The 137,268-nt window shown below is 30.0% G+C and overlaps 14 protein-coding genes and 2 pseudogenes across 15 annotated transcripts; 7 read left to right on the forward strand and 9 right to left on the reverse strand.

Annotated features, from left to right (window-relative positions):
• Positions 1 to 3,340: 3,340 nt before the first annotated feature.
• LOC132926248 (jerky protein homolog-like) lies at positions 3,341 to 4,471 on the forward strand. Its single transcript, XM_060990586.1, has one exon. It carries the CDS (start codon positions 3,341 to 3,343, stop codon positions 4,469 to 4,471), a length of 1,131 nt encoding a protein of 376 aa, XP_060846569.1.
• A 20,386-nt stretch (positions 4,472 to 24,857) lies between these two features.
• LOC132926251 (uncharacterized) lies at positions 24,858 to 25,903 on the forward strand. Its single transcript, XM_060990587.1, has 2 exons — positions 24,858 to 25,817; positions 25,880 to 25,903. The coding sequence occupies exons 1-2, from the start codon at positions 24,858 to 24,860 to the stop codon at positions 25,901 to 25,903; spliced, it is 984 nt and encodes a 327-aa protein (XP_060846570.1).
• A 115-nt stretch (positions 25,904 to 26,018) lies between these two features.
• LOC132927926 (zinc finger MYM-type protein 6-like) lies at positions 26,019 to 28,195 on the forward strand. The gene is made up of 3 exons (XM_060992495.1): positions 26,019 to 27,649; positions 27,705 to 27,928; positions 28,028 to 28,195. Exons 1-3 carry the CDS (start codon positions 26,170 to 26,172, stop codon positions 28,184 to 28,186), a joined length of 1,863 nt encoding a protein of 620 aa, XP_060848478.1. The 5' UTR covers positions 26,019 to 26,169; the 3' UTR covers positions 28,187 to 28,195.
• A 3,245-nt stretch (positions 28,196 to 31,440) lies between these two features.
• On the reverse strand, positions 31,441 to 34,381 carry LOC132926252 (uncharacterized). The gene is made up of 7 exons (XM_060990588.1): positions 34,237 to 34,381; positions 34,040 to 34,157; positions 33,779 to 33,898; positions 32,968 to 33,648; positions 32,564 to 32,844; positions 32,239 to 32,508; positions 31,441 to 31,556 (listed from the first exon to the last, which is right to left on the reverse strand). Exons 1-7 carry the CDS (start codon positions 34,379 to 34,381, stop codon positions 31,441 to 31,443), a joined length of 1,731 nt encoding a protein of 576 aa, XP_060846571.1.
• Positions 34,382 to 49,370: 14,989 nt separating this feature from the next.
• Positions 49,371 to 51,648, reverse strand: LOC132926253 (putative nuclease HARBI1). Its single transcript, XM_060990590.1, is given in 4 exon segments — positions 49,371 to 49,870; positions 49,873 to 50,215; positions 51,327 to 51,481; positions 51,543 to 51,648. Coding segments are annotated over 4 exon segments (1,104 nt in total).
• Positions 51,649 to 53,728: 2,080 nt separating this feature from the next.
• LOC132926254 (zinc finger MYM-type protein 1-like) lies at positions 53,729 to 58,266 on the reverse strand. Its single transcript, XM_060990591.1, has 4 exons — positions 58,173 to 58,266; positions 55,503 to 56,186; positions 53,923 to 55,425; positions 53,729 to 53,841 (listed from the first exon to the last, which is right to left on the reverse strand). The coding sequence occupies exons 1-4, from the start codon at positions 58,264 to 58,266 to the stop codon at positions 53,729 to 53,731; spliced, it is 2,394 nt and encodes a 797-aa protein (XP_060846574.1).
• A 710-nt stretch (positions 58,267 to 58,976) lies between these two features.
• On the reverse strand, positions 58,977 to 60,635 carry LOC132926255 (zinc finger MYM-type protein 6-like). The gene has a single exon (XM_060990592.1). It carries the CDS (start codon positions 60,633 to 60,635, stop codon positions 58,977 to 58,979), a length of 1,659 nt encoding a protein of 552 aa, XP_060846575.1.
• Positions 60,636 to 61,592: 957 nt separating this feature from the next.
• LOC132926256 (uncharacterized) lies at positions 61,593 to 66,471 on the forward strand. Its single transcript, XM_060990593.1, has 4 exons — positions 61,593 to 61,781; positions 61,901 to 62,197; positions 62,935 to 63,640; positions 63,803 to 66,471. The coding sequence occupies exons 1-4, from the start codon at positions 61,593 to 61,595 to the stop codon at positions 66,469 to 66,471; spliced, it is 3,861 nt and encodes a 1,286-aa protein (XP_060846576.1).
• Positions 66,472 to 76,821: 10,350 nt separating this feature from the next.
• Positions 76,822 to 80,151, reverse strand: LOC132926257 (uncharacterized; annotated as a pseudogene).
• Positions 80,152 to 83,445: 3,294 nt separating this feature from the next.
• Positions 83,446 to 84,189, reverse strand: LOC132926939 (uncharacterized). Its single transcript, XM_060991365.1, has one exon. The coding sequence runs from the start codon at positions 84,187 to 84,189 to the stop codon at positions 83,446 to 83,448; it is 744 nt and encodes a 247-aa protein (XP_060847348.1).
• A 36-nt stretch (positions 84,190 to 84,225) lies between these two features.
• On the reverse strand, positions 84,226 to 84,973 carry LOC132926938 (uncharacterized). The gene is given in 2 exon segments (XM_060991364.1): positions 84,226 to 84,547; positions 84,549 to 84,973. Coding segments are annotated over 2 exon segments (747 nt in total).
• A 2,708-nt stretch (positions 84,974 to 87,681) lies between these two features.
• Positions 87,682 to 88,587, forward strand: LOC132926258 (uncharacterized). The gene is made up of 2 exons (XM_060990594.1): positions 87,682 to 88,119; positions 88,177 to 88,587. Exons 1-2 carry the CDS (start codon positions 87,682 to 87,684, stop codon positions 88,585 to 88,587), a joined length of 849 nt encoding a protein of 282 aa, XP_060846577.1.
• A 9,763-nt stretch (positions 88,588 to 98,350) lies between these two features.
• LOC132926643 (uncharacterized) lies at positions 98,351 to 99,376 on the forward strand. The gene is made up of 4 exons (XM_060991017.1): positions 98,351 to 98,481; positions 98,685 to 98,783; positions 98,846 to 99,042; positions 99,179 to 99,376. The coding sequence occupies exons 1-4, from the start codon at positions 98,428 to 98,430 to the stop codon at positions 99,321 to 99,323; spliced, it is 495 nt and encodes a 164-aa protein (XP_060847000.1). The 5' UTR covers positions 98,351 to 98,427; the 3' UTR covers positions 99,324 to 99,376.
• Positions 99,377 to 104,148: 4,772 nt separating this feature from the next.
• On the reverse strand, positions 104,149 to 105,959 carry LOC132926259 (SCAN domain-containing protein 3-like; annotated as a pseudogene).
• Positions 105,960 to 108,204: 2,245 nt separating this feature from the next.
• LOC132924002 (uncharacterized) lies at positions 108,205 to 109,532 on the forward strand (the record flags this gene model as incomplete). The annotated part of the gene is given in 2 exon segments (XM_060988055.1): positions 108,205 to 109,167; positions 109,170 to 109,532. Coding segments are annotated over 2 exon segments (1,194 nt in total), but the record flags the coding sequence as incomplete, so codon positions are not given.
• A 3,613-nt stretch (positions 109,533 to 113,145) lies between these two features.
• Positions 113,146 to 116,042, reverse strand: LOC132927653 (KRAB-A domain-containing protein 2-like). 2 transcript variants are annotated; one of them, XM_060992232.1, is made up of 4 exons: positions 115,223 to 116,042; positions 114,971 to 115,007; positions 113,688 to 114,897; positions 113,146 to 113,621 (listed from the first exon to the last, which is right to left on the reverse strand). In XM_060992232.1, the coding sequence occupies exons 3-4, from the start codon at positions 114,747 to 114,749 to the stop codon at positions 113,328 to 113,330; spliced, it is 1,356 nt and encodes a 451-aa protein (XP_060848215.1). In that variant the 5' UTR covers positions 114,750 to 114,897; positions 114,971 to 115,007; positions 115,223 to 116,042; the 3' UTR covers positions 113,146 to 113,327. The 2 variants fall into 2 exon arrangements, with proteins under 2 accessions (XP_060848215.1, XP_060848214.1); XM_060992231.1 differs by lacking the exon at positions 114,971 to 115,007.
• Between the last annotated feature and the right edge of the window lie 21,226 nt (positions 116,043 to 137,268).

The following is a 137,268-nucleotide window of genomic DNA, read 5'->3' on the forward strand; positions in this document are numbered from 1 at the left end:
AAAATCGTGAGTGTTTAATTTTTCGTAACTTTAAATTTCACTTTAGTAGAAATTTGGTTTCGGGAAATATAAGTTGGCGTTGCGTTAAAAAAGATTGTAGTGCGTATGTAAAAACATAAAACATGTATTAAAGACAATTATAATTACCTATTAAAGTAATAATAATTATTAATTATTATAATATAATCTACTAATCTAATTAATTTAAGTATTTATCATGATAAATATAATCTATAATAATATGAATCACAACGGCAACGTTGCAAACGAAATGGGCGCATATGGGCTATAAATCGGCAGGTAGTACCTTATCTTTCGGGCGCACCTGTCCATATCCCTCGGGGCGCAAATGTACTACTCTGGGGCGCAAATAGGCTGTAGCCTCGCCAATAGACCACGTGTGGAGGTTCATACCCACTTTGCTGAATCCCAATTCAACAACTTCAGACAACTCAGTTTGCCGACAAATATACCAGTTTTAAAATATTTTTAAAATATTCCCTTTTTGCCGACAGTTTAGTTTGCCGACGTCTTGGTTCACCGACAAATTATTAATAAAGTTTCAATTTTTACGATTCGCCGACAGTGGATGGTACATTTAAATCCGCCCCCCAATTATTTATGCAAATATACACATTACACTGTTTTGTAATGGGTGTTATAGTGCCAATGGTTATGGTATGTAATTATTTCAAAAATTAATATTTATATTAACATATTATATAAATATATATCTATTTTATATTCATATTTGTATACATTATAATATATTAAATTCATATATTTATTTATATTTAGTTTTATGCTCTTTTACCGAATAAAAGCAATAATACTTATAAGTAGGGCTAGGAATTTGCAGTACTTGCATTTTTTTTCATAGCATTCCAGAATATAGCTCATCAAATACAAAATCCAATTCATACGTCATAGAGTGCAAATATACAATTTTTTTTTGCATTTTTTTGCATTTTCTTGTGATATTCGTAAATAATTGCATTTTTTGTTCTTTTGCGCCAGTTTTTAAGCATTTTTATTTAATTTTTGTTAATTTAACGCATATTCGACATTTTTGATACATTTACGTAAAAATTACTACAAATATTTATGGTGTTTACGTATCTAGTGAAATGTTTTCGTCTTATCGGCAAATATTTCTTAAAATAGATTCTTAGAATTTGTCAAAGTACTGCGCAGGAAGTAGTGGTTACGTTGACTGTCTGGACATCAGTCTATAAATAATTATAATTCAAATATATTATTATGGAACGATATTTGTTGACTTGTTAAGATAAGAATTTCGGTGCTAGGTTCAAATATAGTATTGGAGTGTTACCGAAAGGCCCGTATTTTCACTACTCAGTAATCGTTATAAAGTCGTGTTGACAAGTGTATTGCGTATATTAAATTGTTTTATTTTAATCCAGTGTTGTGTTGGAATTTCATTTAAAATGCCTAAACATAAAAAGTCATTGGCTTGCCGTTTACGCACATCTGTGTCCGAATTTGGCGATAATATTTTTACCACTGTCGGTACAGTACTTTATTTCACAATTTGCAATATAAAAGTTTCGGCAGAGAAAAAATTTACTGTTAATCAACATGTTACACGTGATAAACATATTCTGGGTATAGAAAAAAAAATCAACAAAAAATATCTACAACTCAGACTCTATTAACCACTTCTTCGACAGCATCAACTTTCAATTACGATCTTTGTAAGGCTCTATTATGCTCAAACATACCACTTTTTAAATTATCACAACCGTCTTTTCGATCATTTTTGGAGAAGTGTACAAATAAAATCATACCAGATCAATCAACATTGCGCAAAAAATACGTTAACGAATGCTACGAAGAAACAATAAATAATATAAGAGCATATGCTTCAGAAAAGAAAATATGGGTGTCTATCGATGAAACGACAGATGTAGCTGGTCGTTATGTGGCAAACGTAATAATAGGCACCTTAGAAATCGATAACCCAGGTAAAATATTTCTTTTAAACTCAGCAATTTTAGATAAAGCTAACTACGCTACAATAAGTCGATTATTTGATAAGACACTATAATTTTATGGCCTGAAGGAATTAGGCGTGAAAATATTTTGTTATTTTTATCTGATGCAGCGCCATATATGGTAAAAGCTGGTAAATCTCTTAAAATATTTAATCCCAAAATGGAACACATTACTTGTTTAGCTCACGCATTGCATCTTCATGTGAAGAAATTAGATTACAGTTTCCAAAAGTTGATAAGTTGATTTCAAATATGAAAAAAATATTTTTAAAAGCCCCTTCCCGAATACAAATTTTTCGAAATATTGCACCAAATATTCCTTTACCTCCGAAGCCCATACTTACAAGGTGGGGTACATGGATTAACGCGGTGATTTATTGTTGTGAACATTTTTCATTAATTAAACGTGTTGTCATGGAGTTAGATGAAGATGATGCTATTTCAATAAAAAAAGTCCGTGATTTGATAAAAGATACTAATCTGGAATGTAATTTAACGTTTATAAAATCAAATTTCAGTGGATTAACTAATGCTATTTTGCGTCTTGAAAAATCAGGTTGTCCTCTGTCTGAGTCAATAAAAATTGTTTTGGACGTACAAAATAAAATAGAAGAAGCGCAAAACAAAATTGGTAAGGCCGTACAACTGAAGATGAAAACAGTTATAGAAAAAAATATTGGATTTAAATCAATATGTACAATCTCAAAAATTTTGAACGGTGAAGAAGTGTCAAAATTGGAACTGCCAGAAGATTTAAATCTCGATGATATGACTTATTTGAAATTTGCTCCTATAACATCGGTTGACGTCGAGAGATCATTTTCTACATACAAAACATTATTAGCTGATAATCGCAGATCATTTCTGTTTGAAAACTTGAGAGAGACCTTAATAGTGCAGTGCAACAATAGAGATGCTAGTGAATGGTATGTATCTAATTAAATAATTATTAAATGTTTAAGTTTTTCTAATTAAAAATTGATTTTTGTTTTAGAATTATTCTGTTTAATACAAAAAATATAACTGCAAAATGAAAGAACACATACAAACTACACATTGTGCATAATATATTACAGTAGGGTCTCGATAATCCGAACACAGGCTAATCCGAAAGATGCGGTAATCCGAACGAGCTTGAAAATTATCGCATCGCCGGTATTTCCCAATAATAAAATTTGTCGATTACGTTAGAACATCGCACGTGTACGTCGTTTAGATATGAGATGTTAGATATGAACGTTGATTACGTTTGTCAGTTGTGTGTCGATTGTGTGTACATAAAGATCGTACGTATTTGGAACATTTATTTGCGTGTTTTTTTTGAAATGGCTCCACGTAAGCATGTTACATTAAAATTACAGGATAAGTTAGAAGTAATAAAGTTAATTAATAAGGGGACCAGCTACAGTGCCATCTCAAGACAATTTGGTATAGGTGTATCTACCATCAGTGATATTAAAAAGAACAAGGAAAAATTAGAGAAGTTTGTCAGTGAAACGGAAAACGGTCCAGGTAAGCGTAAAACGTTAAAACAACCAGAGAATCCAAATGTTGAGAGTGCAGTTTTCATGTGGTTTATTCAACAAAGACGTTTACACGTTCCAGTGAGTGGTGAAATGCTTTGTGAAAAAGCACGATCTTTTCACCGCCAATTCTCAAAAAATAACCATACTTTTAATGCGTGCAAAGGTTGGTTAGACAACTTTAATAAGCGTCATGGGATAAGGCGTCTCAAAATTTCCGGTGAAAAACTTTCGAGTAAAGAGGACTCCATCAAACCGTTACAAGAAGAATTTGAACAACTTGTCATACAAAAAAAATTTAAAGCAGAACAAATTTACAATGCTGACGAATCTGGATTATTTTGGCGAATGTTGCCTGACCACACTTTAGTGTCATCTACAGAAAAGGCCGCTCCCGGTAGAAAAATTATGAAAGAAAGAGTCACTTTTATGCCTTGCGCAAATGCGACGGGCAACCATAAACTTCGTTTACTTGTTGTAGGAAAAGCTCACAAGCCTCGTGCATTTAAATCGGTTACACTTCCTGTGTACTACCGAGGGCAGAAGAATGCGTGGGTTACAAGAGATTTATTTTTAGATTGGTTCAACACTGAATTTGTTCCTAGCGTTCGTCGTCATCTTTCTTCAATTAATTTTCCTATGGAAGCTGTATTGCTATTGGATAACTGCCCAGGTCACCCATCTGTAGAAGAACTTCGTAGTGAAGATGGCAAAATTTTTGCGATGTTTCTTCCACCAAATACAACTGCTCGTATTCAACCAATGGATCAGAATGTTATCCAAAATATAAAATTGAATTACCGAAAAACTTTACTTACGAACATTTTGGCGGACGAAGAAAACGGAAATGACTTGGTGGTAGCTTTGAAAAAAATCTTAAAGATGTTGTTTTTAACTTGGCTAACTGTTGGTTATCTGTCTCGTCACATCTGATAAAAATGTCATGGAAAAACCTTAGTCCACACCTGGTTGCTGTGAACGAAACTACTGAAGTTCAGGAAGGCAGCATTATCTTCACCCCACTTTTAGTCAAGTTGACTCCAAACACAGTCATCTCTGAGGATGAAATTCAACAGTGGGCATCAGGGGGCTGCGATGAAGAGATACAGCACCAAGAAATTTTAACTGATGATGAAATCATTCAGGCAGTGACCAAAAAAGATATTGAGAAGGAAGAAGATGAAGAATTTTTGCCTCCTTCAAAAGTATCTGCTTCAGAAGCCACAAAAGCGTTGACTACGGCCATCGAGTGGGCTGAACAAAACGTTGAAAGCTGCGAAGAAGTAATGTTGCTGAGACGTTTGCGGGACAAAGCATTTAATCACCAAATAGGAGCCAGTGTACAAAAAAAAATAAATCAATATTTTAAATAAGGTTCATATACACATACATATATAATTTGCATATACACATTTATAATTATACATTATTCAATGATTAATACAGATAAAAATAAATTTCATAACTTAAATTACAATAAAATTGTTGTTTTTATTAAGTCATAGGTAATCCGAACAAATCGGTAATCCGAACGACCCCTTTCCCCAATCTCGTTCGGATTATCGAGACCCTACTGTATTTAAGTATTTATATTAATTTTAAATTTGTATAATAAACAAGTACCTACATAAAATTTAATAAAATCGTTTTTAATTTAATGTTTTATATAGATATTAAATTGTATTTAGGTGTTCTAAGAATTAATTTATTAGAACATATAAAAATGTGTTCATGGATAAATTATTTTTCGATTCAAAAAATTATTATCAGTTAATCTTTTACATTTAAAAGTCATTTTTTAGTAGTATTTTTATGGTTAAAATGCATTTTTTTGTAGCATTATTGGTAATTTTTTAATGACTATACTACAGATTTTTAATGCATCATTTTCCTAGCCCTACTTATAAGAGAATGTTCAATATAATTAAAGAAGCTGCCTTGAGAAATGATTTGGCTTTTAAACTAAAAACATTTCATATTGATTTTGAAATAGGAATGATTGTTGCCAAAAATGATTTATTTAGATATTACACAGAAATTAAAGGATGCCTTTTTCATTTTGGGAAATCTATATGGCGTCAAGTACAAACATTTGGATTAGTGCACGATTATTATACATAATGATAAAGTAAAAATAATGTTCGAAGAATATATGCCTTAGCTCTATGTATAATAATATAGCATAACCTACTTTTATTTGTATATAATATATCTACTGACAATGTATTAATAACCATTTATACATGACAAATTTATATATACTTTTATTTTTTAATAAGTCGGCAAATTGGGAACATGTGAATAGTCGGCGAACTGGGGTGTCGGCGACGTGGGAAGTCACGAGTGTGGATATAATTGTAGTGATAGCGTTTTCTTTCATTTCATTTATGGTTCTTTTTGCTTCGATTTTTGCCCTGTTTTGTATATGATTATGTTCGGTGGTTTTTGTGACGACATCTATTAAAAATAATAAATTATAATATCATATATTAATATGGTTATTGTATAGGTAGTGTTTATTGCAGCAACGGAAAACGTTTTTAATTTTTCGGTTTTTGTAAATAAATAATAATAAATTTGTTTGTTTATTTAAAAAATATAATTCCGTTTTCCATTATTTAATTAAAATAAAATATTTTATTTATTTAAATTGATAATTTTACCTTGGATTATATGAGCACGACCAGTACAACCTTTTTTTCATTACATCTCCAAATTATTTTTTTGTCGATCTTTCTTTCTTGTTTCCAAATAAAAACATTGTGAATTAAGACATCTCGACCACGCTGGCTTTTTATAAATTTTAAAGACATATTTTATTTTTATAGTATATTTACTGTTTAATAAATATACTAATAGTATAGGCTGTTATAAACTGTTTTGGTATACTATTCGATACAGACTAACTGATGCTAAAGAATCATATATTATTAAAAAGAAAACTATAAAGATACGATATCAAACATATAACTTAAGGTTAACCTTGAACAACTATATATAGTCAAAAAATTAACGCCAACATCGATAAGCGACGAATTGACCCGCGACCAAATGTAGTATGCGTCAAAATTACTTGCGCCGAAATGTCGTATGCGTCCAATTGTCGTGCGACAAAATGACGTATATCCGTATTTATATCTATTAATAGCACGGACGTATATACGTCTGTGATAAGTAGGCATATTGCTAATTAATAGTCCGGTATAAATCTATTTTTATATGTTTTAATAACATCACGGCAGAGTTATCAATGTTGTTATTGTAATTTGTATAATTGTATGATACATTAATATTGCACTCCATGTCCCGCGCATTATTTATCGATATATTTAGAATTTAGCTTACTGTTTGTACAGCAGTACAGTTGTCAATAGTGTCGTATAGTATATTATCAAAACAAAAACCCTCCGTCTAACTACGTGTAAAAATTAGCTAAGTAAAAAAAAGAAGAAAAAAAATCAAAAAAAAAAACATTGTATAACCAAAACATTTTTCACATAAAACCAGTAATTTCAAAGCACTATAAAGATGTGATATCATAAATAAATGCTAAGTAAACTGAATTTAAGTATATTTAGTCTGTTTCGATAATTTATTTACTTGGCGAGGAAATTTTTTACTTCATACGATACAATATAAGAACCGTGGCGCTGGATGAATAATTAGACAATAAGACATTATAAATTAAAAATATTACAGTGAACATTTCTATACTAATCAAAATAATACTCTACAACCAATAATAACAATGTATACTCTATATTAATACTAATATTTCCTCGCCAAGTAAATAAATTATCGAAACAGACTAAATATACTTAAATTCAGTTTACTTAGCATTTATTTATGATATCACATCTTTATAGTGCTTTGAAATTACTGGTTTTATGTGAAAAATGTTTTGGTTATACAATGTTTTTTTTTTTGATTTTTTTTCTTCTTTTTTTACTTAGCTAATTTTTACACGTAGTTAGACGGAGGGTTTTTGTTTTGATATCACCAATTTTTATCATTTATACCTCAATACACTTTTATTAATTTTGCTTCTCGAGGATTAGCATATAAATGTCTTTGCCACCTCTAGGCCATCTTTCTTTATTAGAAGTGAGATCATTACATCTGAACCAAAGATTTGATTTTTTTATTAAACTTGTATAATGACCATGATGTAATGATTCCCCGTGATGACAAATCGCAGAACATATACTATACGTTTTTTCATCAACTTTTAAAGATGTTGTTGACAAAGGTATTAATGATACATTATGCATTTTTTTTTTTTTTTATTTGTTTTAATTTATATTTTAATTTGCAAGTCCAGTGTGTCGTACGCGAGGTACGAAAATAATTTAATACGGACTATTTTAACAGCAATGATTGCCAATAATAATACGTAGTACGTAGTAATAGGTACTAAACGGTTTATAAATTATTGGTCAGTTATAGTGTTATACGCGAGGTGCGAACACAGTTTAAAACGGAATATACCGGACAAGTCCAGCGTGAGCCGTACGCGCAGTGCGAATACTGCGAACACAGTTTAACTGTGACAACTGACAGCTCTATGTCTACACTCTACAGTGTAACGTTTAGGGTAATTAAATAATGACCAATAACGACACGTAACATAAAAAGCATGTACAGCGTAAGTCCAGCGTCAATAACTAAAAGCTATGAGACAAATAGACAACATGTACTATGCACGTATTTTAAATGGTTTAATATTAGATAAGACAGACTAGACAACACGCTATGAGCAGCAATGCAAAGAACGGAACGTGCGCGTCTACTGCAGGCTGACGACGACAACGAAATGAAACATAAAATATTAACATGAAGTAGTAATAATGAAATGCTCAAATGCGACGTAGCCATAGATAATACACATAATAGTGTGAGGCCGTAGTGGGAGACCGGGAGGGTTGACTGTGAGTGGAGGCCGGTCGGCACGACAACGCGAGAAGCGGCCGCCGTGATTCCAGATTTCAATATAATTTTTCATTAAAAATGTTTCACGTTTCCTTTAATAACTTAATTTCTAACTGTACGATTTTTATGATTTTTACAAAAGGATCATCTGCATGATTTTCCTCATGTTTTGCAATTTACTAGGTATAAATTGATTCAGTAGATAATTAATTATCTCATCTGACAAAAAACACCGAAATTTACACGGTTTTAATGGGAAACTCCTGCTTCGAGATAATATACACTGTCGTGCCGCCGCTTTTATTTTTTTTACTTAGCTCGCGCCACGACCGTGGCGCTGGATAGCGTTGAGGCGTTTGTCATTTATCTTGGTTTTTTTTAAATAAATGTCATCAAGAATATTTGAAAGTGGTGCGTCAAAAAGACGTAGAAAAAGGCAACAAACAAATTAAATTAAAAAATATCACGGATCATTGAATAGATATTTATTTAATTCAAGTAAGTGCAGTTATAAAATATCTACCTATTCACAAAATCATCTTTTTTCAAAGTCTGTCACTGGGCGCTAACTAGTTTATTTTCATTCATATTAACTTTGTAACTTAACCACCTAGTTGAATTAATTATTAAATATTTAAATGTGTAAAATAATCTAATCTAACTCATTAAAATCTTACATAGTTAAAAGTTAGTTTTTGTATTAAAGTAACTTAACTTTAACTAGTAGAAAAAAACTAACTTTGTCTTTTTTATTAATCAAAATAATGGCTTTTCTATACTCGACAAAATATTACTATTTAGGTATAAGTATTAAGTACCTATTTAAAAAATATTCAGATTTGTTATTATTGTTGATTTCAAAAATATGTTGAAATAAAATAGGTTCAAGTATCAAGTATATTAAAATATTCCTAATATTATTATCCTGTTGAAATGTTCGATTTCCCTATTTTATTCTAAAATTTATGATTTATTATTATAATGGAATTATTAATATAAATATTATTCCCAGTTTCCTAAAAAATTGACATTAGTGATATTACATTTATGGGAGTTTTAAGCTTTTGATGTTTATAAGGTCATATTCATTTATAATTATTATTATATGTATCTAAATTAGTTATATAGCTTAACTTACTATATGTATGCTTTGTAACGTCACAGCATTTTTTGCAGTAATATTATCAATGCCATAAACATACCTGTACCTATAGTACCATTAACAAACATACCTTATCTATATATTGTTATGAATATCGCGCGCTAATGAAGAAATGACCGCAGTGCCATGCAATAAATGTTCCCCGTCCCCCCCGTCCTCGTGCAGTGTTCGTCGTCGACGTGCCGCGGTTGCCCACCGCCCGTCACCTCCAGCGTTTTTGTCGCGTCCGTCGGTGCACTCGCCGCAGTGCAGTTATCAAAGTTCCACATTATTGTAAAAGTCCCGCAATACATCTACCCTGCGCTTCCCCACCTCAACATCTCAACTATCAACACCGGCCACCGTCCAGCCAGCTCCGTCGGACTGCCGACACTACCTTTCTCAACGCCATTTGAACCAGCCGTGGTTTTTTTTTTCGTGCGCCCAGTCTCACCGTGAATTCAGCTGTCCAAACCACGTGTCCACACAAGCACATATATACCCGGCGAAGTTCGTTTGTCTTTCTCCAACATCGCTGTGTCCACGCTATGATGTGCTAAACGTCACCACGGGCTCGATGTCGGGCGAAGCAACTTTCAGCCACTGACCGATGCAGATGGGCCATGTCGACCGCGTGTGTGTCGACGGCCATTTGGCCAGCCCATCGCAGCCGTCGGTCAACCGTCAGCAGCCTCGTCGTCCATCACTATAATATCGTAATGTATTAAAATCCACCCCCCCCCCCATATTCCTTTTTATTTGCGTTAGGACAACTTGTTAAGATGTGTCAACTGTTGCGCCTGGCGCCGTTTTTTTTTTTGTTACCTCCCATCCTTACCGTCCTTAGCGATATGCCGGACGGTGACCCTATGGTTAGCGAAATAAAATTTAATATAAAAATAATATGTGTTCCGCTGAACCTCGTGGGCTGATCCGTGGGTTCGCTCAGTCCAAAGCAAATATATATATTCTTTACCTGATTCCCGTCCCACTTTTATTATACTCACATGACTGCCATGTCCCAACATTATTGTGTATGTCATCATGTGTTAAACGCATGTGCCCAAATAATACACTCTTTTGTAACAATTGCCATGAGGCAATAATTATTATCTTTTTTCGAAATTGCCAGCTTATTATTATTATTATTATTCACAAATATCTATTATTGCACGTTGTGCATCATTGTAAAATACAATATCTCTGATTACCCTAGCTTTCTTTTGTTATTTAATTTATATTTTTTTTTATATATTATGTCTTCTTTTCCCCTTTTTTAAATAAATCTTTGGTGTTCATTCACCACTGCGTGTACAAAGCCTATGAGTTCCACCGACTTAGCCTTCGGGCTAACACGCGGTGCGGCTCAGGTCACGACCGAAACTACCAAATTCTTACATATGGCGACCGTGACAGGACTCGATGTCCAAAATTCCCCTTGTAACTAATAAATTTTTTTTTCTTTTTCTCTCTTCTCTGTCCCCTTAATAAAATTATAAAACTTAAAATGGTTAAAAGTGTTAAAATATAAATTTCTCTTGTAAAAATGGCAATCTAAGGTATGTAAAACATGGTAAAATTCCCTTATGGCAAGCACATGGCATGGCAACATTTCTTATCCACTTTCATCTTAAAAACTATCATTCTCCTGTAACGCAAACACATATTGATTAAATCCCTAATATTATTACTCCCCAAATCTCTCCAGTTTTTTATTTTATATATTTTATTCAAAATATGACTATATTATTCTCCTAGAGAGATACTTTATTACATTATTAGCTTAACGTTAAAGTCATGTTCTTAATTATTTACTTTTGGTACAAAAAAAAAAAAAAAAAAAAAAAAAAAAATACTGCATTATTATTATATTATGTAAAACAAAATGTTATACTACCAAGGTAAATATTAACTTATTATTATTTTTATGTTTCCCCCATGATTATGTTTGTTATCCAGTCATTAATTTCAGAAATTGTTCCTGCTGGTGTGTGTGACGGATTGGAGGCGGCAGCGGCGCTTCGACGGTGGCGGTGGGTGCTGACAGCTGCGGCGACAAGACAACCGAACACTGCTGGTGACCCGTCTAATTCCCTTTTTGGTATTATGAATATTATATTTTTCCCTTGTATGCCCCCCCTTTAGTATGTTCCCTAGACCCGTTTGCCTCCCCTGCATAACATAGTTAGGAACCTTTTGATATTATAGTGCTGCGATAACTTACACTTTTTCCCCAAAACCACATGGTCAATTTTGTTATTGTGATATTATGTTTTAAGTCTGCGGATTACTATATTCTTTCTGTCTCATGACAAAAGTTAACTTTATTATTATATTATGTTCCTTCAGAACACATGCCTGTATACCTTGGTGGATAAAACAAATTACTCTTATATTATCAAATGATTTAAAAAACTAAATTATTATTTTATTTCTCAAATATTAGAACAATGTCACTACACAACAATAATTAAATTTTCTTGCTTTTCTATGTATCTTACCACTAGTAAATATTTAATATTATGTCCCCTTAATGCCCATGTTACACATATTAATGCTCTCCCCAATTCTATTAAAATATCACCATAATTAGTCTTTATATACAAAGGTTAGTAAGCTATATTTCCTCTTTTATATAACATCAATATGTACTCCCATTTATTATTAATTAAATAATTCCACATGATTATCGCCTATATAAAAATAAAATATTATTCTCTTTCTTATATAACATATTATCTATATGCTCCCACTCATTAATTAAATATTTTCCCATTATTACATAATACTCAACGACGACTGAGGTGCTGTGTTAGGTAGCTTTGCCCCGACTAGGGCCCCACTTTTATTATACTATAAATTAAAATATTCTAGTGACTTTGGTTCACACTTATTATATTACCTTATATCATATTATATACTATTATTATTTATTAAATTAAATTTCATCAATATTCAATACAGTGTTGATACACTTATTATAATATTATTAACTCAGGTTATCCCACTCATATGTGGTGATCTACATATCATTATCCAATATTATTATTATTTAGTTTTTTTTCTTTTCTTATTGGTGCCTGAATAGTTCACTGTATGGTACTATCGTAGTCCTTTGACCAGTTAGTGTATGCTGTTACCTATAAATATTTCATAATCATATAATTAGTAAATGTTTACGTTCCCTTGTTTATTAGTTTTTATTCTATTGCTGTACTATTGAAGTACTTCATACTTATTATTATTTTTATTATTTAGTTCATTGCTTTATTTAAAGTATTGATTCATTACTATTACAAATAGTTAGTTTATTATTCTCTTTCCTGAGAAGTTAACATTTGATTATAATTATTTTATATAAGGTCTTATTCCTTTAACCCCTATAATTATTTTATAACTATTTTATTACTATTATATATATATTATAACTGCTCTGCCTTCTATGCTACCGAGGTACCAGTAAACACCTCTTTGCTGAAAAACCCCTGTGTATATCCGTTTTGCGTTCTTTCCCGTTACTGTCACATGTATAGTGCTGGTCAGCGCAAGACCAAACAGCCTGATAGGTACAACCCGTCAAGCTACTATCACTCTCCCATACTCCCTGCTACTGATTTCGATCTCACCATGGAGAACCCCAACGAGGGCGACCTCTCCCTATCTGAAACAACACCCCCATCCTTAGCCTCCCTCCAACAACAAATTGATGACATGAACCAGGTTTTCCATAGACAGCTCGACTCTTTTGCCAATCGATTCATCGAGTATGATCAAAAATTCCACGACCTGTGTACCCGCATAGATGAGGTTGACGCTGATATCACATCCAAACTGACACAAGTACAAACCAATTTCCATACTGAGTTCGTTGCAATACAAGGCAATATTGCCGAGTGTATAGCAAGTAATAATAATTCCCATTCCACCACCCTAAATGAAAGTATCAACCACATGAACAGTGTACAGCGTAGTATCAACACACAAATCCAATCGCTTTCGGACCGGATCTGTATCACCGAAGGTCAAGCCTCACGACTGGCGGCTCTAGAGAATAGACTTCAAAATACTTCCATAGACCCCCCCTTTCAACCAAACCTTCAATATATCAATGCCCCCCTCAACTAAATTCATCATTACCCCCAAGATTAACACAATCACTAGCCCCTCCTAACGTTCTCTCTTCAACAGTCTTGCCCAATATCTCCAAAATAAATAGTCTTCCCAATAATTCAATCTCAGCTATTCAAAATTGTCAAAATAATCCAAACCTCTCTAACCATAGTAACCTTTCAAATAATCTATCCCATACTTCTGCTATCTCTCTAGATCCCCACCGCATCCCTAAGTACAACGGTCAACTCTCTCCCACTCACCCCGCTGACTTCCTTGATAAGGTTGATCAGTATTTTTTAATGCATAATGCCTCCGACCAGGTCAAAATTAATTTCATCAGTGATAACTTTACCGGCAAAGCTTTGCTTTGGTACAATACTCTCCTTCCCCCTCCCATAAATTACAATGATTTCGTAGAACTGTTCCGAGATTATTTCTGGTCACAAAGCTTACAGCGTTCAGTACGCAACGAATTATATCGGCCCCACTATCACCGTGATGAGGCCACAATGTCTGAACACGCCATGGACTGGATCAGTCGTGCACGTCATCTTCAACCTCCTATTGACCAGATGGAAATGGTAGACCAAATTACCTCACATTTTTCATACAACGTATCATTAGCCCTAAGGGGACTCCGCATTCTCACTACGAACGAGTTGATTAAACAGCTTACATACCTTCAACGTTCCAACACACCCCACAACAATCAGAACAACAATGGTAATTCTAACAATAATTCTCGTCCCAATTCTCAACAACAACAGTATTATCCCCATTCCGGCCCTCAAAATCAAAATCGAAACCCCTCCCGTAATAACAACTACAATAGACCACAATATCAAAACAATAGTAACACTCAACCATCCTCTCTACCAGACCATGCCGTACCACCTCCGGGAAACTAGTTTCGACCAGACCCGCGAGGATGTGTACTGTGTCTCTACAACAAAATCCTCAACTCTCTATACTTACCCACCCGTTAGATCTAAACCATGAAGTCACACCTCCCCCAAATTATCGCCCTGAAATTTCTTTACAGCTTTTTAATAATTCATATAACGCTCTCCTGGATTCCGGTGCTTCGGTATCCGCCATCTCTGAAGAACTTTTTCAAAATTTAACAGTAGACCCCTCTCAACCTAAAATTCCCCTCTTTCCTCTCACTGGTATACTATTAACAACAGCTCTCAGTAACAAGTCGGTCAAAATTAAATCTCAAATCTATTTAAATTTCTCCATTAATAATTATGACACCTTTGGTATTTTTCTTGTTGTACCCCAACTTTCTACACCTATCATTTTGGGAACGGATTGGTTGCTGGAAAACGGGGTGACTATAGACTACAATACTAAAGAAATTTCCCTCCTCTCTGTAACAAACAACATACCTTTTAAATTGATCATTGACCATGATCCAAACAGTCTGGTCAATTCATTAAAAAATATTAATGTATCTAACGAGTTCCCCCCACTTTCTGAAACCCCTGCCAAATCAATATACCAACCTCTCCCGTTTGAAACAGAAAAAAATATCGCTCTCAATGACTTTCCCCTCAATAGTTCTCAACAAAATTTAATGACATCCCTCCTTCAAAAATATCAACATATCTTTCAAGACAAACCCGGCCTTCATAAATTCTTTTCGTATAAATTTAATGTCAAACCCCATGATCCCTATAAAATAAAACCATATCCAGTCCCTTTCTCTCGACGCCCGGCTGTACAACAAGAGATTGATAAAATGATTCAATGGGGGGTGATCGAACGGTCAGACTCACCATACAATAATCCTTTGGTCACTGTCATCAAGACCGACGGCTCGATACGCTTATGTTTAGATGCCCGTAAATTAAATACAATTATTCTCCCCACTCGAGACGCTTCTCCACCCATTGATGATATCCTAGCTAAATTTAACAATAAATCTTTTTTCTCCTCTCTCGATTTCTCTTCCGGTTACTGGCAGATTCCCCTTGACCCCTCTGTACGACAATACACTAGTTTTTTGTATGACGGTCGGTCGTACCAGTTCTGCGTTGTCCCGTTTGGTCTGAACATTTCCAATGCTGCTTTCGGCAAAGGACTTGAAGCCGCCTTAAATAATTATTCAATACCCTGTCCATCCCCAAATGACATTCATACTTACGTGGATGACATTCTCCTCTCATCCCCTTCATTTGAAGACCACATCAATACCCTTGAGTGGATTTTTCACAAAATTGCCCAAGCAGGTCTCACACTTAAATTTAAAAAATGCCATTTCAATAAGAAAGAAATTAAATTCCTCGGACATTTCATATCCCCCAAAGGTATGATAATGGACCCTGACAAAGTTAAAGCCCTCCAAAATTTTCCCGAACCCCGTAACAAAAAGGACCTACAATCATTTTTTGGTTTCTGTAACTTCTATCGTAAATTCTCACAAAATCATTCTTCTCTCTTACACCCCCTCTCTCATTTAATTTGCAAAGACACTCCCTGGACATTCACAGAACAAAATAAAATCGATTTTCAAAAAATTAAAACTGCTTTCTCCCTTCAAATATCTCTTACTCACCCAAATTTCAATACCCCTTTCTGTATTCAAACCGACGCTTCCTATATAGGACTCGGTGCCGAATTATTCCAAATTGACAGCGACGGCCAAAGGAACACCCTTTCATTTGCCAGTAGGTCACTTTGTGGGGCCGAAAGAAACTACACGGTGACCGAACTGGAGCTACTGGGGATTCTCTTTGCTTGCCAAAAATTTAAAATCTATATCCTAGGACATCCCATTAAAATATTCACCGACCATAAAGCATTAACATTCTTATTCTCCTGTAAGTTAAAAAATAATCGTCTGACCCGTTGGACTCTTGCCCTCCAAGAGTTCGACCTTCAAATTCATCATTGTCCCGGTAAAGATAATCCTATCGATACTCTCTCTCGTCACCCCCTCGGTCGAGATGACCAACCCCCTAAAGACTCCCCTGTCATTCTCCATTATACTCTCCCACCTCCCATTCCCCCCGACATAATCCCTCTCTTTAAAAATCTCTCATTCGAACAACAAAAAGACCCCAAATTAGTTAATATTATTTCCTCATTAAAATCTGACCCCCCACCAGTATGGCATCATTATTATACCATGAAGGACAATATATTATTCATCCGCAAGTTCAAGTATGACACTCACTGGTCCCTATATCTACCTGACCACCTGGTAATCCCAGTTATTAAATTATTTCATGAGTATTATGCTCACACTGGTCCCCTCAAAACAGCCCATTCTCTCCGAAACATATGCTATTTCCCCTCATTCTCTAAAACTGTCCGTTGTATAGTACAAACATGCGAGTTATGTCAGAAGTGCAAACCGAAGACTACTCGTATAGCTGGTCCTATGCAACCCATTCTCTCCCACCAACCCCTCGAAAAACTGTTAGTTGACTTCTATGGCCCTCTCCCTATAGGCATATTTCAATTTGCCTATATTTTCGTGATAGTAGATAATTTTTCCCGCTTTGTTAAACTGTACCCTCTCCGGCGAGCCAATGCCAAAATATGTATAAAAAAATTAACCACCGATTATTTCCCAAAATTTGGAGTTCCGCAAAATATTGTTTCCGACCACGGTCGACAATTTATCAGCAAGTATTGGCAAACCTCCCTCAAAAAATTCAATATTCAAGTTTCCCACACTAGTATCTATCATCCACAATCAAACCCCGCTGAGAGAGTCATGAGAGAGCTAGGTAGGATGTTCCGGACATACTGTCACCAAAAACATTCGACGTGGCCCCAGTATGTTCCATACATCGAATGGACACTCAACAACGTACGTCATGAGTCCACCCACCAATCTCCCTCTACACTTTTCTTAAAAAATTCAAAACACAACCCGTTAATGCAATTCATACAATTCCCCCACAGTGATTCCCCTTTCGAATATAATAAACAATTAACCCTAGCCCAAGAAATTCAACTAACAAAAGCCGAATCCCGTCAAAAAAGTCAAATGTCAAAATTAAACCCCACTCATTTCAAGATAGGCGATCTCGTACTAGTCCGTACCCATATGCTCAGTAATCAAATAGACAAAAAAATATCAAAATTCTTTCTCCTCTACAAGGGCCCCTTCAAAGTTAAAAACGTCAAAACTATTAACGCATATGAACTTGTACACCCTGTTGATGATACCCCTCAAGGTACTCATAATATCATTAACTTGAAACCTTATATACCTCCCATCAAATAAAATAAAATACGCACAGATTATATCTCCTTTTCTTGCAATAGTATCCCGTTCTCCTCCAAAATTGATGTCCCTAGTTAAAATGTTATATTCCCTCAAAATGCTAGTCTATAGTCATTCCCAAAAAATTCTGCTCTTTTACTCTACAACAAATGGTTTTCAGGTATTCTTACAGACACCTTCAACAATTTGTTGGGGGGGTTCTGTAACGTCACAGCATTTTTTGCAGTAATATTATCAATGTCATAAACATACCTGTACCTATAGTACCATTAACAAACATACCTTATCTATATATTGTTATGAATATCGCGCGCTAATGAAGAAATGACCGCAGTGCCATGCAATAAATGTTCCCCGTCCCCCCCGTCCTCGTGCAGTGTTCGTCGTCGACGTGCCGCGGTTGCCCACCGCCCGTCACCTCCAGCGTTTTTGTCGCGTCCGTCGGTGCACTCGCCGCAGTGCAGTTATCAAAGTTCCACATTATTGTAAAAGTCCCGCAATACATCTACCCTGCGCTTCCCCACCTCAACATCTCAACTATCAACACCGGCCACCGTCCAGCCAGCTCCGTCGGACTGCCGACACTACCTTTCTCAACGCCATTTGAACCAGCCGTGGTTTTTTTTTTCGTGCGCCCAGTCTCACCGTGAATTCAGCTGTCCAAACCACGTGTCCACACAAGCACATATATACCCGGCGAAGTTCGTTTGTCTTTCTCCAACATCGCTGTGTCCACGCTATGATGTGCTAAACGTCACCACGGGCTCGATGTCGGGCGAAGCAACTTTCAGCCACTGACCGATGCAGATGGGCCATGTCGACCGCGTGTGTGTCGACGGCCATTTGGCCAGCCCATCGCAGCCGTCGGTCAACCGTCAGCAGCCTCGTCGTCCATCACTATAATATCGTAATGTATTAAAATCCACCCCCCCCCCCATATTCCTTTTTATTTGCGTTAGGACAACTTGTTAAGATGTGTCAACTGTTGCGCCTGGCGCCGTTTTTTTTTTTTGTTACCTCCCATCCTTACCGTCCTTAGCGATATGCCGGACGGTGACCCTATGGTTAGCGAAATAAAATTTAATATAAAAATAATATGTGTTCCGCTGAACCTCGTGGGCTGATCCGTGGGTTCGCTCAGTCCAAAGCAAATATATATATTCTTTACCTGATTCCCGTCCCACTTTTATTATACTCACATGACTGCCATGTCCCAACATTATTGTGTATGTCATCATGTGTTAAACGCATGTGCCCAAATAATACACTCTTTTGTAACAATTGCCATGAGGCAATAATTATTATCTTTTTTCGAAATTGCCAGCTTATTATTATTATTATTATTCACAAATATCTATTATTGCACGTTGTGCATCATTGTAAAATACAATATCTCTGATTACCCTAGCTTTCTTTTGTTATTTAATTTATATTTTTTTTTATATATTATGTCTTCTTTTCCCCTTTTTTAAATAAATCTTTGGTGTTCATTCACCACTGCGTGTACAAAGCCTATGAGTTCCACCGACTTAGCCTTCGGGCTAACACGCGGTGCGGCTCAGGTCACGACCGAAATGTTCCCCTTTGGTCGTGGGTAGCTTTTGGCAGCCTAGCAAACTACCAAATTCTTACATATGGCGACCGTGACAGGACTCGATGTCCAAAATTCCCCTTGTAACTAATAAATTTTTTTTTCTTTTTCTCTCTTCTCTGTCCCCTTAATAAAATTATAAAACTTAAAATGGTTAAAAGTGTTAAAATATAAATTTCTCTTGTAAAAATGGCAATCTAAGGTATGTAAAACATGGTAAAATTCTACTAACTAGATTTAAATGCTGCATTTCCAACTGACCGTGGTAAGTTTCCTGAAACAATTAATAATGCAAATTTAAAAAGAAAAATTATATTGTTTGGACATTGCAAACCGAACATAAAATTTCCAGAAAATGCAGTTACTAATGTTGATGACATTAATATCAAACAACGCACATTTTCTACTCAATATTATTTTGTAATGAACCCAACTGGTATTAAAATACCCAGATCATGGTTATGCTATTCAGTGGATCTGAACAGAGTTTATTGTGAAACTTGTTGGCTATTTGCAGACATAAATAATCCTAAATTTAATGTAAATTGGATAAATGGTTTGATTGATTTGCAGCATTTATTACAGAAAATTAAGGTACACGAAATATCTATTCAACACATTAATGCTGTCAAAGTTCGAATTCTTTGGGTAAAACCGCAGACCATTGATAAACAACTTGAAGAACACATTTCAATAGAAGCAAAATATTGGAGAGATGTTCTTACCAGAATTATTAAGATAATTTTATTTTTGACATTGGGAAATACAGCTATTCGTGGTAACGAGGGAAAATCAAGAAAAGTAGAGAGGATGAAGGGAATTTTTTGCGTGCAGTAAGATTAGTGGCTGATTTTGATCCAGTTTTAAACAAACTTTTGAGTGACGAAGAAACCTGAGTTAAATACTTGAGCTAGAAGGTTCGTCGCGGAGTCGATGTTGCTGTTGTCGTTGTTTCCGTGTTGCACACACTCTCCTCCTCACACACCGCCACGGTCATAATTATATACCCCGCTGCCATGTGCCTAAAACCCTTGGTCAGCAGTCAGCTGCGATCGCTATTCCTCACACTCAGCATATTAGGTAGTGGGTGCCCTACTTAAGGAATAATGTACGATGCCGATAGACGGCAATCGTTACATGTACCCCTTGTCCATTTAAATTTGGACTCCAGATTTGGGAAGTATAAGCACCGGTAGCTGAGTGGAAAATAGTGGTGTAAATGTTCAACTGCAAAAAAACAATAGTTCTCCAACCACCTACGGCTATATTTTATTGGTTGAACTTCATCTAGTTGTATTCTCACCACACATCAAGGCAAGGAAGTTGACTTCAGTTTTAAATATAGGTATATATTTTTCTTTGAAAATGTTCATAACCGAGGTAATGACGTAGATTATATAGGAGCTCCTTCCTTCCTTCGTACCGACACCCACAGCTGTCCTCACTTACCACTTTCGTTTGCCCTTAATACTATTTTATATTTACAAATAATATGTCAGTATTTTTTTTCAATTTAAACAATAGCATACAATTATTTATCCTTAAATGTTAATTTTAACAATGATTGCTATTAATTACATAATTTTTTTTTTTTTCATCAAATTTCGTCAGTCGTTGCAAATAGACCCGGACTCATTATGTAAGTACATATTATTTGTATAACCGACGTTAATTAATATAGTTAAGCAACGTGTAGTTATTAAAAAAAAATAACTTTATCATAATATAAGTACCACAGAATAGATTTAATCAATTTTGTGTAAGTACCAAAGTACCTTTTGTATTGAAGAAAAATATGTTTAATTAACGTTCAATGAATCGCGTTTTATCCAGTGCCGGATCAAGTCTCAGGAAACTGGGGTAATAACTATCAATTGGAGGCCCTTTTAAAAAAATTGTTCGACATAACACTTAACTATTTATTATAATAATTATTAATTATACATGTTGAAATATTAAATAACTTAAAAACACGAAATTTAAGTACCTTAATAGGTAAATTATTAAATACACATTATTACATTACACTCACTATACTATAGTGCGTTTCACGAAATAAGAGACTCGATTCTAGCGCGACTGGTGGACAAAAACCCTTAGGGATACTCAACATGTGTACTACAATGCGCGCGAAAATTGAATACCTGCAATGTAGTACACATGTTGAGTAGCCCTAAGGGTTTTTGTCCACCAGTCGCGCTAGAATCGAGTCTCTTATTTCGTGAAACGCACTGTAATACCTATATCTATTAGATATGATGTACTGATGTATGCTACAATTGCTACCTACTATGCTAGTCTTATATTATAAATTGAGTCAATCGAAATCATTAATATGATAATGAGTAATAATTGTACTCTAATAATTGATCTCTACATCATGCTAAAATGAAAGGACATAAATATGAAAAGTTTGAAATAAATCAAAAATAAATGAACAATATTATAAATGGTGTTTAATTTTTTAAATTCTTAAATACATTTATTTCAAAATCTATCTAAAAAAAATAGATATGTAAAACGGACAATAACAGTAATAAACAGTATTATCTGAAATTCCAACCGTCCAAAATAAATGGTTGTCAGTAATTTCTTTATGGACCTTCTACTGCGCCAGTGCGCCACTGCTTTGTAATAATTTATAATAATATAATTGTGATTATTTGATTTAAACCAAAATGTGATATAGTTAAACAAATAGACAGATTATGGGTTAACTCAAATACATTGGTAAAAAAAAAATTAGTTCATTATTTAGCAGTTATTTTACGTTAAGAGGCCGTTCTGGTAGCGAAAAATCGACCGTAAAAACATGCTTTCGTACTTCCCATTTCCTCAGCTCTCGATAGTCGTAGAAACATGATTTATACACCAAAATAAACTTGAGAAGTTCCTCTAGATGACCTCGTTCCAGATTTTTGAATTTTTTTTCAAACCAGAGATATTTGCATTTGAAATTTTCAAAATTTTTGAATATTTAAAAAATCATATAAAATAGAAAAAAAAAGATATCAAATAAGTGGAACGCAGTCCTCTATAGGAACTTCTCAAGTTTATTTTGGTGTTTAAATTATGTTTCTACGACTAACGAGAGCTGAGGAAAATGGGAAGTACGAAAACATGTTTTTGCTTAAAAAATCATAAATTTACAGTCGTCATGTGCTGCTCTACTAAGTATAGCGGCAGCGTTCGAGAACAATGTTCATACCACCACCCCGCGCGCGACTGCAGCCGTACCGCACCAAAGGTCTAAACTGGTTTTCATATTGCAGTTTATAAATAACTATTGTCAATACGATAACAATAATTTTAGTGACCGAATAATATTTTAACCGATATCGAATTTTATATTTCGTGTATTATTATTCTGCACGCCGTATTAAATATCTCACGTCATCATAAAATGATTATAATTTGTTTAATAAAAGTACAATTTGAATAATTATTTTTTTAAATTTGAAGAGAATTTGATGATTTAGTTAATTTTATTTACGCTGACCCACATATGAAAAAAAAATTATGAAATTTAAATGGATATAACAAAAAAACACCTTAGGTACCTACAATCTACACGGTTACATATGAATAAATAATAACCTGTAATAATAGTCTGTTGAATAAAGTGACAAATGTAATCAATGTACTTACGATATACCTCGATAACTTATAATAGTATAAATAATAAGTGATTTAAATCAGTGGCGGACTGGCAGATCGGGAGATCGGGAAATTTCCCGATGGGCCGGTCAAATAATCGAATTATGGGGCCGGACAATTTGGTTGTACAAGTAACTAATTACAATTTTTAGATTATAATAAGAGTTTATCAGTTTTTGGTAAATTTAAAATCTATAGAATATAACATAAATAATACGTCAATACGATAATAATCGTACCTTAAATATAAATTTGCTTTTCTAAGAAACATACGAAACATAAGGTATTTATATAAATATAAATTACGCTGCCGCCTGCCGGCCGCCGTCGCCGTGTTGTTTATAATATACGATAACGATATATTATTAATTCGATGTATTATTGTTTTTAGTTGTTATATAATTTAAAAATATACTGTTTTCGTCCGCGACTAACAACACTGTCGTCTGTGATATTATATAAAATATAAATATTACTTATTACCTAGTTCATTTGTATTTTGTACTATAACTTCAGCTTTTTAAAGGTAAGTCAAATCAATTTTTAAATAATATATTATTATAATTTATTGTAAAAAAAATAAAGTTATTGTTATAAGGCCTATACATTTTAATCTATATTCAATCATTATTAAAAATTGGTTAAATGGTTTAAAATATAATAGAATTATTAGTTTTAGAGGCCTATTCTGCTATCCCCTATTAGCTATTTGAATTTTGTACCCCAACGAGTGTTGTTGTTTTGTCGTTTTTAAATTGAATTCTTCTTAATTCATATTGTTACGGTTCCCTAAGACCACATATTTTATACTTTTCTATAGTATTTGAATAAAAATGCTGATAAAAACCAAGGCTCTGCATCCAAACGTAATATTTTTAGATTATTATTAATAAATAATAATTTAACTCTACCTTTTGTTATTTATGTTATATTGTTATTCAATTATAATTTATGTATCTTAATTATAACTATAATATAAAATATAATTTTATTTACATGATAAATTACTATTGAGTTATATTATATATTGAGGTTCTTCAGTAATAAAAAGAGAAAAACTTTAAAGTTTATATAGAAAATTTCAAATATTTTTTACTCTTAAGTGTTTTATTTAAAATTATGGATAACTAAACATTATAAATAGTAAATGTTCAATATGGTTTTATTTAACACTATAAAAAGTAAAAAGAATTATGATACCTATGTAGCTTTTTAGTTTTTGTACGTCACAGAAGGAAAATATACTTTTGTTCTGGTTGACGATTACCGATTAATAATATAAAAGAAATATACCAACCTATTGATAGCAAATAGGGTGGACATCAAAGTTACAAAATTTTACATTTGCATTTTTTTCTATTCACCCTATTTTATGGTATTTAATTATCGTTAATTAATTATTAGAAATAACTATATAGAAAGATATAATAGTGGCAGTTTTTGAAAATTCATATAACATTCAATTTTAATAATTAAGGCTTGAAAATTGAGTAGAGGGTTTTAGCGTTTTACTGTATTTTAATAATCCTCATTTAACTTTTGGTTACATCAAACATCCCTAATTGTTATATTTTGTAAAAATTTTAGAACCAAATATCTACCCTGCAAATTAAAAAATTAAAAAAATTATTTTAAGAGAGCAATCATGAATATTGATGAAACAAAAAAACGTAAAGGAGGCGCGGAAAAACAACGGGATAAGAAGGCGAAATTATTAAACAAAGAAGCAAAAAGATGTGGCAACTTAAGAGACATGTTTATTAAAAAAATAAATCATAATATGGCAATGAACGAAAACGTTCTGAACGAATCAGTTACCCTCAAAAATCCAACTTTATCAATGATGAACCCAAATACAAGTACAAATGAGTTAGAATGTGAGCAGACTTCAATACAACTTATATGTAGTACTGAAACAAAACTAGACGATAATGAAGGAAGTATTGTGGATTTCCCTAATATAGACGATCCAGAAAAAATTAACCCAAATATAAGTACAAATAAGTTAGAATGTGAGCAAACTTCAATAAAACTTATATGTAGTACTGAAACAAAACAAGACAATAATCAAGAAACTATTGTGGATTTCGAAAATGCAACAAACATTATTGACAAATTCAAAAAACCAGAGAAGTATGAAGTTGATGCATTTTTTAAATTTCATCCATACCAACCTACTATTAATATTCCATTTAATCCACAAAAAGCATATAAACGTACAGACGGGATACATCGAAAATGGTTGACTTTTTCTGAAGCTGAGAGTAAATTATTCTGTTCAGTATGCATTGCATTTTGTGCGTCAACAGATAGCAACCCATTTACTTTGGGCATGAACAGTTGGAAACATGTTTATCAACGTATCGCGGAACACGAGGATACATTTTGCCATGTTAAATCAGTGGATGCTTTTCTTTATCATGAGCATAGAGCAAATATTCCACACATGTTGTTTTCATCAGCCAGGGAAATTCGACGTAAAGAAGTTATGGAACGACACCGAGTACTAGAAAGAATAATTGAAACTATTAAGTGTATCGGAAAAAATTGTATGAGTTACAGATCTCATACAAATGAATCTTCATATACTTTAGAAAATAATAATGTGAGTCATGGCAACTTTTTAGAAATATTATGTTTAATATCAAAATTTGACGATGTTTTAAGGCATCATTTAGAAAACGTAATTAATAAAAGCAAAAACAGACTTGAATCAAATTCTAGTATAACTAAAGGCAGAGGAAATCTTATCGCCTTCATTTCAAAAACTACAGTTACATATATCATACAAATACTTAAATCATTAATACAAGGGGGGACGGGGTGGCCGAGCGGTCTAATTCGTCGGCTGCGGAGCAGCTGGATCCGGTTCGATCCTCGGCCACTGGGCGGCATTTTTCTCCGGGTAAGTCACGGTGTCCGGAGAACAAGTGCTGCCATCCCCCCCACCCCGGGGCATGGCAGAAACCTACGGGTGCCCCATTAAAAATTCTGCCAATCAGGCGCCGGGCTTACTCCCGAACTTACATACGCCATACGAAAAAAAAAAATTAATACAAGAAAAAATTGTAGCAAACATAAAAGAAGCAGGAATATACTCCATTCAAATTGACAGCACTCAAGATGTATCAGTTAAAGATCAGCTATCAATAATTATACGCTACGTAACAGATCGAGTTGAAGAGCATCTATTATCAATGGTGGAAAGTCATTCAGGCGAGGGACGCAATTTATTTGAATTAACTGAAAAAACGTTATTATTACATGATCTTGACATAGCTAATTGCATTTCAGATAGCACAGATGGTGCATCAAACATGCAAGGTCAGTATGCAGGATTCACTACATGGCTTGAAAATAAATCTCCAGGACATATCCATACATGGTGTTACGCACACGTGCTGAATTTAGTTATGAAAGATACTAGTGAGACTAATGTGCCCTCCATTAGTTTATTTGGTCTGATAAATAAATGTGCTGTATTTTTTCGTGAATCATATCGTAGAATGGACACCTGGGTTAATCAATTAGAAAAATGTCATTCAAAACAAAATTCATTAAAACGTTTGATCAAAGCAAATTCAACACGATGGTGGTCAAAGAGTAATGCACTTAATAGAATTTTTGGCCAGTATGGAAATTCAGATACAGCACTGTTTGTAGATTTAGTTCATTCATTATATTTAATATCGTCTTCAGAAAAATTTAATAAAAACACTAGATCTGATGCTTTGACATTACTTAACAGCTTAACTAAATTTGAGATTATAATAACAGCCAATATTTATTTAAAAATATTTCAAACAACCAATCCTTTGTCCAACTATTTACAAACGTCTGGACTAGATTTTATGCAAGCTCATCGTTTAGTACGGTCGTCGATTGATACATTAAAAAAACAATCCAGATGTTTTGAAGATATATATGAAACTGCTAAAACTTTCGCAGTCATTCAAAACAGAAAGTTAGAAGAAATGGATTCTGAAGTTGAGGTAGAAACATCATTTTCGCTCACTAGATATCGTGGTAAAAAAGATAAATATAAAACTAAAACTACTGATGAATTACCAACTGACGCAGCCCAACGATATAAAATAAGTGGTTTTAATTGCATAATGGATTCTATTATTTCAAGCTTACAGGAACGATTTACTAAGCACAAGGACTTGTACACCGACATGTCATTGTTTGACCCTCGAAATTTTCCAATGAAACCTGAAAGTATTTCAGGAAAAAATATTTTTAAAAAAATAACTCAGCTTATATGTCAGCATTTGAGTGAAAATGAAAAGTCAGAGTTCGGTGATGATGAATCTCGTATGACAGAACGTATTGAAGTTTTATTACGAGATGAGTTAATAGATTTTTCACAAAAATGGCCCAATATTAAGAAAACTATTCAAGATGAATATGAACACGAAAACCTCGATAATCCAGGTAAAATAATATACACTTAAGTATTCTGTAAATTAATAATTTATGGTTTTTATAGACAGTGGTGATGAAAATGATGAATCGGAGTCTGTAGTGAACGACGTATGCACTATAATTAAAAAGGAGTCTTGCAGAAATTGTTTGAGATGTTGTTTTACTTTATTACATAAGTATAATATGTATAGTAAAGCATATGTTATGCTATATAAAGCTTATAAAATATTATTAACTTTATCCATTACGCAAGTAGCTTGTGAACGATCCTTCTCAAAATTAAAGCAGGTACATTACATTTTTAAATAATAAAATAAATATAAATTTATTTATTGAATTTTGAATTGTTTATTATACTGTAAAAATGAATGCGATTTTATTTTTCAGGTGAAAACCGTTTATAGGAACAGTATGACACAGGACAACCTAGAAGCTTTTGTTTTAATGGCTACAGAAAAAAGTATTTTAAGTGATATACCATACCAAATTGTTATAGACCGTTTAGCCCAAAAAAGCAAAACACTCCATAAATTATTAATTCCTTGAGCTAATAAATAATCATTACCATGTATTTCTAAAATGTTTTATTTATCTTCTGTTAGTATTAATTATAATTTAAATATTCAACTGAGAAAATGTCTGGTATTTCAAACGTAAGTGCTGTAATAGTGTATTAGATTAGGCCTTAGACAATATGTCAATATAATGATTAAGTAGTTCCGGCAACGCCGTCGAAAAGACCTTAGACAATGGTTTATGGGCGATGGGCCGCTTGAAAAAAAATTCCCGGGCCGCTCTGAAGGAGCCAGTCCGCCCCTGATTTAAATACCTAATTATATTAATTATTTACATAAATAAATCAAATACTGTAATTATTTTTAATTAGTAGGTACGTCTATTACAGATTATTTATTTATTAAATTTAATAATAACAAATAAACAAATTGAAGCCAATTCAAAATATGACAAAACTAGTTGACACCAATCAATATAGATTTATTTTTTTTAAATTATTAATTAAATAATTATATTTACAACCAATATAATATACTATAAGTACATTTGATACGAGAATGAGAAGCACTCGAATACAAAATAAATCGTCAAATCGTATAAAATATTTAAATAAGTAAGCTATGTAGTTATAATATATCAGAATATTTTACGTATATCATAATATGATAATTAGGGCCCGGAACTTGATGCATTTGCATCTTTTTTTCCAATGCTTACATTCAAGGCTCGTCTTTACAGAAATTCGATTCATGAAATATACAATTTAATGGCACAATTTTTATTTTGCAGTTTTTTGCATTTTTAGGTAATTTTATGCTTTACGATCATTTTTTAGTATTTTTAGTGCATTTTATTCATTTTCATACTTTTTTTTTATATATATTTGCATTTTTCTTATTTTTCTTGTTTACACTTTATTGTAACATATTCAGTTTACATTAGCTTTTTGATTATCGACGTTCGTTAGATTTACCATTTGTTGTCGCAATCTATGATTATTATTTAATGATGAACTGTAGGCAGATACTATTTTAGGCCCAGTACACACGTGTGTTATTTTGAAGTACCGTTTCCCCTTCATTATCGCAATGAGATCCGATAATCGCACGAGACGTACGATAACGCAATAGTAGACGGATGGACATTTTATATTTTGCAGTGTAACACTGTGAATGTGAAAGACGGATGTGTTTATTTTATTGATTATCGACTGCCGCGACAGACTTCGAGTAATATATTTATGAAATTAAATTAATTTATTGTATAAAAATGCCTAAATACAAAGTTTCGGATAATTCTCGATTGAATTCATTTGTAAATCATTTTGGCAGAGAAGTTTTTTCAACCGATGGCATTGTATTATTTTGCAAAATTTACAGTAAAAGTGGCGGCTGACAAAAAATTTACCGTCGAGCAGCACATTTCACGTAAAAAACACGTTAATGGAGTTGAACTGAAAAAAATACAACAAGAACAAAGTACAAGTAAAATTCAACGTTTAATTACCGAACCATCTAAGAAATCGTCTTTTAATCATGATCTGCGTGTCATGCATTATTATCTGCAAATATTCCAATGCAGAAATTACAGAACGAGGAATTTAAAAATTTTCTGAAGAAATATACGAATAAAATAATTCCCGATGAATCCACTTGGAGAAAAGGGTATGTTTTTCAGTGTTATATAGACACTATTGAGAAAATTAGATCTTATGTAGAAAATCAGAAAATTTGGGTAACTTTAGATGAAACTACGGACATTGAAGGGCGCTATGTAGCAAATGTTGTTGTGGGAACTTTAGAGTTGAATGGCCCCGGAAAACATTTCCTAATAAATACAGAAGTCCTAGAAAAGGTAAATCATAGTACAATTTCAAAACTGTTCGATAGATCCCTTCAAATTATTTGGCCCAATGGTATTAAACACGATCAAGTACTGCTTTTATTGAGTGATGCTGCACCTTATATGGTCAAAGCAGGTAAAGCTATTAAGGTATTTTATTCAAAGATGGAACATGTAACATGCTTAGCTCATGCCTTACATAGGATGGCGGAAGAAATTAGAAAACATTTCCCAAAAGTCGATCAACTGATATCAAACTGTAAAAAAATATTTTTAAAGGCTCCTTCGAGAGTACAAATTTTTAAAGACCATGCACCTAATATTCCATTACCTCCACAACCTGTGCTAACTAGGTGGGGAACATGGTTAACGGCAGCCTTTTATTATTGTGAACATTTTGGTATGATTAAAAATATAATCACGAAACTAGACAAAAATGATGCGACTTCCATTGAAAAAGTAATTGATTTGATCGCCGATCCAGATTTAGTATTAAATTTAGTTTTTATCAAATCAAACTTTGGATCGCTACCAAATTCAATCACACGATTAGAATCGTCAAATATATGCCTTGCCGATTCTATAGTAATTGTAGAAGAAAAAATAAATAAAATTCAATTAGCAAAAAATATAGTTGGGCGCGAAATTCAACATAAATGTAAAACTGTTTTAGAAAAAAATAGTGGTTATAAAACAATGCAGATTATTTCAAAAATATTGGAAGGTCAAGAGGTGACCAAAGAAGGATTGCCAGATGATTTGAATGCAGATGACATCACTTTTTTCAAATATGCGCCAATTACATCTGTGGAAGTCGAAAGAAGTTTTTCAGTCTACAAAACTTTACTATCGGACAATCGCCGATTTTTTTTATTTGAAAATATTAAACACACTTTAATTGTTCAGTGTAACAAATTGTTTAAAAGTATTTAAGTAAATTAAATTTAAGTAGTAATAATATTTTAATTAAATAATAATTTTTAAAAATGTTAAGTCATTGATCATTATTCATTATATAGTCATTTTTTGTATTTTTATGGTCATTTTTTGTTGTTTATAAGTCATTTTAACACTCTTTTTGTGTGCATTTTTTAAAGATTTTTAGGTCATCAAGTTCCGGGCTCTAATGATAATATATAGTCAGGCCCGTATTTAAAAATTTGGCGCCCCCGGGCATATAATTTATACCCCCCTCCCTCACCACAATAAATAATAATAATATAACACTAATTATTTCGTTCATAATTGATTATTTAATATTAAAATCTAACCTAACAAATGATAAATGAAAATCATTTAATACTTTTTTAATTAACAAATTATAAAATAATAAAACATAAAATTACCTTTTTTTTTAAACCAACAAATTATAACATAATAAAAATACATTTTTTTTTTTAATTAACAAATTATAACAATAAAACATACAATTTTCTTTAGTTTTAATGTATTTTTTTCCTTGCTTGATTATTAGCAAAATCTTCAATTATGTCGCTATAATTAATCTGATGAGTTAATTGAGATTCAATATTTAAAATTGCCAATGCATTTAGTCTCTCTGTGGATATATTTGACCTTAGATATGTTTTTATACGTCTAAGTGTCGAAAATGACCGCTCTGCGGTACAATTAGTCGTTGGAGTACAAAGAAACATACGTAATGCTATACTCACATTTGGAAAAATATCCTCCAACTCATGTTTTTTCATCGTGGTACTCATATCAATTATACTTTTTGGATAATATTTTATATTTTGTAGATGACTTTGGAAATGGATGCACTCATTTATAAATGTTTCATCTAAATCACTTTTGTACATCAAATATAAATTTTCAACTGATACATATACTTATACTATATACATATTCTTCTGATGTTTTCATTATTTCAAATTTAAAAAAAAAACTGTACTTAGTTATTACATTATCATATGCCAACTTTCTAGTAGTCAATTCGTTAATTATAGAGTCACAAATTACATTATATGTATTGACTTTGAATTCTACATCACTAGGCAAATCAACTTCTTCTAGATCAACTATTTCATCATTCGTTTTGTTTCTTTTTTTTTTACGTTTAGAAGTTGTTTCAAAAACATTTACATCACATTTTGTTAATGCTTTTTTTTGATATTGTAAAAACATTTCATCGTTCCTGAGATTTGAAATATACTTTATTAATGAATTGTAATGTTCACAAACCGAACAAATATCAATATTAACTGATTGTAAAAGTTTACTTATGGCATTAAATCGTTGTAGTAGGTCTCCCCAAAATAACAGCATAAATGTAGTTTCAAGACGATTCATTGCATGAAGTAAACCACGAGCTTCATTACATGTAATAGATTTTTCATTTAAATTGTTTGATATGTCAACTAAGGTTTGCTTCACGATTCCCCAGTTATCAATAAGAGCTTTGCATGCATCATATCGCGCTGACCATCTCGTTTCAGATAGATTTTTCAATGTCAAATTAACTTTAAGTAGATCCCAACGGTGAGTAGAAGCTGAAAAAAGGTATAAACATTCTGAATAAAACAAAAAATGAATTAGCTTCTTTACAACAACTAGCCGCATAAGATCCAATCAAGTTAAGTGAATGAGCTGAACACGGAATAAAATCAGCCAAAGGTGCAACTTCACGGATCCTAGCTTGAAGACCAGAATAAACGCCAGACATATTTTTAGCGTTATCATATGATTGTCCGCGTAAATATGAAATATCTAAATTGTATTTTTTTAATATAGAAAAAACTGCATCAGCCATATTTTGAGACTTGTGTCCAACATTTTCCAAAAAGCATAAAAATCTTTCTACCGGTAACCCATCACTGTTAACATACCTAAATATAAATGAAAGTTGATCAATGTGCCCAATATCAGGAGTTGAATCAATGCTTATTGAAAAATATCGAGCTCTTATAATTTCTATAACCACTTTATTTTGAACTTTAACTGCCATTAACTTAATACATTTTTCATATGTAAAATGAGACAAATAGTTTGTGTGACCTTTACCGTGATTTCCATGATTCGATATATGTTTGGCCAAAAACGGATCAAATTCTGCTATCAATTCAAGACACATCATAAAATTACCATTGTGTAAAGATCCAAACTGCTCATTATCACCTCTAAATGGCAAGCCACGACTTGATAAAGATTTTACAACAGCACAAACCCTTATTAGGACATTTTTCCAATATTCTTTTTCTGTTTCTACTTGATACTGAAGAGTTTTATCCACCCTATTTAATTCTGATGATCTATTTTTCATTTTAATTACACATGTTTTATGAGAAAAGGAGTTTTCATGCTTGTTGATTGATTTTGGTCTTTTCCAATCTGAGAAACCATTTCTTGAAAATTCTGAAGAATTTTGAAATAAATAACAAGGAACGCAAAAAACTGCACCTTTACTTTCTGAATAAACAAGATAACTTCTTTTACATTTTTCACCATTGATTAAAGTAGTTTCAAAATAACTTTTATTTAAATATCTATGAACATTCCTAAATGAACCTCCACGAACCGTCTGATAAAGTCGTTTGGATCGACTAAAATTTGAACCTAAATTTTGACTGTAACCGTTTTTACATACATAATCAATAGTAAATTCACTTATATTCCAGTCGGCTGGATCAGTCCTAAAAGCAAGTAAAAACAAATAACCTTAAAAAAACTTGTGAAATAATAAACATTACAAATTGTTTGTTTTAATTAAATTTAAATGTTTAAGAATATCTTTGCAATAATAGTAAAAATATGGATCTTTACCCTGGTATTTTAAAATCATGAGAGGAATCAGCATCTATTGATTTAACATCATCTGAATTGTTACCACACTTCTGAGTTATTTTGTTTTCTTCATTTAAAAGAATCTCACTATTTTTGGACCTAGAATATTAAAAACAAAGTAACATAATACAATTTAATTAAAAATATTGTGTAATAGGCACTATAATAAGAATATAAAATATTTTCATAATTTATATAACATAATTTCTTTTTGATAAAAAAAGTTAAAGAAAAACCTACTGTAATGATATAAAATCTTCTGGATTTTCACCATGTTTTTGAAGTACCTCATTTTCATTATGCATCTGCATATTAGATGATGAACAATTGTTACTGGCTGAACCATCTGTGTAACTATCTATTAAAATCAAAATATTTCTTATAAAAGATATCAATAATTATTGAATTAGTATCAAAGGTAATAATATTATATTTACTTTTCACTGAGTTATTCAATTGATGATACATTTTATCAATCCTGTTGGAGTTTTTTATTGTTTTATCTAGCTTCTCTTTTTTATCTTTAGCTATCTTACGGTAATAAGCACCACTAGGTTTAATTCTTTTAGGTATAGGTGCCATTATTAGAAAAGAATAATTTACCTAAATAAATATAAATTAAAGATTTCTTTTTTCATTAATATATAAATATTATAAACTATAAGTATATATCACAAATGTTCAATAAATAATTTAAGAACCAATATTAATAAAAAAAATATTTATGTTTAGGTATTGCGCAATTATACAATCTTTATATAATGTATTAATTATTATTAATTATTATTAATTATACTATTTATACTAAACTAGTAACAACTACAAATAGTTTAAATCGTATAGGTAAAAATAATAAAACTTACCTTGTTATATAATATAATATAATGTAAATGTTATATATTATATCAATTTACAATCATCAATGTATCAATTCATCACAATTTCATACTTTTTACAGTATACACGGTGAACACATGGAGCATAAGCATAACACAAGAGTAAATAACAATTAAATATAAGTCACAAGTGTATAACGTATTAATAAAAATATAAATACTGTCGTCTATCACAATTTAGTATTTACAATGCAATAACCATTGAATATCGATATCACTATACAATTATCATTGTTTTGATTTATTCCGTAAAATAGTTAACCAATTTCTAAAATTAGATTTTTTCTGAATATTTTTATCAATAGTATAGGCAATAATCACGGACCAAGATTATACTTTATATATAATATCATTGATTATAAATACTATAGATTGCTCACTGAGCGATTTTTCGGTAGCCTACAATAAAACTCTCGATAGATGGCGATAAGAATCAACAATACTATAAAAAATAATAATAATAATAATAATAATATAATAATATATTATATATTTATATATTTATAATAATTTCTTTTTCAGTCACCGTAACTATGATCGAGCGCAGTGCAGGGGGTAACTGGTTCTTATCATCAATTAATAAATTGTTTTGTTATGCCCCGTTGTCCCGTCTGCACACCACTCTGGTGTATTTATATTTCTGACAAACTGATTTAGTGCCTTAGTGGATTCGGTGTTGAGAAAAACGGGCAACGACGGTCGACGATCGATATGAGCTAATTATTTATATTATAATTTTTATATTGTTTTTTCATAGACAAATCGTGTATATTTTATATCAAAAGTTTTAAACTACTAATACTAATTTTTAAGAGAACTAGGTACAACATCCGATCGGCTGGCATAAGACATTACACAATTAATAACTATGCTGTAAATTGTAATAATATACCTATTTTTAATTATTTTGTAAGACACGTAGTTTCGCCACATTTTGTACTTGTCTTCTGCCAGTAATTTTTTCATTTTCCCATTTGCAATGTTTGAAAATTTTAGTTTTTAAAAGTAATTCAATAATATAGTTGTAGTGTTCTTGACATGATGATGGTATAGAATTGAAAATGTTTATAAAATCAATTTGTTGTTTCAATTTTTCTTTAAGTTGTGTCATTATTTTATGTTCACACATGATTTGATAAAAGTGTTCTTTAAATATATTTAAACATATTTTTGTTGTTTTTATTATTAAATTTGATGGAGCTTTAAGTCCTTGTGTTTGCTCAACAAAATTATAAGTCTTATTTAAAATTCAGATTTGATTTGTGTCTTCTAAATTTTTATTTTAATTTATTAAGTTTTTTTGACAAACTGCACATTCATATTTCTCTAAACATTTTTTTACTAAATACCCAGAAAACTATGTGATTGAACATGTCTCTAGAGTGGTTGCTTGTGGAATAGGTGGACTTATTGAAATAAATGATGGGGAGTTTGATGTTGAATTAAATTCAGTAGTTTTTGATTGTTTTTCATAAGCTATTTCTTCCAACTCTGTTGTTTTTTGTACTTCAACATCTTTTAATGCATTAATTATATATTCATCATTATCCGGTTCGCAGTTGTTGCATGTCGAAGAACATTGCATAAGGCTATATGAACATATGTGACCAAAAGAGCAACGAAAAGTTCTTGCTGTCGGGTTTCTGTTATACCTACATAAATATATCAGTATTAAATAACTATAATCATCAACTATTATATTTTACTTTAATATAATATATAAATATTTCAATATTTTTTACACTTACCCATTTTTTTGACGAATTACAGAAAACATGTTTTCCAATGCATCTTGTGTAAGTCTATTTGTCATTAAAAAAAAGTCCTTTTCCCATTTCATTATTTTTCATAATATCGTTTTTCTCACTTCCATAAAGTTGACATATCGCAGTTGTTGTCCAAGTTATACCAATTAAACACGGTGGAACGGTCGATTTATTTGTTTTATGACATATTTTAACGACACTTTTAAACATTTGTCTTGCTTTTTCTAAATTGTTTAACACTTGTGGATTGCGATCACTTATCGGTCTTTTGTTTGGGTTTGGATCATACAGGAATTTACTATTACCAGAGTCGAACATGTTGTTCACTATATCAATAAAATTTGCAGTATCGATTGCGGTGGGTGATTTGAGCTCTCCTGTGGTTATGCATGTCCTAATCGCTGCTGAAACTGAGTGACTGAATAGTTGAATTGCTAACTTGCACGTCATTTTTTGGAATGGATTTGGGGCCAAGTGGGTTGGTGTTATTTTACACAATGCACGTGCTGTATTTTTTATGTCAATTTCGTATGTTTTTCTTATATCTTTCATTGTTACGAGTTTAGTTTTTTCAATCATGTAATCACCATCTAATAAATTATTTCTTAGGCTTTTTATGAGGTGTGATAAATCATATATTAAAAACAACTTTTGACCACATATAGTTGTATGCGGATTATCTTCTGTCACTTTTAAAATAGAGAACATCCGGCGATTTTGAGTTCCCTGGTCGCAAACTATACAAGTAGAAATTAATTTCAGATAAAGAACTTTTTGAACACAGGTTTTTACTATAAGTACCAAATTATCACCTTTGATACCGCTTCCAGTAAAAAAATAACACAATGGAAATTTCCAATTTTTGTAAAGACCTCGTAACATAACAACTAAAGCATGCGATCCAATTTTGTTGGTTCGCCCCAACATTCCAATATCTTCAAAGCCTTCAATTAAATCCAAAGTCTTATTATATTCTATAAATTTCATTATTGATATCTCGTCCAAAAGAATCACACATTTCTTTTCAACATACGACATTTCCGACGTTTTTAGTTTTATTTATTCAAAGTATTTATCTGAAAATCCAGTTGAAAAACTAATCGAATTCAACCATCGTCGAATAGTGCTCTCCCCAGGTAAAACTAAATTATTTTTCCTCATATATCTATATGTTGATGGAGATTTATAATAAAGTGATAACGCGAAATTTTTTTCTGCAGTGGACCATGGTTTTTGTTTACTGTGAAGCAATTGCATTTTTACAAACAATTCCGAATTTTTTGAATAAAATTTAGCGTTTTCAAAAAACCCTTTAGCTTCTCTTTTTTTAATTTTATTTTAATTTTTAGGTTTCTTTAAAGAGTTTATAATAGCACGTTGTCGTTTCAGTTGTTTTTTCAAATCATTTAATTTTGTTTGCAATAAATTATTTTTGCTTTTTATTTCTTTAGGATTATTCATTATAATAGTTGACTTTTTTGATGCATTTTGTGGACTTGGCATAGTTATTAGTTCTGAAACCCAGGCTTTTGTACTTGGTGAGATTGATAATGAAGGACTGTTACAGAACACAAATGTAGATTTTGGAGACATAGTAGGAGTTCGCATTTTGAAACTATTTTCGTATTTATTTGTAGGAGTTAATACTTTCAAAACGTTTGGCGATAATATAGTATTATTTTGATCAACGGAACCTAAAACAAATTATACATTTGATCATTATTTGTAAAGTGGATAAAAAAAAAACAATTCAAAATAGTGAAAAGGATATTTAGAAGTTTTGCGCCCCCGCACACTTATAAATTTCTGCCGCTCTTTTTGATGGTAGAGGTGGAGGTATAGATGATATTGTTAAAAATCGAGTAAGTCGTAAGTGGGTGTAATATAGGTTCTATATAGATTCTAAACGGAGATGATTTGTCAGTCTAGGATATATTATATTTAAATATTGTCATATATATTCTATTTTGAAACAAATTCAAACATTTAAGTAAAAGTTTCATGATCTTACGTTTAGTAATTAAATCAAATAACGTAAAGAAAATGGCAATCTAAATAACTGATAACATTTTCAAGTATTTACGACTTATACTATTTGAATAACAACAAAATATATCAAAAATCGTTTGAGGATAAACCGTTATTTAACGCGGTTTTGTAAAAATTTAAATTTCAAACACTCATAAAATTTTTTTGTCTAAATCCGGTAGAGTTTTTTTTACAGATATTTGAAGAAAAATTTATGGAGAACCTTGTATCAAATTTTCAAAACTTAGTTATGAAATAGAAAATTTTTACGATTTTCAACCACAAATTTACTTGTCAATTTTCGCAATTTTGACATATTTCGTATAAATTCGAACTTTGAGCACTTATAAAAAAAAATTGTGACTAACGATTTCGGATTTTTTTTATCACTTTAAGAACAACTTATAAGAAACCTTGTATTAAATTTTTAAGATTTTCTGGCCGGCCAAAAAAATTTTATCGTTATTTTAAAATAAAATACTAAAAAAAATTAAAAATTTCAATTGTCTATAAATAGCTCAAAAAAAGTAAAAATACTTTGAAAATTTAACAGTGTATAGAGAACACTAACATAAGCATTTGGTGAAAATTTCAAGTATTTATAGTGATCAGTTTTTGAGTTATAGCAAAATAAAAAATTCCATTTTTTTGAAAACTGTTGGAAAATGTTTACTTTTCACCTCTATAATGCACCAAGAATATCCACTTTTCCATCGGAAACCACCCCCAAAGTTTCAAATTGAAGCATTATTTCGACTAGTTATGCTGTACACAGACACCTTCAATAGTATTTCTATTTTTGTTAAACTTCGTTGGAGTTGTATCCAATACTTCGTTAACATTCATATTCGCGTGTGCTTCTAATAATGCAGAATCATTATTGGAGATATTCCATTTCCAAGATTTGGGCGAATTTAAAATAGTTTCTGATGTTGACGATGTTGTAACATGAATTGGGTCATCAACTTTTTCGACTATAATAACGATTAAATAAAATAATTTATTTAAATGCAGTATTTTAAAAAACATTTCATTTGTTTAAGGGGGGAAGTAAAATTTACCACAATAATTCTTTTTCGGTACCGCATTGGCATTAAGTCGAGATTTAACATCATTTTGATTCATATACTGATCTTTCTCAAAATGTTCTGAACATATAAATTTCTTTTTTAGTTGTTTCGGGCTTAACAGGTCCAATTCAATGTTCCCTAAAATGAATGGTGAATCATAAATCTTAGTTCAAATAAAAATAATAATTTATTAAAAATATGATGTAATTAGGAATTATTAATTACTTGAGCATACGTGAATATTCATACAAATAATGAGTAATTAACAAATACATACCGGAGTGAATAATCCATTTTTTTATTAAATCGGTATTCGATGGAAATGTGTGAAAACGTAATTCTTTATGTGAATTTCTGTGTACGTTTTTACAATTAACAAAAGAGCATTTTCTTCCTGACATATTTTAATATACACAAATACACAATATATTCAGAAACAAAATAAGCAATGTTGAATTAATAAAGCAATTAGCACGTTAAACTCAACACAGTTAACGGTATACTGAATATTGAATAATAAACTTATAAACAATGTTCCAAAATATCATAAGACAGTTACTGACTTACTGTACATGTACTGTACAAAGCTATATAGCAATAAAAATATCTTAAATTTAAAAATACAAAACTATAGATAATAATACGTCAATATTTATAATTTAGTTTCTATTATTATCGTCAATATTAATTATAGCCTATCAGTGTGTTACAACTAAGTACTAACGTGTTACTTTGTCAATGCAAACTCGTAAATGTTTTAATTATTTATATTTTGTAGAAGATACTTGGCATTTCTATGAATTGTTTGGAATGAGTTAAAACTTAAAATATTGATTATAAATCATGTATTTATAATTAGTTGTTAAACATTTATATTTTATATTATTTTAATTTATTTTTGGCATTATAATATAGTAATAATATAGTATACTATTAATAATTTTATAATTTACTGGACAAACGATGTTAATAATAAATTGTAGATGAAATAGTCTTCTAAAATATTACTATGAATATTTTTTTTAATCCTAGGTGACTTATATCACATTCGTTTACAATGTATACATGTGTCGCGATTTTTGACACTACTTAGTACTTGTCCCGTATCGTTATAAATTATAATATATTTGTCATTTAATATTATCATAAAAATTAGCAGTTGGACGTCCGGCATGCGGCAGCCGCAACTATGACTACTAGCGATTACAACGTTAATGTCCATAACTAATAACACATCCGCAGCGCTGTATAGCGGTGCTGTCAAAATAGTAAGCCACCGAGAAACCGCCCAGTGAGCAATCTATAGTATTTATAATCAATGATAATATTTACTACATATTATCTTAGTTCGTAGCAATAGCCAATAATACAGCTATATAGTCAGTGGTTCTTAACATTTTTCTAAATTACAAATTACAAAAATATTAAATAAAATGCAATTTTTTTTTCATAACATTAAAATATTAAAATAATATTTTTCCGCCCCTGAAACATGCCTACCCGTGCATCCCTCTAAATTCGGCCCTGTATATAGTAGTAATTACTAATTATTGTTATAATATATATTTTTTTTTAAATATTAGAAACGGTTTTAATTATTTTTCATTTATTACTTTAATTTTTTAATTTTCGTTTTTTTTGTTTTTATATTTTCCAAAATATGTTGAGGATCTAAAATTTTGAAAATTACCAAAAAATGTGTATTTAGATATTACCTATCTCCTCCCAAAAATTCCATACCAATCTGAAGTCACTGGACTTTTAAAAAGAAACACAATGTCATATTGTAATTCACATTGACTTATTTTATTGGCTTTTGGTAATTTTTTTTTTAGAGTAATAATAGGTATCACATATGAAAATTTAGTTAGTTACAAACTATAAATTCTTCGAAAACCAAATACAATATACGAATTAAACTTCATAGAAAATATAAACAAGTTAATTTGGCATATTTAACTGTGCAATCAATATAAATTGATTAAATTAAAATTTAATTACTTTTTACAAAATATTAATAATTACACAATTTATTATAAAAAAATACTTAGACACAATTTTTTTTTTTAATATGTATTTGAAGTTAAGCTCTACACAGGGCGTTTTCAGCCTTTTTGAGGCCCTGGTCAGTGAATTTATTTAATTTAATTTATTCGCAAAGTAAAAATGCTTAAACAATTTAAAACAATGCTCTTTATAAGTTATTTATTTATCAATTACGAAATATCGAAAAATGTATTTTCAGAATTTTTTTACTAGTGTTTTAAGTTAGTATTTTGATGAAATTCATTAAAATCTCAAAAATATATAAACTATATCATAAGAAATTCATAAACATTTCTTCACAAACAATTTTAATATTTCGTAATACTCATTTTTTTAAATAAATAATACTTGTAAATAAATAAAATAACAGTAGGTACCTATGTATGTATACTTGAAATTTTCACCAAATGTTTATATTATTATTTTTATTATAAAATACAATTTTCAAAATTCTTTATTTCTTTTTGAATTACTTATATAGGCGTGACAAATATTCATCTATGTATTTAGTTTTTTTTCTTCCATAAATGGTTCAACAATTTTGAACATTTAATACAAGATCTTAAATAACTTAATTTTTTATGTGTATAAAAATATAAAATACATAAGCGCAAATTTTATAAATGCATTTGAAGTTTAAGCTTCATTTTAGTCCCTTTAATTGTGTTTATGCATTTAATCGACTTAAATACTAAATAATCCCAAAAATATTTAAAGTTTACCTAATTGTTTCCCAGGATGAACGCACGATAGTTAATTATTAGGTTTGTTCCAACACACGATCAAACTATCATCGAACTGCCGGGAGCATGCGCAGTAGAATTTTTCCGTTCCAACTCGTCTGAAACGCAAACTCAAACTGTCAGATGGTTGTTCCAACACGTTATTAGACCAGTTGTGTGACTGGTTATTGACAGTCAAAACGATCCGCGGATTTTGACCGGACTGGGAGTCCGAGACACTGTTATCATACATTTATTTATTTATTATTTGTTATCAATTCGGTTATTTGTATCAGTCGTTCGCATTTGAATTTTAATTATTATAATTTTTTAGTTAAAATACTAATCTAACAATCAATGAATCAAACAATGTCGATGTTAATCATCAGAAAAGTGTAACTAAACATGAATTGTCATCCACTACAACCAGTGCAAAAACATCAAACTCTACTACAGTGATTAGTGATTACTAACGAAAGTATCACGGTTGACAGTAAGTTAATATCTATTATTTTATATTTATTTTATTATATAGTTAATTATTCGTACCTAAATAGTTTTTTTTCATTTGTCAGATACCTATATCCACAAGTTTAATAATCAAATGTTATCAACTTATATAGTTTAAATGAACAAATGTGGATAATTGGAGTGGGTAATCAAACAGGTTTTTAATTTTATCTAAATGAGGAATAGGGATAATGGTTGTTGCTTGTTAACTAAAATGTATATATTTTAATGTTAATAAAATAAATGAAATGTTCATGTATATATTGTAGTAATCATACAAATTCAATGCAAGGGGTAAATTATGAAGTGTTAGTGTTGGTTTTTTTGTCAGTCAAGCAATTTTATACCAAGTATCTGGAAATGATTAAAATACACAGTTTGGTGAAGTTTGGTTATTTTATATTCATAAACATTGATGTAAATAGTAATTAATTATTATTACAAAATAGTAATTAATAGTAATTAACTCATGTTTCAACAAAAGGTAGGTTAGGCTTTTCTTTTTCTTATTTTTGCCCACATAATATGTAATATATTAGTGTTACGATTTAATGTGTATACAATTTTTTTTTAGATACACAGACACAGAGTTCCTTGACCACTCATTCAAGTTTAAAATTTATACGTTAGAACACAATTTTAAAAATGGAAGGTATGTTATACATAGTTTTAGATTCTGTACATTACGTTTTGAACGTTTGAATGTTTTTTTATTTATCTTAAGAAATACATTTTTTTTAAGTATACATTTTCAATTTCAGAGTTAAATGAATTTATAGTAATGGCATCTGGGGTCACCACTGCTATCCAAGAAGAATGTAGGTGGAGTATACATAATTCCAAGACATTGATAGATTTATACGGTAAATATAGGGAAAAAGTTGGAACAATGAAAATTAGAAGTTTAAAACAAATGGCAATAATTTCCGACGAAATGAGTCAAACATATAAAATGAAAATTAATCCAAATAACTGTGAAAATCGATGGCGCGTTTTGGAAAGAAATTATAAAAAGTATGTCGAAAACAAAAATAGTACAGGATGAGGAAAGAAATATTTTGAATTCAGCGAAGAAATGGACCAGATATTTGCACATAAAAAAATGTCCACCCTGAAATTTTACTATCCTCTGAGGAGGTTCATGATGTTCTTAATTTTTCCGAACAAGATGTTTGTCCAACTCAAGGACCTCTGGTCCATCAACCTCAAAAAAGAACACAAATGAAAACATTATTATTTATCAAGAAGAAGTTACTAAAAAAAAAAATTAAGAAAGAAAATTAGCACAATTGAAAAAATTAGACAAGATAGATTAAATTACCAACAAAAAAGATTAGAAATAGAAAATGAAAAATTACAACTACTTAAAAATAGGAATGAGCTCATTAAGGAAAGGAATGTGATATTGCAATCACAATGTTGTTTTTTTTTTTTTTTTTATTAAATGAATATTTACAATCTGTATACATATAATACAATAAGTAAATTTGAGAAAAAAAAACTTAAACGAAAAAAACAAAAACAAAAAAGAACATGAAGGCTTGAGAGAAGGAGGCGTCCAGTGACACCACTTCAAAATGTCATTATATCATCAGTTTAATAGATCTCTGGGCCAACGTCGTTTTAAACGACGTAGCGGATTGATAGGGTTAGTTAAAGAACGGAGATTGGAGATAAGTGGATTTTGATGGTTAATTATGGCTGTGTGAAGTTTTTTGTAAGATTGAGAGGCTAGTTCAGGAAGAGTTGGGATTTGCAGGTCAATATGAAGGGATTGATTGCTGACGAACCAAGGGGCACCTGTGATGATGCGTAAGTTTATAGACTGGAAGGATTGGAGTATGTTAATATTTGACTTTTTAGCTGCACCCCAAATTTGTATGCCGTAAGTCATGGCTGGTCTTATAACTTGTTTATATATTAGAATTTTGGTCTTAAGTGGAATTTTGGAGCGTAATAGATTTCTAAGAGAATGAAGACGTAAATTTAAGGATTTGCGTTTGATTTTTATATGGTTTGATCAATTGAGTTTTTTGTCAAGATGGATACCTAGATATTTAACATTGTCTTGTTGAGGGATTATGTTGTTGTTGATAGATAGGGGATGACTGTTAATAGAGCGTAGAGTGAAGGTTATGTGGCTAGATTTGGATTCGTCAATTTTTATTCTCCAAAGGCGGAACCAGTTTTGGAGTTGTATCAGATGATCCTGGAGTTGTTTGGAGGATTGATCGGGGTCTGAGTGGGAGGAGATTATAGCAGTGTCATCAGCGAATGTGGCAATAAAAGTGTCGTTAGAGTGAGGTATATCCGAGGTGAAGATGTTATAGAGAGTAGGAGCTAAGATGCTACCTTGAGGTATACCTGCAGTGATATGATGTGAATGTGATATATCATCTAAATAGCGGACCGCAAAAGTGCGACTGGTTAGGAAGGACTTAAGTATAAGAAACAAAGGAGCCGGAAGGAAGCGGAGTTTGTAAAGAAGTCCGTCTGACCACGCTCGGTCAAACGCCTGTGCAACGTCGAGGAAAACAGCTTCACAGTGATTTTTTGTTTCGAGAGAAGAGGAGATAATATCAGTTATTCTATGCACTTGGTGTAGAGTAGAGTGTTTGTTTTTGAAGCCGAATTGCGTATTAGGGATTATATTAAAATAATTAATAATTGGGTAGATTCTTTTAAGGAGAACTTTTTCAAGGATTTTAGAGAGGGTAGAGAGGAGACTAATAGGTCGATATGAGGAGAGAGATTCTGGAGGTTTTCCAGGTTTATGAATTAGTATTATAATGGAATGTTTCCAGGTTGATGGGAAGTATGATGGACGTAGTATGGAGTTGTATATGTAAGTAAGAAAAATTATTGCTTTTTTAGGAAGGTTTTTGATTATTTGGTTAGTGATGAGATCGTGACCAGGAGATTTGTTTTTTGGTAGTTTATTGATTATGAATAGAATTTCTGAAGGGGATGTATGCTTAGCTGGAAAGGCCATGGGGAGAGAGGTGTCTAAAGATTGTTTTATATGATCAGTGTGTTCTAATATATTTATATCTGGATGCGGAGAAAAGTTATTTGCAAGATGAGTAGCAAAGAGATTGGCTTTATCTATATTAGATATAGCAAATGAGTTATCAGGATTACGTAGAGGAGGAGCAATGTTTTTTTCCTTAAGAAGATTTTTGGTTGCCTTCCATAATGATTTGTTTGAGTTTGTAATTGATTTAATGTAGTTATGATAAGAGTTAGAATTATGTTTCCTTAGAAGATTCTTCAGATTACAAGTAAGTTGGTTGTATGTAGTTTTATCGCTCGGAAGATGAGTTCTTTGCCATTTGGAACGAGCTCGGCGTTTCTCCGTAATTAAGTTGCGTAAGTATTGTGGAAGGTTACCGTATTTATTAGTGTTTAAGTGAGTAGGAGAAGAGGAACTAAGGGCGGAGTTTTGAATAATGTTTGTAAGGGAGTGAACAGCTGCATCTATTTCAGAGTGATCTTTTAAGGACACATTAAGTGATATTTGGGCTTCGACAGTTTTACTGAAGAGATTCCAATTAATTTTTCCTGGAGTAATAGTCGGGTATGTAGTTTTGTCCACATAATGGTCGTTTAGGCATAATAGTACAGGGGTGTGATCCGATGATAGATCGGTTGAGTTAGTTATTGAATAATTTATGTGATTTGGTAAATTAGTTAAGAAGAAGTCTAATGTGTCAGGTAGTCGATTTTGATGCGTTGGCCAATACGTTGGATTTGGGGGTGAAATAAATTTAAGACTTTTGTTTACAGAAATGTTGTAGAGGATTCTGCCTCTAGTGTTGATAATTCTGGATCCCCAGGCAGTGTGTTTGGAGTTAAAATCGCCACCTATTAAAAAGGTGTTTCCTAAAGAGAATAAATAATTTGTAAAATCGTGAGTGGTTAATTTGGAAGATGGTGGGCAGTATACCGATGATATGGTAGTTGGTATATGGTTAATTTGTATAGCTATATTGGTTGCTTGTATGGAGGTACTTTGAAAGGAGGGCAATATAAAATGTTTTATATAGGATTTTATAAGAATGGCAGAGCCTGCGTGAGCGGTTTTGTCCGGATGATTACAGTGATATGTTTGATAACCAGGTATTTTGAAGGAAGCGTTAGGTGTTAGGTGAGCTTCGCTGATTAGGATTAAGTCTAAGTTCAAGGTGTGTAGAAGGGCTTTAAGCTCATTTTTTTGGTGAATTAGACCATTTGCATTCCATAAAAAAAGGGTGATGAGACGTTGAATATTATTTGAATTATACGTCATTGCTTTTTGACAGAAGTTTATTGATAACTGTGGTAAGAAGAGAGATTAACGGATTTATTAAATTTTTGAGATCGTCAAGGAAGGAAGAGATTTTGAGTGAGAGGTCATCAGTATTATGAGTGGTAGAGCCGTTATCTTTTGTCACTTGAGAATAAGAAGTATTATGATGATAGAGTGAGTTTGAAGTGGTGTTTACAGTATCGAGGGACACGTTTTTAACAGGGAGTTTTTGATTCGGAGGACCAGAATGTTGAGATGTCTTGAGACGATGCAGTTGAGAAGATTGGATTTCCTTGTGTTTAGGGCATCCCCTATAATTAGCTGGATGGTAACCTTTGCATAGGGCACATTTGGGTGGTAGATTTGTAGGTTTTTGACAGGTTTCTGAAAGGTGTTGCTCCCCACAGCGGACACAGTTAGGAGAATGGTTACAATAAGATTTTGTATGGCCATATTCTTGGCAGCGAAGACACTGGACAATATGACGTTTTACGCGTGGTTCTTCTATTTTAATTTTTGAATAGCATAAAAATTCGATTTTAAAAACTTCTTTATTATTGTCGGCCTGCTCCAGGTCTATAAAAAATAGAGGGAGAGGGCGCTTAGTGATATACTGGAGAACATTGGTTATGTTTCTGACGGTGTGGCCGTGGGAGAGTAATTCTTGTTCGATGTCTGAAGTACATGTTGTGTGGTGTAGGTTTCTAACGACTATTCTATAGGCTCTTTCTTGTTTTGGCTGATAAGTGTGGAAGTCGGCTTTACTGTCTTTAAGAAACTTGATTACATTTCTATAAGAAGTTGGAGTGCTGGTTGATAGTTTGAGTCCATTAGTAGAACTTTTACAGGTAAAAGCTTCACCATTGGTGACCGAATGAATGGTTGAGCAGAAGGACTTGAAGTCGTTTACTAAACGAATATATATTGGGGGTGGAAGTTTTGGAACTGGGTGGGTATCGTCCATTGTGACATCGGGAACAGACACTGTTGGATTGGAGTTAGTTTGATCGTGCTGATTTGAGAATAGTGCAAAGCGATTTGGAGTTATAAACTGTTTGCTTGATTTGGATGATGCATTTGGAGAGGTTTGATTGCGTTTGGTCGGAGTCGGAGTTATCCATCCGTCATTACTATTGTCTTCCTGTATATTTTCGGCAGGTTGATTTGGCACGCTCTGTATACGTGATTTCGGAATAATACGAGGAGAAACTGTTTTATTTTTATTAGATAACGCCATGTTGATATAATAGGTTAATTAAGATAACGAAGGACGGGTCGCGTGTTGGACGCGATAAGGTCGTATGCGATTTGATTGCACGGGAGTAACCTACGGGAGTTCCGTAAATAATAATTTTGGTCGCTTACCGTATTGTAAGTATGGTTTAGATTTTTGATGATTTCCGAGGGGTCGAGCCCCCGATGGGCGTGTGCGGAAGACCGTTAAAAAACAGCGATTAAGACGATTCCGTGAGTATAGAATAAGACCCGGCACTGACGCACTGATGTTATTTATTTTTAATAATTAACGGAGCGTAATAAGTCGATGTGGACATGACGACTGTACGTCTGCGAATGCACAATGTTGTTGCAAAAAAAACAATACTTCATATGACTACTCAATTGTTGGATGCGATAAGACTGCAGTAATGGAAAGCGATGATCACGATATTATTCTTCAGATGTAATCAAAGCATACATTAAAATGTTGTACAGTGTGTGAATATTTTTATGAAAAAGTTAAGATTTTATTTTGTTATGTTTTAAAATGTATTGTACTATACATAAATAAGTTGTACTATTTATATTTGCCTGTGATTATTATTATGAAAAAGTGGGACTGAAATTTTATTTTGTTATGTTTTAAAATGTATTGTACTATACATAAATAAGTTGTACTATTTATATTTGCCTGTGATTATTATTATTAAAAAGTGGGACTGAAATTTTATTTTGTTATGTTTTAAAATGTATTGTACTATACATAAATAAGTTGTACTATTTATATTTGCCTGTGATTATTATTATTAAAAAGTGGGACTGAAATTTAATTTTGTTATATTTTAAAGTATAAATCTATTGTACTATACATAAGTAAACACACAACTTTTAACTTACCAACCTCCTCTACTAATTATAGTTTAAAAAATAAAATAAAATATAATATAATAGATAGGTATGTATATTGTATATAAATATATTTACATAACTAAACGTAACTTAAATTTAAACTCTTAACTAGTAATAATTAAATAAAAAGTGCATCTACTATTCTGTCCCTAATCCTTTTGGCATCTTGGTCTTCCTCAATATCCTCTTCCTCCAAAATGCCTTGGTTTTGTGGTACAGCTTGTATTTGTGCGTTTGATGCAGAGAAATCTTCTGAAATTTCTTCGAGGAATTCATCATCAAAGGCAATGTTGTGTAACACACAACACGCTCGCATAAAATGAACAATTTTAATGATGTTTCTGAATTTTAAGTGATACAACTGTCTAAATTTTTGCTTCAAAATTCCAAAGCAGTGTTCAATGCGATATCTGTTTTGGCTCAACTTTAAATTATAATTAAATTGCTTCCTTGTTAATTGCCCTCGGTCCTTGAATGGGGTCATCAATCGCGTTTGTAACGGATACCCACTGTCACCGAGCAAGAAATATGGACCACATTTTTCTTCCAAAGTATTGCAGACTGGTGAATTCCTAAATACCCTGCTATCGTGTACGGACCCAGGATAACCGGCAAAAAATCAATGATTTTGCGGTTGTGGTCACAGACAACCTGCATCTGTATTGAATAATATCCCTTTCTATTTATGTATGAATCTGGATCATTATCAGGTTTATCTATCTTGATATGGCAACCATCGATAGCCCCTATAGCCATAGGAAATCCATTAGCTCTGAATGAAATCTCTGATTCTCGTTTTTCTTCATCGTTAGGCCATTTGATTATTTGTGGCGAATAGTTGCTCAAAAAGTATGTAGGCCGTTCAATAATTCTATGCAGAGAACTTAGTGGAATATTGAAACGGTCTACAACATCACGGAAGCTTGCAGTTTGGTGCCCAACAAACCACATAAATATAAGGACCTAAAATCAATAAATGGTAAAGTGGTAGGTGCATTGTGTGAACTGTTAATATTATATTAAATGCTAGCTAATACCATTGAGTATATCTTTGGTCCCAGGTAAAAAGGGCTTAAGTAAATTTTTCACAAAAATGTTTTTTTTTCCGTAGATTTAAAGCTTGATTCTTGCTGATTTTTTTGGTCCAAAATAAATCAGTGATGATTGTTACTGACTTTATTAAATAAATAAATAGGGTATATTTGGAGTTTTTCTATTTTAAGTTTGGTAGAAAAGGCATAACATAACTTATACCTTAATCAGGTATAAAAGACTTAATAAATAATATGAACCATTTAAAACATTAAATTTAAGGAGAAGGAGAACAAGAAATTTAGAATTGATGTTAGAATAAGCATATCATGAGATATTACCTATATCGAAAGAAAAGAAAAAATACTTTAATAGATCTTCTTCCTCTGATATTTATCATGATTTCTACTAAAATTTAAAAAACAATGAAAGTGAAGACCCATCATATAACCCAGATCCCAGTGAATCTGATTAAATATAATTAAATTATGTTAAATAAAACTAAAAGGAAAACTATTTTTTAATAATTCTTATGTTACAAAAGTTAAAATCTATTTTGAATTTTTTTATTATTAAGTTTCAAGACTAATTTATTATAAACTTTAATTCTTATATCAAAATATATATTGTACTATTTAATAAAATTGTATTCTATAGAGTAAACATTAATTTGTAATTAAATTTGATAAGTTTTGATCAAAATCATATAAGTCATAATTTATTTGATCAAAAAGACTTGTCGTAAAAAAAAAGAGTCAGAATAAGTGAAATCCAAATTAAGTAATTAGTTAAGTCTATAAATAATTACAAATTTAAGAATTTTAGGTCATAAATGTACACAGAATTTGATTAATATACATAAATGATTTCTATAATATTTGTAGTTGTGATACTAATATGTGTAGGGAATTTCCAAACTTTCAAATGGCTGAGCTGAAAAGTTGATTAAATTAAGCCCTTTCTACCTGGGACTAAAGAATTATATTATAATCAATGCTCAAATAGGTACAATGTACATAAACTGAACTAAAACACTACCAACCTGGTCATCCGCATGTATTTTACCAAATTGGCCATGTCTGTTTTTTTTAAAATAATTACTTTCTCTGTACAAATCAGTAATCCTTGTTGTCAAATGACGACTAATCCTGAAATACCCAAAATATGTTTCACAATCATATTGTTGGACAGTTTCTTCTAAACAAAAAAAAAGTAAATTAATCGTTAATAAAACAGAAGCCCGTAAACATCTACTCACCTATAAAACGTTCGTTTTTTATTTTATGGTTATTAATTAAGTCCAATCCGTCGTCAGAGGAAGAACTGGATGCAAAAAAGTCATCTGAATCGTCAATATCGCTCATTTTTAATGCAATTAACAGCAACCACAGACAAGTTTACTAAGCAAAAAGTAAACCATAGAAAAAAGAACTAGTAAACAGTAAACTAAGCTGTATTTACAGCAACCACAGTAATGAATGCCGGTGAGACCGTAAGGTAGGCACTAGGCAGGATCGCAGGAATGCAGGATATGCTTATCAGCTTATCACCTGCTGGCTGCTGGGTCTTCAGTTTTGTATTCATACTCGGGGACAGCGACCCTACTACCAGTATTACGGCACCATACTTTTTATTTTAAATTTGGGCACACTGTAAGCGCAGTCCATCAGTATTCAGTCAGAAACGCGTTCCAACAGTGGTCAAAATCCACGATCAGTCCACGGTAGCGCATGCGCCGTAAATCAATCATGGATCAGTCGGCAACTAGTCCCAAATCCCGTGTTGGAACAAACTTATTAGTACCAGTCACTATTTTTTGTAAATTTTGCTACTACACACTTATTTTTTTTTATTTGCATATCTAGACAAACATCTTTTAAGGGTTATCACTAGTAAAGATAAACTTTTTTTCGTCTATTTGTCATTTGCTATTGCACACAAAGATAAGAGCTGATCAGCACCATAAAAAAAGTTCTACAACAGGTTTGATTATACCACAGAATAGATTAAATTATTTAATCTATTCTGTGATTATACCTTGGAATTGTGCCTTGAGGCTTGAATTAAAATAAAAATGAATTAAATTATATAATACTTATTTAATTATTAAAAAAAATATTCGTTTTTTATAAATATATATTGTTTTGGATACGAATTGCAAAAATGTCCTCATTCAAGAACTCAGATTTTTTTTTTTATATCGGTTTTTGTTTTTAATAGATTCATTTTACGTACGGAGATGATTTGTCAGTCTATAGTATAATTACCTAGTATAGGATATATTATTTTATGATAACTTATATTTAAATAATTGTGATGTACAATATTTTACTTGATTTCGTAAACAAATCAATTTCATATGCTCATAAAATTTTTTCTATATTGACGCTGGAATTTTTTTTATAGTTATTTGAAGAAAATGTTATGGATAACCTTGTGTTGGGTTTTTTTAACCTTAGATATAAATAATTACAAAAATTTTATGAATTTTCAACTTCAAAATGCCTTGCAAAATATGTTCGCAATTTTGATATATTTTGTAAACATTTGAACTTTTAATGCTTATAAGCAAAAAATGTGACTAACGATTTTTGATTTTTTTTTTTTTTTACTACCATAAGAATAATTTATAATAAACCTTATATTAAATTTAAAAAAATGTTTGAAAGCCGAATTTGTTTTATTGTTATTTCAAGAAAAAAAAATTAAATTTCATTGGTTCTAAATATTTTGAAAATTTAATCGTAAATATATAACATAATATATATTATATAATCAAAAAATCGATTTTGTCGAAGAGTGGTTATATATATGTAAAATTTCCTGTTTTTTCGTTATTTTTTCAGCGTTTTTCCTGACGCTTTTGAAAACTACTGCACAGCATATTTTATTTTTGACCACAAAGTACCAACTAGATTCAATTTCCTTTTCAAAGAGGGACTGAAGTCAAAAATCAAAGCACTATTACTTCTCTAAAACGTGATGACAGACACAAAAATAAAAATAATAAAAACATTCATATACGTACATAAACATAATAAAATAAAAATTTAATGAGAAAATAAGTGTGACAAAATTAAATTAGTATACCTTACAGTGATTCTTGTTTACTTGCTTACACGTACATACCTACTTAGATTTATAACTGTAAATAAATAAAACGACAAACATAATCGTAATACGACATTTTATTTTTAATTTTTTGCATATTTTTCAATAATTTTATCGTTTAGTGTATATAAAAGGTAATCTATTTTTCAGCAATTACAATAAATTTTTGTTACCAAATTTCGATAGGTAATAAAAAAATAAATATTATCATGGGCGTAGCTAGGATTTCAATCAGGGGGGGGCAGTGATGTAGCCAACTTTAAATCATTAAAACTCAATTTTTTTTTAAAGTATTTATTTATAATATATTATTCATTAATCATTATTTTTAAATTATAACAATGACAATCGTCTAGAGTCTTCGCAAAATCTGCTGAGAATTTTCTGTTGCATCTCTTCCTTTTTTTCATCTAGCAGCTTTCTATGCACACTTAGTATGCATAGACCTGAAATAATTTACATTGTATATGATTAATATTAATATAATTATTAATTAGCATTGATATAAAAAAACTATTTTGATTTACCATTCAGACGGTTTTCCGTCATCGTTGAACGCAACCAAGTCTTTACCCTTCTTAACGTACTGAATGACCTCTCAATAGTGCTAGTTGTACATGGCTGAACTAAAGAAATATGCAAGGCTTGTTTTATTTTAGGAAAGAAAATATCTGTTTCTTCTACTACTTCACTCATTTCCATGTCTGATAGTTTGCTTTTAGCCAGTTTTTTCTCCTTCCAGATGTTGTACCATAATTCTGCTTCACTTTCCAAGTCTTTAATTTGGTAATAATTGGCAAAATCATTTATTTTAAGTTTAAATTCTTTGGTGTTCATATCTAACATATTTGAAGGGTGTAATAATAAAAGTGAAAAAGCAGGTATGTTTTCATCAGAAAATCTCCGTTCCAATGAGGATATTAATGAATCCAAGTATGGAATTAGTAATGATCTCTTCCAGAATTCAGCCGAATTTAACGCTGGAGGATTTGAACGATGTTGTTGTTGTTTAACAATCCTAGGAAGATTAATTTCTGCTCCTATATTCTCAGCTGCTATGTTTGCAGCAGTTAATAATTCTTGAATTTCTGTGTCAGCGTGTTCGCGGTGATCTTTCACTATGACTACTATTTTTTTTATAAAATTTGAGCATTTCAGCAAATCCAGATTTTTTGATTGTAAAGCATTCACAACAGGCACTAATAATTTAGAGTATTTTGCTATGAGGATAACACTCATTATAAAAATACTTTTATTTGCTACAGCATACAATTGAAAAGCAACTTTTCTTGTTGCAGTGTTCCCATCTTTTGACAATTTATCTAAAGCATGTACAATTATCTCAAAATTTTCTTTGAAAATTGAAATACTTCTATATTTTTGAGACCATCGTGTCTCACAGAATGCTGGTATTTTCGGGATACATTTTCTACGTAAAACAGATTCGCGAAAAAAGTTTATGATATCCTTTACCGTTGAAATTGTGTTACGTATTTCTGGAACACAATTTAAATCATTGACCACCAAGTTTAATTTATGACTTGCGCAGTGAAAAAATAGAGCATGTGGATATTTTTCTCGTAAAATTGTTTGCACTCCATTGATTTTCCCTGCCATAGTTGCGCAACCATCATAGCCTTGTCCAACAAGCTTCGTTCCATCGAGACCTTCGTTTTGAATAAAATGATCTATTGCACTAGCTATGTTAACAGCATCCATGGCATGTAGTTCAATGAAGCCTAAAAATTCTTCTCTGATAGCCCTTTTCTCATCATCAAAAAATCTAATCCCAATAGACAATTGCTCTGTTCCTGAGATATCAGCGGTCTCGTCTGCCATTATACTGAAAGCTACAGCCTTTTTAACATCATTAATAATACAATCTTTGATTACTGTTCCACTTATATTGATGATTTCATTCTGAATTTGCGGAGATGTGTAGATGGCATTTCGCTTGCCCTTTTCGATATGGTTTTGGAGATACTGATCACCAGCTTCAATTCGCATTTGAATTAAGTCATAGAAAACTCCTACATCAAAAAATTATCAAAAATAAATAATTTAAACAATCCAATATTTTATAAATTTAATGATTTTATTCAATTACCTTCATTTTGACCTTTTCCTCTAAAGGGTAGATCATGGGTTCCGCAAAATAGTACATTTGAAATTATGGACGAAATAATTTTTCGATTTTGTTCTAGTACTTTTTGGTGTCCGGATACCATCATAATATTTATAGGTACTTCTTCCATAAAACTTTTAGCTGCTTCGGTTGCTCCTTGGTGCCAATTATTGGAAATATGGTTTCTACAGCCCTCGTGAATGTCTTTGTATCGTGTAAAAGGTTTGATGATAAATAAACCTAAAACACCTTGGACTTTTTTCGGTGGAAACAGAACACAGTACAAACAAAGAGCCCCTTTCAGTATTTTCGAATACGCAAGCCAAGGAGCATAGGCCTGTAACCAACTATGGTTAAATTTTCTCTTTGATCCAACAGCAATAGCATCCTCACTAAAGTTGTAATTTTCTGGTGGCGTCCAACAACGTTTCAAGATATCCATTTTTTGAGATGTTGTTAAATGATTAGACCGTCCCACCCATTGACCTATGTCATTTTCAAAACGTTCTTCATTTGTAAGCTTTTTAGAAGTTGAAGGATCTGCATTTCTGGTATTGCGATCATAAGAAGTGGAAGGTTCGTTGGAGGATTTGGGAATTTTATATATTCCTTCATGTTCATCACTTCCGCTACTACTTATTTCTGGCAATTTTCTCTTTTCTCGAGCTTAAAAATTACGAAGACTTATGAAATAATGATATAAGTGATAATCAGGGCTCGAAACTTAATGCATTAAAAATTTGTTTGTTGTTGATAATTTATTAATAATAAATTATAAACATAAAATATGCGCTATGACACAGAAAAAGTTGTTTCCTATGTATTGTGGAATTTTGGTAATTCTACTATAAATACCAAGGGAGTGGTTTTGTCCCGCGCAAAACAGTTTTTCGCTATATTGTATGCTTGTAAGACGAAGACAACGCATGCGGGTATAGCGTCCTCTTAATATATCATAGTTGCGGCAGGCGGCGGTCACAATACATAGTGTATATATTATATAAGTAAAAGACTTTGTACTTATTTATTTTACTTTGTAACTATTTATAATTCTAAAACAAGATATGTACTTACCACCAAAAAACTTTCTTATATCCATCGTGTAAAATAATATTAAATGTAAACGTTATATATTATATTCGTTACTTACGCGAACACAGAACGGCACGTACTGCTGTCTGCTGCACTTGATTGTTGACACTATCGCTGTTGATATTAATGTATAAAGCACATAACGATTAGCGTTTAACTCATAATTCAAATAATCTTTAGATAGACTAATCGATAAAATATAAAACGATTACACGTGTAGATATCACTCGGTCCCACTAAACTATTTTTAGACTTCATGTACTTATATCATATTTAATATTTCAATTTTAACGTAAAACTTACACGTGTGATATAAGAAATACAATTTAGTTTGTAGTGCAGGGGGGGGCACTTGCCCACCACTGCCCCATACTCGCTACGCCCATGAATATTATATTATATAATATATTTTAAATACACACCAATTTCGTCGTATGGTATCTAATATTTGAGATAAATTTATGAATACATATAGTACATTTATTTATATTATTTTATACATTTTTTATTCAACTATAATATGTTGTTTTTTTTTTTAAATGTACAAGGTAAAAAGTATAAAATTGTCAAATGTTTATATTATTATATTACATTTTTAATAAACATAAATTGAAAGTAAAATCGTATTATTTAAAAGGTATTTTTTTTTTTAATTCGATTCGATATCTATATTTATTAAAGACAAATTATCTACATGTTTTGACGATTTTAAGTGTATATTAGTGCATGCTTTTTTAACTAATTTTTAATACATGAATTTCCGGGTCATATATTTATAAATAAAATGTATTTTCTTAGGTTTAGTATCAGAGAATACCAAGGTATTCAATTTAAATATTTGATAGACAAAAACATTTTTGGAAAAATGGTGGAAGACAAATTTTTTAAATTGTGGGGTTGGTTTACGGCGTGTTGGGGCTAATGATGGGGATATTCTTCGTTGCAATAGTTATATTAACTATACTTGCGGACACATTTTTGTATAAAACTTTTTGGAAAGACTTTTTTCTAGCATTACCTACCCATATAATTTAATACTTCGGTCTCATAAACACAGCTATAGGTACTCGTACATTAAAAATCAAGAGTTTGATGCATTGGAAATAAAAAACTTTCAGTGTCATTAAAATAAAAAACAATAATTATCCGAATTTGTAGCATGAAATGGTTTAAAACCATCAAAATTAATAATGTATGTATTTATTTATATGTACATTTATTATATTTATAACTATAAATTAAATTGTAATTATATTTTATTCATAACGTTATATTAATCGATGTCAATAAATTATAAACTATTAGTATTATTCAATTGTTACTGATAGTTTTTTAAATAATAACTATGTTGTAAAATAGCTTTTATAGTTTAGATTAAGTATTTCCATACATATTTAAGGAACAGAAACTTCAATCAATAATACGAAAAATAATATCGTAAAATTAGTTTATGAACGCACAAGCGATCGCGCGCTTATCAAATTCAAATTTCAAATTACGCAAGTGATATAAATACAAAATAGCATTGACGCAAAACGTTCTAGACCAGCGGTCGCCAACCTTTTAGACCAGTGATGCCCAACCTTTTTTCCTCGGCGGGCCACTTTGGTAAACATTTGTAATCGAGCGGGCCACCAAATATAAAAGTACTCATATTCTCAATCTTAATATAATTTAGTTACACATCGTAGGTTGCAATATAATATGGAGGTACATGTTGGACTGGTTTTCTTATCTTTTTTATTGACTATAGCACAGATTACAAATTGAGGTACACGTTGTAGGTACGCATTAACTTGATCAGTACGCTCTTTATAGTGCACGGGTGATATCGATTTTAAATCATAAAATTTCTATTTTAAAATGTCCGACAGAAAAAAGCGCAAATACAATGATGATTACCGAATTTTTAACGAAAAATGGTCAATAAGTTACTTTTTCATTGAAATTAATAGAAAAGCTGTTTGCCTTGTGTGTCGTGAAACGGTTTCAGTTTTTAAAGAATTTAATATCAAACGACATTATGAAACAAAACATGAAGCAAAATTCGGCAATTTAAAAGGTAAGCTATTATTTTCATTATAATTAAGTTATAGGTACAAAAACGGGCCACATGGAATACCTTGGCGGGCCACATGTGGCCCGCGGGCCGCGGGTTGGGCATGACTGTTTTAGACCTAGCGGACCACTAAGTCCATACTCCAAATTCTACGGACCACGTATAGCTTAAAATAGTTTTTTACATAAATACCGTTCCACTACTGATAAATTGTACACCAAATTAATATAAAAAAATACACATGTAAAATAGTAAAAAAGGTTTTATTTTTATTTATGATGAAAGTTTTAAGTTTTAATTAAATTTTAATGTGATATTTGTTCCTGTTTGTTTTGAAGAATTTCGTGCAATTTTGGCTCCAATGTAGTCACTGCAAGTCGTAGAGCTTTACTTATTTCTAGCTGAGACCGGTACCGTGTTTTAATAACTGTGACCGAAGAAAATGTTTTTTCACATAAATACGTAATTGAAAATTGAATTAAGATTTTCATTGCTTTTTCACTCAACAAAGGGTATTCATTTTTAACGTACAGCCAAAAATGGCTTTTTGATAATTCCAGGAACTTAGTTTTGAGTGAGGAGTCTGTTGATAAATCGATGAGGCTTTCTTTTTCGCTCATATTTAACTTATTATTTTCATTGTTTGCTGCAAATGGATCTATTATCCACATATTACCATGTCTAGGGTCTTCTTTTTTTGGGAAATAACGACAAAAAGATTCTGTAAGTGATTCTAAATGCTGTTGAACAATAGCTACCACTCGCTGGTTAACGTCCTTTTCTTTCATATATTCATCAAAATGTTGAAACATTTGTAGATCCTCTTCAGCCAACCGTGTTTGCCAAAGTAATATTTTTTTTTGAAAATCATCCATTTTGTCTCGTACTGTGAACACGTCCTTAAGTTGTCCTTGAATGGATATGTTTAATTCATTTAACAGCGAAAAAATATCTGCCAGATATGCAAGCTTGGCTACCCACTCATCATTGAATAAAAGTTCTTGAAATTTCACATTATTTTGCTGTTGGAAAAATAATTTAACTTCTTCACGTAGAGTAAACAGTCGGGTTAAAATCTTCCCTCTCGATAGCCATCTTACCTCTGCATGAAGAAGAAGGTGTGTATATTGAGAACCCATTTCTTCACAAAGTGACTCAAATAACTTTGAATTAAGTGCTTTGTGTCGAATATGATTTACAATTTTGATAACATCGGATAATACTTCGTGTAGTTCTGGGGACATTTTTTTTGACGCAAGTTGCTCACGATGCAAAATGCAGTGGGTAGACAAAATATCTGGGCGACCGACATTTTTCACCTTTACGACAATGCCTGAAAGATGTCCAACCATGTTTGCAGCACCATCTGTACATATCCCAATACACTTTTTCCACTCAATTCCGTGTTTCTGAAAATAACTATTAAGTGCTTCGAAAATCTCAGAGCTAGTTGTTCTACCCGGCAAGTTGAGCGAACAAAGAAGTTCTTCCTGTAGCCCTCCTCCATACTCAACTCTCACAAAACAAAGGAGAAGTGCTTTATTACTTACGTCCGTCGATTCGTCAAGTTGAATTGAATAAAATGGTGAATTTTTCACCATTGTTATAACTTGATTTTCAATATCATCAGCCATTTCTTCAATTCTGCGTTTGATAGTGTTAGCAGACATAGGAATCTCTTTGAGTTTCTTGACAGCCTGCTTTCCCAATACTACTTCACCGGCTTGTAACATGCAAGGCTTAATTAGGTCTTCTCCAATCGTATACGGTTTTTTATTTTTTGCGATCTGAAGTGCTACCAAATAAGAAGCCTTTAACAAGGATTTATCTTCGATTGTCATTTTTTTCATAGTAATTACTTGCTTTCGCATGTCATTACGCATTCTTTCAAAATATTCAATTGGTTTATTTGCTAAATTCTTATGTTTTGATTGGAAGTGTCTTTCAAGTTTCGAAGGTTTCATAGCATCATTGGATAATATGTCAGAACACACAACACAAAGTGGCAGTGGATGTAGATCACTATTAGGTATAGACTTATTCTTGCCTTCGGGTTAAGCCCGTAAAATATTAAGAAAGTTAACATGGTCCATTCGAGCCGGATGCGTTAAGCGCATTAGATCGTAGTGAAAAACACGTGTTTATGCATTTCGCAGATCGTGTTCTTCAACTTAACAAAATATATAAGTAAGGTCGAATAAAGTGTGTTCATCGTTTGTGAACAATTTCGAATTTAATGACAGATAGTGCGTTGTTTGAGATCGATCGTGCACGAAAATTATAAGCGAGTCGCTTTGTCTGCAGAAAAGAAAATCTCGTGTTTGATTTCGCCATCGTAAATAATTGGTTTGTGCGAACCGCCGTGCCGTTACGTTAATATTATTAAATCGTAAACAAGAAACCCTTCAATCGTAGGCTCGTAGCCATTTTTGGTTTCCTTGTTAATTAATATTCGTAAATTCGTAATCGTGTCGTCGTTATAACAAAATTCGTACAAGCGTCGAATCGGTATAAAGTTATCGTAGTCGTACCGTCGCCGCGTGGAAGTGTAGCGTCGTATATTGATAATACGTACTATCGTGAATCGTCAGTTATCAATGCGGCGTAATTATTTACGTCGAATAGCCGACATCGTATATTCGTATTATAAATTGTCGTTATATTATAAATATGTTGATCAGTGTTCCGTCGTTCATTGGGAAATTGGATTAACTGTGGTCAGCAGCAGCCCAAGTGAGCAACAATAAGGATCAGAAGTCGATTAAAAAGGTCAGAGATTTAATTTTTAATTATGTTAGGCAAAATCCTCGAATAGGTTTAGCAGTGTTTCCTCATCTCTGGTGTTGTTATAATTAAACTTAAATTGCGTTACCTTACCGTAGTGGTCTATTTAAAAGTTAGATACGTAATAATTATTTATTATGGGTGAACCGGTCGCGTTCGTAGGTCGCCGCGGAGTATTAAAGGGTCAAATGACGCGTATTTTAAGTTACACGCAAGGAGATCGACGTAGCCTCGAGGTCAATCAAATAAAAAGTCGAAAAGATCGTTTAAAAGAATTATTTGATGCGTTCGAGGAAGTTCAATCGGCGATTGTGAGGCACTCGAAGGTGATGCCGAAAAGAGTTTACAATGCTTAGGAACAACTGCCGAAAATTATAAAATCGCATGGCAAACTTTAGTATCGCGTTATAACAATAAAAAAGTGTTAATTCAAAATCATACAAAGGCGTTGTATGGATTGCCAGCTCTTACGTCGGAATCGTCATTACAATTACGTAAATTAATTAATGGACTAAACGGTCATATTAATGCTCTTCAAATGTTAGGGCAGCAGCCTAAATTGTGGGGTTCGTTGCTAATTCATCTGATTACGATTAAACTCGACAAAGAATGCCTTCGCGAATGGGAAACAGTATCAGAAAAGAAGGAAATCGCTACGGTAGAAAAGTTATTAGAATTTCTACAAAACAGATTTCTAGTGTTGGAATCAATCGAATCTTCAAATGGTGATAGTGTACAGCCAGTAAGCGGTGCGGTAGCCAAAAGATGGCCAAATAAAACAGCCACGCATGTTTCAACGAATGAAATAAAATGCTATAATTGTTCGAATGCTCATACAATTTATCGTTGCCCATCATTTTTAGCCTTATCGGTAGGTGATCGCATAAAGAAAATCGACAATCTTAAATTGTGCAAAATCTGTTTACGTTCACACCCTAATATTAAATTCCAAGCACGCCGTTGTGCCAAATGTTCGCGTTCACATAATAGTTTATTACATTTAATGAAAATAGAAAACCTTAATAAGAAAAATTGCGTAACCACAACGAGCGAGTCCAGTGCAAATAATATATTGAACGGACAATCAAAAAATACATTGGAAACCGAGTCGATAAGTGCTCATGCATCAAAGATAAGGACATGTGCGACCGTTTTGTTAGCAACAGCTATAGTAAAGGTATATAACAAAGACGGAAAGGCAATGAGGTGTCGTGTATTATTAGATACTGGCTCACAAAATAATTTCATGAATGAGGAAGTATGCCAAGCATTAAAATTACAACGTTCGAAAATATCATGTGCTATTGCCGGCATAGGACGTCTCAGCAAAAATCGTCATACGCTGTTTGTGCAACAATAGAATCGTTAGATTCGAATTATAAATCAAACTTTGAATTTTTGGTGCTACCTAAGTTGACAAACAACATACCGTTAATGCGAATAGATAAATTCAGCATAAACGTTCCAAAAAATATACAGCTGGCCGATCCACAGTATTATAAACCACAAAAAATTGATATTATCTTAGGCGCATCGGTGTTTTTTGAAGTATTGGGAAATGATCGCATTCAGCCAGTAGAAAATGGAGTATTCTTTCAGGAAACGCACTTCGGTTATATTATAAGTGGCCAGGTACCCAGTATAAAAAATAATCCATCAAACTCAATTATGTCGTTTGTCGCGTGTACCAACATACTAAGATTGGAAGAAAAGGTTTCAAGATTCTGGCAATCAGAAGAGATATCGCCTGAAAACTCGTATTCACTTGAAGAAAAATTATGTCGACAGCATTTTGAAAACACCGTAAAAAGACAAGAAAGCGGAAGATTTACGGTTTGTTTGCCGTTTCGCGAGTCTGTCACGAAATTAGGCAAATCATTCGATATAGCGTTGCGAAGATTTCTGGCATTAGAACGACGATTAAATGCAAACAAGTCATTAAAAGAAGATTACGTTAAGTTCATGGAAGAGTACCAAAGTTTAGGTCATATGTCACCTGTGGATTCCTATGATAGTGAAAAGCATTATTTTTTACCGCACCATGCTGTAATAAAAGCTGATAGCACTACTACTAAACTACGTGTCGTTTTCGACGGCACATGTCGAACTACTTCAAACTTAAGTCTAAACGAGGTATTATTGAAAGGTCCCGTAATACAGGAAGAGCTTGTCACCTTGCTGGCACGTTTTCATACGCACATATACGTCCTGACAGCCGATATCAAGCAAATGTATCGTCAAATCCTAATTGAAGAAAAACAGCGAGATTACCAATTAATATTATGGCGTCCAGATACTAATAAAAAAATACAAATTTATCGTTTAAACACAATAACGTATGGAACAGTTCCAGCTTCATTTTTAGCAACGGGCTGTCTGCACAAGTTAGCAGATGAAGAACTTCAAAACCACCCGGATGTTTCCGAAATTATTCAAAATGATTTCTATATGGACGATCTGCTGACAGGTTCAAATACAATTCCAGGTGTTATACGTATAAGGGACGATGTTATCAGTATCTTGCGTAAAGATGGATTTGAATTACGGAAGTGGGCCGCCAATGATCCTGTTTTATTGGAAGGTATGCTCGGATCGAATAACAATGAGAACAATTTAATTTTAGAGTTAGATAATGGCCCTACAAAAATTTTAGGACTTATTTGGAATCCAAAGGGTGACGTATTACAGTATAAAGTTACTCCATACGAAAAAGGCTCCGTAATTAACAAAAGAAAAATACTGTCAGACATAGCGTCAATTTATGATCCACTTGGACTTATAGGTCCTGTTATAACTCAAGCAAAATTATTTTTACGCACTCTATTTTGCAAAAAATATGATTGGGATGAATCACTTCCGGAACAAATAGAAAACGAATGGATTACCTTTAGAACTAATCTATATTTTTTAAAACAAGTAATCATTCCGCGAAGCCTAATAATCGATAACGATATTAAAGAGATTCAGGTGCATGGATTTTCGGACGCGTCCATGGAAGCCTACGGGGCTTGCTTGTACTTAAGGGTAACTTATTCAGCAGGAAATGTCGAGACACGACTAATCGCCGCAAAGTCACGTGTAGCACCATTGAAAACCCTGTCTATACCCCGTCTAGAGCTATGCTCCGCAGTATTATTATGCCGATTATTTAACAAAATAATTAAAAAATTAAAATTAAACATAAGTCACAAATTTTGGTGGACCGATTCAACAATCGTGATAGCTTGGATTTCTTCACCTTCAACAAATTGGAATGTGTTTGTCGCCCACCGCGTAGGTGAAATTCAAGACTTAACATCAGCTCATGGATGGCGCCATGTGAAAAGCGAAGATAATCCCGCGGACGTGATCTCTTGTGGGCTGGACCCTGCACTTATGCAAAGCAAAAAAATATGGTGGGAAGGTCCTGCATGGCTAAAGAAAAATGAAAGCGCTTGGCCAATAGCAACTGAAGTCGATAAGCAAATCCAAATACCTGAAATACGAAAAACAATTAACCTTGTGTCAACAGGTAACAATGATTGGTCGGTCATTGAACGCAGTTCATCTTTGCTGCGATTATTACGTATTATTGCGTATTGTCTGCGTTTCAATCGTCTTAAAGTAAGAAATACCGGACCGATACAAGCTAATGAAATAGCCAAGGCAACTCAATGCATAGTACACGCGGTTCAAATCCAGCACTGGACAGAGGAAATTGCCGACTTGAAAACAATTGGACAGGTGTCTACAAAGAACAAAATATTTCGTTTATGTCCATTCCTAGATCAAAATCAAGTTCTCAGAGTGGGTGGTAGATTGAAAAACGCCGATACACTTGACACGTTCCAACGCCATCCTATGTTGATCCCACAGACTTGCACCATTTCTAAATTGATATTTCGCGATGCACACGAAAAAACAATGCATGGTGGTCCAGCTGCAATGCTATCTTATGTGCGAGAGCGTTTTTGGCCAGTACATGGACGTAGCATGGCTAGAAAAGTATTTTATGAATGCATACACTGTTTTAAAACGAAACCTGTGATTGTACAACCGATAATGGGTAACTTGCCAAGACAAAGGATAGAACCAAGTCGTCCATTTGCCGTATGTGGTATAGATTTTGCTGGACCTTTCATGATCAAAGGCAGCTTGCGCCGAAACGCACTTATGATAAAAGGATACTTATGCGTTTTTGTATGTTTTGCCACGAAGGCAATACACCTCGAACTAGTTTGTGATTTGTCAACGCAAGCATTTATAAACGCACTTAAACGTTTCACCAGCCGAAGAGGACTCTGCTCCGATATATACTCCGACAATGCAACTAATTTCGTTGGTGTCAATCGCCGATTATCAGAGTTAAAAAATTTATTTCACAATGAAGAAAGTATGGAAACTATTCAAGGCTACTTTACCAACTTGGGGATAAACTGGCACTTCATACCTCCTCGATCTCCCCATTTCGGAGGTTTATGGGAAGCTGCAGTAAAATCGATAAAGACTCACTTGTACAGAACGGTAGGTAACGCAAACATGACTTATGAGGAATTAAACACTGTCGTAATTCAAGTAGAGGCTTGCCTAAATTCTCGTCCTTTGTGCCCATTGTCCTCTGATCCTTCCGATTTAAAAGCCTTAACTCCTGGGCACTTCTTAACTGGAGATTCCTTAGTCGCTATACCTGAGACAGACGTCACCGCCACACCTATGAATAGATTAAATAGATGGCGAAGAGTGACCCAGGCATTTCAACAAATATGGTCTCGGTGGCAAAAGGAGTATTTGGCTCAATTGCAGCAGCGTAACAGATGGGAGAAGGAGAAAGGGCCAAGGGTGAAAATTGGTACGGTAGTATTGATGAAGGAAGATAACATACCTCTGCTACAATGGAAATTGGGCAAAGTAGTGCAATTGCATACCGGTCCTGATAACGTTGTGAGAGTAGTCACATTACTGTCTGCCAAGGGCCAATTCACGCGAGCAGTCAGGATGGTGTGTCCATTGCCCTTTGAGGGGAATCAAGATGATTAAAATACTGTATCAACTGTTTTCTTTTGTCTTTTATGCTGATATGCTAAATTTGTATTTATCATTATAATTTTATTTGTATTTAAAGGTTTTGAAACATTATTTTGTCTATGTACAATGTTTATTGTTTGAAGTTTATTATTTTGTTTATGTACAATGTTTCAAGGTGGGCGGTATGTTTGATTTCGAGCACAATATCCGCCGATCGCTCTTATCTTTGTATTATTATCAGTCCACTATTGTAGTCAGTAGCGTGTGCGTGCTCGAAGCGTAACGTTCTCTAATATGTGTATTTTTATAGTTTTATTATAATAAACAACTTCGAAAAACAATCGCATTATTTTAGTCATTTAAATTCGAAATAGACTTATTCCTGCCTTCGGGTTAAGCCCGTAAAATATTAAGAAAGTTAACAGTCATATTTAATTATTTCCTTAACATTTTTATTAATGTTGTATGTAAACTGTATTATTATTTATTACTTAAAAAAACTTTATTTTTTAAAATCAGATTAAAAATGAATAAAACAATCATATAGACCGGTAATGGAATTTTTTTTCGAAATTTTGCATGATCAATTATTTCTACAATCTACTATTTGGAAGTATTTACATTGAAAAGTAATGAAAATTTCTCCTAAGATATTATCCGCTGTTAGAAGGTATCCGTTAAGGTAGATTTTACTGTAATTATATTATGTACAAATATTAATGCAAACACACGAATACACGGACTGAAGCAAATACACGAATACACGGACTGAAGCAAATACACGGGTACACGGATTTCAATATTCATTTACCCGTGTATTTTATTTACACGGACTTTAACACCCTTTTTTTAAAAACACGGGTATCCGTGTTTTTAAATACACGTGAAATAGGGACCTCTAGTCACAACCCATGGCTAATTGTTTATGATGGCACACTGATTGCATTATAAAAAAAATCAGAGCATATTTTAACATACAAAGTACGTGGCACTAGTGACCCCCAGTGATGATTGAATGCTACCCAGTGGTGGGTGATCGTGCCACTGACCAACACAACACATTCTCATAACCAGTAACGACCACTGCCAATGTCTATCATTAGTATTATTATGTATACAATAATATATAAATAACAACTATTGTATAGTTTATCGTTTATCCCATATTTTATTGAATGAGAACATGTCACATGCACGCAATAAGCAATAGCTTACGCAATACGCAATAGCTTTGCTATGCCCGGAATTGTTTATATATATAATTAAATTAATATAAAATACAAATAGAATAGATATAATAGATGTATACAAAAATAATACACGTAATTTTAACAATGTTATCAATTTCTTCGGAATCGTCGAGCGTTATTGTGACATCGTCTTCATAAATTGAAAGCTGGGTGGGAATAACGTGCTATGGCCTTCACTACTATACATTTCTGATTTTATACTTATTTATCCTGTGCTCTTGATGTTAAAGGCACGCGACTTGGTGACCGTCGAGACCATACACATTACACTGTACAGGTACATTTTATATTACATTTATACAATTATTTAGGAGCCTACAGATACGACTATACGGGTACCGGGGTACAGACGTACAGTGACAGTTATTTATATAATACTTTGTTGATAATATCAATAAGACAATAACAAAACATAGCAGAGCTTGCGCTAATGTGCAGTTGTGCATAAAATGTGCAGTTCAAAATTAAAATGTGTAGTTCTTATTTAAATGTTGTGCAGTTCATAAAAAATAATAATATGTTTTGAATTTTTAATAATTAATTCTATATGTCTATGAACTTATAATATAGATATCATTTGACATTATTTTGTTTTTCAAATTAATTAGAAATTATGATGAAAACGTTGATAATTAATCTATGAATATCAAGAGATTAAATCTACTACGGTCTATTAGATAAACCGTGATCATGACCATTGCGTTATGCCACCAAATATTGTGATTGTGCTCAAATTAATAACCATCTCCAATTAGAAAATATTGTTATCGATGAATAGGTTGTTGTAAAAAAGAAAAAACATTTAAAAATTAGATTAATATTAATTGCTGTTAATCAAAATATAATTAAAGGAATTTGTTATTTAAACTTTAAACTGACAATATTTAATATTTATGAATTTATGATATTATATAGTATGTGTTATGTATTATACACGAGCGAAGCGAGCATCAATTTTTTTCACTTCTGAAAAACACAGAATATTGTGCAGTTCTAATATTTCTTTAGCGCAAGCTCTGTGTTTACCGCTCGTAGACCATCGCGGTTGTGTACTGGTGTACTCATCACTCGTATAGTCGTACGACGTATATATTGTTTATTATGTCGCGTACCCAGGTATTAAACAAATTATAAGTTTTAATCGTATCATTAGACGCGCGTATTAATTGTTATTGTTTTAACTGTAGTTTATTTTACCTAATTATTAATTAATACCTAAGGGGATTGGTGGCGGCAGGCGTGTATCCAGAATTTTATTTCGGGAAGGGCTGATCAAATTTTTAAACATCGTCATATAATAAAATAAAATTATTTTTAAAATTCACTGAATTTTGATAAGAATAAAAAATATATAAATATAATAATAAGTGAACTATTTATCAATATTTGATGTATTTGTTTGGTATGATATAGGATTGTAGGCGCTTATTAAAAAATTGATCATTATGGCTAGAAGAATAACAGAGTTCTTTAGTTCAGTTCCCATTAAAAGTAGAAAAATTGACGAACAGCTAAATCAAGAAGAGTTACCAAAAGTTTCAAATATTTTTTCTGATTTATCTTCCAACAATTCTGAAGACAGTAGAAATGGTCGTGATCCTAAAACATTAGAATCTACCAGTGATCAAACTGAAAGTAATTGCAAAATAATGAATACGATTGCAGAACCTACTGAAACAAAAAAATCAGAATGGTATAAAGGATCAAAGTTAGATATTTCTTGGATTCTTCAGACTTATTCCTTTTTTCAAAAAATAAAATTGGGGAAAAGATATGGAATAAAATGCAAGGCTTGTTTTACATATATTCACGAAGCAAAAAAATTCTCCAAAAATGGCACAATACCTATAGCTGATGGAGTGCGATGCGATAGCCAAAATAAATTAGAGAGAATCATTGATCATTTGACAACGGAAGCTCATAATGCAGCTACAAATCTTGACCAAATGCAGATGAAATGGATGGAACAATCTGATGAACACCCATGGATAAAAACTCTGAAATCGCATGAAGCTGAGAAAGTAAAATTATTAATTGAACTTGCAATTGATGTCTACAACGACAGTCGCCAATTAACACTTTCTGCACATTCTTGGCCTTCTAGATCATTGTCTAAAATGCATGCAGACTCGCAAATAGCATCTTATAAAGAAGAAGGACTGACATCACAATTTGTTCAATTTAGTCCTACGGCTGCATTATTACAATAACGAAAACCCAGTTATTTACCGAGAGATGTTAGATACAGTAGGACGTTCTGTAATGGAAAAAGTTGTAGACCAACTGAAAAAAATTGACTGTTTTTCTATACAAGTTGATGGATCAGTAGACAAGTATGGAGTTGATAACAAATTTATAACTGCTCGGTATTTAACAGAAAATCTAGAGATAAAATCAGTGTTCTTAGGAGAAAGTAAATCTGATATACGAGGCGCAGAAGGTTTGCTAGATTCGTTTAAAATTGTCTTCCGAGATCTTGATATTGAAGATATTGCAAAAGAAAAATTAACTGGTGTAACCACTGATGGAGAAAATGCCAATACTGGTAAAAACGGTGGACTATGGTTACGCTTGAAGCAATACTTAAAAAAGGATATATTTTGTATGTGGTGCGTTGCTCACAGATCGGATTTAGTATTATCTGATTTAGAATCCACTATAACAGAAGTAAGACATTGGAAGACCAATTTGAAGGCTGTCGCCACCTTTTATCGAGGATCTGCTCTTCGTTATGAATGGCTTGAAAAAATAGGTAATGCTAAAAAAATTTCAATTCATCGGTTTCCCGCATATTTTGAAGTACGATTTGCTGAGCATCTATTAAATTTGTCTAAAGCTATTTGGAAAAACTTGCCATGTATGCAAATACATTGGCAATCAATTATTGAAAGTTCTGACTCAACAAAAATTGAAAAAGCTACTGCTAAAGGATTCTTACGTACATGGAAAAATGACGGTGAACAACAACATCTCACATGTCTTATGATGGACATTTTAAGACATATTGAAAAACTTCAAAAAGATAGTCAAAAATCAAAGATTATAATGACTGATATAGAGCTCTCAAAGAAAGTTGCTGTGGATTCAATTACATTGATGGAAAATGAACCTATCCAGGTGGAAATGAAGATAAACTTATGAATTGTCTTGCAGGTGAAAATATCGAAGAAACGAATACAGATATTGTTGAAGAAGTCTTGAAAAAACGACATAATTATTTTGTTTCTACTAAAAGGTGTTGGTCTGCAGTGAGAAAAGAAATAGTATTAAGTTGCAAGGAATTTCTTTCTCAGAGATTGGCTGTAGACCAAGAAAACATTATAGAACGCATTAATAAATTTATTGATGCAAAATCTTCAATTGAAACTATTCAAGCAGGACGGACTGATGTTCTAAATCTATTTGGAGAACACGCAGTTTCTTGTTTTACCGACGATGTTATAAGTCTCTATGCTGCAAACAAACTTCCACCTCCCCTAGAAATGAATAACTCTACAGCAAAAATGTACCATTTTTTAAAGATATCAACAGATAAGGTCTTCAATATTTTCAAAATTGGTGCAGTCGTTTATCAGTTTAACACCACATAGTGCTGGACCAGAGAGAGCGGTATAAATACATACGATATTAAAAACGAACAAACAATCGAGTTATTCAAGAGAGGTTATAAATTCAAGAATGTATATCGCTCTCAATGGGATTGGAACAGCACTGTTTGACCCAAGGCCAACAGTTGCTAAGTTTCTGGAGTCTAAGGAGAGATGGAGGAAACTACCAGACCCAGATATATACAAGAATCAAGAATTTATACAAAAATTTTTTTCAATTGATTCAAACTTGTAATTTTAAATTTTAATATATATTTTTTTTAAATACAGATACTGATAACTATATATATATATATATATATATATATATATATATACAGGGTGATTTTTTTATCGTGAACCAGTAAATATCTCGGTAAATATTAGGAATTTTAAAATAATTTTTTTTTTAAACTTTCTAGGTTTTACTATTTTACACTATGTTACAAGTTTGATAATTTTAACTTCTTCCCTTATTTGATAAAAAACTATCAACTTTCGATTTTCAAATGGCAATACATATTTTCGATAACGAAAATTTATAAACATACTGAAAAAAATAATTTTAACGTTTATAGAATTTAATTTCAGTAATCCGTTCGCGACTTATTACCGTTTAAATATTCGTTCAATTTACTGCTACCGGGTAGTTTATCAAACCAAACAGTAAAGACCAGAAGTAAAAACGAAATGATATCTTAATTTAACAATACCCATAACGATCATAATCGATAATAAATCTTAGGTAGCAAGATAGATAAACAATACTGTTAGAAAAAAAAAATGTCCTATCAACACTCCCACCAGAAAACCGTGGTGTCAGTGAGCGACTAGCCTGCCGCATCGAGGTTGAATCAGTTATAAAGTATAAAAATAACATATTACAATTTACTATCGTGGTTACATAATACATCACTGGTTACTGATTCTTGGTATAGGACTTATCACGTATTATTTTAACAAAAAAATGATAATAAATGGCGGTTAACTGTTAATGTTAATTTTCCATTATCAAATATCGAATATTAATTATTAATTAATTAATATTATTTGAACGTTTAACCACAGAATACGTTTTAAGTAAATACTATGTAAATGTGTATTATTTTAAATATAAATTTAAGGTTTAAACCAATTATTTCAATGCATATGTATTTTGTGATAGTGTTTTAATGTTGTATTTTGGTTAAACAATTTTAATTTAATTAAAAGTATACTTGATATGATATGATCACATTAATAGTTAATTGTATATTTAAATAATTAGGTCAAGTTATTGGTACATAACATAAGTAGGGCTATGGAGTTTTTATTAACCTAAATTGGCAAATTAAAATTTTTTTTTTACATCTGAGTGTCATTTTCATGCAATATATTAAAAGATTTTTATATCTTAAAATATTAATTAAAAATTAACATCATTTCAAAAATAAGTGTAAAAATCAATATTTTTTAAAACATTCATAGCCCTAAAAATATGTTATACTCTATGTATAGAGTAGATAATGTAAAGTATGTTCAATGTTCATTTAATTCGTATTAATTTATCTAGGGTAGTGGACATGTTAAGTGTTAATATTTTTTATTAAGTATGACCTTACCCAAATCCTGCAAAAATTTGCACTTCGGAAATTTGTTCATGTTCTAGTAAAATTATTAATAACTAATGTGTTTATTGCCTTTGATAATTTAGTATTGAATTAATGTCCATTATTTGGTATAAGTTCAATAAACTTGAATAAAAACTACCTATCAATTATTTATGACTTATTTCAACGTCTTGAACATATTAATCCTACTGGTTAGTGGCTACTAAAAAACTAAATACTAATTAATAAATGTAAAAAAGTTAATGAAAAATTTAAAAAGAGTGAACATTTATAAAGTTGTTTTATTATATGAAACAAAGAAAATAAGTAACATACTTACATATTATAATGTTTTGTACTACTATAGCATAGAAAAGTACTATAGTACCAATACCAGGGATACCACTAACAATATTAACTAAATTAATTTGTATACCATGGAACAATATTATATCTTAGTTCATGTTTCAAAATTAAACCTATGAAGTATGAAGTTAATATTATCACAGAACTATGTAACCATGGTTGAAATACATACATCTTAGAATATAGTGAATATACCTTATAATTTATAAAAGCTTCCAATATTGGTAAGGAAAGTAAGGATTAGTTAAGTTCAAAATTTAATTAAAACAAACAAACACATACACAATACTTGTAAGTAGTCAATTAAAGTTTATTAATAATTTATTTTAATAGATGTTCAAACTGATGACCATCTACTTCCAAACAAATTGCCAGTCGTTTAAGTAATTCATTTGTAGTAGTTTTCACTAAAACATAATTTGAGATATTAGAACAAGCATCTTTAATTTTTTGTTTAAGATCATTTACATTAGCAGGCATTTCTTTGTAAACTACACTTTGAAGATAACCCCAAAGAAAATAATATGGCGAAGTCAGATCGGGACTACGAGGTGGCCAACATATTTTTGGACTGTACGTTCCCATCCAATTTGTACCAAAAGTGCAATTTAAATACTCTATGACAATATTTTTATTATGAGCTGGAGCACCGTCCTGCTGCCAAACTAAAGTTTTGCGTCTTGATAAAGATATGTCCTCCAAATACATACAAATACATATGTATTTATTTAATATAATTTATATTTCTATATTAGATTGATGAGTTATAATTAGTAAATTACAAAATAAATATTTTTTAAAAAACAATATGGTGTATCTTAATTACTATAGTAAATGATTATATTAAACAGATAACATTTTTTCATTTTAAAACAAAGTAAATCAACAATTTCTATGTATTTAGAAAAATAATTCATAAATGTGCAGATATAAATGTATATGGTTGCCATATGTACTTGGATTCAGGGTATAGAGCTAAGACTAAAGTAGTTAAAGGTCTATTCACACATTTCTTCTTTTTTTTTAATTATACATTTTTACAATGCCCCTTCCATTAAAGGTTTTCTTTTCATTAAACATAAAAATAATTACAAATCAATCTATGTATACTAAAAAAAAAATAGAATAGGTAAATTATTTTGATTACACAAATTAAGTGACATGACAAATAACCTACATCAGACTGATATTACAATGGTTTGTGCATCGAAAAAATGAGTCCTGTTTTGTTAATCTGATACAAGGTTATAGGCCTAGAGCTCGTTGTACATCGTGCCTACCCGATTTTCCATTTATAATTATAAGTTATACTAGTATACATATAATCAAGATATTATCGAATATCTTATCGTATCTTTGTAAAAAGGTAGGATCTTATAAATTATAAATTATAATAGATAGCTTTGATAAGTGCTACTGTATCATATTTAAAAAATACCCGAAAATTGTCATTTAAAAAGTATACCTATATGTGGTAGCAGTATAACGTAAAACAATATATTCAATTAAATATTACCTAATTTACTTACTAAAAAGAATACTGTTATAAATTAGATATTATTTACTGTATTAGTGTATTGTATATATTTTTTATTGAGTAAGTATCTAAAAATGCAATAAATACAGGTCGCGTAAGTAGGTACGCAGGAATATTAAAAATATTACGGTGGCAATGCGGCATTATGTACGTGTAACGCGTATGCATTTTATATTTACGCGATCCGCCACAGACGAAGGTTGAGAAAATAATAAACATCGCTCCCGAATGAGCAAAATTGTCGGCCAGCCGCCGACTGTGAGTAGTGGGCGCGGCTTAAAGCCCCTACACACAATATGATCTGGTCGGGCCGACATATAGCCTGACCAAATCAGGTGTTATGTACAGACGACACAATCTCTGCACGACTTGATCAGATGAATTTTAATTCCACTAGTGCAGTAGTGTTAGGTTGCGGCTGCATGACGATTCGCTTTCGTTTGATCACAGTTTCGTAATCACAAAGATAATTAATTACAATAAACAATGGCTCCGGTGACAAAACGCCAAAAAATTGGAATTGCTCTTACAGCATTATCTTTAACATTTGAGGATGTAAAGAAGAAAAGAAGAATGTGGTCCAAAAAATGGCTAATGGAACGAAAGAAATTCAGCCACATAACTTTACTCAGAGAACTGGATGGCGATGATTTCCGTAATTATTTAAGGATGGATTACTATTGTTTCAATGAATTATTAAATTTAGTGAGTCCCTTGATCTCGAAACAAAACACCCATATGAGAGAAGCAGTCAGTGCTGAAGAACGACCACACTTAGGTATTTGGCAACAGGTAGAGATTATGCCGATTTAAAATTTAGTACAGCAATTTCACCACAGTTGCTGTCAAAAATAATCCCAGAAACGTGCAATGCTATTTTTAAAGTGCTAAGAACTTTTATAAAGGTAAGGTCAATAAATGTTATATAAATAAATTAAAATGTTAAGTATTTACCTATTTTAGTTCAGCAATGAATATGGAGAGCTTCATTTGCTTACAGTACACCCTCGTTAACACGAACTCGGTTAACACAAATTATTGGATAACGCGAATCGGTATTTCGGTCCCGAGAAAGGCTCTATACTATTAGATAGGGTTTTTTTTCATTTCCTCGGTTTATAAGAATTATTTCGGTTAACACGAAACTCGAACAAATTTTAGGTACCATATTGTCGTTTTGTTGATGAACACGAACAGAAAAATATCAATATGTACATATGTTACCTCGTATGTTACATTCACCTAGAAACCTATCACTGACTTTTTTAAACCGATGGGAGTTTTAAATTATTTTTTTTTTGAAAAAATGTATTAAAAATATTTCTTTATACATACATGTAATGTAGCATAGTAATTAATTAATTAAAAATATTTCAAATATTTGTTTATACCTACGTAGTAAGTATGTACCACAGTAATGTACATTTATATTTTGAAGATTACATAAATAAAAAAAATTTATTTGAGTGTAAAATAACGTATTAGATTTAACCTTCTCTGATAACACGAACAAATTCGTGTTAAACCTATCGGTTTACACAATTTTTTTTAACACGAACAGGTTATTTTGTGTTCCCGTCGTGTTCGTGTAACGAGGGAATACTGTATTTTGGTTACTATATTAATATTTTAAGGAGTAACTCTTTACACTTGTATCTTTGTTAGATATTAATAAGAAAGATAAATCTTAATTTCACAAAAAACATTGTCAAAGTAGTTTTTAACAACCAAAACATATATATTTCTTTGTATAAAATCTACTTTTTAAGTATAAACAATTTAAAATAGAATGTTAACTGGTATAATATAATAAGTTGTATACAGTTTAACTCAGTCTTAATACAGCTCGATTAAGTAAATTATAAAACAAAACAATTAATAAAATAGTTGTAAAACATAATAAAAACAAATAGTAAGTAGATATGTAGGAAAAAAACTTATTTTTTATAGAAAAAAATCCTTAATTATAAGCAATTAAAAATATTAAGTTATCTTTTATATGAATACAACTTTTACTTTTTATACACCTACTATTATTGCAAATTCTTGAACGTTAAAAATTCTTGCATATTGTATGCATGTTGAATGTCATTTGGTATTTCATTTAATGTAGAAATAGGCATCGTTGTATGCGTTACTGGAAAAATATTCAGAGTATCTGAACTATTATTAGACATTGATGATGCAATAGGTGATGACGAAGATGATGGATAATTTCCAGAATTAGCATAGATGTTTAATGCAATTGACGACTGTAAAGTTAATTTTTCCATTTTTCTGCAATACACTGCTGTGTTCTATTCATTTCTTTAAGCTGTAGTCCAATAGCTCTCCCATATGATTCTGCAGGGCCATCTTCTGTTGACATTAAATGTGTGCACATTCGATTAATTTTTCCTGTTTCCTCTGAAAATTTGTAGCACGTCGTTTATTGGCCGACGGATTTGATGGTGTACTTATTAAACTTTGTGTTTCAGATACCTACAACAGAAAATGAATGGATGGAAACAGCGAAACAATTTGAAAATAAGTGGCAGTTTAATAACTGTATCGGCGCAATGGATGGCAAACATGTTCTTATTAATAAACCACCAGAAACTGGTACTTTATACTATAACTACAAGGGAACGTTTAGTGTAGTTTTATTTGCAGTCGTTACATCAAATTACGAATTTATGTACGTACATACTGGTATAAATGGAAGTGTTTCTGATGGTGGGGTTTTGAAACATACAGAATTTTATAAAAAATTAACATTGGGCGAACTAATGCTACCACAACCCACTTTGCTTCCTAATACAAATATATCAGCACCCTATGTTTTCTTAGGCGATAGTGCGTTTGCAATAAATAAAAATATTTTAAAGCCATTTCCTCAGAAGAATCTAACTCATGACAAGAGAATATTTAACTACAGGCTATCACGTGCTAGAAGAGTAGTAGAAAATGTATTCGGGATTTTATCATCACGTTTTCGAATATTTAAAAAGCCAATACTAGTAGATATAAAGAACATTGATATACTTGTTCTAGCATGTTGCTCTTTGCATAATTTTTTAAGAAAAAAATCAAGTAATTATATAACAAATGACTGTATAGACACCGAAAATTTCGAAAATGTAACATTCAGAGAGGGTGACTGGCGGCGAGAAGAGACATTTTTAAATGTCAATCAAAATAATCAAAGATATACAACAGAGGAAGGTAAAATGATTAGGAATATATTTAAGGACTATTTTAATGGCATGGGCAGCGTACATTTTCAAGAAGCAATGATAAATGCATTGGGAGACTAGAATAAGTAATAAATAACTAATAAATAATATCGAAAAATGTTACTATATATTATGTATACCAGATACAAATATAAAAACATAATTTACCTCATCATCACCACATATACTTAAAGTGTCAACTCCACTTCTATTTAAAGTTTATTTGTGATCTAGAAATGTCAAATATTCGAAGTACCATAATGTTGGGATATAAACATCCTTCAGTCCAGCACCTGTACCTTTACTGTCTTGAACCTGGAAGTCATATATTATTATAATATATTGTCAATTAAACATGCTAAGTTGCCTTATTTATAGAACACAACTCTCCTAGGTTAAGCATAATATTATATTATTATTTTATATTTTATATTGTATTTAATCTAGGTACCTATATAATATATTTATATTATGTATTTATGTGTCTTGTTCCTTCAAGTTGTAAACTGTTGATATTTAAATTTACTAAACATATTATTAATATTCAAATAATATAATAATACAAATAAATCAATATTTAGTAATAATACATAATTATAATTCAAATTATGATTACAAATCACAATACATTATAATGCAATTATAGGTATCATTGTATACGAAAAACGATTCTGAACGGAGATGATTTGTCAGTCTGGGATATATTATATTTAAATATTGTCATACATTCTATTTTGAAACTAATTCAAACATTTAAGTAAAAGTTTCAAGATCTAACGTTTAGTAATTTTTTAAAAATAACAAAAATCGAAAATTATTTAGTAGTAAAACGTTATTATACACGTGTATTTTTGATTTCAAATTAAAATTAAAACTTTAAACACTCGTAAAATTTTTAAATTGAATAATCCTCAAACTTTTTTATTATTATTCTAAGCTTAACTTATGGACAGCATTGTATTAAATTATCAATTCTTAGCTTTTGATAGTAAAATATTTATAAATTTTTAAATACCAAATAGTGAAAAATATTCATGATTTTGACGAATTTTTGTCAATATTTGAACTTTAAATGCTAATAAAAAAAAAATTGTGCATATGTATTTTTATAATTTTTGAACGAGAGTTAGAACAAGTTATGTGGACCCTTCAATTAAATTTTCAAGTAATTTGTCCCAGCTAAAAAAATAAAAAAAAATTGAAAATTTCAATTGTCTATAAATAGCTCAAAAAAAAGTCAAAATATTTTAAAAATCAAATCACGTAAATAAAATGACAATCTAAGTAACTGGTAAAATTGTCAAGTATTTACGACTTATACTATTTGAATAACAACAAATATCAAAAATCGTTTGAGGCTAAACCGTTATTTAACGCAGTTTTGTAAAAATTTAAATTTCAAACACTCATAAAAATTTTTTGTCTGAATCCGGTAGATAAAGTATGTTTATTATGATTAATAATAAAATTTTTTAAATACTATTCAGTAACTTAAACAATTTTTAGAATATATGACAATATTTAAATATAATATATCCTAGACTGACAAATAATCTTCGTTAGAATCGTTTTTCGTATACAATGATACCTATCATTGCATTCAAATTTAACCTACCATAGTATTCATTAGTACAAGAACCTCTTTTAAAGGCCCCCACTAAGGTCAAAGTCTGCGCACGCCTATGTTCAAGAATAATATAGTCAAGGCTATAGTCTACAATAGGTACGATATCACTATAAATAAAAATTGAATGCCACTTAAATAATAACATTGATTTTGGTTGTATATATTATAATATAATATATTTATGTTTATTTATTTAGTTTATGCATATAGTATTTGAATTAATAATAATTAAGTTGAATACACAACATACTTTTAGACATACCTATGAATCGTAATTGATTTGTTTACCTTTTTTAACTCTCTTTTATAGGCGGCTCTCATATTTTCAATTTTTTTTTTACGGTTGCAATACTTGCTTCATTGTCGATTACCTTTAATTTTTCAAGTAAGACTTCAAGTGCTTGGTTTCTAGCATCTCTGTTGCTATACTGTTTGCAGGAAACATCCCACAAACAAGTGAATTCTTTATACTACTCTAAAAATTCTGATATAACTTCTCGTTCTGTAATTATACCTGCCATTTTACACTAATTACACCATACACCGGTACAAACGAGTTATCGCGTTAACGACAAAAAGCCGACTGATAAGCAAAATCCGCCCGACAGTGTTACACACAATACAATTTGGTCGGGCGGTCGGACGGCCACCTGACAAGACCCGACAGGATCATAGTCAGATGACATGTCTACACACGACCTGATACGACGTCCGACCAGACCAAACTATCCTGTCGGCCCGACCAGATCATATTGTGTGTAGGGGCTTATAAACGTCGCGTGCTTGCGGATCACGAAAACACCTAACAGCGCGTTCTCTCGGTCGTTGTATACGTAACGGTTTCGGTGTGGCGTCCTCTTAATAAAAATTTTAGTAATTTGTTATTAGTACAAGTTTTTTTTAAATAAAGTAATATATGTACATCTTATATTCAAAAACACATTATCCATTTCAACCTGTTCTTAAAATTGAACAGTTTTTGTTTTTTTTTTTTTTAATTAGATAAGCCACTTATTATATGTTTATGTATTTAGATTATTATTTATTTTAGTACATTAAATTAACATTATTAGATAAATTTACTATGGTTTGCATTAAAGTCACAAAACAAAGTGTTTGAACACTCACAATTGTAATATACATATATACATGTATTGTAAAAAAAAAAATGTTAACCTCCTCAAAATATATTCAGCTATGACCTAAAATATTTATTGTATATAATAATTTCCCTATGTTCCTTCTTCCAAAAAGTAAACTTCGTATTCGTACTACGTAGTATCACAAGTACCAACAAGTACCATACATTTTAGTAAAATAGTAAGTGTTAGGTAAATTACTTTTTTAACTAGATTACTTGTTAGTTACTCAATCTCAAGTACTAAATTAATTGAGTTACAATGACGTTACTTTAACGTTACTCTTATGTTACCTTATTAAGTTTTCACTTAATCACCAATAACAGCGGTAATCCGAAGACGAGTGACGACCTTATGTTGTATAATTTATCAGACATTATCTAAAAGTAAATAAGATTTAGCAATTGCTAATATTGCTATCTCTACTCCTGCAATCTGTTTATCAATGTTATATTCAGTTTTCCTCGAAATTGAAACTGAAAATTGTAGTTTATTTATACATGGATATTATATTATTATATTATATATTAATATTTATACTGGGAAAATGTTGTAATTATACATACATGTAATTATATCTACTTGAGTTTTAAATATAACTAAATTTTTTGATGCTGATACGAGGGGAAGGACTGCCTGCAAAGTGCCGCTTCGGCCTTCATAGCACCGCGATATACAAACAAAAATATATAATTAAATATTTAAATTTATAATGCAACGCGTTCTTCTGGTAAATTATTTATAAATAATAAACGTCGTTACTCTTGTTGTTACAAAAAAATAATAGTAACGAAGTTATCATAACGTTACTGAAAGTTGTAACTACGTTACAGTAACGAGTAATGGACGTTATTTTACTACCCAACACTGCATTTTATTACTTTATAAATTAATATGATAGACATAAAATACAAAATGATGTGATTTTAGAATTTATGTAGTAGTAGTATGTAGTTGTATGTTCTGAGCACTTTTGGGCAGGGAGATTTTAAAAGTTTAAGGGGGACTATCCCCCTCAAGCCATTTTTTTTTCCCTGTAACACGAAAAAACACTGTTTTTCAAAAACCATAATGTATGTTCTGAGCACTTTCGGGCAGGGAGATTTTAAAAAATCAAGCGGGACTTTCCGCCTCAAGCCATTTTTTTTTCCCCTGTAACACGAAAAACACATCTAAAATTGATTTTTACACACTTTTTTTTAAAAAAATAATTGTTTTTTTTTATTGAATAAGAACACTGTTTGATTAAAATAAAAAAAATAATTTATTAATATGTTTTTTCATCAAATATTATACATCCTTAATTCTAAATTATTTATACTAGTTTTCTTACTTCTCTAGTGAAAGGTACATATTCTACAATACGATCATGAATTAATAAACAATAAGCAGTTACACCTGTAAGAGGTTCTGATGATTCAATTTCTAGTTGAACATCTACTGATGAAGCTGTTGCTGAATCATTCTGTTTCGAAGTATCGATAACTACAATTGGGGCGTTTGTTAGAAAAGTAGAAGGACTTAATATTGGGTTCCGAATATTTTTTTCGTAGTATGATTCTTGAAATGATGTATACATATCATATAATAAGGTAAAATTATTTTTAGAAAAATCTAAATTTAAGTTATCATACGGATAAGCTATTGAGTTTAATAAAACTTTTACATTTGTTAGATTACAATGATCAAATACACTACAATCTATTACTATTGAATTTTTACGTCCCTTTTGTAACCCAATTATTATGAAACGAGGTTTTTCTAATTTCGAAGCAGTTTTCAGGTTCCATACAACTTTTTTAGTGGTCCCGAGTTCAGGATATTCAAAGGTTTCAAAAGATCTGAACGGGATAAACAAACTTTTTTCTTTTTCTATAAGTTTTAATAATTTCAACCTTTCTTCATCATCAACAGTGATATGTGGTACCTTCCAAACAATTTTATTCAAAACAACTTTTCCAGAAGTAGCACTTCCATTAGTTTTTACGTTTAGCACATTTAAATCACTATGACTTCGAGTTAATATTAGTTCTAATCTAGAATTAACTAATATTTTTTTAAAGTTTTCAAATATACCTAACCAATATTTCAGCGGAATGCAGGCACTAAATTCACCATTAACATTTACAGGGTTTGTATTATTTTTAAAAATCCAACCCGCATTTTCATAACAATTAAAGTTATCTGGCGTACCTGATAGATAACCTTTCAATGAGCTTGTAATACCAAGTGCACGTGTGCTATCTACTTCTATCCCATTGATTTCAAGTCGTATTTGTTCAAAAAGATAGGAAAAACCATTATTAGAAAGTTTTACTTTTGTAGCATCTGATATTGAACCTTCTATAAATATAAAACTTTCATGCAGATACGGATAAACATCTGTTTGCTGGATTGATATACGTATTTCATCATTATTATTAAATGAAGTTGTATACGGTGTATATGAATGATATTCAATTTTCGTAATTTTAGAATCCGTTTCGAACCGTGAACTTATATCCAAAATATCACTTTCAGGCATTATGATTTAGTTTATAACCAAGAGCCTTTAGAATTTTTTTATATTTCACCGTTAATTTTTTTACTTTAGTCGATGTTATCGGTAACACTTTAGTTGTGTGACTAGCTCGATTAACGTGAAGTAATGGGTTTATATTGAATTTTAATCCCATCTTAAGAACCGTAACGTTTAATATGTAACACAACTGTTAATGTCTCACCAAAATTTTCGATTTGATTAAAATCCTGATCAACTAATTGTACAGTTATTGAATCAATATTTATTTTATTTAATTTATAATATATTAAATTTGGCGGTGATTGAACAACTTTTGTCCCAGTCTTTTCACTCGGAAAAAACTCGTAAATCGTATGACTTTGAAGGTGATTGTTGAATGATCCTCGAGCTATATTACACATCACTTTTATAGAATTAATTGTGTTTAAATTTACAGCTTTTTCCGATCGATGAGTTACATACTCCGGAGGATAGTCTCGTTTTTCAAATCCTAATATGGGTGCTATCCCATTAATCATATTAAACATAATTATACCATTACATTTTATGTATGATCTAAAATCATTATGGTCAACTGAAATATCGAATGTTATTTTTGTACCATTTTCTTCATTGTAAGAATTTATTTGCTTCTTAATTTGACGGTTAATATCTGCAATTTTGTAACATCCCGTTTTTAATGCAATATAACATATATTTTCATTATTATTATTATTATACTCGTCTATTACTTGTATCGCAAATTTGTTATTAGAAGAATTTATGTTTGGAAACGAATTGAACGTTTGTAAACATAACAAAGCTATTTCAGAGTCTTCGTACACGTTTAGAGACGGGAAATAATTTGAAGATAGTGTGGTTTCATTCCCAGTTAAACTTAATGTGATTGATTCATACATATTTATTTCTAGAAAAACTTTAAATTTAAATTAGTTTTAAGATCCGTGACGTTTAATATGTAGAACAACTGTTAATGTCTCCTTGAAATTATCAATCGGTTTATTGTTCTGATCAACTAATTGAATAGTTATTGAATCGATATTTATTTTGTTAAGTTTATAATATATAAGGTTTAGTGGTGATTGAGTCACTTTTGTTCCTGTTCTACCGGTCGGAAAAAATTCATAAATTGAATGACTTTGAAGATGATTGTTGAATGAACCTTGTGAAAAATTACACAATACTTTTATACAATTAATTGTGTTCAAATTTACAGCTTTTTCTGATCGGTGAAGATCATCGCGTGAAAAATATTTATTTTTTTTCAAACCCTAATACAGAGCCTATACTGTTTGGAATATCAAAATATAGCCTTCCATCACATCTTATATGTATTCTAAAATCTATATGATCCATAATCATACTGAATGATAAATATGTTCTGTTTAGTTTATTAAAGGTTAATAACTCTTTAGCAATTTTATTGTTAATATCATCAATGTCATAATAACCTTCTTCAAATTCATATACAAATTTCGCATCTTCAATAAATCTATTATCTGTGTCTCCGATAACTTCTATTTCCAATCTGTTATTAGTTGAATTTATGTTCGGAAATGAATTAAACGTTTGTAAACATATCAAAGCTATTTCCGAGTCCTCGTTGACGTTTAGAGATGGAAAATAATTTGCAGATAATGTAGTATCATTACCTTTCAAACTTAATGTGATTGATTCATACATTGTAAAAAATCAAGACATAAATGTCCGCAATTAAATGTGTTATAATCTTGATAATTTGAATAGTTATATATAATTTTGTTTCCCTTAAAGTATTTTTGTAATTCAATTGGTGGAGGTAAATCACCGAAGCTATCAAAATAAATAACTTTATCTTTATTTTTATAAAACGCTACCCAATGACTTCCATCACCTGAAGATACGTCCAAGTTTAATATACCACATTCAATCTGATGAGGTTTTTTAGGCAAGTCATCTCGTGAAAAGACGCCACGGAAATGATTGATATTAAACTTTGTAACATATTTTATAATATCTCTAGATGTAAGTGGTCTGTTAGGTAACGTTTTCATCAGTTTTTTTTTCTTGATCCTTTATTTTTTAATCCGTTACCTTTTTTTCTTTTTGAATTTTGGATTGCATTATATACACTAGCACTTCCAGACATTAAACTACCAAGTGCTGATAATCCTGCGAAAATAGGTATTAAGGGAATTGCACCACCTGTCTGACCCGGTGCTAGAATCAGTCTTTTACCTCTATAATTTTTCTTAACCTTTTTTTTTTTTATCGCAGCTCGTGTCCCATTTTTTATTTTATTAACACGTCCCCGTTTACCTTTACAGCCCATACCTATATAGAATAATATAATTCTAGGAGGTTTTTATGAACAAGAAATTAAATTAACTGATTTCCCGAACACCTTTTTAATTGAGCGAATTATAAAAAAAGTTAAAGATAAAATGCTTGTTAAATGGATGGGTTTCGATTCAAGTCATAATTCGTGGATATCGTCAGCAGATATTTTAAAATAAAGATTTTTTTAATGTATGTAATTTATTTTTTTATTTATTATCATTATTTTTTAATTTTGTAATGTCCATACGCTAGTGTTTTAATCCCATCATTCATTATATAACGTTTATCATCGTTAGCACTTAATACAAGTTTATTCATTGTTTTAGAATGGACGATATGTTTATTCGATTGAATAAAATTCATGTTTCTACATGTTTGTTTATCATCAACATTTTTATGGTTTATATATGCATTTAATATTTCTTTATAATGTCTAAATTGCATATGTTTTTCAATTACATATTTTTTCACACCTTTAGCTTTTTTTACCTCAATGTCGTCCACAGTTCTGTAAGCGTATAATTTCGGTCTTAATGAAACAAATTCTTTTAAAATTTTTCCACCCATTTCATCTTTGAAATAACCAGGCTGATTTTTATAAATTTCACTAAAACAATAATGATCGATAGGATAATTTGATGTATCAAAAAACGGTGATAAATCATATCTTATATCATTAAAAAAATTGTGTGTTCGAATAGCATATACCATAGAATCTGTATCCGAGTATAAAGAATTTATTTTGTTACCATATTTTTTTTTCATTACATTATAATGAAAATCATACATAAATGTTTTTGAAACATCTAAAATTGCGAATCCTACATAAATTGCTTTATCAAATTTAATAGTTTCCTTATGTTGATGAATAGCCATAAGATTTTCAGAGTATATAGTTCTATCTTTAAAGTTAGTTTTCATCATTAATTTACTTGCTTTTCTAGTTGACGAAACCAACTTTAAAGAAATTCTAGCACGCACATTTTCCATACATTTACCAAAAACACTATTAATTAATAACTTCCAAAAATTTTTTTCAAAGTTGTTTTTAGCTTTTACTCTCATATTTGTACAGAGTTCAATATATGGGGCCATCCATTTACTTTGTGAAAATCGGATAGCTCGATGAATTTTTTTTAATTTAAGTCCATTAGCAATTGCTTGTTTTAAATTTTTATAGTGTATAATATAATTTTTTTTTCGGTGATAACGTAGTAATTAATTTTTTAACTTTTGAATTTGGAGGACATTCGTTTAAAGATAAAAATGGAAAATCGTTATGTTTTTTATGTAAATATTTAGGGTAATCAATATCGACTTCTAATGTATAGCCAACTTTTGAATCGTTTGGAATTTTTGTAACATCTATATCCAAGTCATCAACCCATTCAAAATCTTTAAAAGGTAGTTCAGTTAACATCGACTTTCCATATAAAATCACGCAATCGAGATACGTTAACCATGTAATTGGTTTATTCGGATTATAGTTCAAACCTTTAATGTTTGGTATGTTCGCTTTAGCATATCTTTTAGTTGATTGAGTTATTCCACCTCGGATCGAATTTTCGAAATACAAAAGCATGTTAAAGTCTTTTAATCTTTCTAATTTAACCTTAGTATATTTAAGCATACAATCAAAAGCAAATCCTGGAGCAGTCATATAATGAGCAGGATCTAGTTTAAGAGTAGATAAACATAAATCTCTAAAATTTTCAAATACATCCGTTAATATACTTACATCAGTTTTCAAGTAAAGGTCGCTATATTCACCCAAAGTTTTTAAATCAAATACTCTCCATATTTTTTTAGCATGAGAATAATCATCATCATTAATTTCTTCATCTTTTAAAGAGTTATAAAATACAGATTTCGGAGGCAAACGAGTTTCATTTAATTTACTCCAACTATCAATTCAGTTATCTGCTGTTCGTTGGCCTCTACGGTCGTGTTGCATTTTTCGTTGGTCGCTTATCGCTTTTTCTATATTTATTACCTATACTCCAGTGTATATCGATATATCATTTGTTTTTACGTACTTTATATTTATTTTATTCTTTCTCCGTCTATTTAAGATGCCCATATGCAATAAATGTTCCGTTAATATTACTAAAGCATCCTCCATACAATGCAATGATTGTGACTTAACATGGCACGCAAAATGCCAACAACTCACTAAAGAGGATATCGACTACTTAAAAGAAGCCAATAACATATGGCGATGCAGCAAATGCGCTAGCGCCAAAAGAGCCTCTTTTAGACTCGAAAATCCAACCAACATAGAAAGTAACGAACTACATGAGATCAAAGAAATTATTTTACAACTCAGGGATTGCTTTCAAAATCACAAGGACGATACAGCCAAAAATTTTGAAATTCTGAATACTAAATTCAACGCTATTGATAAAATTATCACAGAAAACCAAGCACTGAAAACACACATATCTCAATTGGAAAAACAGATTGAATCCATAGAACGTCGCCAAATCGCCAACGACATTATCATTGATGGTGTCCCCGAAAATAAAAATGAAAACTGCGCAATACTTATTAAAAATATTGGTAAACAGCTAAGCGTAAACATAAATGACTCTATGATTAATGATTGTCATAGAATTGGTTTTAACCATAATAATACGCGCCCTAGAAGAATCCTAGTCAGCTTTAGTAACCACCAACTTAAAGTTGATTTTCTCAAAGCTCGACAAATATTTAGGAATTTCTCTAGTAAATATATTGACATCCAACCGGATGTACCCATATATATTAGAGAAAACTTAACAACCAAGGGAAATAAATTATTCAAAGAAGCCAGAGACCTAAAAAAACAGCTTAACTTTCAATTTGTGTGGACAAAAAACGCCATAATCTTCTTACGCAAAAACGAAACAGATAAGATAATACGTGTCGACAGCGAGGACACAATTCAAAACATCAAAGGACAATATGAAGATTTAAACTCCTACAACAAAAATTCGTAAATACTAATCCTACATATTTATTACTGATTTACTATATATATCTTTCTCCTCAAATTGTAACTCTAATACTCATAACATACCATATAATTTGCTCTTATCTCACTAAATTACCTATCATTATTACCATGTATCAAACCTTTTATAATCGCTATTTTAATGTTAAACAATTTATCAACTATTATTATTTAATATTAGCTTTAATGGATTTATCTGTTAACACCATATTCATATCGATTCCAGAATTACAAATTACATTTAGCCAGCTTATATTACTTTCTCTCAAATCATTATTTGAACGATATCGCTATCTGCGTTTCCATAACAATAATTGGCTCTACGATCAGTTTTACGTTATAAATAACAAATTGTATATTATACCCTACACCATATTATAATGAATGATAACACTAATTACGCATTTGTTCACGAAAGAGTAAATAACGTGAACTCGGTTAGTTGCTCTTTTGATAGTCTGGATACCTTTGTATACAAACAAAACTCACTCAATATATTGACAACAAATATCTGTAGTATTAAAAAACACTTCGATGAACTATGTATTATTCTTGATAACATTGAAACCAAATTTGAAGTGATCGTTTTAACTGAAGCATGGCTAGGTTTAGATAACATATCAATTAATAACTTCGCAATAAACGGCTATACAACATACTCCACCACAAACAATAAAAATCAAAATGATGGTGTTGTAGTTTACCTAAAGGACACATTAAGTAATATCATTGTTACCGAAACCAATACACAAGCATTAACAGCACTAGAGATTTCTTTTAAGATGTCAAATATTGATTTCCTGATTTACGCGATTTATAGATCACCCAATAGTAATACAGACGTAACGCTACTCGAGCTTAATGATATACTACTTTTAAATTCCACTTTAAAAACAGCTAGTTACAAAATGTTATTAGGTGACTTAAATATTGATTTGATCAAGCATTCTAAAATGCGAGAAGAGTACCTACTAGCAATGGCACAGTTCGGTTTTGCATCGCTTATCGATACCATCACTAGACCAATTTCAAATACCTGTATAGATCATATTTTTATTAAAACAAAGTCCCATGCTAACATAGTACCAATAATTGTACTCTCTAACATTACGGACCACTACCCGACAATACTTAGCTTAGGCAATATATTAGATAAAAGAAATAATATGCCAAATCCACTTAAAATATTAAAAACTGATAATCAAAAACTATCAAACTCAATTGAAAATCACAATTGGTCAGAATTACTTGAATTCACTGATGTAAATAAAGCCACTGAATATTTCACTAGCACTTTAAATAACCTAAAAAACCAAGCCTCGGCTGAAATATCCATCCCCTCAAAAACCAAAAAACTGAAACCATGGGCCACTACCGCGATTATTAACTCAATAAGACAAAGAGACCGTCTCCATTTACAAGTTAAGAAACACCCCCTTAATTTAAAATTAAAAGATTACTACGTAAAATTTAGAAACAAAATTACAAAAATAATAAAAAATGCAAAGATCCTTTACTATAAATCAGAATTATTAAAATCTGGAAATAACACAAAACTTAAATGGCAGACTATTAACAATATCTTAGCAAAAAATAAGAAATCAAGTAACCTTAAAGAATTATTAAATAACTCTAAAAACAAAAATGATTATACTGATGAAAACCCCGAATATATTCTGGCTGAAAAATTTAATAAGTATTTTACAAATGTAGCTACCGATTTAATTACGTCACTAAAAAACCGTAAAAATACCTATAATTGCACTACAAACTTCGACAACAATTCACAAAACAAAGTTTGCTTTAATAAATTCGACCCAATCACTCATACTGAAATTTTTGAAGCTATCTCTAAATTAAAAAACGGATCTTCACCCGGTCTTGATAAGATATCCTCCGATTTACTAAAAAAACATAGTTTAACATTTTGTAAACCATTAAGTCATATTTTTAATCTATGCATATCACAAAATAAAGTACCAGATGCCTTTAAAGTAGCTATAATAACCCCCATACATAAGAAAGGTCCTATCTCAGCTCTCGAAAACTTTCGTCCGATATCAGTTATCTCAAACATAGCTAAAACATTTGAAAAAATTCTAAAAAAAAAACTTATATTCTACTTAGAATCAAATAACCTTCTTTTTGAATATCAATTCGGTTTTAGACCTCATAGAAGCACGGACCAAGCAATAGCTAATGTCACAAAACTTATCTATACTGCACTCGATGAAAAAAAAAAATGTGCTACAATTTATTTAGATCTGGCTAAAGCCTTCGATACAGTGGATCACTATAAACTTCTAAATAAAACTCAGAACATAGGCATAACTGGATCGGCCTTGTCTCTCATTAAATCCTATCTAGAAAACAGAAAACAGAGGGTAAAAATAAACAGTACTATTTCTAATGAAAATACTATAAAATGCGGAGTACCTCAAGGTACTACACTATCTCCGGTTCTCTTTAACATCCATTTAAACGATATAAAATTACTTAAGTTAAATAGCAAAATAGTGTGTTATGCAGACGACACCGTACTGATCTGTGTTGGTAGCTCTTGGAATGAAGTATTAAAAAACATTGAAGTCGATCTTAAATCTATCCATAATTGGTTGAGCGATAACAGTTTATTTCTAAATCTCAATAAATCAACCATCTTACTCCACTCACTGTCTGAGCAAACTTTACCACCCATACACAATATAAAAATCCACGAATCGAACTGTAATACATTAGATAGCTGTGATTGTAACTCGGTTAGTATTGTCAAAAACTGTAAGTATTTAGGCATAGAAATGTGCTCTGATATGAAATGGATAAACCAGATTACATCCGTCACAAATAAACTAAAAAAAATGATATACATAATGAAAGAATTACGTGAAATATTGCCTTTCAAAGACATCAGAACTATATACCTAACACTATTCGAGTCAATAATATCGTATGGCATAATCGGATGGGGTGGTGCCTACAACAACGCCCTTCTAACGCTCCAGAAATGCCAAAACACTATACTCAGGGTCGCATACAAAAAAAATTGGAGATTTCCAACCGAAAAACTATTCGAAGACTTTAATGTCCTCAATATAGAACTCTTATACCTAAAAACAATCACCATATATCTGAGAAAACATAATCAATTGGATTCTATAAACCATGGGGTGAACACCAGGTATGCAGCTAGTAATTTTTCCTTAGATTGGCCCTCTAAAACTAGTTGCCGAAAAGTTTATTATTTTTTGGGCAAACAGATACTTAACTTGATGCCCAATGATATGGTTATATTACCGTTACCCATATTCAAAAAAAAAATTAACCACTGGTTACGATATGAATATGTGTGTAAAACTAAAAATTGTATGTAACATTCTAATTCACCACTTATTTTAGTGATTTAATGTGATTTATTTATGAAAAACTCATTATCTGTATTTTAAAAATGTAACATGTACCTTAAAACATTAATAATTATTTGTAATCTAAGATAACCCATGGGCCTCCACACGAGTTTTTTTCTCAGTGAGGCCCATTAATCTGTTGATATTAATTTAAATAAAAAAAATAAATAAAAAAAATACATTTACCAAAAACACTATTAATTAATAACTTCCAAAAATTTTTTTCAAAGTTGTTTTTAGCTTTTACTCTCATATTTGTACAGAGTTCAATATATGGGGCCATCCATTTACTTTGTGAAAATCGGATAGCTCGATGAATTTTTTTTAATTTAAGTCCATTAGCAATTGCTTGTTTTAAATTTTTATAGTGTATAATATAATTTTTTTTCGGTGATAACGTAGTAATTAATTTTTTAACTTTTGAATTTGGAGGACATTCGTTTAAAGATAAAAATGGAAAATCGTTATGTTTTTTATGTAAATATTTAGGGTAATCAATATCGACTTCTAATGTATAGCCAACTTTTGAATCGTTTGGAATTTTTGTAACATCTATATCCAAGTCATCAACCCATTCAAAATCTTTAAAAGGTAGTTCAGTTAACATCGACTTTCCATATAAAATCACGCAATCGAGATACGTTAACCATGTAATTGGTTTATTCGGATTATAGTTCAAACCTTTAATGTTTGGTATGTTCGCTTTAGCATATCTTTTAGTTGATTGAGTTATTCCACCTCGGATCGAATTTTCGAAATACAAAAGCATGTTAAAGTCTTTTAATCTTTCTAATTTAACCTTAGTATATTTAAGCATACAATCAAAAGCAAATCCTGGAGCAGTCATATAATGAGCAGGATCTAGTTTAAGAGTAGATAAACATAAATCTCTAAAATTTTCAAATACATCCGTTAATATACTTACATCAGTTTTCAAGTAAAGGTCGCTATATTCACCCAAAGTTTTTAAATCAAATACTCTCCATATTTTTTTAGCATGAGAATAATCATCATCATTAATTTCTTCATCTTTTAAAGAGTTATAAAATACAGATTTCGGAGGCAAACGAGTTTCATTTAATTTACTCCAACTATCAATATATTCATAAGGAAAAACCCCTTTTCGTGTGACTAAATCTAATTTTTTATTAGAAAATATTTTTAGAGTTTCTCTAAACCTTGATTTATCTTCAGACAAATTTTCTGCAAGTTCGCTTAATGAGGAGGCCATAAAACGGAATGTGTCAACAAACTTTATACTAAATCTGGGAGCAATTTCTTTGCTAAAGGATATATATTTTTCTGATGAATTCGGAAAAACATGGATATCAATATTATCACAACCAAGTTCTCGAATTATAAAATGACTATCGTAGGATAAGTTATGAAAAAAAATTGGAACAAATGATGGATTAGTTATTACAAAATTACATTTAAGACAAAGGCATTGTCTATATTTACCAGTAAAATGACAGTGATCTCTAACCTTTAATAAATTATTTTTTTTAAAAGATAATAAACATTTTTCACAAACCTCCGCTCTCTGAAATTGTTTTTCTTCCTTTTCAGTCAATGTAGTCATTGGTATATTAATATCATTTATCTTTTTTCCAATATCGATCATATTTTCCATAAACTTTTTTGCTGCATCTTTACCTTTATACATTATTATCTTTGTTGGAATTTTAAATTGATGCAATAGCTTTTCTGTTATACTGTCATAGTCAACTTTTACATAAAACGCATAACTCATAATTTCATGTAAATGAGTAATATGGGTTTTAGAAACCTTAGATGATTTTTTACTACTTTTATTCAACTCTATAGTCTGTTTAGAGTTTAAAATACATTCAAAGTCAGCATAAATAACAAACGGTATTCTATTGGTTTTTTTATAACTTTTAAAATATATGAATTCATCATCTTTTCCTTCTTCAAACATTATTGGTCTTCCTAATTCATTCTTATCACACATTTGCTTATGTTTAATCAATCCTTCTTCACCCCAAAGTTTACTTTTACACGGTTTATTCCCGAAAGTTGTAAAACATCTCTTACAAATAATTAACTTAGAAAAATTTTTAGTTTTCTGACTTCTAATAAATCTTGAGAAATCTTTAATATAACAATAATGTAATGTTTTATCGTTATTGTATAAAAATAGATCAAAATGATTTTTTCTTTCTATTTTACTTATACATAAAGGAAAAATATTACTTTTATTATTTAAACTATAAATATTAACTGAAACATTGTTTAGACGTTCAAATTTTTTTATTTGTTTTATTGGTGTCGGAAAATCAATACATTTAAAATTTAATCCACTTTTTTTTTCTAGCTTATTGCAATACGTTTGGTTAAATCGTGATTTATTCGAACGTTTATCATATTTGCTAAGTATAGAATATTTAAAACAATATTCATCTTTATTTCTAACATTTATAATGGCTTTTTTTTTTTTATAAATATAGGTAAATCAATATATGAACTTCCTTTCAAAGGGTTTACTAAATTAATTCTTAATTGTAACCCATCTATTGATACAAGTGACCAACCTGAACCTTTTGCAATAAATTCTGATTCCTCAGTTAATATTTTATTAAACATTCTGTTCAATAAAATAGTAAAATCAGATGAACTACATGCTAAAATGTTTGAAGTTTTAAAAGCCATATCCTGAATATCATGGGTTACTGGACGTTCGTAAACAGTGTCAACATGTATATTAAATTTTATCGATGTATTTAAACATGATTTTTTCAACTTAGAAATTAGCTTATCTAAAATATAACTAAAAAATGATTTATAGTCTGTATATTTCTTGCTGTTCTTGATGATGAAAGGTTTTGAACATTTTTTAAATCTCTCGATTTCAATCATTCCGGTTCCCGACGTATTCATACGCTGATATTTTGTAATTACTTTTCTTTTCATAGTAAGGCTATAATAAAAAAAACATTTTTTTTCTCTTTAAATATATTTAAATATTTTATTTTTATTAAATAAAAAAAATCATTGAGTAAAATAAATAATATCTAATGTTTCAAGTAATATAAATTTAATTAATAAAATCAATAGGTTCTGTTAGTGCTTTCATGTCGCGTAATAATACATAAAATTTATTGCATAGGTTATGAGTTGAATTATCTCTTTCAAAACTTGTATACGAATAAAGGGCATAATAATTTTTCACAAGCTGTTGTGTTTCCTTTAATTTTTTTATTCTTTCTTTTAAATTTTTTTCTTTTTCTGTGTCAAATGAGTATGTTTTTGCTAAAAAATTTTCATGTTTTAACATTTTAATGTCTCTTTTAATTAAAGTTAGCGCAGTTTTTCTTTCTCTCTGATCTAGTATTTCTTGTTTTTCGTTGTTATCCATTTCATTTTTTAGTCTTTTGATTTCGTTTTTGATATGATCAAATAATGGATGTGCATAATCCATTTCTAAATCCATTTTTTCTATAAAAAATATTTTTTTGTATTATCATATATTTTATCTAAAAAAATATGAAAAATTTTTTTTAAATATATTTTACCAAACCAACTATTGACTCGAATAAAACTTAGTTTTTAAATAGTTTCATATGTTATTCCACACCGTTGTAGCCACCGAATTATCGGATTCGGGTCGGTTATAAATGTTAACGAATCGTCTAAGCGACACACAAAACGAGTGTAATGTGGAACTATAAAAGTCACTGGAGCTTTGCCATCTGTACGCTAGATTCATTGATTCATACAACCGACCACATCTACAGAAGGTCATTTTCTATGAAAATTTTACGAATATATGAACTATTTACAAAAACAATACTTGTCTTATTTCATATCAATAGTTGACGAGTTAAGATTGAAAATTAATGTTAACCAAATGTATTACATGCTATTTATTATAAATGGACAGTATTTTTTGAAAAACATAATTATAATATTTAATATTTATTTTATTGTTGATACAAATAGTACTCATTATTCTGTGATTAACTTAAATTTCCGCTTTTCAAAAAAACTTTTTATCTTCATCTTTATAATTATTTATATTAAAACAGTTTCATATCATTAGCAATATTTATTTTCTATTTAGGTTCAGTGTATACCTAATATTCTTTATTTTTTTGTTAAAGTAAAAAAAATAATTCAGAATGTTGATATATTTATTTTTTTATTTTATAAAAATAACAATTAATAATAGTTTAATCAATAATAACATTAAAATAAAACTAAATTAAATATGGTTAATTGAATAACTAGTGATTTGAAATCGGACGATTATAATTTAATATAGAAACAAATTCCCAATTACCATTTTTTAGATCGTCTAGTTGATCATACAAATTTGATAAATTTTTGCGTATGCGTCTATCGCATTGTAAACCAATATAATTAGTATAATTGTACTCGCTTAAAAATGTTATTTTTTTCATCTCTTAAATTTATTATTTCTACTAGGTTCGGTATTTTTTTTTCATATGCCTGACGAATATTTTTATTTATTATTCTAATCTTTTATTTTTTAATTTCTTCCTCTCTATTTGAAAATTCATCATTTTGCTGTCTTTGATTTAATTTTTCCTCGATTAATGTGTTGACATATTTGATTTGAGATTCCATTGTATTATTCTTTAATTTATAAGTATTTATATTAAATATAAACATAATATATAATATTTATTTAAATATTTTTTTTTTTATTGTTAAGTATAGATTAGAACTATTACTAGTAATAAAAAATGGTTAAAATGTTTAATTTATTTCATTAATAGACAATATTTAAATAAAATAGACAGATAGAAAAAATTTAAAAAAATAAAAAAAACTTGTATTAGATCATTTTTAATATTCTTTTAATGGTTATAATATTATCGATATTTCTTTTATCCTTAATAATAATAATAAAAAAACCAAGTTCATATCACAGTTTAAGAACGAAAATATTGAATTTTATCATATTATTATCGTTTATTTTGTTTTAAATAAAATGTTACCTGACGTATAATATAGGCTACATTACTGTAGCGTTATTATGATAAAAGTTGGTATTATATTCAACTATTTATTTATTTTTTTAAAAAAAAATTTTAGATTCATTATAAATAATTTTATATAATAGAATAAAAACTGAAATAATAACAATAAGTACTTACATTTAAATTTCTGTAGATGTTTGAAAAAAAAATGTTGGTGTTCTGCGTACACTTGTGTTCACAATAAAACTGAATGTTTTTAAAAAAATGTTTCCTTATTATATAGTACTCAATTTTCCATCTCTTTAAAAATCTTATAATCAATTGTGTTAATAGAAAGTATACTATTTTTTTTATGATATTCATATTATGTTTACAGAGTCGGAGGTTATATTTTAATACGATATCCGCATTTCTGTAATCAAGAACATGTTATTATTGCTAAATGCTAAAATATATTAAATAGGTAAAAAAAAACTCTGGGTTTAAAGATTATATCATATAACGATAGTGACGAGGTCGTAGTCGTATAATGAACTTTAAATAAAAACATTAACGAACACGTTTCGAAAAATACTGTCAATTCTCAGAACTATGATTAATTTGAGATATTTGCACATTATATACTAAAAAATATGAAATCTGTATATCTGTAAATAAGAACCTGTTATTATTGCTAAATGCCAAAATATATTAAATAGATAAAAACATCCTGGGTTTGAAGATTATAGTAATGATGTCGTGGTCGTGTAATGAACTTTATAAAAAAACCGGTTATTATTGTTAAATATATTAAATAGGTAAAAAAACTCTAGGTTTAAAGATTATATAGTGACGAGGTCGTAGTCGTTTAATGAACTTTAAATAAAAACATTGACTAACACGTTTCGAAAATACTGTCAATTCTCAGAACTATTATTAATTTGAAATATTTGTACATTATATACTAAAAAAAAAAAATGAAATCTGTATATCTGCAAATAAGAACCTGTTATTATTGTTAAATGTCAAAATATAGTAAATAGGTAAAAAAAACCCTGGGTTTAAAGATTATATAGTGACGAGGTCGTAGTCGTATAATGAACTTTAAATAAAAACAGTCGAACACGTTTCGAAAATACTGGCAATTCTCAGAACTATTATTAATTTGAGTTATTTACATATTATATATTAAACTATGAAATCTGCTTATCTGTAAATAAGTAAAGGTTATTATTGATTAATGTATTAAATAGGTAAAAAAAAGAAAGAAATCTGGTTTTGAAGAATGTAATAACGAGGGTGAGGTCGTATAATGAACTCTGACTACTTGTGACCGGGGAGAGAACACATATATAAGGAAGCCTTTTGATATAACTTTTTCAGTCTACTTCAACGAGTCTACAGCGAGTCCATGTTTTTATACAAATAGTTTTCTATTTTTTTATTAAATTAAAATACTTTTCAAAAAATAAAATAATGTCGGTCAATTCATTTAGGAGTGATGATGAAGAATCCTTTGCTGTAAGCGATGTAAGTATAAAAAAAAAAAATATGTCTATATATTTATATAGATATATTATTTTATATTTAAATAGAATCAAATATTAAGCCATAGTTGGTAAAGATAAATATAACGTTACTATTACTTTTTTAAATGTTAAAATTATTAAACATTTAATTAAAACTGTGTATAAACTAAAAAACATTAACTAATCGCTTAAATATTGTTATAGGTGGATATGATAGAAGCGCAAGATAGAAAAACTGGAACAAAACCGGGTGGTCAAAAGAGGGTATGTGAGAAAAAAAATAATGGAAAAAAATCGAAAAAAGTGAGTGATTTTACATAACCCATCAGGTGAACAAAATTATAATTAAATTATTTTTTTTAAAGAATGTTTCTTATCGAGATAAAATTGGGAAAATGATGAAAGATCACAAAATTGCACTCGAAGTCAGAAATTCAATGAGCATTCGGCAAGACGATGGGATTTTAATTGTAAAGGCACCTGCTGACGAAAAATCGACTGACTATTGGACGTTGTCGCATTATAAAACAAAAAACATTGAGCATGTTGATTCTAAGGACAGGTGATATATAATATTATTTTACTATCGCGCTTCAAATATAACTAAATAACTATAGTATACATTAATACTATAGTTATTTATTTTTTAAGTAAGATATTATTATAAAAAATAATTTTTGTATGAATATTTTTTACAGATGGAAACATGCTGAGTGTTCGATGAAACTTTCAATAACCGATCAGGCAAAGGACCAAGCCATATCGAGTGAACTAAATGAATTGGTTCAAACACTTTTCGACCGATTTATGAAGGATTCAAAGAAAAAAATTACACGTATTTGATATGTAATAAACTATGTTTATAATAGTGGTGGAAATCATTTAATAAATAATAAAACTTTGATTACAATATATTATGTCTATTTTATTTAAATAAAAAAAAATAATACATTCATAGGTTAAAATAAAAAAAAAATAATATAAAAATTATTATTAATAGTTAATATATAACTATATAAGCAGTATTAATAAATAATGATATATTTTTTTCGATAGCGAAATATTTTGAAAAAATCATAATTCATAAATATATATATATATATATATATATTTTTTTTTTTATTACAATATTATTAAATCCTGCAAAATCATGTTTGATAAAGAATTAAAATGAAATTGTAATAGCTCGTACATGAATGAAATATCATCACTTTGTATATTGCTATAGCTGAAATCATAATTTTGAATATATTGGTTTGTAAACTCGTTTCGTTGACAAGACAATGGTAACCTGTTTACGTCAGCCTTGATTAACGCGTAAGCTGTATCGAATGTTTTTTGGTATGATTCCAACTTTTTCTGTTTTTCAACTATATACAAGTCTATACAATGTTGTAATTGTTTTAAACGATGAAGATCAACATGAGATAATGTTATGTAATTATCATTAGAATATAAAACAATAGTTGATTGGTTTACGTTAACAGAGTAGAAAAAGTTGTCTGAAATTCTAACACGTTTACATCGAGTATGTAAATTATTAATAATTGTATTAAAATTGTTTTCACACATTAATGTGCACCACTGTTCTAGATCAAGCGTTACAACTTTTTTAGTTAATTTACATTATAATAATATAATAATTGAAATCTGTTTATTAACTAGAAGTCCAACCGTCACACTTTTCTTGCTAAAAGGACGGATATCGTACACTGATTTTGATACAACGAGTGATGGATTCATATTATATGTTGATGAGTTCTACCAATGGTGAACACTTTTTGAATAACAATAATTTTCTAAAATATTAAAAAAAAAAAATGTAGTAAAGAGCTATTGTTTTTAAGTATGAATATGATCAGTAGGAAGCTTAGCTTAAACTAGTAATTTTTATTTACTTCTACATATTATATACTAAACCTATGGGGGGGGGGGTCTAGACATTTAAAAAAAAAAAAAAAAATGTGAACATGTGGCCAAGTCAGATAACGAGTAAAGGGCTATTATACTTACCTACTTACCTAACCATAGAACCTGAAATTTTATAAACATTAACATATTTAATTTAAACTAGACGCGTTATCCCACTAGGCCACATGTTCACGAGGTATTATATCATGTATTAACACAATTAAATTATTTATTATAATAATAAATATTTATTTACCATAGCATAAAAAAGTTAGAAGTTAGAATCATACAATTTGTCAGAAAACAGTATCATATGACCTAGATTCACAATTACATTCACAAATGTTGTTAATATTACCGTATTTTTTTATCACATTTTCAATAAACTGATTTCCTTTTGATAATAGAACATATATACATTTCGGATTCCATCTTGAGTGTTCGATCCATGGATTATCATCTGTTTCCCAATTATGTAAGATAAGTCCACAGCAAAAACATTCAACGATATCTTTTTTTCCTGAATATATAAAACCGCATTCAGCTAATGAGTATTTATCTTGAGATGAAGTTAGTGGAAATAAATTGAATGTTTTCAATCTTGATGAAAATGTAGTATATTGTGGATGTGCAGGATATACATTGTTTCGTACTAAAGTAACAAGTGAGCAAAAATTGTTGCTAAATTTTTGAAAATTCATTTTTTAAAACTGAAAATATTCACTTACAAAAAAAATGTTTTAACAGAAAATAACAGAACTTGATCAAACGAAGGTTTATTACTAACTGAACTAAAGTGGATTAAATAAACAATTTATAACATTTTTTTAAAAGATACAGTGTAACCAATATGTATGATATACAGGGAAAAAAAAATGGCTTGAGGCGGAAAGTCCCCCTTAAACTTTTAAAATCTCCCTGCCCAAACGTGCTCAGAACATACAAATACATACTACTTGTAGTGATGATCATTTTTATCAAAATATTACATTCATTTTGTAGACCAACAATAAATTAATAATATTATGTTTATGTCTTGCCAAAAAATGGGACAAGACAATAATATCAAAACATTAAATTAGGTATTTAAATTGTGGAGTATGTCATACTCAAATTACCAACAAGCCATAAAATATTAACTATTACGTATTTATACGTTGGCGGACAAAACACCTTTTTTTACTAAATTCAAACTCAAAGTAAACAAAATACATTTGTTTTATCTATTTATTATAAATTATAATTATTATAATATTTAATACTAGGTATAACAAAAATGTACATATTGATATTTTGTACAATAGGTAGTTATTAACTTTATTTAAAAATTTAACAATGTTGAAGAAATAAAATATGACGTTTATTGCGAGCCACACTGAAACCCGTTCGCCAGCCGTACGAGCACGCGGGCGGCGGGCCACATGTTTGATACAATGATACCACTATGGCACTATCGTATTAAATAATTCGCAGTTTTTTTCGAAACTAGAAAAAATATTGAAAATCAGGAAATTGATGAAATTAAAATGTTAAAACGTCAATATTTTCAGAAAAAAAAACTCTACAAAATGGCTATCTTCAATTTTTTTTTAAATAATTAAATAAAAAAATAATTTTTATAACTTTTTTACCAAAACATAAAAATAAATTAAAACATCAAATATTTGTAGTTCTTGTTCCTGTGATTCTTATTAAAAAACCAGAATTATGATATCTCCATTATTTCAGGAGATATCGCAATGGGTAAATCCTCGCGGGACACCCTGTATACTATATCGTTAAATACCTACCTAAAACTTAACATGATATATGTTATATAATTTCATGATGTGGGCATTAATTATTTAGATATATAATAATATAATATAATATATACGAGGTCTAATCAAAAAGTATCGAGACTGATACGATTAATCGTAAACCGGTTTGAGTATGAACTTGCATGTGCTATATTAATCTAACTTTATATGTTGGGAAAATATATTAGACATAGATTAGATTAAAATTGTTTTACGAGACGCTGTACGAAGAAAAAGACCCGAGTTTAAAGAGTCTGGTAGTTGGAAATTGCATCACGATAATGCACCAGCCCATTCAGCCCATGTTGTGCAGCAGTTTTTGGCTAAACATGGTATCCCAGTTGTTTCTCAACCCCCCTATTCACCAGACCTAGCTCCAAGTGATTTTTTTTTATTCCCAAAAATAAAAATGGCGCTTAAGGGTAAACGTTTTCAAGATGTAGATGAAATAAAACAAAATGCGACGGAGCAGCTACGAGGAGTTTCTAAAAATGACTTCCACAGGTGTTTTCAAAAATGGCAGGAACGTTGGAGAACATGTATGGACTCAGAAGGAGCATACTTTGAAGGAGATTGAATGTAAATAACTTTATCTAATATATTTTTTTTTTTTTTAACAGTCTCGATACTTTTTGATTAGACCTCGTATATTACGCTAAATGTGATTAAAAAAATTACGATATCTCGACGGACGTCGTGGGCGAATAAATAAAAAAACACGTTTAGAGTCGAATCGTACGGATTTCGTGGGTAAAACGGTGCTAAACGCCCGATTCGTCGGGGCTAGGAAACGGCTCAAGTGCTCGAGATTTGACATCGGTTTTCTACTCGAACTGTAGTCGATAAGTTTAGGCGTTAGGATAGGATATAGGATTAGGCAGGTGTACGAGAACGAATCCCGCTCCGGCGGTATTAACGGCGGCGTTTTGAATAACACTGCGAGTTTTGCAAAAATGCGTGTTCGTCTTGCTGTACAGGTAGCATTATTATTCTTTATTTTATTCTTATATACATTTATTGTTTTAATTAATAATGATTATTTTATGTTATAGATTCTTAGTAACTCAATGGCAAAGAGCCTTGAGTTTTATCGCTCTTATAGTCCTCAGTTAGCGATTCTATGGCAACTGAAAATTTTTGCTTGAAAATGAATGCAGCAATTGATGCATTAAATCGAAAGCTAAAGAATGAAGGAGTGTCGCCAACTAATGATGATTATAAAGTAAAATAATTTATATTTTTTTTTTCAAAATGATAATAATTGGTGATACATTTACCGTGAATGATTCAAAAAATATTTTTTTTCAGGTACATTTTTAATAAATTAATATCAATAATTTTAAAATAAAAATTAATCAGCTATAATATATTAAATAATCTAAATATTGAATGACCAATGAAATAATCTTAAATATACAAAAAAAACTTTAACAGTGATATCTGTGTCAATTTGCATTGATATTTAATGTTTTAAGTTACCATTAAACATTTAAAAAATTTGTAAAATATATGCCTATATGCCCATTTAACTACCTATTTAATTTTTATTTTAAATCAGCCATCAGTGAATCGGATCTACCTTAAACCATACAAAATGTGTAAGCAAAATTAATATAATTTTAATAATAATTGTATTGTTTCGGAGCATATTTTCCTCTAACAATGGCTTTTTGCTTATAATTAGTTTACTCTGGTGATAACTAATTGCTTGATTATTAAATAAGCAATTATTATTCTAACAATTTATAATATATAAATACGCTATATCTAATTTCTGAGTTCTAACATAAATTTTAAATTAGCTTTTTGGATGACAGCAATTAAAACGCATACTTTTTCATACTTAAAAGTATTTTTATTAAAACGAAACATTTATAATTAAAATTATTCACATAAAAATTATTTTTATTAAAATCATGCTAAAAAAGTTATGAATTATGAAAAAATATAAAATTTACTTAATGTGATGGATGAACTTGATGTGCATTAACGAGTTTGTTAATATCTGGCTCAAATTTACTTAAAAACAGCCGTAAATCACCGCGTTCGGTAACAAGCAACCGATTTCTCTTTTTTGTTAGCAGTGTTGCTACAGCACTGAATCCACGTTCAGACAAATACGATGATGGGAACGCTAATAAACTTGGGTACAGTTCCATTATTGGCTTTTGCAGCCAAAATTCTTGATAGCCATTTTTGAATTTGAATTTGATTTCCTCATTTGTGGTTAATTCTAAAAGTTGTTCTTCTAACTGGGATGATTCTGCTATGCTGACATTCGAAAAAGGATCTAATACTCAGTCTGGTATGTCCATGTTTAAAATGTCCTGGAATCGTTCTTTGAAATCATTGTGGAGGTTCTCCAAGTGTTGACAGTAAACAACCAAGTCATCGTTGATAAAAGATGCTGCTGCTAAATTAGGAAAGTTATTAAATTCACGTCTACCAATATTTCTCTTGTATAATTGCAGTTTGGCAACGAATGTAGAAATGACAGTTTTTGTTTTAATCAAGTTCAAGTCGTCACCTTGAAGTTGGAGATTGACATCATTAAATAACTTGTAGAGGTCTGTCAAGTACGAAATATCATTCTTTGATGTGATGAGGTTATCGCGAAGTCCTGTGTCTTTGTTTTTCAGGAACTCTATCACAGAGTCAAACAGATTGTAAAATCGAGTCAGACAAGTACCTTTTGACAGCCAGCGCACTTCTGTGTGAAGCAGCAATCAATTGAAATCTTCATCATTAACAACGCAAAGTTGACTAAATAATCTGTCATTTAGTGAGTTGCTTCTGATTTTATTAACTGCTCTAATAACATAATGCAGTGATGTATGCAGGCGTTCACTCAGATTTTTTGCAACTAAATGCTGGCGATGAATGACGCAATGTACAGCAAGCACATAAAAGCACAAGAATAAACATCTCACTGAAAGCTATCGCCCCATCACTTTACTCTGCACATTATGTAAATTACTAGAAAAAATCATTAATCGCCGAATCATATGGTACCTAGAAAAAATAAAATACATCTCCCCTGAACAAAATGGATTTCGACAAAATAGAAGCACACTTAAAAATCTTCTAAGCATCAAAAATGAAATCGAAATAGCTACGAACAATAAGCAAAGTTTAGGATTGATCAGTTTCGATATCGCCAAGGCCTATGACACCACCTGGAGGCTCAGAATAATGCACATACTGAACAAATAATATGCAAAGGGAACTTAATTAACTTCACCCAAAACCTATTACTCGAACGTTCCTTTCAAGTCAAATCATCAAACTGCTTATCCGACACTTATATACAAGAAAATGGAGTCCCCCAGGGTTCTACAATATCAGTAACACTTTTTCTGCTAGCTATAAATGATATATCCAAACAAATACCAAAGCCTATCATCCCCATGCTATACGCTGATGACTTCTCCATATTATGTCGTAGCAGCAGCCTTACAACAATAAAACAAATACTCCAAGACGCTACATCCGAACTAATAAAGTGGTCTAATACATCAGGGTTTAGATTTTCAGCCGAAAAAACCAAACTTATTATATTCAACAACAAAAACAAAAATAAAATATCAATTAGTATGGTTAAACACACAATCAAAAACGAAAAAAATATTAAAATCCTCGGTATTACATTTGATTCAAAGTGTTCTTGGACGCCCCACATTCTACAACTTAAACAAACTTGCACCAATCGACTTAACATAATTAAAACGTTATCACATACATCATGGGGAGCCCATTCCTCGGTACTCATCAAGATTCACAAAGCTCTCATCCTGGCCAAATTAGATTATGGATCATTCCTATTCTCTTCAGCGAAACACCAGCACCTAAAAAAACTTGAAACACTCCATAACTCAGGTATGCGACTGTCAATAGGGGCGTTCCGTTCAAGTCCTGTCGACAGCATATCCAACATAGCAGGAATACCCTCCCTATCACAAACATACATGTTTAGTATATTATATAACTTACATTTATATTTAATGTCGTAAGTAATTATATTGAACTTATGGTTACTAATAAAACATTATTTAAGTATTACACCACATGTTATAGTATATTATATACACATTAGGAGGATAGGACCCATAAAGAAAAACACATATAAATTAATTTTTCAACATTTATTGAACATTCTGAAAAAATAGACATAATAACAAATTATAAATTACAATGTATTTAAATTACAAATAATGTATAAATAATTTTCTTATATATTACTTACGTCCACATGCATGGCGGCCAAACGGCCCGCCACCGTCGACGAGGAGCTCGAGCTCCGCTGCCGGCGCGGGGCCGAGTCCTGCTGCTGACGTAGCCGCCGATCGCGGGGTGGTGCCGACTTCCGCCGCCGCTGCCGTGGTGCCGATGGCGAGTGGTGGTACCGCCGCCGCCGCTCACGTGGTGGTGCCGATGGCGAGTGGTGGTCCCGCCGACCACAACTCGGCCGGGTTTTTTGGCCTCTTGCCTAGATAATAAAAAACAATTATTTCGAGTTCAGACGTATTGCATACGTGTACAATTTGTATATACAAAAGATACGCACAGTCGCGAGCCATATGGCCATGCTTTCGACAGTTGTAACATCCTGAAAAAGAAAGGAGTATAACATTAAAATATTTATTATTATACATATTAATATTCACACATACTTTTTGTAGAGCCGCCGACAGCGCTCGGCTGCTTGCTCCGGGTGACGGGAGTATTCACCGTCACCCGGCAATTGTGTAAGGTAAACATACCGTCCATAATAATATATAATAATAAGTTCTATAAAAAATAAATACATTTTAATTTTAATTACTTATAATAATTAAAATTAACCTAAAAACCACACATAAAAATACTGTAAAAGAACGTGTACTCACTTCAGTGGACTGATGTAAAATAAATGGAGTCCAAACGACAATTTTGTTCTAGCCCACGGATTGAATATTACGTAATTATGATTGGTACCAATAACGCAGGTCTGTCCATCGTTCTATCCATCGGCGATGATTGACAAATAGCTTTAATAATAATTAATATTATTAAATTATATATGTGCGGTTATACTGGTGCCATGAGGCGGCGGAGTGGAGAGCGAAAAGCGTCGCGGACCTAGGTCCGGTACTGGTTCTCCTACTTCAGTCAGCTTTTGACTTTTCTACGATTAGCGTTTGTGCAATACGTTTGTCATTACGTACACATCTACGTACACCCAAATTTGCACACTTTTTTTTCAACTTTTTTTTTTACTTCGTTGGACGTTTCAGACTCCGGTGAGTACATTTTTTATTATTTAAAAGCTCAATTGATGCCTCTACCCCGCGTATAGAGACCGGTCATGTACACAAGTAGCGCGGACAGCGGACATTGTGTGAACTTCTCCCGGGAGTAATCAAACTATAATTTATTTATAACACGTAATACGTAATGTAGTATTATTGTATGTCATAATAATAACAATATAATTTATAATATTAGTTCACAATTTTCTGTTCATAATACATTATTTATTATTATTTTGATACTAATTACTCTTTTTTAAAAATGAGCAAATCAAATAATAACTGTTGTGTAGTTTCTTGCAACAACACCTATAAAAATTCGTCAAATATTAAATTTTATAATTTCCCTAATCGTCCTCACGAAAAAGACCTAAAAAATAAATGGATTAAAGCTGTGAATCGCTTAGAGTAAATATCATTAGAAATTTTATATTTTTATATTAGTAAGAGTAGTAATTGAGTAATTATTGTGAATTTGTGAACAATTTAGGTAAATGTAAATATAATTTTTTTATATTAAGTATATAAAATAAAATTATTATTTTTTTTTTCAATACTCTCCCTATTATCAGATAATTAATCAAATCACAATAATAATTATTACTTTATGTATAACAATAAATTGTACTGTCTAATCATTTACAATTATTGCACTTGACTTTATTGTTTGTAAAGAAGTATATAATTATCAGATTAAAATATTTAATTTTCTAGTAAAAATGGTAAATTATGGCATCCAAATGGAAGGTCAGTCATATGTAGTAAGTAAGTAAGTCCAAAAATCCACTACACTCCTCATTTGTACCTTCAATATTTCCTGAAATATACAAAAACAATAAAACTAATCAAGAACATAGAATGAATAGATATCACCGTGCTCAAAAACGTCAAAAAGTATCATCAGATAATGTACTTCATTATGTTGATATCAACGAACATTCTGATTCTAGCATAACAAGTACTGATGAAGGAAATAATTTAGTGGACCAATTCAAAGAAGTTAGCATCCAAGTGGCATTTGATCATTCTGTTGACAAAAACTTTATATTTAGCTGTGAATTTGTAAGTTCTGATGTTTGTACACAAGCAACAATCCCAAGCAATAATTTTAATTTAGTTTCTTCTGCAGTTGAGCATAAATCTTGTGGTCCAGATTCTCTTCAAGTTGATTCCTGTCTTTCGTGTAACAAATTCCACGGATTTGATTGCATTAAAGATGAAAACCAACTTAAAGATTTGGCAGGGGTGAAATTTAAAGTTTTTAATCTTTTGCTTTCATTTTTATCTGATTCAAACAAAAATTTACTTGACATAAAAAATCAATTATTATTATTTTTAATAAAAATTAAATTAGGTATAACATTTTCTGCATTAAGTGTATTTTTTAAAATAAGTCGAAGAACTGCCTCTAGAATATTTTTTAAATTATTAGATGTGTTATGTTCTAAAACTAAACACTTTATATTTTGGCCAGATAAGTATTCCATTACTCAAACATTACCTGATTCATTTAAAATAAATTTTCCAAATTGCAGATGCATAATAGATTGTACAGAAATTAAAGTTGAACAGCCAAGTACTGTTGAACAGCGTGTTTATCTTTATTCATCATATAAAAGTTGTTATACAGTTAAAACATTAGTTGCAATAACTCCAAATGGCATGATTTCATTTCTATCTAAATCTATCTAAATTTCTATCTAAATGGTGGTAGAACTAGTGACTCATTCATAACAAATGATTCTGGATTTTTGGAAAAGTTAGAGCAGGGTGATGAAGTTCTTGCAGATAAAGGTTTTCCTGGAATTAAAACTGAATGTGAAAATAATAATTTGATATTAGTTATGCCACCAATATTACATAATAGTAGATTTTCAGAAGAAGAAGTTCTTGAAACATATTATGTAGCTAGTGTTAGGATTCATATAGAACGAGTTTTTGCTAGACTTAAGTCACATGGTATACTTAACAAAATTAAAATTAATATTCTTCCAGAAATTGATAATATAATGCATATTTGTTGTGTATTAACAAATTTACAGTCTCCAATAATAAAACAAAAATAAAAATGTGTTTAAAATATTAATTATAATTTTCAAAATTAATACAAGTTAATAAGTTTAATTTCATCATGGTTATATTATGTATTATTAAATATTTCATCATATGCTTTTTTATTAATAATATTTGTTAATTATAATCACCATAAATATATATTACATTTAATTAAACTAATTGTGTATTTAGAAAATTATTTCAACTTGAATAAAACAAAACTTACAAATAAAATAATAGTTTTACATAAATAACATAGGTATTAAAAATATTATATAGCATCAAAATTATCAACCAATTGTGGTAAAAAAAGGTCATTTTATTAATTAACTTGTTAAGAAATAGTTCATTTTTTTCCACTATAACTAGAATTGGTTCAATGTTATTATATACAAATAAGTCACAATAGTTCAAACCACTGCAATGCATTAACAATTGGCATTGAGTATAATATACATGTGTAATTTTTAAAGTTAATTTTTCGGTTGTATTATCCTATTTCAAATACTTAACATTAATATTTTTATTAGAATCAACTATGGGTTTGTCTTTACATGATATTGGACATTTAATTTCCAATACCTTTTCTATGACACCACTTTCATTCAAAATAAGTCCATCGGGACTTGCACATAGCCAAGGTCTTTTTATATCTACTATTAAACCACATTTTACTACATCTTTATTGTATATTTGTTTGAATGCTTCTAAAGCTATTGGTTCATTTTTTAAACCATAATTTACATTTATTTTACCTTGTTTTCCTTTAATAATGTGCTACATAAAATTGATAATCCTTCATCTGACCAGTTCCTGCAAGTCTTTATTTTGTGAGCTTTTGCACTTGCTGATAAACGAAAATATCTCTCTTTTTTCCATAAATCATTTGACTGACTAACTGTGCTATTAAACAATTTAATCATTTTACTATCATCTATATCTATCTACAAAAAGTAAAAATTATGAACTTTTAAATTTAAAGGAAATATGTTCAGATTTAATGAGGTTATGTTTAGTTTTTGTGTATATAAAATTGTAGATAAATGAATTTGATTTAACTCTTCAATAAAATTGAATTCTAATTGGTTTATAATAAATGAAATGCATTTTACATTCTCTTTCGGTCACTGAAAGACATTCTTCTTTTAATACTGTACTCAAACTACATTGAATGTCTAATATGTTGCATTTTTCAATAAGAGTTTGATGATCCACTGCAATATCTGGTTTTATTTTTTCTGATTTTAGCCTTTTATTGGGAAATAAGTGTTCAATAGTTTTACCTTTCTTTAAATTCTCTACTATCGTTGATCGGTAAACGCATCATTTTTTCTTTTACATCAATTATTTTCCATGACTGAAGATGACCAATTTGTCTTGCTTTTTGTATATTCAATAAACTAGAAGGACATGGTTTATCAAAAAATTCTGAAAGATTGTCATACTTGCGTCCAATTATTATAATATTATCATCTAATTTTGATGTAGCAATGTTTTCTATGACAACTATATCATTATTGTTCATTTTTATTCAATTATCACAATTATTTAGTTTTAAAATAAACTGTTTCATCTTCCAGCCAGTGAACTGCGGTTTATTAGCATCAGCATCTAGAGTAAGTGGCCTATTTTTTAATTTACACCGACTATTTAAATGTCCCAAAATATTAGAATCACGTGCAGGCTGTTCACTTTGTAACATTTTATCCTCGGTATATCGCCTTGCCAGTTGTTGTAGTGGTTTAACTCCATTTTTTTTTTTTTTTTTATGGATTGTATATGACTTTCAAAAGGAAAGGCAGAGAAGTTATTAATAGACCCAAATTTTTTTGCGTCATCGGCCAAATTCAAAATAACATGTATATTATGGGACAAATACATTTTTCCATAAATATGCCCAAATTTTTCTACAAAATGAAATATTAAAGATTTTGCATACTGATTAAATTCCTCAGTGATATTGTTAATAGACAGAATTATCATTGCAATGCAAAACTCCATAAAATGGTCGTACACTTCATTACTAATAATTCCTTTAAAAACCACCATGCTAGTGTACATAAGTGATTGTCTCAATTCAGTTGCTTTCCAACGGTTAGAATCACGTATAGGGTGTTTTCTACTGTTTTCATTAGGTAATCGTTGAAATTCACTAGGAATATATTGGCCTACTTTATTTAATCTTTCATCGAGTATGGATAATAATTTACTTGGAAGATTTAGATGGTGTCTTTTGATTCCTCCTATCCAAAATCTTAATATTTTCTTCATCACACCAATACATGAACAATGCATAAAATCAAATGGAATTGAACGTATGATATCAAATTTAAGTATCCTTGTAAAAATAGTTTCTCCACAATGAAATTCTGGATCAGAATAGGATACAAAGTCATCATGGTTTCTTAATGATGATGATCCATCAGGAAAATGGACACTTTTGTTCTCATTTGACCATATACCAACTGTTTGACACCGTAAGCATGAACGTTTGCCAGTATGACCCTTAATATTTAAAATAAAGGATTTGGCAGGTTTGTCACAAATTATAGCAGCAAGTATAACATTAATTTGTACATTGTTATAAACAAAACCAACATTGACTAGTTCACACAATTCATCAATAAAGTCCTTTAAGTATTTGTTACAATCATCTGGTTTAGTTTTGCCGTAATATGAACCAATTATAAAAACTTTTGGTTTCTCTATATGTAAATTTGAAAAGTACCCAAGTATTGGCCACATCTGACTGGATGGATTTTTAGATATGGGTAAGCCATCAATGCTTACATGCAACAATAATGTTGATGGCAAATGTTTATTAAGTTTAAATAAATATTCAATCTCATTTTTTATTCCAAAATGACAGTATTTACCACCTTTAATAGATTTTGATGATATAGTTGTTGGTGTGTTTAATAATGTACGAGCATCTTTAGGTAGATTAAAAAATAGATGGCATTTTGATAAACTAGTTAGTAAATCATTCAAAGCAGACTGTGTTATACTATGTCGAATAGCCCAACAAGCAATTATTTTTTCTGGATCTTCACTAGTAGTACTACAAGGTATGTCATTATCACTATCTGTGTTAGAACTACTAAAGTCTTCAAAACTATTATAAGGTGTATTATTTGAACTAACATCTTCATTTTGTACAAATGTATTTAAAGTGGGGGTATGGGATGTCGAAGAATAAGATAATAATGTATTACACTCATCATTTTCTTCACTACTTGATGAAAATAGACTAGCAACAGACATAGTAGCTCTTTTCCGTTGACGGTAGCGAGTTGATTTTGATCTGCATGAATATTGGTTTCCAATAAAATAATGAAGATATTTAAATACAATATGGCAAGATTATTATATTATATTAATATAGGTAGGTATTTTGTATTAATTATAAAAATACAAGTATTAAAGGAAATATAATAAAATATATACCTAATATATTTATATGTTACCGGCAATATAGACAATTCAGGTATTTTGCAAACTACCTAGGCTTTATGCATATTGCTGACCCATTTTAGGCAATATAAATAAAACATATAATGTTTAATATTATTTTACATATAACCTAGGTATTTTATAAAATACCTAGGCATTATGTAAAATGCCAATTTCTTTTTAGGCAAAGTAACAAACAATTTTTCATAATCTGTTAAAACATTATATTAATTTTTAATTTTTATCTATTACTATATTTTCATACATTGATATTATTATTATTATTGTATTATATTATTTTATTAAGTAATATTATTTATACATTTTACTTAAACTAATAGCTACTTATTACAACATGTTGTAGAAAAATGACATTTTGAAGTGCACAAAACATTATTTTTAAGGCAAATGCACTTTTTATTTTGGCACTTGGTCTTACAAATACATTTAAAAAATCCTTGGCCAGTTCCTGTGGACTGTTCCTTTGCGACTGTTCGTAATGCCACTTCTGTCTCTATTGGAACCTCGTCAATTTGTAGTAGCTTTTTCTGACATACTGTAAACTGACTTCTGGCATATAACTGCTTCAGAACTCCATCCCGAGTTCCTAATCGATAAAAACCATCACTTGTCACCTAAAAAAAATAAAATATCTTATAGTTATTATTATTAAATGCATAATTTTTAAACTTATTTATTACTTCTAAAACAATTGCCAGTATACTTCTTGCATCTAAACGTCCTTTATCTACCTCAGGAACTGGAACACGTACAGTTGAATGAATTGCCACCGGTAATAGCTTCTTATCCGACCACGCCATCATTTTTTTTGCTTGATTTTCCAGATTTTCTTTGGCTCTAGTTCGCATGATATTGGCGTTTTCGTTATTTAATTTGATAGTTGTAGCTAATTGTTGTTCTGTATGTAATGCTTCATTTTCGATGTTTTGTGGTTGTTCTGTAATTTTTTCTGTTTCTGTTACTTCATTTTCAATATTTTGTGGTTGTTCTGTGATATGTTCTGTGTCAGCTGATACTTCATTTTCGACTTTTTGTGACTGTTCTGTAATTAATTCAGCTAACTGTTCTTCATTTTCTATCGTACTTATTACATCGTGTGGTAAATTTGAAGTGTTTAGACCAATTTTAATTTTGCAGCCAAATAAAGCTTCATATGGAGACATTTTAATACCAGAATGATAAGCTCGGTTTTTCATAAGCTGGATGAATCGAAGTCCTTCGCTCCAGTGTCGGTTTTTTTCATCTTGCATCCACGTTGTCAACATATTTTCAATATCCTGATTTGCACGTTCTACACTACCTTGAGATTGACTGTGCCTCGGTTTGCCATGTACTATTTTTAATTCGGGCCACATGTTTCTTAAATTAGACACTATTTGGTTTGAAAATTCTCGTCCATTATCAGACTGCAAAATAGTAGGAGCTCCAAGCAACGTAAAAATATCTATAATATTATAGGCTACCTCTTCAGCCCGTTTAAATTCGAGGGGCTTGAGAACAACAAATTTAGTGAGGTGATCCTGGTACACCATAATAAATTTAAATTTTCCATCAGGATGAGACTGGAAGTCTATTAAATCAACTTGGCATCGGGAATTAAAGTCTGGAGATATTATTGGTTTAACTACCACTCCTTTTTTCGAGCCTTTTTGTTTTTGTTGACATGGTTCACAAAAATGCAAAAATGTCTCTATATCACTACGTGTTATATTTTTATATTTATTACCAAGTTCTTTGATCATTCGATCACGCCCACCATGTCCTATTGATACATGTGTGGCTTGCAATATATCAAATAGCTCACTGGTTGGCACATAATACAGAACAACATTGTCATCTTTTACAGGGAATATAAGTTTCGTTTTTCCTTGTACAACCAGTATATCATACCTACGATAACAGAAATAAATCAATTAAAATAAATCTAAATAAAAAAATAGATGGCTGTATTTTATAAAAGTACTTTATATACAGGGCTTCAAGGCGCGGATTTCTATGCACTAAAAAGTATCGAAAGTTATTCGTTAAGTATTTAAATAATTAATTACTTAAATACTTAACGAATAAAAAAATAATTTCAAAACACCAGAAAAAAAGATGACATTGCATCAAAATCCCAGCCCCAGCCCTCGGTTAATATTACGAAAAAACAATATATTTTTTTTTAAATTTAAGCCCTGAATTTAAGTATTTTTTTCTAATATGAATTTCTTACCTTTTGATTAAACGGAAGTCTTTAGGCTCTTTTTTCTTACGTCCAGTTTTAAGTTCTGCAATAATTTCTATCAATTCGTTATATTTTTCATCAGACAAAAAACTAGTATTATTAGCCAAATTTTTACGGTTTTTATGTAGTTCGTTATAAAAATTTGACTTCATATTAATCGTATCCATAATAATGCCACACTGCTACGAGAAACGAGAATGACGATAAAATAATAAAAGTAAGAATGTTCAATTTAGTTCACACCGCGACGAGATACGAAAATGACGATAAAATAATAAAAATATGTTCAATATAGTTCGTCAGAATTATTATTTTTATAGTAGGGTATGAATCTGATGCAATAAAGATTAAGATTCTTATCTTTATTGTGTCAAATCATCACGCGGCGGCCGGCACACGCATTTACAATAAACGATAAGTAAAGTCGTTGGTGAATACTGAATAGGTAAAGCGCAGATTTCTATGCAATTGCATATTTTTTTCTTTTCACATTTTTGGATTTTTGTCAGTTATCTTTATAAATTATAATAGATTGATTGAAAATAATAGATTTTTATTATTAATTAATTTGTAAATTTTAAATAAATAAAAAACAATCCTTGCAAAAAACCGCGCTCTAGTAATAGTCGATACCCAATTTTGTTTATTTTGATCATATTTCCTATTTCACTTCTGGCATTATACATAATACCTAGGCAAAGTTCGTATTGTGCATATTTCCGAGTGATTTTTGGCATTTTATATAATGCCTAGGCATTTCACAAAACACCGGATTATCCATACTGCCGGTAACATATACATATATAGATATTTTAAGTTAATTATATAATATTACTACCAATACGGCAATATATGTTATACCTAAATGGTTGGTTGCAGAATGGAATTAAAAATTCAAGAAATGGTGGTCAATGAATATAATAAGTAGTTAAACTAAAAGACTTGAGTATGTTCTTAAGTAAATATATGAGTAAAATCACAATTAAAAGAAAATGTAGTATGTAGGAAAAATGAATACATTAATTGTATAAATAACTTATAATATTTAAGTAGATAGATATAGCTGTATTATATATTTTGTATAATTTAAAATTTTACTTTACCACTATTAATTGTACAATTGTAATAAAGGTTATATGTATATTTATCGATTATTGTTTCAGTTATAGTTTATACCAGTATATTATAGTATCTAGATAATATCTCAAACCATAAATAAATAAGTATATAGATATTTAATTTCTTTAATATAAAATCATACATAAGTTTAAGGGATAAGATGAATTATTTTAATACCTAGTAAAATTATAAACACACAGACTATACATATTATTTGAACTACATATAAAACATATTATATTGACCATGATACAACTTAAATTATATTTTCACCTCTTTATTAATTCACCAAGTTTTTTTTATATCAAAACAGATAATGATATATGTTTTATAATCATAATTATCAACACAATGTATTATTAATAATTGGTTTAATTAAAGGTAAGTATTATATGCAAAGCTGGTCATTAATAACAACATATATATCATATTTATGGTGCCCAGGTATAAAAATTTAAAAAAATGTACATTTTTTTTGTTGGTAAAAATACCATGTGTAAAATTTGAATAAGTAACTACAAAACTTTGTTAATGACATTCATGCATATTTATCTGATGAAAAATTGGTAGATATTTTAAATGACCCAGAAAGAATTTTCAATGGTGACGAAACTGGTTTTTCACTCTGCCCTAAAACCAAATCTGTCTTAGGCCCAAGAGGGGCTAAAGATATTTATGAAATCGCTAAAGGGAATGAAAAAGAAAATATTACTGCCATGTTTACATTTAATGCAGCTGGTCAGATGTGTAATCCAATGATCATTTATAAATATCAAAGAATACCTCAAAATATAATTGACACAATACCACCTCATTGGGGAGTTGGGCGGTCAGATACAGGTTGGATGAAAGCAGAAGTTTTTTATGAATATATAGCAAATATTTTCTACCCGTTTCTTGTTGAAAAAAATATTCAATTTCCAGTTCTTCTTTTTGTTGATGGGCATAAAAGCCACTTAACATATCAATTAAGTACTTTATGTTCAGACTAAAAAATAATTTTAATTGCATTATACCCAAATGCAACCCGTATTTTAGAACCTGCAGATGTATCTGCATTTAGGCCTTTGAAATCTGGATGGAAAAAAGGTTTATCAGAATGGCGAAATAAAAATCCACACAGTTCGGTGACAAAAAAAGATTTTGCACCGATACTTGATGCTGTATTAAAAACTACTGTTAAAAGTAGTACCCTAATAAACGGTTTCAAAGCATGTGGACTCTTTCCTTGGAATCCAGATCAAATAGATTATAAAAAATGCTTGGGTAAAAATTATTATTCTACTATAAATGAAACAACAACAACAATTAACATTGCCAATAATATCAAAAATTTAAATCTTAAAGAATTTTCTGATATTATTGGCATTGAAACGTTAGAAAAATTTAATAATATTGAGAACATTGTTGAAACAGAAAATCAATCTGAAGAATTTTTTATTTTATACAGAATTTATGAACAATTAAAAGGTAATCAACAGAACAACGAAGTAGACCTTGAACTTGAAAAAGAAAAATCTAATGCAGATCAGTCAAACTATGCTATTGTTACAACAAGTTCTTCTGAAGTGGAATTAGAAAAAGAAACTTTAGGGACTCCAATTAACCCCCGGATACCCTAATAAAAAACAATAAAAATCATATAATTCTAAAAAAGTTAGAAATATCACCAATTGAGTCATGTTTGATTTGGCCTGTGACTCCTGAAAGAAAAGGTACAAGAATAACAGAAAGGGTACCATATGTAATTACATCAGATAATTGGAAAAACTTATATGAAAATAAAGAAAAAAAGAAACGGTCTATTGAAGAAGAAAAAGAAATGAGAAAGAAAACTAGGGAAGAAAACAAAATATTGAAAGAAACAAAACCAAAAAAGACAAATAAAAGAAATATTGTAAAAAATTTATTTTCAGATTTAAGTAGAAATTATAAACCAGAAACAGTGACTAGTGAAACTATTAATTTAGAAACTTTACAATTTAAGGATTCATATAATATTATAGATGAACTACCAAGTTCACCAAACCCTTGTAGCAATATCTATAACAGTTGCATTATTAAAACAGGATGTTGTAAATTATGTAATACTGACATAGAACAATCAAACTTGGGTATTGAATGTAATTTTTGCTGTGATAAATTCTACCAAAAATGTGCCAACTATGATTCATTTTGTGATCTCAGTAGTGATGAAACACTTTTTATTTGCCAAAGTTGTGAAAAATCGGTAATTGTTAACTAAGTTTTATTTTAATGTTTTGATACTGATTAACTTGCATAAGATTTTTTTTATACCTATTTAGTTTGTTTTTATTATTTTTGAAAAAGTTATTTTCTTGATTTTTTATATTAACTATTTTTAAAAAGATTTTCATGTTTTTTTTTATTATTATATTATTCAAAGTTCTACCAAAAACCTACCAACCTATTTGGTACTTACATTTGTTTTTATTTAGATATACTTTTGTTGTTTTTATAATTATAAATTTGTTAGATATGTTCCTATATAAAGAGATAATTAGTTTTATTTTATTGTTTTGATATTGATATTTATTTCATTATTTTATATTTTAATTAACTTACTCAAGATTTGTATACTTATTTTGTTATTTTTGATTATTCTTGAAAACATTATTTTCTTGTTTTCTTTATATAACCTAATTTTGAAAAGATTTTCATGTTTTTATTATTATTACACTATTTAAAGTTCTACCAAGAACCTAACTACCTATTTGGTGCTTAAATTTGTTTTATTAACTAGGTATACTTTTGTTGTTTTTATTTATAATAAAAATTATGTTAAATAATAATAGTGATTTATATTTTTTTAATTGTTACAAAAATTGTTGCACACTTTGCATAGGACCTACTACTTAATCATTATAAATGTGAAATTATTTTCGTAAATTTTATTACCTGTGTAGAGGTAATACACTAACACTAACTAGAATCGTTAAGAAAATAGTTGTAGACAGTTTAGTATTGTAATCACTATACAATATATACCTTATATGGGGTAGGTAATAATTCTGGCTTACTATAAGATACCTATTTGGTATGTGATTCAATTTATAACAACCACTGCATAGGTAGTACCTAAGTATTATGAGGATCTGTGATATATTTTTAAGATAATTATATATTATTGTTCAAAGAACATAATTTAATGGTAAGTACAATAATTTATCAATACCTATATACCTGTAGATATTTTTTCTTAACAAAAAAATAGTAAATAACTAAGTTTCTAATAGTCTCTAAAGAGTTAAAACATAATTTGTCATATAATTTTAGTGGGTGCCAATAACTAATGATGAGAGTGCCAATAACTAAATGTTTTGATATTTTTGTAAAGAACTATAAATATAAAAAAACCTATTACTTCTAAACCAATTTTGATAATAAACTTAGAAAGATAAAAACATTTTAAATAAAGTCAAAGAGAATTCAGTAATTTTAACCATGGTTAAACACAAGATATAAGTTAGGTAAAGAGCGAAATTTCCTTAAGGTGCCAATAACTGCCTACTTTACCCTAGCCCTTTTTGCTTAATAGAGTAAATGTTAACAATACCTAATAATATAATAATAATAAATAAATAATAATAAAAAATAACTCACGGCTTGTCGGTGCACTGCTGGCCAGCTGCTACCTAGCCTATAATACACTAAATCAAATTTACACAAAATAAAATACACAATTACAATGTGTGTGTCGATTGGCTGTCCCTCCGTAACCGATAGTATTATATTATATTATTCTATGGCGGCAACATGGGCGCATCGTCCCAGACGATCAGTGCCGCGTCACGTATCCTCTGAGCGCGTTTAGACTGCATGGTGATGGTAGACATTTCCTCGTCCGAAAGGGTACCGAACGTTGAGTGCACAGTCATACCACCGTCCATGAGCGACGCCGTGATCCCAGTGTACTGCTAACCATCCACCCGGAATCAGATCTCCCGATAATCCATTTTTCAGGAAAAGTTGTCATTATTGAACTGGGAAGTCTTTTGTACGGATAGATGACCATTGGAGGAGGAATACTACCGTCAGCACCATATATGTACATGTACATAGTACTGTAATGCATTCTTTTTCATTGCCTGGTGCAATTTCATAAAAATCTTTCAAAGATTTTGGTCCCAATACTCGGCCAGATTTTGGGCATTTCTGCAATCCAGTTTCGTCACAGTTGAAGATTCTTGTAGCATCATTTAAGACATCACGACTTCCTTCAATTACCAGATAGAAGTCTAACTCTTGAAACCAGTTTCTGATTTTATCCTCAGTAACAGCAGATCTTGCTTTAGATGTAACTTCTGCATTTCTTTTCACAATTTCAGGATTGCGTTTCAAGAAAAGTTTCATTCACTTATCTCCAGGTCTTTGCAAATGGCACATGGCGGGGAAAATCAATGATCACTTTTTGGACTGAATCTTTCACATCATCTGTTCTTAATGGAAATCCAAGTTTTGCATTGTTTAAAATCCAAGATTTTATTTTTTATTTTCTTCTTCTACAGTTAAAAAAGAACTTGGGCTAATTTTTCTATTTGGTGGAGTTTTCCCTGATAACTTCATCGATAGTGTGGATTTGGGAATCCTATATTGTGCTGCTGCTTTATTCAGAGAAAGAATTTTATTATTGATATCTGCTAATGCAGATTTCATATCTTCTATATAATATTTACATTTTTTGGCCATTCTATAAGAAAAAAATACTTTTATTATTGATTTATTTAAGAGTTTTTATTTCAATGTCTACCAGTGTTAATTAATACAGGTAACCTAGCTACCTATTTATGTGAATTTTAGACAAATATTAGTGTAAAAAATGAAAGATAAACTACTGGGATTCAATTATTAAAATCAACTACCAGTAATTGAACAACTGTTCAATTACTAAATATTACAGATTATTATAATATTATGATAATATTATCAGATGCCATTAATTGAACACCCAAATAATCAGCAAATAAAACAAAATTTTAACTTTTTCATGAATTAAATTAACTCAAAATATAATCTAGTAAACAATAAAACTATTACAAATGAGATATATATGTAATTCTTAAAGTTATTAAGTTCCTACAAAAATGTTTTGTGGTACTTACTTAAACAAAATACCTCCAACGCTGTCTTCAGTCAGGAACGGTAATTTTTTAACGTTATCAATCAGCTACTATCAACAGTGGCTTTCTTAACACGTTGAACGCCATACGGCCGCCGGCGGCCACAAAAATATGGTTACAAATTAAGAACTTTAGGCCGCCGGCTACCGCAACATTTTATTCCTGCGAGGCCGGCCGCAATTTATATAATAAACAGAAAGACAGTCTTTCAAAGATTGACTATTGTTGAAAATCAGTTCTTTTAGAATTACAACAGTACAGTGTACACAAATAACCTCACAGAAATTGTATAATTTTTATTTTCTGAATAAACATGATTTGTTATGTTTATGGTTAAATAATGTAAATTTACTTTTTTAAATTAGAAATTATACTTCCAGATCTGAAAGAAAAATACTACAAGGATTATCAGAGAATCTGTACAGTAACTGAACAGAAACGATGATCTGTTGATGTTTTTGAAGAGGACTGTTCTCCAAAATCATGACTATGTTCCACAACAAATTGGACCTTATCCCTTAGTACCTATGTTGTAAATACTGTGAATATTGTAATTCATTTAAATTTAATTTTCTACTTGTCCACTTACAAAAAATTATTCAACTGGGGAATTAATTGTACTTATTATTGTAGGAGGTCTGTTATTGTTCAATGTTATAAATTATAATATTCCTTTTATTATTAAATTATGTAATTTATTAAGTTTATTGTTATTGAATTATTTTATTTATAAAATTTACTGTTATTTAATTATATTATTATTAAGTGAGTAACTACTAGTAAAAAATTATACTTTATTTTTTCAAAAATGATGATTTTAAAATAAATTATAGAGTTAATAAACTAACGTACCCATTACATTTTTTTTTAAATACTACTTAAAAATTAAAAAGTGATGTTCTTCTTATTAAAATTAATCTTATAATGTTTATACAAAAACTGTATTTAAGCATTTTCAGATCTGTTGGTTGCAGTAAGAACTATTTATGAGAAACTTTGTTTTGCTTTCAATTTTTAATCCTAACTATAAAAAATTGAGTAAGTGGGTGTTGCTTTGCTGTACAATAGGTTAATAATGGGTGTACTGATATTTAAATTCAATGAAATAAAATCATTATATCAGAAAAACAATTATGAACAAAGATGTTCTATCAGCCTATATTATTACTAAGTAGATTTGATGGCATTGTGAATAAAGTAATTAATTTTACTATTGCATTAGTACAGCAGTAGGTTAAATTCATTTTTACAGGAAAAACAATGCATTTGAAAATGCCATTATATGTATAAAAATATAATAACATACTTGCTATATAACTTCTTATGAAGAATCATGTATACAATTTCCAAAACTTAAAAATAGAAGAAAGACAACTTTTAACTACGAAAAAGTTTGTTCTTTTTTTGCAATTTGATAGGTAAATGTCAAGGTATAAACTTATAATACTTATAAAAACAAATCAAGACTTATGAATTATGATTATCCTTATATTACATTTTTAAGCTTTTTTACACAACAAAAAAAAGTTTTATGGACATTTGTGATCTGTGTTTTGTTTATATTTCAATAATATTAGTTATAGCCAGGCTGTCAGATCCTTATTTCTTTCATCAGTAGAAGGGGTTGATATAGGCAAGTTCTATACATTATAATTATTTTTTAAAAATAAAATATTGGTTGGTCGGTTGATTCTTCTATTATTCTATCTCTATGATACAATTTATTTTATAAATTATTTTGTCATACAGTACACCTCAAATAGTGAACGCATTATGTATTTTATTAAATTGGCATACAGATTTGAAGGTATTTTGTATAGGCAACCCTACCGCACATTCAATATTTTCGCTATTTTCTATTTTCCTCATAAACTATTGCATAATATTTAAAAACTGTCGACTCATTTATAATTATATAACTGTCCAAATTCTGATTTTTTTATGAATTTTTGTCCAAAAATTAAATTTATTATTACGTTTTCAAAATTCTAACTCCAAAACTAAACCCTTTAATACTGGCCCCATCTAGATAAAATCTTCAAGGATCGTCGCAGATGCGTCCCTAGATAATCTTCCAAATAGTAAAGGTTTTTCAACTCAATTATTTAGACGGTAAGTGGTGATTTAAATTTAAAGTTTTCAAAAAAAGAAATTGGCGAGTAAAAAATTTGGTTTTAGCAATTTCTTAATTTTAAAATTAAAATTCAACATTTTTGAGAACAGAAATTTGATCTCGATGTGTCACTGCATTGTACCTCGAAGATTTCGAAACGATACAACTATGAACTAATATTAAAAAGTTAGTACTTCAAGTTGAATCTCAAAATCTATAGATGAATATCATAATAACAATATATTATATCATGTGTTAAAATAACGAGTTGTAAAATGCGAAGTTTTAGAAAAGTTATGTTGTATAACATAAAACTTTTTAAATATTTATTTTATTTACTTGATGCAAGTCTGCATAATATTCAACATTAGGTACTTAAGTCAATTTCTTTAATGAATCTGGTTTCAAAGTAAATAATTATATTTTTCAGTTATAAAAGTTTAACATTACCCTAAACGGTATCACAATACTGAATCTTCTACATTTTAATTACCAAAAGCAACAAAAAAATTATGAAAAATTACGACACGGTACAATTTGTAAGAAATACGATATATTCGCAAACGTCAAAGTCATATAATATTCTATGTAAATAAAAAAATTACATTACTTATTATACGTACAATTACAAAAGGTAGATCTTAAACACCTTTTCAAAAGCGTAAATATTCTTAATTTCCTACTGTGTTTCATCATTATCTATGAGTACTATTATTACTTATTAGTACTGTATACTTGCATTAAATTGTTAAATTTTAGGAAGGCATTCATATTTAGTAAAACACTAGGCATAAGTATACGTATTATTTAGAAATAGTTTTTCATCAAATCATATCGAGAATCATGCGGCAATGATATGATATATTATAATTTTGAAAAATTCTTACGAAAAAACTATTGTCTCTACAGCTATAAAAGTTACGTTCCTAAACAATGGTTAGGCCTCTCCAAAAATTACCCTGTAGTTGAGGTACCTTTAACCCCCCCCACAATATATTTTTGAAAAACCTTAGTGGTCGTTCGACGTGTCTGAAACTCAATATTCTGGTATTTTTAAGGATTCTGATTAAAAGTGGTATCTTTTGTCGAGACCGTAAAAGCCGTTTTTACCCCACTTTGGGGCTTTGGAATTCCGAAATTTGAGTTTTTTAGTCGAGTGTTACTCGGCCGGGTTTCGATGTAGGGGCATAAATTCTTCACCAAAAGTTTTGTTTTAGATTATTTTACATAAAATCTTTCGGTGGTCGGAGGGTCCTATGCCCCCCCTCATGGATATTTTGAAAAATGTTTATTTTTTGTTCCACGTTTCTGAAATTTGCAGGTTCAATTTTTTGTAGATCGGTGATCAAAATCGGCGTCTTGTGTCGACACTGTAGGAGCTTTTTTTACCCCTCTTATTGGCGTCAGAAATTAGGATTTTGCAGTTTTTTGACTTTGTCGCCACGGAACACTTAGACTTTGGGTGGTTAGAGCAATTTTTTTCTACGCATCGTTAAGAAATTTTTGTCAAAAATTAAACGGTACCAAAACCAAAGAAATCGGAATTTTTCGCCAGCTTATTAGAATTATTCATTGTTGTGTATGTACAAAAATATTTTTCGAATATTCGTACGATGACTTGTGCATGCGCGTACGTGTGCTATGGAACGTAATCATTCCGTTCGCCCACATCCGGGCGATATGAAATCTATTGTTATCGATTCGAATTTCTTCGAAATACTAATTTTATATTTTATATTATATAAAGTAATTGCATTCATTATAAATACTAGAATTTAAAATCAATGCTATTAGTAAGTTATTACCATCAGTGCAGTTTGTGTTGATTTTATGCGTTTGCAAATAATAAAAAGTTTATAAAAATGAGTGATTGGCGATATAGTAAAAAGATGCGTCCAAAATTGACTGCACCACGGAAAAAATTAAGACACAATTTGAAAAATTTACAGTCTAAAAATTCTAAAACTTTAGAGGACAACGATATTGAGGTAGGTATCTACGAGTTATTTTGTTTATATAAATTACCTGACCTACAAATGAATAGTATAATATTTATATAAATTTTTTTACTCCCCTCCCCTCGAAATGTTTCCTGCGTTCGCGCCTGATAGGTATACTATTATATAATATATTATTCATTATTTTTTGTAATAGATTTTGGATCATTCTAATGTTTCAAATGAAAATGATGACCAAACCCATGATTAAACTGATAGCAGGTAATTACTAATTTGTAATTATTCTTTTATATTTATTAATATGAATATATTGATATTACAATGATATGATGTGTTTTTTTGTGTGTGTCTGTCATCATCACGTTTTGGAGTAGTATAATACTGCTTTAATTTTTGACTACAGATCTTCTTTAAAAGGAAAATGAATCTAATTGGTACTTAGGGGGTCAAAACAAAAGAGAAAAAGTAGCTTTCAAAAGTGTCAGGAAAACCCTAAAAAAGTAACGGAAAAACGAATCATTGTAAATACTTGAAATTTTAGCGTTAACTATTTACGGTTAAATTTTTAAAATATTTTGACTGTTTTAAGCTACGAGTATTTATAGGCAATTGAAATTTTCGATTTTTTTTTTTTGAAATGCGATAAAAAAAATTTGGCAATCCAAAAATTTTTTAAAATTTAATACAAGATTTATTTTACGTTGTACTTATCATAGTAAAAAAAATCAAAAACCGTTAGTTACAATTTTGGTTTATAAATATTTAAACTTCAAATGTTTACAAAATATGTCAAAATCGCGAAAACTTGCAAGGAATTTTGAAGTTTAAAATTCATAACATTTTTGTAATTTTTACCTAAGGTTAAAAAACCCTTTATTCAAATAACTGTAAAAATTATAACGTCAATATAGAAAACATTTTATGAGCGTATGAAATTTAATTTTTTATGAAATCACGTAAAATACGAAATATTACAATTTAAATATAGGTAATAATATCATATATCCTACTAATTATCCTAGACTGACAAATCATCTCCGTTCAGAATCATTTTTTATGTACAATGATATCTGCCTTTGCATTCAAATTTAACACATCCATTATAGTGACCTACTCTTTCCATTTCTATTATACAACAGAGTGATACCCACTTTCCTACCATAGCTTTTTTTTAATATTTCTATTATTATTTAGAAGTAATAAGGACGACGTAGATATGTCACGTATAAACAGTGGCGTAATTGTGGGGGGGCAAGAGGGGGCACTTGCCCCCCTAATAATTTTTTGAAAGCTAAAGGTATATATTTTAACCGGGGGGAGGGGTGTCAGGGTTTTGATAATAATAAATATATTACATTCATTATACATTGCCCCCCCTAGATTTTTTCCCAGTTACGCCACTGCGTATAAATAATAATATATTTCATTCTACGTACAGATTAGTAGTATCTGATAAACAAGAAAAAAACGCAGAAGAGTAAGTATTTAATATTTATTAGAATATATATAAGTTCAATATTTTTTAGTTTTTATTTCAATAACTACACATTTTTTTTTTGCTTCGATTTTAACTTTGAGGGTTGTTTTGTATAAAAAATGTATGTAGTTAGTAGTTTGTGCTTTAGACTTTTAGAGAACTCAAAATTCTAAGTACTTTTTTTGAGCTATTTATACTGATAATTAAAAATATTAAAAATCTATAGTCACAATATATTTTTTTAGTCGTTTAAAGTTAGAATTTTGACAAAATCTAAAAAATATAAACATTATTTTGTAAATTATATAAATTATACTTAAGTTTTGAATTGATTTTAAATTTAAAATAATTTTTTGATATTACACTCACAATTTTAACTCGCCTCTACGCGCGAAATATTCTCGTCGTGACGTATAATAATAATATTTTTTTAAAATAGATATATATATTACAAGGCAGAAGAATTGTTGATATAGCGTACTTATTCAAGGCCATTCAAAGTATTCAACACAAGTTTGACTGTACATTTTCTAACTTAACAATTATAAATAAAAAAAAAATGGGTTTTTTAGCACATTTGTTTTTAAATGTAATATGTGTGGTACGTTGGAAAATATTTACTCGAAAGATCCTGAACGAAAAGGATTCAACATTAATACAGCAGTTACTTCTGCCGTATTAAACACGGTACAAGTGTATTCCCAATTGGAAGAATTTTGCGGTATACTTGATATGTATTGTATGTCATTTCCCACTTATCAAAATATTCACGAGGAAGTAAGTCAAAATATATTTAATGTAAGTTTGGAAGAGATGAAAAAAGCTGCACAAGAAGAATCGGAAATTGCAATTGAAAACGGAGACGTAGATGAACAAGGTCGTCCGTTAATAACCGTAATTGCTGATGGTGCGTGGTCCAAGAGATCATATAAAAGCAATTATAATGCTTTATCTGGTGTCGCTTCCATATTTGGATGGAATACAAAAAAATGTTTATTTGTTGGCGTAAAAAATAAATATTGTATTATTTGTCATCGAGCTTCCCAACAAAATGAACAAACCAGGTCTCACATATGCTATAAGAATTGGGATAGTACCTCTACTTCGATGGAATCAAGTATAATAGTGGAAGGATTCAAGGAGAGTATTCCAATGCATAACTTAATATATGACAAGTTAATCGGAGATGGTGATAGTAGCGTGATGAAGAACTTAAATTTAACTAAACCATATGGACCGGATTTGAATGTAAAAAAAATAGAGTGTACAAATCATTTACTCAGAAATTATATAAATCGACTTCGTGAAACAGCTAGTCGACGCAAGTGTACAAATGGAAATATTGTTCCAGGTGTTCAAAGAACTTTTTTAAAAAATAATTTACTCCGTCTTCGATATGCTGTTACGGAAGCCATAAAATTTCGTAGTAAAATGAAAACAAATATTACCGAAAAAGTCAAATTACTTAAATCAGATATTTTGAATGGACCTTACCATGTATTTGGAAACCATACACATTGTGCCCAGAATTTTTGTATGGGTCCAAAAGACGGTGAAAATAATTTAGTGCCCGATTTGGAAAAATCTGGTCTTTGGAATGACATTTTAGCAGCAAGAAATTTGTTGGCACACCATTCTTCAAGTTTAATTCACAATGATAATAATAACTGTGTCGAAAATTATAATAGCGTAGTCGCCAAATACGTGGGTGGAAAGCGTATTAATTTTTCTTTAAAAGGGTCTTAGCAAACACGGTGTCATATTGCTCTAACTTTCTTAAATACAGGTCCATCACATATAAGTATATTACACAAAAAAATGACAAAATCAAGTCCAGGTGTATTTACTAAGCGTTTTATAGAAAAACGTTCAAACAAAAATAACACTAAATTAAAACGACGACAATTGTTTGGAAATATCAAGCCTAGTAAAAAAACGTATATTGGCCCGGACAGAGACTATGGATGTATTCAAGAAGAATCTCAAATATTAGATATGGAACCAAAGAATTTAATATTAAAAAATTACGATTTTTAGAGCGCTTATCAAAGACCAATGAAGAAATTAAAATATTAGAAAAATCTACAAAAAATCAGACGGAAAGTGACCTATGGAAAGCTGAGAGAAGTATACGATTGACAGCCTCAAATTTTGGAAAGGTTTGTAAATTACGAGTAACAACTTCAAGAAAAAACACTGTTAAAACTATATTATATAATGCATTTTCCGGTAACTCATCGACAAACTATGGTATTGAAAATGAACCTATAGCAAGAATTTCTTTTGAAAAAGAGATCAACTTAAAAATTAAACCCGCTGGTTTATTTGTTGATAAAACATATAATTTTTATGGCTACAAGTCCTAATATTTGAGGGAATTATATGAAGGTATTTAGGATATTTATGGATTTTTAACAATTTTATGGAATTTTAGCGCATTTTCGTGGATTAATTGATGAAATTTTTGGATTTTTACCATTTTTTAATGTAGTAATTGAGTATTTTTATTGATTTTTGAGGGATTTTTATGGAGGTATTTAGTATATTTATGGATTTTTAACGAATTTTATGGAATTTTAGCGCATTTTCGTGGATTAATTGATGAAAATTATGAATTTTCACCGATTTTGAATGTAGTTATTGACGATATTTAATGATTTTTCACGAATTTTTTGAATTTTTACCATTTTTTAATGTAGTTATTGAGTATTTTTAATGATTTTTGAGGGAATTATATGAAGGTATTTAGGATATTTATGGATTTTTAACGAATTTTATGGATTTTAGCGCATTTTCGTGGATTAATTGATGAAATTTTTGAATTTTTACCATTTTTTAATGTAGTAATTGAGTATTTTTAATGATTTTTGAGGGAATTATATGAAGGTATTTAGGATATTTATGGATTTTTAACGAATTTTATGGATTTTTAGCGCATTTTCGTGGATTAATTGATGAAAATTATGAATTTTCATTAATTAGTACTAATTGAGTATTTTTAATGATTTTTGAGGTTATTTTATGGAGGAAGTGACGTCATTTATGGACTTTTTAAGGAATTTTATGGATTTTTAGCGCTCTTTTGTTGTTAAATTGAAGAAATTTATGAATTTTCACCGATTTTTAATGTAGTTAATGACGATTTTTAATGATTTTTCACGAATTTTTATGAATTTTTACCAATTTTCAATGTAGTTAATTACGATTTTTAATGATTTTTGAGGGTATTTTACGGAGGTAGTGACGTCATTTATGGACTTTTTAAGGAATTTTATGGATTTTTAGCGCTTTTTTGTGGATTAATTGAAGAAATTTATGAATTTTCACCGATTTTTAATGTAGTTAATGACGATTTTTAATGATTTTTCACGAATTTTTATGGATATTTACCAATTTTCAATGTAGTTAATGACGATTTTTAAAGATTTTTCACGAATTTTATGGATTTTTACCACTTTTTAATGTAGTTAATGACGATTTTTAAAGATTTTTCACGAATTTTATGGATTTTTACCACTTTTTAATGTAGTTAATGACGATTTTTAAAGATTTTTCACGACTTTTTATGGATTTTTACCACTTTTTAATGTAGTTAATTACGATTTTTAATGATTTTTGAGGGTATTTTATGGAGGTAGTGACGTCATTTATGGATTTTTAAGGAATTTTATGGATTTTTAGCGCTTTTTTGTGGATTAATTGAAGAAATTTATGAATTTTTACCAATTTTCAATGTAGTTAATGACGATTTTTAATGATTTTTCACGAATTTTTATGGATTTTTACCAATTTTCAATGTAGTTAATGACGATTTTTAATGATTTTTCACGAATTTTATCGATATTTACCACTTTTTAATGATTTTTGAGGTTATTTTATGGAGGTAGTGACGTCATTTATGGACTTTTTAAGGAATTTTATGGATTTTTAGCGCTCTTTTGTTGTTAAATTGAAGAAATTTATGAATTTTCACCGATTTTTAATGTAGTTAATGACGATTTTTAATGATTTTTCACGAATTTTTATGAATTTTTACCAATTTTCAATGTAGTTAATGACGATTTTTAATGATTTTTCAAGAATTTTATCGATATTTACCACTTTTTAATGTAGTTAATGACGATTTTTAATGATTTTTCACGAATTTTATGGATTTTTACCATTTTTTAATGTAGTTAATGACGATTTTTAATGATTTTTCACGAATTTTATGGATTTTTACCACTTTTCAATGTAGTTAATGACGATTTTTAAAGATTTTTCACGAATCTTATGGATTTTTACCACTTTTTAATGATTTTTGAGGTTATTTTATGGAGGTAGTGACGTCATTTATGGACTTTTTAAGGAATTTTATGGATTTTTAGCGCTCTTTTAAGGATTAATTGAAGATATTTATGAATTTTCACCGATTTTTAATGTAGTTAATGACGATTTTTAATGATTTTTCACGAATTTTTATGGATTTTTACCAATTTTCAATGTAGTTAATGACGATTTTTAATGATTTTTCACGAATTTTGTGGATTTTTACCACTTTTTAATGTAGTTAATGACGATTTTTAATGATTTTTCACGAATTTTATCGATATTTACCACTTTTTAATGTAGTTAATGACGATTTTTAATGATTTTTCACGAATTTTATGGATTTTTACCACTTTTTAATGATTTTTGAGGTTATTTTATGGAGGTAGTGACGTCATTTATGGACTTTTTAAGGAATTTTATGGATTTTTAGCGCTCTTTTAAGGATTAATTGAAGAAATTTATGAATTTTCACCGATTTTTAATGTAGTTAATGACGATTTTTAATGATTTTTCACGAATTTTATCGATATTTACCACTTTTCAATGTAGTTAATGACGATTATTAAAGATTTTTCACGAATTTTATGGATTTTTACCACTTTTTAATGATTTTTGAGGTTATTTTATGGAGGTAGTGACGTCATTTATGGACTTTTTAAGGAATTTTATGGATTTTTAGCGCTCTTTTGTGGATTAATTGAAGATATTTATGAATTTTCACCGATTTTTAATGTAGTTAATGACGATTTTTAATGATTTTTCACGAATTTTATGGATTTTTACCACGTTTTAATGTAGTTAATGACGATTTTTAATGATTTTTCACGAATTTTATGGATTTTTACCACTTTTTAATGATTTTTGAGGTTATTTTATGGAGGTAGTGACGTCATTTATGGACTTTTTAAGGAATTTTATGGATTTTTAGCGCACTTTTGTGGATTAATTGAAGAAATTTATGAATTTTTACCAATTTCCAATGTAGTTAATGACGATTTTTAATGATTTTTCACGAATTTTTATGGATTTTTACCAATTTTCAATGTAGTTAATGACGATTTTTAATGATTTTTCACGAATTTTATCGATATTTACCACTTTTTAATGTAGTTAATGACGATTTTTAATGATTTTTCACGAATTTTTATAGATTTTTACCAATTTTCAATGTAGTTAATGACGATTTTTAATGATTTTTCAAGAATTTTATCGATATTTACCACTTTTTAATGTAGTAATTGACGATTTTTAATGATTTTTCACGAATTTTATGGATTTTTACCACTTTTTAATGTACTAATTGAGTATTTTTAATGATTTTTGAGGTTATTTTATGGAGGAAGTGACGTCATTTATGGACTTTTTAAGGAATTTTATGGATTTTTAGCGCTCTTTTGTGGATTAATTGAAGAAATTTATGAATTTTCACCGATTTTTAATGTAGTTAATGACGATTTTTAATGATTTTTCACGAATTTTATGGATTTTTACCACTTTTCAATGTAATTAATGACGATTTTTAAAAATTTTTCACGAATTTTATGGATTTTTACAACTTTTTAATGTAGTTAATGACGATTTTTAATAATTTTTCAAGAATTTTATGGATTTTTACCACTATTTAATGTAGTTAATGACGATTTTTAATGATTTTTCACGAATTTCATGGAATTTTACAACTTTTTAATGTAGTTAATGACGATTTTTAATAATTTTTCAAGAATTTTATGGATTTTTACCATTTTTTAATGTAGTTAATGACGATTTTTAATGATTTTTCACGAATTTTATGGATTTTTACCACTTTTTAATGATTTTTGAGGTTATTTTATGGAGGTAGTGACGTCATTTATGGACTTTTTAAGGAATTTTATGGATTTTTAGAGCTCTTTTAAGGATTAATTGAAGAAATTTATGAATTTTCACCGATTTTTAATGTAGTTAATGACGATTTTTAATGATTTTTCACGAATTTTTTTGGATTTTTACCAATTTTCAATGTAGTTAATGACGATTTTTAATGATTTTTCACGAATTTTTTTGGATTTTTACCAATTTTCAATGTAGTTAATGACGATTTTTAATGATTTTTCACGAATTTCATGGAATTTTACAACTTTTTAATGTAGTTAATGACGATTTTTAATGATTTTTCACGAATTTTGTGGATTTTTACCACTTTTTAATGTAGTTAATGACGATTTTTAATGATTTTTCACGAATTTTATCGATATTTACCACTTTTTAATGTAGTTAATGACGATTTTTAATGATTTTTCACGAATTTTATGGATTTTTACCACTTTTCAATGTAGTTAATGACGATTTTTAAAGATTTTTCACGAATCTTATGGATTTTTACCACTTTTTAATGATTTTTGAGGTTATTTTATGGAGGTAGTGACGTCATTTATGGACTTTTTAAGGAATTTTATGGATTTTTAGCGCTCTTTTAAGGATTAATTGAAGAAATTTATGAATTTTCACCGATTTTTAATGTAGTTAATGACGATTTTTAATGATTTTTCACGAATTTTATCGATATTTACCACTTTTTAATGTAGTAATTGACGATTTTTAATGATTTTTCACGAATTTTATGGATTTTTACCACTTTTTAATGATTTTTGAGGTTATTTTATGGAGGTAGTGACGTCATTTATGGACTTTTTAAGGAATTTTATGGATTTTTAGCGCTCTTTTGTGGATTAATTGAAGATATTTATGAATTTTCACCGATTTTTAATGTAGTTAATGACGATTTTTAATGATTTTTCACGAATTTTATGGATTTTTACCACGTTTTAATGTAGTTAATGACGATTTTTAATGATTTTTCACGAATTTTATGGATTTTTACCACTTTTTAATGATTTTTGAGGTTATTTTATGGAGGTAGTGACGTCATTTATGGACTTTTTAAGGAATTTTATGGATTTTTAGCGCACTTTTGTGGATTAATTGAAGAAATTTATGAATTTTTACCAATTTCCAATGTAGTTAATGACGATTTTTAATGATTTTTCACGAATTTTTATGGATTTTTACCAATTTTCAATGTAGTTAATGACGATTTTTAATGATTTTTCACGAATTTTATCGATATTTACCACTTTTTAATGTAGTTAATGACGATTTTTAATGATTTTTCACGAATTTTTATAGATTTTTACCAATTTTCAATGTAGTTAATGACGATTTTTAATGATTTTTCAAGAATTTTATCGATATTTACCACTTTTTAATGTAGTAATTGACGATTTTTAATGATTTTTCACGAATTTTATGGATTTTTACCACTTTTTAATGTACTAATTGAGTATTTTTAATGATTTTTGAGGTTATTTTATGGAGGAAGTGACGTCATTTATGGACTTTTTAAGGAATTTTATGGATTTTTAGCGCTCTTTTGTGGATTAATTGAAGAAATTTATGAATTTTCACCGATTTTTAATGTAGTTAATGACGATTTTTAATGATTTTTCACGAATTTTATGGATTTTTACCACTTTTCAATGTAATTAATGACGATTTTTAAAAATTTTTCACGAATTTTATGGATTTTTACAACTTTTTAATGTAGTTAATGACGATTTTTAATAATTTTTCAAGAATTTTATGGATTTTTACCACTATTTAATGTAGTTAATGACGATTTTTAATGATTTTTCACGAATTTCATGGAATTTTACAACTTTTTAATGTAGTTAATGACGATTTTTAATAATTTTTCAAGAATTTTATGGATTTTTACCATTTTTTAATGTAGTTAATGACGATTTTTAATGATTTTTCACGAATTTTATGGATTTTTACCACTTTTTAATGATTTTTGAGGTTATTTTATGGAGGTAGTGACGTCATTTATGGACTTTTTAAGGAATTTTATGGATTTTTAGAGCTCTTTTAAGGATTAATTGAAGAAATTTATGAATTTTCACCGATTTTTAATGTAGTTAATGACGATTTTTAATGATTTTTCACGAATTTTTTTGGATTTTTACCAATTTTCAATGTAGTTAATGACGATTTTTAATGATTTTTCACGAATTTTTTTGGATTTTTACCAATTTTCAATGTAGTTAATGACGATTTTTAATGATTTTTCACGAATTTCATGGAATTTTACAACTTTTTAATGTAGTTAATGACGATTTTTAATAATTTTTCAAGAATTTTATGGATTTTTACCATTTTTTAATGTAGTTAATGACGATTTTTAATGATTTTTCACGAATTTTATGGATTTTTACCACTTTTTAATGATTTTTGAGGTTATTTTATGGAGGTAGTGACGTCATTTATGGACTTTTTAAGGAATTTTATGGATTTTTAGAGCTCTTTTAAGGATTAATTGAAGAAATTTATGAATTTTCACCGATTTTTAATGTAGTTAATGACGATTTTTAATGATTTTTCACGAATTTTTTTGGATTTTTACCAATTTTCAATGTAGTTAATGACGATTTTTAATGATTTTTCACGAATTTTTTTGGATTTTTACCAATTTTCAATGTAGTTAATGACGATTTTTAATGATTTTTCACGAATATTATGGATTTTTACCACTTTTCAATGTAGTTAATGACGATTTTTAAAGATTTTTCACGAATTTTATGGATTTTTACCACTTTTTAATGATTTTTGAGGTTATTTTATGGAGGTAGTGACGTCATTTATGGACTTTTTAAGGAATTTTATGGATTTTTAGAGCTCTTTTAAGGATTAATTGAAGAAATTTATGAATTTTCACCGATTTTTAATGTAGTTAATGACGATTTTTAATGATTTTTCACGAATTTTATCGATATTTACCACTTTTTAATGTAGTAATTGACGATTTTTAATGATTTTTCACGAATTTTATGGATTTTTACCACTTTTCAATGTAGTTAATGACGATTTTTAATGATTTTTGAGGTTATTTTATGGAGGTAGTGACGTCATTTATGGACTTTTTAAGGAATTTTATGGATTTTTAGCGCTCTTTTAAGGATTAATTGAAGATATTTATGAATTTTCACCGATTTTTAATGTAGTTAATTACGATTTTTAATGATTTTTCACGAATTTTATGGATTTTTACCACTTATTAATGTAGTTAATGACGATTTTTAATGATTTTTCACGAATTTTATCGATATTTATTACTTTTTAATGTAGTTAATGACGATTTTTAATGATTTTTCACGAATTTTATGGATTTTTACCACTTTTCAATGTAGTTAATGACGTTTTTTAAAGATTTTTCACGAATTTTATGGATTTTTACTACTTTTTAATGATTTTTGAGGTTATTTTATGGAGGTAGTGACGTCATTTATGGACTTTTTAAGGAATTTTATGGATTTTTAGCGCTCTTTTGTGGATTAATTGAAGAAATTTTTGAATTTTCACCGATTTTTAATGTAGTTAATGACGATTTTTAATGATTTTTCACGAATTTTTATGGATATTTACCAATTTTCAATGTAGTTAATGACGATTTTTAATGATTTTTCACGAATTTTATCGATATTTACCACTTTTCAATGTAGTTAATTACGATTTTTAATGATTTTTCAAGAATTTTATGGATTTTTTACCACTTTTCAATGTAGTTAATGACGATTTTTAATGATTTTTCAAGAATTTTATGGATTTTTACCACTTTTTAATGTAGTTAATGACGATTTTTAATAATTTTTCAAGAATCTTATGGATTTTTACCATCTTTTAATGTAGTTAATGACGATTTTTAATGATTTTTCACGAATTTTATGGATTTTTACCACTTTTTAATGATTTTTGAGGTTATTTTATGGAGGTAGTGACGTCATTTATGGACTTTTTAAGGAATTTTATGGAATTTTAGCGCTCTTTTGTGGATTAATTGAAGAAATTTATGAATTTTTACCAATTTTCAATGTAGTTAA

The sequence above is a fragment of the Rhopalosiphum padi genome, chromosome 3 (assembly GCF_020882245.1).
Source record: "Rhopalosiphum padi isolate XX-2018 chromosome 3, ASM2088224v1, whole genome shotgun sequence".
NCBI classification, from domain to species: domain Eukaryota; kingdom Metazoa; phylum Arthropoda; class Insecta; order Hemiptera; family Aphididae; genus Rhopalosiphum; species Rhopalosiphum padi.

Excerpts from the sequence above, each read along its gene's own strand:
- LOC132926252 (XM_060990588.1), bottom strand. The coding sequence starts at position 34,381 with ATGGCACCTATACCTAAAAGAATTAAACCTAGTGGTGCTTATTACCGT. Across the intron at positions 33,899-34,039 it reads GAAGATTTTATATCATTACA|GTCCAAAAATAGTGAGATTC; the intron begins GTAGGTTTTTCT and ends TTAATATTCTAG. Across the intron at positions 31,557-32,238 it reads ACAACGATTTAATGCCATAA|AGAGACTAAATGCATTGGCA; the intron begins GTAAACTTTTAC and ends ATATATCCACAG.
- LOC132927653 (XM_060992231.1), bottom strand. The coding sequence starts at position 115,401 with ATGGATACGATTAATATGAAGTCAAATTTTTATAACGAACTACATAAA. Across the intron at positions 114,898-115,222 it reads GACTTCCGTTTAATCAAAAG|GTATGATATACTGGTTGTAC; the intron begins GTAAGAAATTCA and ends CTGTTATCGTAG. Across the intron at positions 113,622-113,687 it reads TACTGGCAATTGTTTTAGAA|GTGACAAGTGATGGTTTTTA; the intron begins GTAATAAATAAG and ends TATTTTTTTTAG.
- LOC132926255 (XM_060990592.1), bottom strand. The coding sequence starts at position 60,635 with ATGAAACCTTCGAAACTTGAAAGACACTTCCAATCAAAACATAAGAAT.
- LOC132926248 (XM_060990586.1), top strand. The coding sequence starts at position 3,341 with ATGGCTCCACGTAAGCATGTTACATTAAAATTACAGGATAAGTTAGAA.
- LOC132926256 (XM_060990593.1), top strand. The coding sequence starts at position 61,593 with ATGGGTGAACCGGTCGCGTTCGTAGGTCGCCGCGGAGTATTAAAGGGT. Across the intron at positions 62,198-62,934 it reads ATGGTGATAGTGTACAGCCA|CTGGCCGATCCACAGTATTA; the intron begins GTAAGCGGTGCG and ends AAAAATATACAG. Across the intron at positions 63,641-63,802 it reads GCTTGTCACCTTGCTGGCAC|TTCCAGCTTCATTTTTAGCA; the intron begins GTTTTCATACGC and ends CGTATGGAACAG.
- LOC132926643 (XM_060991017.1), top strand. The coding sequence starts at position 98,428 with ATGTCGGTCAATTCATTTAGGAGTGATGATGAAGAATCCTTTGCTGTA. Across the intron at positions 98,784-98,845 it reads ATGGAAAAAAATCGAAAAAA|AATGTTTCTTATCGAGATAA; the intron begins GTGAGTGATTTT and ends TTTTTTTTAAAG. Across the intron at positions 99,043-99,178 it reads CATGTTGATTCTAAGGACAG|ATGGAAACATGCTGAGTGTT; the intron begins GTGATATATAAT and ends TATTTTTTACAG.
- LOC132926258 (XM_060990594.1), top strand. The coding sequence starts at position 87,682 with ATGCCCATATGCAATAAATGTTCCGTTAATATTACTAAAGCATCCTCC. Across the intron at positions 88,120-88,176 it reads ACGACATTATCATTGATGGT|CTAAGCGTAAACATAAATGA; the intron begins GTCCCCGAAAAT and ends ATTGGTAAACAG.
- LOC132926939 (XM_060991365.1), bottom strand. The coding sequence starts at position 84,189 with ATGTATGAATCAATCACATTAAGTTTAACTGGGAATGAAACCACACTA.
- LOC132927926 (XM_060992495.1), top strand. The coding sequence starts at position 26,170 with ATGGCAGAAACCTACGGGTGCCCCATTAAAAATTCTGCCAATCAGGCG. Across the intron at positions 27,650-27,704 it reads CGAAAACCTCGATAATCCAG|ACAGTGGTGATGAAAATGAT; the intron begins GTAAAATAATAT and ends TGGTTTTTATAG. Across the intron at positions 27,929-28,027 it reads CCTTCTCAAAATTAAAGCAG|GTGAAAACCGTTTATAGGAA; the intron begins GTACATTACATT and ends TTTATTTTTCAG.
- LOC132926254 (XM_060990591.1), bottom strand. The coding sequence starts at position 58,266 with ATGAGTACTTTTATATTTGGTGGCCCGCTCGATTACAAATGTTTACCA. Across the intron at positions 56,187-58,172 it reads GGGCATCACTGGTCTAAAAG|CTCGAGAAAAGAGAAAATTG; the intron begins GTTGGCGACCGC and ends GTAATTTTTAAG. Across the intron at positions 53,842-53,922 it reads GACGGAAAACCGTCTGAATG|GTCTATGCATACTAAGTGTG; the intron begins GTAAATCAAAAT and ends AAATTATTTCAG.
- LOC132926251 (XM_060990587.1), top strand. The coding sequence starts at position 24,858 with ATGAATATTGATGAAACAAAAAAACGTAAAGGAGGCGCGGAAAAACAA. Across the intron at positions 25,818-25,879 it reads ATACTTTAGAAAATAATAAT|GCATCATTTAGAAAACGTAA; the intron begins GTGAGTCATGGC and ends CGATGTTTTAAG.